At 47.6% G+C, this 144179-nt stretch overlaps 2 protein-coding genes across 2 annotated transcripts; both read left to right on the forward strand.

Annotated features, from left to right (window-relative positions):
* Positions 1-25263: 25263 nt before the first annotated feature.
* Positions 25264-27360, forward strand: LOC138652276 (uncharacterized). Its single transcript, XM_069743046.1, has one exon. It carries the CDS (start codon positions 25264-25266, stop codon positions 27358-27360), a length of 2097 nt encoding a protein of 698 aa, XP_069599147.1.
* An 11092-nt stretch (positions 27361-38452) lies between these two features.
* BARX2 (BARX homeobox 2) lies at positions 38453-100476 on the forward strand. Its single transcript, XM_069742474.1, has 4 exons — positions 38453-38844; positions 93021-93327; positions 97221-97305; positions 98377-100476. The coding sequence occupies exons 1-4, from the start codon at positions 38586-38588 to the stop codon at positions 98650-98652; spliced, it is 927 nt and encodes a 308-aa protein (XP_069598575.1). The 5' UTR covers positions 38453-38585; the 3' UTR covers positions 98653-100476.
* Positions 100477-144179: the final 43703 nt, after the last annotated feature.

Below are 144179 nucleotides of genomic sequence, written 5' to 3' on the forward strand. Positions count from 1 at the left end.
AGCACGGCCTTGATCCATACAAGTGTATAGAGCGAGGATACGCCCACAGTATAGCCACACCCACTGGACAGTCCCCTCTCTAGATGGAGCACGGCCTTGATCAATACAAGTGTATAGAGCGAGGACACGCCCACAGTATGGCCACACCCACTGGACAGCTCCTCTCTAGATGGAGCACGGTCTTGATCCATACAAGTGTATATAGGGAGGATACGCCCACAGTATGGCCACACCCACTGGACAGCTCCTTTCTAGATGGAGCACGGCCTTGATCCATACAAGTGTATAGAGCGAGGATACGCACACAGTATGGCCACACCCACTGGACAGTCCCCTCTCTAGATGGAGCACGGCCTTGATCCATTCAAGTGTATAGCGCGAGGATACGCCCACAGTATGGCCACACCCACTGGACAGTCCCCTCTCTAGATGGAGCACGGCCTTGATCCATACAAGTGTATAGAGGGAGGATACGCCCACAGTATGGCCACACCCACTGGACAGCCGCCTTTCTAGATGGAGCACGGCCTTGATCCATACAAGTGTATATATAAAGCGAGGATACGCCCACAGTATGGCCACACCCACTGGACAGTCCCCTCTCTAGATGGAGCACGGCCTTGATCCATTCAAGTGTATAGCGCGAGGATACGCCCACAGTATGGCCACACCCACTGGACAGTCCCCTCTCTAGATGGAGCACGGCCTTGATCCATTCAAGTGTATAGCGCGAGGATACGCCCACAGTATGGCCACACCCACTGGACAGTCCCCTCTCTAGATTGTGCATGGCCTTGATCCATACAAGTGTATAGAGCGAGGATACGCCCACAGTATGGCCACACCCACTGGACAGTCCCCTCTCTAGATTGTGCATGGTCTTGATCCATACAAGTGTATAGAGCGAGGATACGCCCACAGTATGGCCACACCCACTGGACAGTCCCCTCTCTAGATTGTGCACGGCCTTGATCCATACAAGTGTATAGAGCGAGGATACGCCCACAGTATGGCCACACCCACTGGACAGCTCCTTTCTAGATGGAGCACGGCCTTGATCCATACAAGTGTATAGAGCGAGAACCCGCCCACGCCTACTGGACCACCGTGTCTATAGATGGTGTCTATGGAGTGGGGCCCCGCCCACAGGATGGCCACACCCACTGGACAGCCGCGTCTGGACAGTGTGTATGCAGCGAGACCACGCCCACTTGTCGTCTTCTGCCACACAGAGTGACTACAGACTTAGCAATTTAGGCCGGACAACCCCTTTAAGCTGCCTTGATAAATAATATTAGGACATATTAGGGAGTGACATTCCAGCACATGTTTTGGGTCTTTGCCAATTGTAGCTTGGATTCAGAAGATCCCCACACAAAGGAGGTGATCATCAAGTTGAGGGTTTGAAAAAAGACTAAACTAATAATATATAGTAAAAAATATAAAAATATAAGTCTTTAGGTTGGAAAACCATTTTCATCAGGTTATTCGTGCCTGGTACAGAGGGAGGGCGCCCCACAATGTGAATTTATCCTTACAGGTGAGAATCAGGGGGAACATTAGGAGCGACCATCTCCGAGGTTCACTACATATAATGCCTAGGTGAATAAACCGATTTACCGCACCCAAGCCCAATGCCACAGAAACCAGCACGTTGGATCTTCGGGGAATAAGATCGAGCTGACCAGAGTGTCTCCCACATCGACCAATGAGGTCTATGGCCCTGGAGGGGTTTCATCTGGTGATGATCTGCACACGAGGCCGGACGATCCTCCCAGATTGGTGAAGTCCATCTTCAGGAATTAGGTCAGATCTGATTCGTATAGACGATGGCTCTGTGGCCACAGGCGATAAAGGACATCAGTGACGAGGGCCCCCGTATGTTAGGAAAACAGACTGATGGGGATTCTAGACTGGGGACAGTGATGATAATGTGTGCAAACTGTAAAGCGCTGCGGAATAGGTTAGCGCTATATCAAAATAAAGATTATTATTATTATTATTATAAGGGCAGATACTCACCCGATTAGTTGAAAAGCTGCTTTGGGGTTTTTGTAAATTCTAGAAATCCATTTAATAAATTTATTACCAAAGTCAAAGACCCGACGTGGAGCACAACCTGGGCTCTCCTCCATTGTCCGAAGCCTTTCTTCTCAGGTCAGGTGTAGGATTCTGGCTATAACCTGGTTTATCTATTAGCCATTATTTTTGTAACAAGTTTATAATCCAGGAAAGGAATAGGATCCGCACTACAACAAATCTATAGATGCCTCGTGGGAGGATCCCTGCCGCAAATCAGGACTTGTATATCTCCAACAAGGTGAAATCTCCTCTCGATACCGAGAGACGACACATCCGGACCAGATGCCCCCCGCCCACTCCGCACAGAGGTTACAGAGACGCCCGGACACTGCCATCCTGAGCTTTGCCCATTTGGCTTTTAATCCAGTATTTCCAAATCTTCACAGGAGGTTTCGAGTCAGAACCGGGCAGTTGTCAAATAAGATCAGTAAATCTAATGTATCCAGATGACATTCACATGGCCGGGCCGTGTGGGGCAGATAGGGGGCACATACTTCCTACATCAGCGGACGCACACCTAGGAGGCCACATTGCCGCTATCACCCCTTACACCATCACTAACACTGGGCCGTGTGGGGCAGATAGGGGGCAGATACTTCCTACATCAGCGGACGCACACCTGGGAGGCCACATTGCCGCTATCTCCCCTTACACCATCACTAACACTGGGCCGTGTGGGGCAGATAGGGGGCAGATACTTCCTACATCAGCGGACGCACACCTGGGAGGCCACATTGCCGCTATCACCCCTTACACCATCACTAACACTGGGCCGTGTGGGGCAGATAGGGGGCAGATACTTCCTACATCAGCGGACGCACACCTGGGAGGCCACATTGCCGCTATCGCCCCTTACACCATCACTAACACTGGGCCGTGTGGGGCAGATAGGGGGCACATACTTCCTACATCAGCGGACGCACACCTGGGAGGCCACATTGCCGCTATCGCCCCTTACACCATCACTAACACTGGGCCGTGTGGGGCAGATAGGGGGCACATACTTCCTACATCAGCAGACGCACACCTAGGAGGCCACATTGCCGCTATCACCCCTTACACCATCACTAACACTGGGCCGTGTGGTGCAGATAGGGGGCACATACTTCCTACATCAGCGGACGCACACCTAGGAGGCCACATTGCCGCTATCGCCCCTTACACCATCACTAACACTGGGCCGTGCCGGGCAGATAGGGGGCACATACTTCCTACATCAGCGGACGCACACCTAGGAGGCCACATTGCCGCTATCGCCCCTTACACCATCACTAACACTGGGCCGTGTGGGGCAGATAGGGGGCACATACTTCCTACATCAGCGGACGCATACCTAGGAGGCCACATTGCCGCTATTGCCCCTTACACCATCACTAACACTGGGCCGTGTGGGGCAGATAGGGGGCACATACTTCCTACATCAGCAGACACACACCTAGGAGGCCACATTGCCGCTATCGCCCCTTACACCATCACTAACACTGGGCCGTGCGGGGCAGATAGGGGGCACATACTTCCTACATCAGCGGACGCACACCTAGGAGGCCACATTGCCGCTATCGCCCCTTACACCATCAGTAACACTGGGCCGTGTGGGGCAGATAGGGGGCACATACTTCCTACATCAGCGGGCGCACACCTAGGAGGCCACATTGCCGCTATTGCCCCTTACACCATCACTAACACTGGGCCGTGCGGGGCAGATAGGGGGCACATACTTCATACATCAGCGGATGCACACCTAGGAGGCCACATTGCCGCTATCACCCCTTACACCATGTCACGATTCACACCGTGACCGTCACCCCTACGTCACGGATCGGGGTGACTTTAGGCCAACAGACGGCTATCACATGTGCAGGGAGGCTTATCTTAGTTATCCCTCCACTGCTAGCAATGTGATGAAACAACACACACAAGGCTATTGACCTCTTAGTTTACAGCAGGGGCTTATTCTAGGTATCCCACTGCTTTTCACTATACCACGAACTGCAGGGATTTATGTATATCCTGCTTATAGTTCCACTTAACACTTGCAGCTCTCTGGCGCCCCCCTTACTCTCAGGTCAGATTAGGTACTGCACCCTGGGTAATAAGTCGCCAGACAGGCTGCCTGCTATGTACTGGCTATTGGGCATGCTGCAGTGACGCGATAAACTATTCCCACTCAGGCAGGAACAATAATTATTAACACCGCAGTCGCTACAACATCACCCAAAAGCCTGCACGGTATTGCTGCCACCAGCTCCGATTAAACAGGTCCGAAGCTAACCCAACACAGTAGCGTAATTCCCTTCAGGAGACTAAGGGTACGTTTTAGAGCATGGAGAAAGAACTAGTATTAAATAATATACCCCACAAAATTTAGGCAGTGCTTTATCAAAATATTTTACAAAGATGTTACAAATGAGACAATTGCAAATATGTACAAGGTAATTATAACATAAAGGGGATTAAAGGAGAAAAGTTAACACTCACATGTTCTCAGTTCATTGCCGGCAACCAGGCTAGTGGAGCTCCCATACGTCCCAGTGCATTGGACGTACTCCGGGCTCTCTAGGAAAAAGACAAGAAGTGACTGCTGGGAGCCTGCCAGAAACTTAAAACCTGCAGCTAGTGACATCACAGAAAGGCTGGCTTATCCAGACCCTCCTCTCTCTACATTCTGAGTACTTCAACCTTAAATTTGTTTACTTTCTATAACTTCGCTACAAAACATGTCATAGTCATAACAAGCCCAGCATTCATCTCGGATTAACGTGGGCATTCTAATGACATCAAATATGTCCTATCTGTGATACATATTTACAGAGAAATCCCTACTTCTTTACCAGATGGAGTTAGAAGCCTGTGTTTAGAGTGATGGATAGATCCACCGAGGTAGATTAAGAATATATATTTTCATGTTCTTAACTTAAATGGTTTGCCTAATATCTTACAAAAGCAGAACAAAGGACTTTCATGGATTCTGGAAATTTCTAATCCAGTTATAGCTGGTGAAGAGTTTGAGCCTTCCAAAGCGATCGTAAATTCCTTTGTTCTCCAAGCTAGGGGCAATAAAATTCCTCCCACACCCACTGACAAGGAGAGCTGAACTCTGAAGTAAAGGAAGGGGGGGTTTGAGCCCAACCTGGGCTAACAGGAGACTAAACTTATATGATATTTCATACAACATCGTGACACACCATCACTAACACTGGGCCGTGTGGGGCAGATAGGGGGCACATACTTCCCACATCAGCGGACGCACACCTAGGAGGCCACATTGCCGCTATCGCCCCTTACACCATCACTAACACTGGGCCGTGCGGGGCAGATAGGGGGCACATACTTCCTACATCAGCGGACGCACACCTAGGAGGCCACATTGCCGCTATCGCCCCTTACACCATCACTAACACTGGGCCGTGGGGGGCAGATAGGGGGCACATACTTCCCACATCAGCGGACGCACACCTAGGAGGCCACATTGCCGCTATCGCCCCTTACACCATCACTAACACTGGGCCGTGGGGGGCAGATAGGGGGCACATACTTCCCACATCAGCGGACGCACACCTAGGAGGCCACATTGCCGCTATCGCCCCTTACACCATCACTAACACTGGGCCGTGTGGGGCAGATAGGGGGCAGATACTTCCTACATCAGCGGACGCACACCTAGGAGGCCACATTGCCGCTATCGCCCCTTACACCATCACTAACACTGGGCCGTGTGGGGCAGATAGGGGGCATATACTTCCTACATCAGCGGACACACACCTAGGAGGCCACATTGCCGCTATCTCCCCTTACACCATCACTAACACTGGGCCGTGTGGGGCAAATAGGGGGCACATACTTCCTACATCAGCGGACACACACCTAGGAGACCACATTGCCGCTATCGCCCCTTACACCATCACTAACACTGGGCCGTGTGGGGCAGATAGGGGGCACATACTTCCTACATCAGCGGACGCACACCTGGGAGGCCACATTGCCGCTATCGCCCCTTACACCATCACTAACACTGGGCCGTGTGGTGCAGATAGGGGGCACATACTTACTACATCAGCGGACACACACCTAGGAGGCCACATTGCCGCTATCTCCCCTTACACCATCACTAACACTGGGCCGTGTGGGGCAAATAGGGGGCACATACTTCCTACATCAGCGGACACACACCTAGGAGACCACATTGCCGCTATCGCCCCTTACACCATCACTAACACTGGGCCGTGTGGGGCAGATAGGGGGCACATACTTCCTACATCAGCGGACGCACACCTGGGAGGCCACATTGCCGCTATCGCCCCTTACACCATCACTAACACTGGGCCGTGCGGGGCAGATAGGGGGCACATACTTCCTACATCAGCGGACACACACCTAGGAGACCACATTGCCGCTATCGCCCCTTACACCATCACTAACACTGGGCCGTGTGGGGCAGATAGGGGGCACATACTTCCTACATCAGCGGACGCACACCTAGGAGGCCACATTGCCGCTATCGCCCCTTACACCATCACTAACACTGGGCCGTGTGGGGCAGATAGGGGGCACATACTTCCTACATCAGCGGACGCACACCTAGGAGGCCACATTGCCGCTATCGCACCTTACACCATCACTAACACTGGGCCGTGTGGGGCAGATAGGGGGCACATACTTCCTACATCAGCGGACACACACCTAGGAGGCCACATTGCCGCTATCGCCCCTTACACCATCACTAACACTGGGCCGTGTGGGGCAGATAGGGGGCACATACTTCCTACATCAGCGGACGCACACCTAGGAGGCCACATTGCCGCTAACACTGGGAATGCCGAGTTACTCTCTTCTTATTACTTTGGGGTCTTGGTAGCCGGAGACCCTTGTAAAATCCAACCTGACGACTGTGCACAATGGCTCGTACTCTTCTCCCACAAGCTTCTCCTCAGCCTGATATGGCGGCATTTTGTGCACACACATGGTAATAATGGGGTGCACATAATTTGGGGGTGTGCCGGTCAGGATTGCGATGTCATACGGGTGACGCGGCCTCTATGGACTCGTTCACATTTGGTTACTTGAAGCTCTCGTTGTGTTTAGCTCGGAATCTCATGTGAGCCACAATCTGGCGGATTTACACGTTTTGCTCCACCTGATACTTTGTATTCTCCCATTAGGATCAGGATTCTGCCCGACTGACAAAACCGCTGCCAAGTGTGCATTACCGGGGAGCAGAGTTACAGCAGGAGCCCCTCTAAGCTCAGAGCCCCCTGGCACCTGGAGGAGAACATTACCCCTCTGTGAAGTCTTCTCACATCCTTAACATGCCTTCTCCTGAGGCTCCCAGTGAGGCCCATGTGCTGAGGAGATGACTCCTGCTGCAGCCATCAGCGCACAAGAGATGATCCCGACTCACCTGCCGCCCAGCATCAGCCGCCTGTCCATCAGCAGATCAACGGACAGGCCGGAGAGAAGGGAGCAACTAGTAAACGTACAATGCAGACAGGCCGGGGAATCTAAGCAACACAGCATCGACATAGGACTGCAAATCTAGGAGAAACCACAATGCACTTACATGGGGCTGCAAATCTAGGAGAATCCACGATGCACTTACATGGGGCTGTACATCTAAAACAAACCACAATGCACTTACATGGGGCTGCAAATGTAGAAGAAACCACAATGCACTTACATGGGGCTGTACATCTAAAACAAACCACAATGCACTTACATGGGGCTGCAAATCTAGAAGAAACCATAATGCACTTACAGTGGGGAAATAAGTATTTGATCCCTTGGTGATTTTGTAAGTTTGCCCACTGACAAACACATGAACAGTCTAAAATTTTATGGATAAGTTAATTTTAACATTGAGAGATAGAATATCAAAAATAAAATCCAGAAAATCACATTGTATAAATTACTGTATTTTCTGGCGCATAAGACTACTTTTTAACCCTTGAAAATCTTCTCAAAAGTCGGGTATCGTCTTATACGCCAGGTGTCGTCTTATAGGGCAGGTGTGGAGTAATCTGCGGTCGCCGCATATTGTGGGGGGAGCGGTCCCAATGACGAGGTGAGGGGGCGCCTCACCGGGAAGGTGTAAAGCAGAGAAGGAGATAATAGGATACAAGGGCGAGCCAGATGAGTGAGAGGAGTGCTTTTCTAGGCACAGCACCGCTCTCTCTCTTATTTGCATACTCCTGACATCCTAGACGCTGACAGTTTGCTTCACTTACACCTTCCTGGTGAGGCGCTCCCTCACCTCGTCATCAGGACCACTCCCCCCCACTATATACTTCGACCGCAGATTGCTCCGCACCCACCCTATAAGACGACACCTGGCATGTAAGACAACCCCCAACTTTTGAGATTTTATATTTTAACTGGAAAAGTTGGGGGTCGTCTTATACGCCCAGTCGTCTTATACGCCGGAAAATACGGTATATACATTTATTTGCATTTTGCAGTGAGAAATAAGTATTTGATCCCCTACCAAACCATTAAGAGTTCTGGCTCCTACAGACCAGTTAGACTCCTAATCAACTCGTTACCTGCATTAGACATCTGTCTTACATAGTCACCTTTATAAAAGACTCCTGTCCACAGACTCAATAAATCAGTCAGACTGTAACCTCTACAACATGGGCAAGACCAAAGAGCTTTATAATGATGTCAGGGACAAGAAGATAGACCTGCACAAAGCTGGAATGGGCTACAAACCCATAAGTAAGACGCTGGGTGTCGCAGGTCTGGGTCCGGCACCTCCCATCTTCTTGCGATGACGTCCTCTTCCTTGCTTCCTGTCGAGGCTCCTCTGACCTTTCCCAGCGCCTGCGCACTGCAACAGGACAGAGAATTACGCCTGCGCCGGAGCCAAGCGACAACGTCAAAATCTTCATGATATAGAGATGATCTGCAAGGAGGAGTGGAGCAAAATTCCTCCTGACATGTGCACAAGCCTCATCATCAACTACAAGAAAGGTCTGACTGCTGGGCTTGCCAACAAGGGTTTTACCACCAAGTATTAAGTCTTGTTTGCCAGAGGGATCAAATACTTATTTCTCACTACAAAATGCAAATAAATTCATATAATTTACACAATGTGATTTTCTGGATTTTATTTTTGATATTCTATCTCTCAATGTTGAAATTAACCTATCCGTAAAATTATAGATTGTTCATGTCTTTGTCAGTGGGCAAACTTACAACATCAGCAAGGGATCAAATACTTATTTCCCTCACTGTACATGAAGCTGCAAATCTAAAATAAACCATAATCATATTGCACAGCCCTTTACAGACATCATCACGGTCCACATCAGGGCTCACAATCTACATCTCTTGTCAGTCTTTGGAGAGTGGGAAGAAACCGGAGGAAAAAAAACAAAAACATGGAGAACATACAAACGCCTGGTAGATGTTGTCTTTGGTGGGATTTCAACCCAGGACCCCAGAGATGCAAGACTGTAGTGCTAACCACTGAGCCACCGTACAGAGCTAATCACTGAGCCACCGTACAGTGCTAACCACTGAGCCACCGTACAGAGCTAATCACTGAGCCACCGTACAGAGCTAATCACTGAGCCACCGTACAGTGCTAATCACTGAGCCACCGTACAGAGCTAATCACTGAGCCACCGTACAGAGCTAATCACTGAGCCACCGTACAGAGCTAATCACTGAGCCACCGTACAGAGCTAATCACTGAGCCACCGTACAGTGCTAATCACTGAGCCACCGTACAGAGCTAATCACTGAGCCACCGTACAGAGCTAACCACTGAGCCACCGTACAGAGCTAATCACTGAGCCACCGTACAGAGCTAATCACTGAGCCACCGTACAGAGCTAATCACTGAGCCACCGTACAGAGCTAACCACTGAGCCACCGTACAGAGCTAACCACTGAGCCACCGTACAGAGCTAATCACTGAGCCACCGTACAGAGCTAACCACTGAGCCACCGTACAGAGCTAACCACTGAGCCACCGTACAGAGCTAACCACTGAGCCACCGTACAGAGCTAACCACTGAGCCACCGTACAGAGCTAACCACTGAGCCACCGTACAGAGCTAATCACTGAGCCACCGTACAGAGCTAACCACTGAGCCACCGTACAGAGCTAACCACTGAGCCACCGTACAGAGCTAACCACTGAGCCACCATACACAGCTAACCACTGAGCCACCGTACAGAGCTAACCACTGAGCCACCGTACAATGCTAACCACTGAGCCACCGTACAGAGCTAACCACTGAGCCACCGTACAGAGCTAACCACTGAGCCACCGTACAGAGCTAATCACTGAGCCACCGTACAGAACTAATCACTGAGCCAAAGTACAGAGCTAACCACTGAGCCACCGTACAATACTAACCACTGAGCCACCATACAGAGCTAACCACTGAGCCACCGTACAATGCTAACCACTGAGCCACCGTACAGAGCTAACCACTGAGCCACCGTACAGAGCTAACCACTGAGCCACCGTACAGAGCTAACCACTGAGCCACCGTACAATGCTAACCACTGAGCCACCATACAGAGCTAACCACTGAGCCACCGTACAGAGCTAACCACTGAGCCACCGTACAGAGCTAACCACTGAGCCACTGTACAGAGCTAACCACTGAGCCACCGTACAATGCTAACCACTGAGCCACCGTACAGAGCTAATCACTGAGCCACTGTACAGAGCTAACCACTGAGCCACCGTACAATGCTAACCACTGAGCCACTGTACAGAGCTAACCACTGAGCCACTGTACAGAGCTAACCACTGAGCCACTGTACAGAGCTAACCACTGAGCCACCGTACAGAGCTAATCACTGAGCCACCGTACAGAACTAATCACTGAGCCAAAGTACAGAGCTAACCACTGAGCCACCGTACAATACTAACCACTGAGCCACCATACAGAGCTAACCACTGAGCCACCGTACAATGCTAACCACTGAGCCACCGTACAGAGCTAACCACTGAGCCACCGTACAGAGCTAACCACTGAGCCACCATACAATGCTAACCACTGAGCCACCATACAGAGCTAACCACTGAGCCATCGTACAGAGCTAACCACTGAGCCACCGTACAGAGCTAACCACTGAGCCACCGTACAGAGCTAACCACTGAGCCACCGTACAGAGCTAACCACTGAGCCACCGTACAATGCTAACCACTGAGCCACCATACAGAGCTAACCACTGAGCCACCGTACAGAGCTAACCACTGAGCCACCGTACAGAGCTAACCACTGAGCCACCGTACAATGCTAACCACTGAGCCACCGTACAGAGCTAATCACTGAGCCACCGTACAGAGCTAACCACTGAGCCACCGTACAGAGCTAACCACTGAGCCACCGTACAGAGCTAACCACTGAGCTGCCGTACAGAGCTAACCACTGAGCCACCGTACAGAGCTAACCACTGAGCCACTGTACAGAGCTAACCACTGAGCCACCGTACAATGCTAACCACTGAGCCACCGTACAGAGCTAATCACTGAGCCACCGTACAGAGCTAACCACTGAGCCACCGTACAGAGCTAACCACTGAGCCACCGTACAGAGCTAACCACTGAGCCGCCGTACAGAGCTAACCACTGAGCCACCGTACAGAGCTAACCACTGAGCCACCATACAGAGCTAATCACTGAGCCATCGTACAGAGCTAACCACTGAGCCACCGTACAGAGCTAACCACTGAACCACCGTACAGAGCTAACCACTGAACCACCGTACAGAGCTAACCATTGAGCCACCGTACAGTGCTAACCACTGATCCACCGTACAGAGCTAACCACTGAGCCACCATACAGAGCTAATCACTGAGCTGAATGCTGACAGCGGCATTTAACATGCATGCGCAGGAAGCGTGTCACTACCTCCTCCCATCAGCGCCGTGTCACATGACAACCTCGGGGTCAGCAGGAGACCCCTGTGGTTGTCATTGCTGGATCGCTATGAGCGCCTCCTGGTGGTTACATAGAGCAGGACTGCGGCCCGCGCTACCTGCCCGTCAGACAAGTGCAGCTTCCAGTCTCCCATGGAGAATATTGCAGCAAGGAAAAAGTAAAAAAAAAGGTTATAAAAAATAAATAAATATATATATATATATATATATATATATATATATATATATATATATATATATATATATACAGGTCCTTCTCAAAAAATTAGCATATAGTGTTAAATGTCATTATTTACCATAATGTAATGATTACAATTAAACTTTCATATATTATAGATTCATTATCCACCAACTGAAATTTGTCAGGTCTTTTATTGTTTTAATACTGATGATTTTGGCATACAACTCCTGATAACCCAAAAAACCTGTCTCAATAAATTAGAATATCAAGAAAAGGTTCTCTAAACGACCTATTACCCTAATCTTCTGAATCAACTAATTAACTCTAAACACATGCAAAAGATACCTGAGGCTTTTATAAACTCCCTGCCTGGTTCATTACTCAAAACCCCCATCATGGGTAAGACTAGCGACCTGACAGATGTCAAGAAGGCCATCATTGACACCCTCAAGCAAGAGGGTAAGACCCAGAAAGAAATTTCTCAACAAATAGGCTGTTCCCAGAGTGCTGTATCAAGGCACCTCAATGGTAAGTCTGTTGGAAGGAAACAATGTGGCCGAAAACGCTGTACAACGAGAAGAGGAGACCGGACCCTGAGGAAGATTGTGGAGAAGGACCGATTCCAGACCTTGGGGAACCTGAGGAAGCAGTGGACTGAGTCTGGTGTGGAAACATCCAGAGCCACCGTGCACAGGCGTGTGCAGGAAATGGGCTACAGGTGCCGCATTCCCCAGGTAAAGCCACTTTTGAACCATAAACAGCGGCAGAGGCGCCTGACCTGGGCTACAGAGAAGCAGCACTGGACTGTTGCTAAGTGGTCCCAAGTACTTTTTTCTGATGAAAGCAAATTTTGCATGTCATTCGGAAATCAAGGTGCCAGAGTCTGGAGGAAGACTGGGGAGAAGGAAATGCCAAAATGCCTGAAGTCCAGTGTCAAGTACCCACAGTCAGTGATGGTGTGGGGTGCCATGTCAGCTGCTGGTGTTGGTCCACTGTGTTTCATCAAGGGCAGGGTCAATGCAGCTAGCTATCAGGAGATTTTGGAGCACTTCATGCTTCCATCGGCTGAAATGCTTTATGGAGATGAAGATTTCATTTTTCAGCACGACCTGGCACCTGCTCACAGTGCCAAAACCACTGGTAAATGGTTTACTGACCATGGTATTACTGTGCTCAATAGGCCTGCCAACTCTCCTGACCTGAACCCCATAGAGAATCTGTGGGATATTGTGAAGAGAAAGTTGAGAGACGCAAGACCCAACACTCTGGATGAGCTTAAGGCCGCTATTGAAGCATCCTGGGCCTCCATAACATCTCAGCAGTGTCACAGGCTGATTGCCTCCATGCCACGCCGCATTGAAGCAGTCATTTCTGCCAAAGGATTCCCGACCAAGTATTGAGTGCATAACTGAACATTATTATTTGATGGTTTTTTGTTTGTTATTAAAAAACACTTTTATTTGATTGGATGGGTGAAATATGCTAATTTATTGAGACAGGTTTTTTAGGTTATCAGGAGTTGTATGCCAAAATCATCAGTATTAACCCTCCGTCATATACAATATTCAGACTAACGAGTTCACATACAATGTGCCTGTCAGGCGCCTGCTGGAAAAATACCTATAATATCTAATGTTTGCAATTTCAGTGCTCTAAAAGTGATCAGTGACCTTCATAGGGATGTAATAAAAGAGACTACACATAATCAGTTGCAAAAAAAAACATTTACTTAACATAAAACTAATAACTATGAAATACAAACTTTTCAAAACTCCCGCCAAATAGTCCCCAGTTCGACTCTCTCAAAAAAAATGTACAAAGAAAATTTTTGAACACAAACTTAATTTTAAGGTACCTTAAGTACTATTAAAAACATATTCAATCAGAAGTAGATGCTGAGGTTTCCCCAGAAAAGTCAGACTTGCAGAGCAAATATCAAGAATTACACACCATTTTTGCATGTGTCAGGCAAATTGCTTTATGACATTTGAGACATTCATAATTTGAAAGCCTTCTGGTTCCGCTTTCCGTTTGGCAGGTGGTGCAGATGGTGACTTTTCACCATCATCTTCTGGGCGGAACCTTTTGAGCTGAACTTGAAGGCGAGAGGGGATACCGATTGTTTTCACGCTTCTCCTGCGTAGCTCTCCAAGTACTAGTTCATTGGGCCAATTTTTTCAGATACAATCGTCTACGGAGTGGTTCAAGCTTGTTTTCAAGATAAATTACTTGTGAATTTATACCACCCAAATTCAACATATCAAAAAATATGACCATTGGCCAGCGTTTGATGTTTCTGCTGACGTTGAAAGTGGAGCACATCTGATCTGCTGTATCCACACCCCCTTTGGTGGCATTGTAAAATGTAATTATCTCCGGGTTTTTTTCTGCCCCAGTCCCAGGATCGATGGCAGCATCATCATGAAGTGTTGATAGAAGAAGTGCGATTTTTTTGGCATGTGGTACATAGGAAACTAAAGCCTTTCCATTATGGAATGCAAACATACTGCTGTACTGTTGTCTCTCTTTCACACTTACAAACTGTGGCGGCAATTCCCTTTTGTTTTTTCTTACAGTTCCCACATATGACAGCTTCTGAATTTTCAGATAATCAATCAGATCACAACTTGTAAACCAATTGTCAGCTGTAATATTGCGACCCGATCCAAATAAGGGTTCAGCCAGTCTTTTTACAACATCAATGGGTTTGTTGCTCACACAGTAAGGACCTTCTGGTTGTTTTCCTGCATAAACTTCCAGGTTGTAAGTGTAGGTCTTACTGGCATCAACAAGGGCATACATTTTTATTCCATATTTGTTTGGCTTTGATGGAATATATTGACGAAAGGCACATCTACCACGAAAACCAGGGAGCATTTCGTCAATAGTGAGATTCTCTCCAGGGTAATAACTTTGTTTACAGTTTACAACAAATCTTTGAAATATATCACGAATTGGAGCAAGTCGGTCATGTGTTTTGCGTTCGGTTCAGGTAGTTCTGTCGTCAAACCGAAGGCAACGAATTAGAATCTTGAATCTGTTTATGGACATAACAAGGCTAAATTTTTCAACTCCATCCCCATCTTTACCCCAAAGTTCCTCCAAACTTTGTCTATTTGCCCTATAAGCTCCTGCAAGGTACAGTAATCCAAAAAAAGCACGCAGTTCTATTTCATCTGTGGGCTTGATGGTTCTGTTGCAGATGTACTTGTCCTTTATAATGTCTATATAGTGGTTGGTATATGTGACAATAGAGTCCAGAATGTCATCTGTAAATATACTGTTCCAGCATTCAACTGCAGTTTTTGCATTACGTGCAGTTCCTATTACTGCAGGAAGGTGAGTAATAATGTTTAAAGGTTCCCTACGTTTTTTCTGGAATGGCTTCTTGTTCCATTTAGTATTTTTATCTTTTCCAATATAATATGATCCAACTTCTTCATCCTCACCACTGTCACCATCTTCCTCTGTTTCAGAATCCAGGACACATTCTTCCACCTCATCATGAGAATCAATCTCACTTTCCTCTCCTAAATCCTCATTCAGTGTGAGGTCTCTATCATCTAACAGCATGTTTGTTACTTCCTCAACATCAAGTTGTTTGGATAAATTGTACATTTTCCTCTCCATTTCAGCAGATAATCTGAAGCAAGAGAAGGAATATGTTAGGGAACTACTGTATATGCCTGAGCAGCACACTTTCTTTTATAAAATCTCCCTTATTTCTATGAAATATCCTCACATTTTGTGCTATACATTCATAAAACAAGCTAAATAAACTATTGTGATGAATAAAAACATAAAATACCAACCTTACTGAATGTGACGTATTCACATACAATGAGCCTGAGAGATCTGTGCAGCTATATCCTCTCCCCTGAAGCTCTGAAATCCAACTGTGATATCAGGTTTCACAGACCTTCAAGAGACAGGAGACTACCTGGAGGGAGGGGGTATCCTCACAATCTGGTGAGGAAGGAGAAATGAAAGTATAAGAGAAGCGCCTGTCAGATCAGTTGTATGTGACGGAGGGTTAAAACAATAAAAGACCTGACAAATTTCAGTTGGTGGATAATGAATCTATAATATATGAAAGTTTAATTGTAATCATTACATTATGGTAAATAATGAAATTTAACACTATATGCTAATTTTTTGAGAAGGACCTGTGTATATATATATATATATATATATATATATATATATATATATATATATATATATATATATATATATATATAAAGGTTAAAATCATCCCACTTTCGCCCCATTCAAAAAAATCAAACCTGCACATATTTGGTATCGCCGCGTTCAGAATCGCCCGATCTATCAATATAAAAAAAAATTAATCAAATCGGTAAATGGCATAGCGAGAAAAAAATCAAAACTCCAGAATTACGTTTTTTTGGTCGCTGCAATATTGCAATAAAATGCAATAACGGGCGATGAAAACATCGTATCTGCACCAAAATGGTATCAATAAAAACGACAGCTCGGCACGCAAAAAACAAGCTCTCACCCGACCCCAGATCACGAAAAATGGAGACGCTACGGGTATCAGAAAACGGCGTGTTTGGTGTCTATGAACTCGTAATGACCGGGGCAATTATAGCGGCAGCTCAGCATCAGCATTTAGTGAACTGGTAAAAAACAAACAAAACAAAAAACAAGTGTGAGACTGCACTGTTTGCAATTTCTCCACACTTGGAGTTTTATTCCCATTTTCTAGTACACGACACGGTAAACCAATGATGTCACTCAAAAGTGCAACTCATCCCACAAAAAACAAGCCCAGACGTGGCCAAACTGACGGAATATAAAAAAAAAGTTATGGCTCTGGGAAGAGGGGAGTGAAAAACTGAAAATGCAGAAGCAAAAATACCCCTGGTCATTAAGGAGTTAACAATGCACTTACTTAGGACTGCACATGTAGACATACAATTAGGGACTTACATGGAGCTGCCTGTGTAAAAAGACAGACCGCACCTACATGGGGCCAACAGACGAATCTCTGCAATCCAGGATTTCACCACACAGTATCACAGATCGACAACATGCAACCATGCACTTACATGGGACTACCCCACAAAACACAGCTTACATGGGACTGATCCTGGAAGGAGGCACCTGGTGTTATGGATTACTGAATCAATACAAAGTCCTTCAAGTTCCTAATAAAGAATGCTTCATTTTTCAGTGATAAACCAAAGTTTGGGGCCCGAATTATTAGTTCCTAGAAAGTGGTGAAGATTTGTGCTATAATTTCCCAGAATTATAAACGCTAAATATATAAATATGTATAAATATATCACATAAATCTATAAATATATCACATAAATATAAAAATATGTATAAATATATCACATAAATATATAAATATGTATAAATATATCACATAAATATATAAATATGTATAAATATATCACAAATATATATGTATAAATATATCACATAAATATATATGTATAAATATATCACATAAATATATATGTATAAATATATCACATAAATATATAAATATGTATAAATATATCACATAAATCTATAAATATATCACATAAATATAAAAATATGTATAAATATATCACATAAATATATAAATATGTATAAATATATATGTATAAATATATCACATAAATATATAAATATGTATAAATATATCACATAAATATATAAATATGTATAAATATATCACATAAATATAAAAATATGTATAAATAAATGGATACATGTTTTAGCCATTGGTAAGAAGTCCCAGGTTATCATCACCTACTTTCATCACCACTTTTAAAAAGTGACAAAAGGCAAGAAAAGTGTCCGGATTGCTCTGCTCGGAGTGTCTGGGCCTCGGCGCTGGACGGCTCCGTCATCCTGTCCTGTGCTGAGCTGTCCGTGCTTTGATTGACAGCTCGGTCGACCTTTCAGAGACAGGAAGGGACAGAGATTTGCACAGGTGCTCCCTGCTCTTGGTAATTGCCCTGCTATTTAGGTGAGCGGTCTGGCCCAGATCACCGCCAGTCAAAAGCTTGTTCTAAACCTGTGCTCCCTGGTGTGTTCGCCTGATCCCTGTGCTGTAAGTTCTGATCTGCTGACGCTGACCGTTGGGCTGTATTCTGACTTCTCGCTTGCTATTGCCCCTTTGGGCCGTATTCTGACTTCCCGCTTGCTATTGCCCCTTTGGGCCGTATTCTGACTTCCCGCTTGCTATTGCCCCTTTGGGCCGTATTCTGACTTCCCGCTTGCTATTGCCCCTTTGGGCCGTATTCTGACTTCCCGCTTGCTATTGCCCCTTTGGGCCGTATTCTGACTACCCGCTTGCTATTGCCCCTTTGGGCCGTATTCTGACTTCCCGCTTGCTATTGCCCCTTTGGGCCGTATTCTGACTTCCCGCTTGCTATTGCCCCTTTGGGCCGTATTCTGACTTCCCGCTTGCTATTGCCCCTTTGGGCCGTATTCTGACTTCCCGCTTGCTATTGCCCCTTTGGGCCGTATTCTGACTTCCCGCTTGTTATTGCCCCTCTGCTTATCTGCTATTTCTCTGGTATTCTGCCCCCTGGGATGTGACCTTATGAGTTTTGTATTCTCCCTCGGTTTACTATGTGCTCTTTTGCTACTGACCCCGGAATGTCTAACTTCGCTGACTCACGGCCTGTCCATAGTTTGTGACTAGCATCACAAAAAGTCTCAAATTTTAGTGCAAATGAAATCTCCAATAACATGACTTTTTAGACTACAAAAGTGGCACATATTCCTTAAAGGGGATGTCCGCCTTACGACCTCATATCAGACTGCTGGGGGATTGACCTATAGTTTCAGCTCCAGGGATCGGTGACAGCACAGCGCCATACACTGCGCAGTGGCCATGCTGAGAACTGCACCTCAGCTCTGTATGTAAGAGCTCAGCTGGTTTTACCCCACATGTCCCGTTCCATTAGTCACTGTGGGACGCCCGAGCACTAGCGGCAGTAATGGCGGCTCTGTACCCGCGTGTATACATGGCTAATAAATGCTCCAGCGACACAGAATGTACGACTGGTGGAGAAAAGAAGAACTTGACGGAGCAGTGACTTTTTTTTTTCAACCTTTATAAGGGGATGTGCACACGTTGCGGATCCGCAGCGTTTTTTGCAGTGCAGAAACGCTGCAGATCCGCAATTGATTTACAGTACAATGTAAATCAATGAGAAAAAAAATGCTGTGCACACTTTGCGGAAAATCCGCTGCAGAAACGCTGCGGTTTAAAAGAAGTAGCATGTCACTTCTTTTTTGTGAATCTGCAGCGTTTTTGTACCCATTCCATTATAGAAAACCGCAGCAAAAGCGCACAAAAAAAACACTGCAGAACTGCACAAAAAACGTGACAAATCTGCAGGTGCGTTTCTGCCAGGAGAGGCAGAATCCGCACCAGAAATTCCTAAGCCTAATCCGCAACGTGTGCACATAGCCTCACTATGTTTTTAGCCATTTCTTGGCTCCATCAGTTTTCTGAGTTGGGTGACAAGCAATATGGCGGCCACCAGAGCTGGCGCAGGGCCTGGCGGACATATCGCCGCCCAGTCTTCAGTGTATCGTCCTGGCAATGCTGTCGGGCACAGATGGCGCCGTACCCTGCTGCCGGTGGAGAGGACACAGACGCCGGGCAGAGCTGGACCCGCACACGTCCTTGTCCGTGATTATACCGCCATCATCCTGTGCACTGTACGCCGTCATTATGAGCTCATGGTGGGTAATTAACACGGCGTTTCACTTCGCTGTTGTGTCTTCTGTTTTTAGATGTGACAGATGGTAAATCACCATGTTGGATAACGAGAGAGCTGCGGTGCCGTGTGAACATGACCCTGGCACAGGCGCCATAGAACGCCATATTACCTAGAACAGAACCGTCCATGTCAGGTTTGAGCCCGGAGAGAGAACCGCTGCCAGCACCGGAGGGCAGAACTCTCCGTCAGCCATCCTCCTTCCCTACACTGGGGGAAGATAAGCGTTTACTACAAGTTCCCCCTACAAAGACTGCAGAGGGCTGTAATATTTATCGTAATCCAACAATAACATCCCGTTGTAGGATCGTTACATCATTAGTGTTTTATTACATGAAATATTTGATCACCGACCGACCAGCGAGGATTCTGCTCACAGACCTGTCAGCTTTTCTTTAGAAGTCTCCTACTCTGCTCTCATTACCTGGATTAATTGCTCCTGTGTGACCTCGTTACCTGTATAAAGGACACCGGTCCACACACTCCAACCTCTCCACCATGGCCAAGACCAAAGAGCTGCCTAATGACACCAGGGACATCATTATAGATCTGCAAAATCAGCAATGTATCACATTTCCCCCACTGTACATGCACGCTCGTAATGGCAGAGTGTGCAGGTGTTGTCAGTGGTGAAGGTAAAGTCTGCCATTATCAGACCCGTCTGCTCACTGCTTATGTCTCACACCAAACATTGTGGCTTCTATTTGGCCCGTCCAATCCTTCACCTGACATCATCTATCGGGTCCTTGTGGACATTAATGGATGAGGCCGTTCTTACAAGATCATGGAAGAGAATGGTTGCCGTCCATTGTCACAATATTTGGCTGACTGCCGACCGATGGCGCTTTATATGAAAGGTCTGCCATGCACGGCCGGTGATTATAGCGGCAGAAGTGGCCGGTGATTATAGTGGCAGAAGTGGCTGGTCGTTATAGTGGGATTATGGCAGAAGTGGCCGGTGATTATAGTGGCAGAAGTGGACGGTCCTTAGTGGGATTATGGCAGAAGTGGACGGTCCTTAGTGGGATTATGGCAGAAGTGGCCAGTCATTATAACGGAAGAAGTGGCCGGTCATTATAGTGGGATTATGGCAGAAGTGGCCGGTGATTATAGTGGCAGAAGTGGCCGGTCATTATAGTGGGATTATGGCAGAAGTGGCTGGTCATTATAGTGGGATTATGGCAGAAGTGGCTGGTCGTTATAGTGGGATTATGGCAGAAGTGGCTGGTCATTATAGTGGGATTATGGCAGAAGTGGCTGGTCATTATAGTGGGATTATGGCAGAAGTGGCTGGTCGTTATAGTGGGATTATGGCAGAAGTGGCCAGTGATTATAGTGGCAGAAGTGGACAGTCATTAGTGGGATTATGGCAGAAGTGGCCAGTCATTATAACGGAAGAAGTGGCCGGTCATTATAGTGGGATTATGGCAGAAGTGGCCAGTCATTAAAACGGAAGAAGTGGCCAGTCATTATAGTGGGATTATGGCAGAAGTGGCCGGTCATTAGTGGGATTATGGCAGAAGCGGCCGGTTGTTATAGTGGCAGAAGCGGCCGGTTGTTATAGTGGCAGAAGCGGCCGGTTGTTATAGTGGCAGAAGCGGCCGGTTGTTATAGTGGCAGAAGCGGCCGGTTGTTATAGTGGCAGAAGCGGCCGGTCGTTATAGTGGCAGAAGCGGCCGGTCGTTATAGTGGCAGAAGCGGCCGGTTGTTATAGTGGCAGAAGCGGCCGGTCGTTATAGTGGCAGAAGTGGCCGGTCGTTATAGTGGCAGAAGTGGCCGGTCGTTATAGTGGCAGAAGCGGCCGGTCGTTATAGTGGCAGAAGTGGCCGGTTGTTATAGTGGCAGAAGCGGCCGGTTGTTATAGTGGCAGAAGCGGCCGGTTGTTATAGTGGCAGAAGCGGCCGGTTGTTATAGTGGCAGAAGCGGCCGGTCGTTATAGTGGCAGAAGCGGCCGGTTGTTATAGTGGCAGAAGCGGCCGGTCGTTATAGTGGCAGAAGCGGCCGGTCGTTATAGTGGCAGAAGCGGCCGGTCGTTATAGTGGCAGAAGCGGCCGGTCGTTATAGTGGCAGAAGCGGCCGGTCGTTATAGTGGCAGAAGTGGCCGGTCGCAGCAGATCAGACGTAATAACTGCTATGGGGTGAACGCGGCCATTGTTTATTTCTGGCCATACTGGGCCGTGGTGATAGACACCGACCATCAGGGCTCCGGCACCGGGAATGGAGCAGGTCTCCGTCATGTACAGGAGAATTCCCGGTGATCTGAGATCAGATCGGGGGTTCTGGATAAATCCCGCGCCCCCTAATAAATCAGCAATAAGCGGGGAGCTGCGGTGATGACGCCGGTAATGAGGGGCGAGGGCCCCGTGAGGTAAAATCCGCGTACACCGGCTCCAATCCTACGGAGACCGCGCGCAGATCACTGTTCTCACATCAGATCACTTTCTGAGGCCAGAAACATATTTTTATTATTTCTTCTAATGAAGTCGTTTGTGGAAGAGGCGGAATCCCGGAGAACGCTGCTAGTACCGGAGAGCGGGGCGGTGGCGGCCGCTTCGTCGTCTCCGCGGTTCATGACACAATGATGGGCTGTGAGGCCGGGAGCAGCGATGGCGGCATGTTAGACCTCAGGGCCTCTGCTCGGTGTCCGTGAGCAGCGGCCTCCAGTCCTCCTCCTGTGACGGCTCCGCTACACCCGCAGCCTCCTCACAACCTGCGGTCCCCGGGGGCGGATTGTTTACTGACTGACACATGTGTTTCACCCGGAGGTTAGAGACCCCACAGATAGCGCAGAGCCCCCAATGCCGCCAGCTGCCCACCTCATTCACTGTTCATTAATGCTGGAAAAGCAAACAAGGACTCTCATCTTCCTCAACTCTCCGGGGGCAAACAATGAGACTGACAGATACACAACATGCAAAATACCACTAATGAAAGATGATGAGGAGAGCTGGGAGACACCGAGAACCATCTGTATGGGCAGGAAGAGCGCAGAGCAAACCCTGAGCGCTGCTCCAACCCCTACATACAGCCATGGCCCCAAAATATAGCCCCAGCCTGAGAGGGCTCGGCCCCTGAGCACAGCCCCAGCCTGAGAGGGCTCGGCCCCTGAGCACAGCCCCAGCCTGAGAGGGCTCGGCCCCTGAGCACAGCCCCAGCCTGAGAGGGCTCGGCCCCTGAGTACAGCCCCAGCCTGAGAGGGCTCAGCCCCTGAGTACAGCCCCAGCCTGAGAGGGCTCGGCCCCCAAATACAGCCCCAGACTGAGAGGGCTCGGCCCCTGAGCACAGCCCCAGCCTGAGAGGGCTCGGCCCCCAAATACAGCCCCAGCCTGAGAGGGCTCGGCCCCTGAGCACAGCCCCAGCCTGAGAGGGCTCGGCCCCTGAGCACAGCCCCAGCCTGAGAGGGCTCGGCCCCTGAGCACAGCCCCAGCCTGAGAGGGCTCGGCCCCTGAGCACAGCCCCAGCCTGAGAGGGCTCGGCCCCTGAGTACAGCCCCAGCCTGAGAGGGCTCAGCCCCTGAGTACAGCCCCAGCCTGAGAGGGCTCGGCCCCCAAATACAGCCCCAGACTGAGAGGGCTCGGCCCCTGAGCACAGCCCCAGCCTGAGAGGGCTCGGCCCCCAAATACAGCCCCAGCCTGAGAGGGCTCGGCCCCTGAGCACAGCCCCAGCCTGAGAGGGCTCGGCCCCTGAGCACAGCCCCAGCCTGAGAGGGCTCGGCCCCTGAGCACAGCCCCAGCCTGAGAGGGCTCGGCCCCTGAGTACAGCCCCAGCCTGAGAGGGCTCAGCCCCTGAGCACAGCCCTCACCTGAGAGGGCTCAGCCCCTGAGTACAGCCCCAGCCTGAGAGGGCTCGGCCCCCAAATACAGCTCCAGCCTGAGAGGGCTCGGCCCCTGAGCACAGCCCTCACCTGAGAGGGCTCGGCCTTTGAGCACAGCCCTGGCCTGAGAGGGCTCGGCCCCTGAGCACAGCCCCAGCCTGAGAGGGCTCGGCCCCTGAGCACAGCCCCAGCCTGAGAGGGCTCGGCCCCTGATCACAGCCCCAGCCTGAGAGGGCTCGGCCCCTGAGCATAGCCTCAGCCTGAGAGGGCTCGGCCCCTGAGTACTGCCCCAACCTTAGAGGGCTCGGGCCCCTGAGTACAGCCCCAGCCTGAGAGGGCTCAGCCCCCAAATACAGCTCCAGCCTGAGAGGGCTCGGCCCCTGAGCATAGCCCTCACCTGAGAGGGCTCGGCCTTTGAGCACAGCCCCAGCCTGAGAGGGCTCGGCCTTTGAGCACAGCCCTGGCCTGAGAGGGCTCGGCCTTTGAGCACAGCCCCGGCCTGAGAGGGCTCGGCCCCTGAGCACAGCCCCAGCCTGAGAGGGCTCGGCCCCTGATCACAGCCCCAGCCTGAGAGGGCTCGGCCCCTGATCACAGCCCCAGCCTGAGAGGGCTCAGCCCCTGAGCATAGCCTCAGCCTGAGAGGGCTCGGCCCCTGAGTACTGCCCCAGCCTTAGAGGGCTCGGCCCCTGAGTACTGCCCCAACCTGAGAGGGCTCAGCCCAGAAGCTGAATACAGTCCCCAGGCCCTGATTATGGCTGAGCCCTCACAGGCTGGTGCTATAGTCATTAAGCACAGCCCTTATTATGTCACTATAACCCCAGCTCCTGAGCCTGTACTGTCTTACTGCAGTAAGCTTTGGGTTAAACATCACTCACTGATTTATTGCAGGTTTGGAAATATTTAAAACATAAAATCACAAATGTGTATAATATCCTGCTAGAAGCCTTTCTGTCAGCTTTTTTTAACTGAAACTGTCTCATTATGTAAAATGTTAATATTTTTTTAAAATTAAATGACTGTGCTAAATCTGAAGCCGCCCAATCGCAGAAATCCCGTTATAAAACATTGGGAGCTGTATGTAAGTTCCCATAAAATGGTCATCTGGGAGGAGTCCAAATCAGGAGCAGTCCTGCAATGCGCCAACCCCTCCAACAATGACTGACAGCTCCATGGTCAGTGTGGGCCACCTGTGACTGGTCAGCAGCTTCTCTTACCGGATGGTTTCTTGCAGTTGGTCTATGGCACTGGATAATGGCACCATAGAGGGGTCTTATGTGGACCCCTGATGACTTCTACCGGGGGGTCAGTAACGCTGTGTGACGCCCATTGTAGACGTTGGTGCAGAGCGCCGCTGTGGCTACAGGTGATGTGATCAGACTTCACTCTGTCGCCTCCGTGATTTCCAGGTCGTGCGTCTTTTCTGATTGCTGCGATGATTCTGGAGCGGATCGCCAATGTTCGGCTCCGGTTACATCTCTGCAGCCAACACTACACAATCCATCATGGGAAACTAAGCGCTGGTCTACTTCATGGGTCCACTCCTGCACTTTGCAGCAAAAACGCCCGAGTCCAGTGTAACGGAATCCACCCGGAGCCCTCCCAGAATCCACACAGAATCCACCAGGAGCCAACCCAGAATCCACCCGGAATCCACCCAGAATCCACCAAGAATCCGCCCAAAGCCAACCCAGAATCCACCCAGAATCCACCAAGAATCCGCCCAAAGCCCACCCAGAATCCACCCGGAATCGACCCGGAGCCCACCCAGAATCCACCCGGAGCCCACACAGAATCCACCCAGAATCCACCTGGAGCCCACCCAGAATCCACCCGGAGCCCACCCAGAATCCACCCAGAATCCACCCAGAATCCACCCGGAATCCACCAAGAATCCACCCAAAGCCCACACAGAATCCACACAGAATCCACCCGGAGCCCACCCAGAATCCACACAGAATCCATCCGGAATCCACACAGAATCCACGCGGAGCCCACACAGAATCCATCCAGAATCCACACAGAATCCACGCGGAGCCCACACAGAATCCTCCCGGAGCCCACACAGAATCCACCCAGAATCCACCCGGAGCCCACCCAGAATCCACCCAGAATCCACCCAGAATCCACCCGGAATCCACCAAGAATCCACCCAAAGCCCACACAGAATCCACACAGAATTCACCCGGAGCCCACCCAGAATCCACACAGAATCCATCCGGAATCCACGCGGAGCCCACACAGAATCCATCCAGAATCCACACAGAATCCACGCGGAGCCCACACAGAATCCACCCGGAGCCCACCCAGAATCCACCCAGAATCCACCCGGAATCCACCAAGAATCCACCCAAAGCCCACACAGAATCCACACAGAATCCACCCGGAGCCCACCCAGAATCCACACAGAATCCATCCGGAATCCACACAGAATCCACGCGGAGCCCACACAGAATCCATCCAGAATCCACACAGAATCCACGCGGAGCCCACACAGAATCCTCCCGGAGCCCACCCAGAATCCACCCGGAGCCCACCCAGAATCCACCCGGAGCCCACCCAGAATCCACCCGGAATCCACACAGAATCCACCCGGAGCCCACACAGAATCCATCCGGAATCCACACAGAATCCACGCGGAGCCCACACAGAATCCATCCGGAATCCACACAGAATCCACGCGGAGCCCACACAGAATCCACCCAGAATCCACCCGGAGCCCACCCAGAATCCACGCGGAGCCCACACAGAATCCATCCGGAATCCACACAGAATCCACCCGGAGCCCACACAGAATCCACACAGAATCCACCCAGAGCCCACACAGAATCCATCCTGAACCCACACAGAATCCACGCGGAGCCCACACAGAATCCTCCCAGAATCCACCCAGATCCACCCGGAGCCCACCCAGAATCCACACAGAATCCACCCGGAGCCCACACAGAATCCACCCGGAGCCCACACAGAATCCACCCGGAATCCACACAGAATCCACCCGGAGCCCACACAGAATCCATCCGGAATCCACACAGAATCCACGCGGAGCCCACACAGAATCCATCCAGAATCCACACAGAATCCACGCGGAGCCCACACAGAATCCTCCCGGAATCCACCCAGAATCCACCCGGAGCCCACACAGAATCCACCCGGAATCCACACAGAATCCACCCGGAGCCCACACAGAATCCACGCGGAGCCCACACAGAATCCATCCGGAATCCACACAGAATCCACGCGGAGCCCACACAGAATCCATCCGGAATCCACACAGAATCCACGCGGAGCCCACACAGAATCCATCCGGAGCCCACACAGAATCCACGCGGAGCCCACACAGAATCCATCCGGAATCCACACAGAATCCACGCGGAGCCCACACAGAATCCACCCAGATCCACCCGGAGCCCACACAGAATCCACACAGAATCCACCCGGAGCCCACACAGAATCCACCCGGAATCCACACAGAATCCACCCGGAGCCCACACAGAATCCATCCGGAATCCACACAGAATCCACCCGGAGCCCACACAGAATCCATCCGGAATCCACACAGAATCCACCCGGAGCCCACACAGAATCCACACAGAATCCACACATTTCCATCAGGATTTGTCACCTGATCTGAACATTTCCGACCTTTTATTACAGGAAACAACTTTCATGGTTTTGGTTTTTTTTTACATCAGTCACAAGAAGTTTTCTTACTCTGTGTATTGTGAAATTGTCACAAAAATAGTCCACCCAGGACTCTGTATCTGAGCTCTGTACAGGTGGATACACCCAGGACTCTGTATCTGAGCTCTGTACAGGTGGATACACCCAGGACTCTGTATCTGAGCTCTGTACAGGTGGATACACCCAGGACTCTGTATCTGAGCTCTGTACAGGTGGATACACCCAGGACTCTGTATCTGAGCTCTGTACAGGTGGATACACCAGGACTCTGTATCTCAGCTGTGTACAGGTGGATACACCCAGGACTCTGTATCTCAGCTGTGTACAGGTGGATACACCCAGGACTCTGTATCTGAGCTGTGTACAGGTGGATACACCCAGGACTCTGTATCTCAGCTCTGTACAGGTGGATACACCCAGGACTCTGTATCTGAGCTCTGTACAGGTGGATACACCCAGGACTCTGTATCTGAGCTCTGTACAGGTGGATACACCAGGACTCTGTATCTGAGCTCTGTACAGGTGGATACACCCAGGACTCTGTATCTGAGCTCTGTACAGGTGGATACACCAGGACTCTGTATCTGAGCTCTGTACAGGTGGATACACCCAGGACTCTGTATCTGAGCTCTGTACAGGTGGATACACCCAGGACTCTGTATCTGAGCTGTGTACAGGTGGATACACCCAGGACTCTGTATCTGAGCTGTGTACAGGTGGATACACCAGGACTCTGTATCTGAGCTCTGTACAGGTGGATACACCCAGGACTCTGTATCTGAGCTCTGTACAGGTGGATACACCAGGACTCTGTATCTGAGCTCTGTACAGGTGGATACACCCAGGACTCTGTATCTGAGCTCTGTACAGGTGGATACACCCAGGACTCTGTATCTGAGCTGTGTACAGGTGGATACACCCAGGACTCTGTATCTGAGCTGTGTACAGGTGGATACACCCAGGACTCTGTATCTGAGCTCTGTACAGGTGGATACCCCAGGACTCTGTATCTGAGCTGTGTACAGGTGGATACACCCAGGACTCTGTATCTGAGCTCTGTACAGGTGGATACACCCAGGACTCTGTATCTGAGCTGTGTACAGGTGGATACACCCAGGACTCTGTATCTGAGCTGTGTACAGGTGGATACACCCAGGACTCTGTATCTGAGCTCTGTACAGGTGGATACCCCAGGACTCTGTATCTGAGCTGTGTACAGGTGGATACACCCAGGACTCTGTATCTCAGCTCTGTACAGGTGGATACACCCAGGACTCTGTATCTCAGCTGTGTACAGGTGGATACACCCAGGACTCTGTATCTCAGCTCTGTACAGGTGGATACACCCAGGACTCTGTATCTGAGCTCTGTACAGGTGGATACACCAGGACTCTGTATCTGAGCTGTGTACAGGTGGATACACCCAGGACTCTGTATCTCAGCTGTGTACAGGTGGATACACCCAGGACTCTGTATCTCAGCTCTGTACAGGTGGATACACCCAGGACTCTGTATCTGAGCTCTGTACAGGTGGATACACCCAGGACTCTGTATCTGAGCTCTGTACAGGTGGATACACCCAGGACTCTGTATCTGAGCTCTGTACAGGTGGATACACCCAGGACTCTGTATCTGAGCTCTGTACAGGTGGATACACCCAGGACTCTGTATCTGAGCTCTGTACAGGTGGATACACCCAGGACTCTGTATCTGAGCTCTGTACAGGTGGATACACCCAGGACTCTGTATCTCAGCTGTGTACAGGTGGATACACCCAGGACTCTGTATCTGAGCTCTGTACAGGTGGATACACCCAGGACTCTGTATCTCAGCTCTGTACAGGTGGATACACCCAGGACTCTGTATCTCAGCTCTGTACAGGTGGATACACCCAGGACTCTGTATCTGAGCTGTGTACAGGTGGATACACCCAGGACTCTGTATCTGAGCTCTGTACAGGTGGATACACCCAGGACTCTGTATCTGAGCTGTGTACAGGTGGATACACCCAGGACTCTGTATCTCAGCTGTGTACAGGTGGATACACCCAGGACTCTGTATCTCAGCTCTGTACAGGTGGATACACCCAGGACTCTGTATCTCAGCTCTGTACAGGTGGATACACACAGGACTCTGTATCTCAGCTGTGTACAGGTGGATACACCCAGGACTCTGTATCTCAGCTCTGTACAGGTGGATACACCCAGGACTCTGTATCTGAGCTCTGTACAGGTGGATACACCAGGACTCTGTATCTGAGCTGTGTACAGGTGGATACACCCAGGACTCTGTATCTCAGCTCTGTACAGGTGGATACACCCAGGACTCTGTATCTGAGCTCTGTACAGGTGGATACACCCAGGACTCTGTATCTGAGCTCTGTACAGGTGGATACACCCAGGACTCTGTATCTGAGCTCTGTACAGGTGGATACACCCAGGACTCTGTATCTGAGCTCTGTACAGGTGGATACCCCAGGACTCTGTATCTGAGCTGTGTACAGGTGGATACACCCAGGACTCTGTATCTGAGCTGTGTACAGGTGGATACACCCAGGACTCTGTATCTCAGCTGTGTACAGGTGGATACACCCAGGACTCTGTATCTGAGCTGTGTACAGGTGGATACACCCAGGACTCTGTATCTGAGCTCTGTACAGGTGGATACACCCAGGACTCTGTATCTCAGCTCTGTACAGGTGGATACCCCAGGACTCTGTATCTGAGCTGTGTACAGGTGGATACACCCAGGACTCTGTATCTGAGCTCTGTACAGGTGGATACACCCAGGACTCTGTATCTCAGCTCTGTACAGGTGGATACACCCAGGACTCTGTATCTCAGCTCTGTACAGGTGGATACACCAGGACTCTGTATCTGAGCTGTGTACAGGTGGATACACCCAGGACTCTGTATCTGAGCTCTGTACAGGTGGATACACCAGGACTCTGTATCTGAGCTGTGTACAGGTGGATACACCCAGGACTCTGTATCTGAGCTGTGTACAGGTGGATACACCCAGGACTCTGTATCTGAGCTGTGTACAGGTGGATACACCCAGGACTCTGTATCTGAGCTGTGTACAGGTGGATACACCAGGACTCTGTATCTGAGCTCTGTACAGGTGGATACACCAGGACTCTGTATCTGAGCTCTGTACAGGTGGATACACCCAGGACTCTGTATCTGAGCTGTGTACAGGTGGATACACCAGGACTCTGTATCTGAGCTCTGTACAGGTGGATACACCCAGGACTCTGTATCTGAGCTCTGTACAGGTGGATACACCCAGGACTCTGTATCTGAGCTCTGTACAGGTGGATACACCCAGGACTCTGTATCTGAGCTCTGTACAGGTGGATACACCAGGACTCTGTATCTGAGCTCTGTACAGGTGGATACACCCAGGACTCTGTATCTGAGCTGTGTACAGGTGGATACACCCAGGACTCTGTATCTGAGCTCTGTACAGGTGGATACACCCAGGACTCTGTATCTCAGCTCTGTACAGGTGGATACACCCAGGACTCTGTATCTGAGCTCTGTACAGGTGGATACACCCAGGACTCTGTATCTCAGCTCTGTACAGGTGGATACACCAGGACTCTGTATCTGAGCTGTGTACAGGTGGATACACCCAGGACTCTGTATCTGAGCTGTGTACAGGTGGATACACCAGGACTCTGTATCTGAGCTGTGTACAGGTGGATACACCCAGGACTCTGTATCTGAGCTGTGTACAGGTGGATACACCCAGGACTCTGTATCTGAGCTGTGTACAGGTGGATACACCCAGGACTCTGTATCTGAGCTCTGTACAGGTGGATACACCCAGGACTCTGTATCTGAGCTGTGTACAGGTGGATACACCCAGGACTCTGTATCTGAGCTCTGTACAGGTGGATACACCAGGACTCTGTATCTGAGCTCTGTACAGGTGGATACACCAGGACTCTGTATCTGAGCTCTGTACAGGTGGATACACCAGGACTCTGTATCTGAGCTCTGTACAGGTGGATACACCCAGGACTCTGTATCTGAGCTGTGTACAGGTGGATACACCCAGGACTCTGTATCTGAGCTCTGTACAGGTGGATACACCAGGACTCTGTATCTGAGCTCTGTACAGGTGGATACACCAGGACTCTGTATCTGAGCTCTGTACAGGTGGATACACCCAGGACTCTGTATCTCAGCTGTGTACAGGTGGATACACCCAGGACTCTGTATCTGAGCTGTGTACAGGTGGATACACCCAGGACTCTGTATCTCAGCTCTGTACAGGTGGATACACCCAGGACTCTGTATCTGAGCTCTGTACAGGTGGATACACCCAGGACTCTGTATCTCAGCTCTGTACAGGTGGATACACCCAGGACTCTGTATCTGAGCTGTGTACAGGTGGATACCCCAGGACTCTGTATCTGAGCTCTGTACAGGTGGATACACCCAGGACTCTGTATCTGAGCTGTGTACAGGTGGATACACCCAGGACTCTGTATCTCAGCTCTGTACAGGTGGATACACCCAGGACTCTGTATCTGAGCTGTGTACAGGTGGATACACCCAGGACTCTGTATCTCAGCTCTGTACAGGTGGATACACCCAGGACTCTGTATCTGAGCTGTGTACAGGTGGATACACCCAGGACTCTGTATCTGAGCTCTGTACAGGTGGATACACCCAGGACTCTGTATCTGAGCTCTGTACAGGTGGATACACCCAGGACTCTGTATCTGAGCTCTGTACAGGTGGATACACCCAGGACTCTGTATCTGAGCTCTGTACAGGTGGATACACCCAGGACTCTGTATCTCAGCTGTGTACAGGTGGATACACCCAGGACTCTGTATCTGAGCTCTGTACAGGTGGATACACCCAGGACTCTGTATCTGAGCTCTGTACAGGTGGATACACCCAGGACTCTGTATCTGAGCTCTGTACAGGTGGATACACCCAGGACTCTGTATCTGAGCTCTGTACAGGTGGATACACCAGGACTCTGTATCTGAGCTCTGTACAGGTGGATACACCAGGACTCTGTATCTGAGCTCTGTACAGGTGGATACACCCAGGACTCTGTATCTCAGCTCTGTACAGGTGGATACACCCAGGACTCTGTATCTGAGCTGTGTACAGGTGGATACACCCAGGACTCTGTATCTGAGCTGTGTACAGGTGGATACACCCAGGACTCTGTATCTGAGCTGTGTACAGGTGGATACACCCAGGACTCTGTATCTGAGCTGTGTACAGGTGGATACCCCAGGACTCTGTATCTGAGCTCTGTACAGGTGGATACACCCAGGACTCTGTATCTGAGCTCTGTACAGGTGGATACACCCAGGACTCTGTATCTGAGCTGTGTACAGGTGGATACACCCAGGACTCTGTATCTGAGCTGTGTACAGGTGGATACACCCAGGACTCTGTATCTGAGCTCTGTACAGGTGGATACACCCAGGACTCTGTATCTGAGCTCTGTACAGGTGGATACACCAGGACTCTGTATCTCAGCTCTGTACAGGTGGATACACCCAGGACTCTGTATCTGAGCTCTGTACAGGTGGATACACCCAGGACTCTGTATCTGAGCTCTGTACAGGTGGATACACCCAGGACTCTGTATCTGAGCTGTGTACAGGTGGATACACCCAGGACTCTGTATCTGAGCTCTGTACAGGTGGATACACCCAGGACTCTGTATCTGAGCTGTGTACAGGTGGATACACCCAGGACTCTGTATCTGAGCTCTGTACAGGTGGATACACCCAGGACTCTGTATCTGAGCTGTGTACAGGTGGATACACCCAGGACTCTGTATCTGAGCTGTGTACAGGTGGATACACCCAGGACTCTGTATCTGAGCTCTGTACAGGTGGATACACCCAGGACTCTGTATCTGAGCTCTGTACAGGTGGATACACCCAGGACTCTGTATCTGAGCTCTGTACAGGTGGATACACCAGGACTCTGTATCTGAGCTGTGTACAGGTGGATACACCCAGGACTCTGTATCTGAGCTCTGTACAGGTGGATACACCCAGGACTCTGTATCTGAGCTCTGTACAGGTGGATACACCCAGGACTCTGTATCTCAGCTCTGTACAGGTGGATACACCCAGGACTCTGTATCTGAGCTCTGTACAGGTGGATACACCCAGGACTCTGTATCTGAGCTCTGTACAGGTGGATACACCCAGGACTCTGTATCTGAGCTGTGTACAGGTGGATACACCCAGGACTCTGTATCTCAGCTCTGTACAGGTGGATACACCCAGGACTCTGTATCTGAGCTCTGTACAGGTGGATACACCCAGGACTCTGTATCTGAGCTCTGTACAGGTGGATACACCCAGGACTCTGTATCTGAGCTCTGTACAGGTGGATACCCCAGGACTCTGTATCTCAGCTCTGTACAGGTGGATACACCCAGGACTCTGTATCTGAGCTCTGTACAGGTGGATACCCCAGGACTCTGTATCTCAGCTCTGTACAGGTGGATACACCCAGGACTCTGTATCTGAGCTGTGTACAGGTGGATACACCCAGGACTCTGTATCTGAGCTCTGTACAGGTGGATACACCCAGGACTCTGTATCTGAGCTCTGTACAGGTGGATACACCCAGGACTCTGTATCTGAGCTCTGTGCAGGTGGATACACCCAGGACTCTGTATCTGAGCTCTGTGCAGGTGGATACACCCAGGACTCTGTATCTGAGCTCTGTACAGGTGGATACACCCAGGACTCTGTATCTGAGCTCTGTACAGGTGGATACACCCAGGACTCTGTATCTGAGCTCTGTACAGGTGGATACACCCAGGACTCTGTATCTGAGCTCTGTACAGGTGGATACACCCAGGACTCTGTATCTGAGCTGTGTACAGGTGGATACACCCAGGACTCTGTATCTGAGCTGTGTACAGGTGGATACACCAGGACTCTGTATCTGAGCTGTGTACAGGTGGATACCCCAGGACTCTGTATCTGAGCTGTGTACAGGTGGATACACCCAGGACTCTGTATCTGAGCTCTGTACAGGTGGATACACCCAGGACTCTGTATCTGAGCTCTGTACAGGTGGATACACCCAGGACTCTGTATCTGAGCTCTGTACAGGTGGATACACCCAGGACTCTGTATCTGAGCTGTGTACAGGTGGATACACCCAGGACTCTGTATCTGAGCTCTGTACAGGTGGATACACCCAGGACTCTGTATCTGAGCTCTGTACAGGTGGATACCCCAGGACTCTGTATCTCAGCTCTGTACAGGTGGATACACCCAGGACTCTGTATCTGAGCTCTGTACAGGTGGATACCCCAGGACTCTGTATCTCAGCTCTGTACAGGTGGATACACCCAGGACTCTGTATCTGAGCTGTGTACAGGTGGATACACCCAGGACTCTGTATCTGAGCTCTGTACAGGTGGATACACCCAGGACTCTGTATCTGAGCTCTGTACAGGTGGATACACCCAGGACTCTGTATCTGAGCTCTGTACAGGTGGATACACCCAGGACTCTGTATCTGAGCTCTGTACAGGTGGATACACCCAGGACTCTGTATCTGAGCTCTGTACAGGTGGATACACCCAGGACTCTGTATCTGAGCTCTGTACAGGTGGATACACCCAGGACTCTGTATCTGAGCTCTGTACAGGTGGATACACCCAGGACTCTGTATCTGAGCTCTGTACAGGTGGATACACCCAGGACTCTGTATCTGAGCTGTGTACAGGTGGATACACCCAGGACTCTGTATCTGAGCTGTGTACAGGTGGATACACCAGGACTCTGTATCTGAGCTGTGTACAGGTGGATACCCCAGGACTCTGTATCTGAGCTCTGTACAGGTGGATACACCCAGGACTCTGTATCTGAGCTCTGTACAGGTGGATACACCCAGGACTCTGTATCTGAGCTCTGTACAGGTGGATACACCCAGGACTCTGTATCTGAGCTCTGTACAGGTGGATACACCCAGGACTCTGTATCTCAGCTCTGTACAGGTGGATACCCCAGGACTCTGTATCTGAGCTGTGTACAGGTGGATACACCAGGACTCTGTATCTGAGCTGTGTACAGGTGGATACACCCAGGACTCTGTATCTCAGCTCTGTACAGGTGGATACCCCAGGACTCTGTATCTGAGCTCTGTACAGGTGGATACCCCAGGACTCTGTATCTCAGCTCTGTACAGGTGGATACACCCAGGACTCTGTATCTGAGCTCTGTACAGGTGGATACACCCAGGACTCTGTATCTGAGCTCTGTACAGGTGGATACACCCAGGACTCTGTATCTGAGCTCTGTACAGGTGGATACACCCAGGACTCTGTATCTCAGCTCTGTACAGGTGGATACACCCAGGACTCTGTATCTGAGCTGTGTACAGGTGGATACCCCAGGACTCTGTATCTGAGCTGTGTACAGGTGGATACACCCAGGACTCTGTATCTGAGCTCTGTACAGGTGGATACACCCAGGACTCTGTATCTCAGCTCTGTACAGGTGGATACCCCAGGACTCTGTATCTGAGCTGTGTACAGGTGGATACACCCAGGACTCTGTATCTCAGCTCTGTACAGGTGGATACACCCAGGACTCTGTATCTGAGCTCTGTACAGGTGGATACACCCAGGACTCTGTATCTGAGCTGTGTACAGGTGGATACACCCAGGACTCTGTATCTGAGCTCTGTACAGGTGGATACACCCAGGACTCTGTATCTCAGCTCTGTACAGGTGGATACCCCAGGACTCTGTATCTGAGCTGTGTACAGGTGGATACACCCAGGACTCTGTATCTGAGCTCTGTACAGGTGGATACACCCAGGACTCTGTATCTCAGCTCTGTACAGGTGGATACCCCAGGACTCTGTATCTGAGCTGTGTACAGGTGGATACACCCAGGACTCTGTATCTCAGCTCTGTACAGGTGGATACACCCAGGACTCTGTATCTGAGCTCTGTACAGGTGGATACACCCAGGACTCTGTATCTGAGCTGTGTACAGGTGGATACACCCAGGACTCTGTATCTGAGCTCTGTACAGGTGGATACACCCAGGACTCTGTATCTCAGCTCTGTACAGGTGGATACCCCAGGACTCTGTATCTGAGCTGTGTACAGGTGGATACACCCAGGACTCTGTATCTCAGCTCTGTACAGGTGGATACCCCAGGACTCTGTATCTGAGCTGTGTACAGGTGGATACACCCAGGACTCTGTATCTCAGCTCTGTACAGGTGGATACCCCAGGACTCTGTATCTCAGCTCTGTACAGGTGGATACACCCAGGACTCTGTATCTCAGCTCTGTACAGGTGGATACCCCAGGACTCTGTATCTGAGCTGTGTACAGGTGGATACACCCAGGACTCTGTATCTCAGCTCTGTACAGGTGGATACACCCAGGACTCTGTATCTCAGCTCTGTACAGGTGGATACCCCAGGACTCTGTATCTGAGCTGTGTACAGGTGGATACACCCAGGACTCTGTATCTCAGCTCTGTACAGGTGGATACACCCAGGACTCTGTATCTGAGCTCTGTACAGGTGGATACACCCAGGACTCTGTATCTGAGCTGTGTACAGGTGGATACACCCAGGACTCTGTATCTGAGCTCTGTACAGGTGGATACACCCAGGACTCTGTATCTCAGCTCTGTACAGGTGGATACCCCAGGACTCTGTATCTGAGCTGTGTACAGGTGGATACACCCAGGACTCTGTATCTCAGCTCTGTACAGGTGGATACCCCAGGACTCTGTATCTGAGCTGTGTACAGGTGGATACACCCAGGACTCTGTATCTCAGCTCTGTACAGGTGGATACACCCAGGACTCTGTATCTGAGCTCTGTACAGGTGGATACACCCAGGACTCTGTATCTGAGCTCTGTACAGGTGGATACACCCAGGACTCTGTATCTGAGCTGTGTACAGGTGGATACACCCAGGACTCTGTATCTGAGCTCTGTACAGGTGGATACACCCAGGACTCTGTATCTCAGCTCTGTACAGGTGGATACCCCAGGACTCTGTATCTGAGCTGTGTACAGGTGGATACACCCAGGACTCTGTATCTCAGCTCTGTACAGGTGGATACCCCAGGACTCTGTATCTCAGCTCTGTACAGGTGGATACACCCAGGACTCTGTATCTCAGCTCTGTACAGGTGGATACCCCAGGACTCTGTATCTGAGCTCTGTACAGGTGGATACACCCAGGACTCTGTATCTGAGCTCTGTACAGGTGGATACACCCAGGACTCTGTATCTCAGCTCTGTACAGGTGGATACCCCAGGACTCTGTATCTCAGCTCTGTACAGGTGGATACACCCAGGACTCTGTATCTCAGCTCTGTACAGGTGGATACCCCAGGACTCTGTATCTCAGCTCTGTACAGGTGGATACCCCAGGACTCTGTATCTGAGCTGTGTACAGGTGGATACCCCAGGACTCTGTATCTCAGCTCTGTACAGGTGGATACACCCAGGACTCTGTATCTCAGCTCTGTACAGGTGGATACCCCAGGACTCTGTATCTGAGCTCTGTACAGGTGGATACACCCAGGACTCTGTATCTGAGCTCTGTACAGGTGGATACACCCAGGACTCTGTATCTCAGCTCTGTACAGGTGGATACCCCAGGACTCTGTATCTCAGCTCTGTACAGGTGGATACACCCAGGACTCTGTATCTCAGCTCTGTACAGGTGGATACCCCAGGACTCTGTATCTCAGCTCTGTACAGGTGGATACCCCAGGACTCTGTATCTGAGCTGTGTACAGGTGGATACACCCAGGACTCTGTATCTGAGCTGTGTACAGGTGGATACACCCAGGACTCTGTATCTCAGCTCTGTACAGGTGGATACACCCAGGACTCTGTATCTCAGCTCTGTACCCTGTGCCTTTAGCTGGGGCCCCTGTCCCCGGGGTGCTGTCCCTGGTTTGGGGACGTTCTCACACATGGTGAGGAGCACAGTGACACCCACAGGGGGAGGGCCCGCACATACACCCGGAGATCGCAGCAGGAGGGGGTAGTGCTGAGCGGCTCCTGCTGACGGTTTCCTCCTGCTCCCGGCTCCGCGCTCACTGACAGCTGCTCCCCCAGAAATGCCGCCGATGTGACGGGGAGCAGAGGCCGCACAGCCCGGTCACAACATGCACTGCCCGGCCGAGCCCCGGCTGCCGCCCCCCGCACACTGCCCGGCCGAGCCCCGGCTGCCGCCCCCCGCACACTGCCCGGCCGAGCCCCGGCTGCCGCCCCCCGCACACTGCCCGGCCGCCCGGCGGAGATACAAGTCCTTCATGATCGACGAGATCCTGTCCAAGGAGACGTGCGACTATTTCCAGAGGCTGTCGCTGTACTCGGTGTGTCCGACCCTGCTGGTGCGACCCAAAGCGCTGCACTCCTGCCCCGGTAAGAGCCCGCGCCCGCATCTCCGGCACCGATTACCATCTATTCTCATAGCTCGATATATTATCTTATGCTCTATTTATTATATACTATCTATTATCTATCTATCTATTATCCATCTATCTATTATCCATCTATCTATTATCCATCTATCTATTATCTATCTATACATTATCTATCCATTATCTATCTATCTATCTATTATCTATCTATTATCTATCTATTATCTATCTATTATCTATTATCCATTATCTATCTATTATCTATTATCTATCTATTATCTATCTATCTATTATCTATCTATTATCTATCATCTATCTATTATCTATCTATTATCTATCTATTATCTATCTATTATCTATCTATTATCTATCTATTATCTATTATCCATTATCTATCTATTATCTATTATCTATCTATTATCTATCTATCTATTATCTATCTATTATCTATCATCTATCTATTATCTATCTATTATCTATCTATTATCTATCTATTATCTATCTATTATCTATCATCTATTATCTATTATCTATCTATTATCTGTCTATTATCTATCTATTATCTATCTATCTATTATCTATCTATCTATCATCTATCTATTATCTATCTATTATCTATCATCTATTATCTATTATCTATCTATTATCTGTCTATTATCTATCTATTATCTATTATCTATCTATTATCTATCTATCTGTCATCTATCCATTATTTATCTATTATCTATCTATTATCTATCTTTCTATCATCCAGAAAAATGAAGGCAGCATCCAGTAGAATAGTAACTGGTTTATTGGCCGATGTGTGAGGTCGGCGTCCTGGACTGAAGCGTCGCACATCGGCCAATAAACCAGTTATTTTTTCTGCCTTCATTTTTCTGGATAATAACATGAGGTTTGGTACATAGATACCTGGGAGGATTTTTTGCACCTTTGTTTTCTTTATCTATTATCATAGCTGTATATATTATCTTCTAATCTATTTATCTATGTTATATATTATCTATTATCAAATTATCATATCTATATATTATCTTATGATCTATCTATGTATCATCTATTTATTATCTCTCAATTGGTCTATTATGATCTTCTATCTATTATCTGTTATGATCTGTAATCTGTCTGTTATATTATCTATCTTCTATTAGCTATGATTTATCTATTCATTGTTTATCATTATCTATATATTATTAATTTAATCTATTTATTATTAATCTACTATCTATCATCTATCTGTTATATATTTATTATCTAATTGCCATATCTTTATTATCTCTCAATTGATCTATTATGATGTTTTATATATTATCTATTGTTATCTGTTTATTATCTACTATATATTATCTATCTATTATCTATAATATATCTATCTTTCCATTATATATTTATCTATTCTATATCTATATATTATCTATTATTTATCATCTATCTTTATATATCAATTGATCTATTATGATCTTTTATCTATTTATTATAAATCTATTATCTCTCTATCATCTGTTATCTGTCTATTATCTATCCATTATATATTATCTACCATAGCTCATATCTATCTATTAATTGATATATTTATCTATTATCTATCTTTTATTATCTATCTGTCATGTGTTACATATTATCTACGGTATAGCTATTTATCAATCTATTATCTATCTATTTAATTATCATAAGTCTATATGTTATCTATTTATCATCTATTATATTTTATCTATCTATCATCTATTATCTATCTTTTATTATCCATCTTTTATCTATATATTATATATCTGTCTAAAAATAAATAAGTCCTGACAACTGAATGTATAAATTAGCAAATGGCAGCAATTCCAATTAAAGCCCATGAGAACGCTGTACGTATTGTATCTGTGCGATATCTTCTGTGTATGTGAATCAGGTGAAGGGGGTCTAACCCCAGGTGATGTGGAGTTGGGGTCTCCCGCTGTCCTTTGCTGCAGTAACTGTGTTGCCTTGCCCATGAGGTGGTAGATGTTAGCTGTCAATCAGAGGAGCCGCTTGCTCTCTCTCTGCTCTCTCCTGGAGCTGACCCTTCTCCCCGCATCCTCTGCTCTCTCCTGGAGCTGACCCTTCTCCCCGCATCCTCTGCTGTCTCCTGGAGCTGACCCTTCTCCCTCCATCCTCTGCTGTCTCCTGGAGCTGACCCTTCTCCCTCCATCCTCTGCTGTCTCCTGGAGCTGACCCTTCTCCCTCCATCCTCTGCTGTCTCCTGGAGCTGACCCTTCTCCCCGCATCCTCTGCTCTCTCCTGGAGCTGACCCTTCTCCCCGTATCCTCTGCTGTCTCCTGGAGCTGACCCTTCTCCCCGCATCCTCTGCTCTCTCCTGGAGCTGACCCTTATCCCTCCATCCTCTGCTCTCTCCTGGAGCTGACCCTTCTCCCCGTATCCTCTGCTCTCTCCTGGAGCTGACCCTTCTCCCTCCATCCTCTGCTGTCTCCTGGAGCTGACCCTTCTCCCCGCATCCTCTGCTCTCTCCTGGAGCTGACCCTTCTCCCCGTATCCTCTGCTGTCTCCTGGAGCTGACCCTTCTCCCCGCATCCTCTGCTCTCTCCTGGAGCTGACCCTTATCCCTCCATCCTCTGCTCTCTCCTGGAGCTGACCCTTCTCCCCGTATCCTCTGCTCTCTCCTGGAGCTGACCCTTCTCCCCGTATCCTCTGCTGTCTCCTGGAGCTGACCCTTCTCCCCGCATCCTCTGCTCTCTCCTGGAGCTGACCCTTCTCCCCGTATCCTCTGCTCTCTCCTGGAGCTGACCCTTCTCCCCGCATCCTCTGCTCTCTCCTGGAGCTGACCCTTCTCCCCGCATCCTCTGCTCTCTCCTGGAGCTGACCCTTCTCCCCGCATCCTCTGCTCTCTCCTGGAGCTGACCCTTCTCCCCGCATCCTCTGCTCTCTCCTGGAGCTGACCCTTCTCCCTCCATCCTCTGCTTCCTCCTGGAGCTGACCCTTCTCCCCGCATCCTCTGCTCCCTCCTGGAGCTGACCCTTCTCCCCGCATCCTCTGCTCTCTCCTGGAGCTGACCCTTCTCCCCACATCCTCTGCTCTCTCCTGGAGCTGACCCTTCTCCCTCCATCCTCTGCTCTCTCCTGGAGCTGACCCTTCTCCCCGCATCCTCTGCTCTCTCCTGGAGCTGACCCTTCTCCCCGCATCCTCTGCTCTCTCCTGGAGCTGACCCTTCTCCCTGCATCCTCTGCTCTCTCCTGGAGCTGACCCTTCTCCCCGCATCCTCTGCTGTCTCCTGGAGCTGACCCTTCTCCCTCCATCCTCTGCTCTCTCCTGGAGCTGACCCTTCTCCCCGTATCCTCTGCTCTCTCCTGGAGCTGACCCTTCTCCCCGTATCCTCTGCTCTCTCCTGGAGCTGACCCTTCTCCCTGCATCCTCTGCTGTCTCCTGGAGCTGACCCTTCTCCCCGCATCCTCTGCTCTCTCCTGGAGCTGACACTTCTCCCCGCATCCTCTGCTCCCTCCTGGAGCTGACCCTTCTCCCTGCATCCTCTGCTCGCTCCTGGAGCTGACACTTCTCCCCGCATCCTCTGCTCTCTCCTGGAGCTGACCCTTCTCCCTGCATCCTCTGCTCTCTCCTGGAGCTGACCCTTCTCCCCGCATCCTCTGCTGTCTCCTGGAGCTGACCCTTCTCCCTCCATCCTCTGCTCTCTCCTGGAGCTGACCCTTCTCCCCGCATCCTCTGCTCTCTCCTGGAGCTGACCCTTCTCCCTGCATCCTCTGCTGTCTCCTGGAGCTGACCCTTATCCCTCCATCCTCTGCTCTCTCCTGGAGCTGACCCTTCTCCCCGCATCCTCTGCTCTCTCCTGGAGCTGACCCTTCTCCCTGCATCCTCTGCTCCCTCCTGGAGCTGACCCTTCTCCCCGTATCCTCTGCTCTCTCCTGGAGCTGACCCTTCTCCCTGCATCCTCTGCTCCCTCCTGGAGCTGACCCTTCTCCCTGCATCCTCTGCTGTCTCCTGGAGCTGACCCTTCTCCCTGCATCCTCTGCTGTCTCCTGGAGCTGACCCTTCTCCCTCCATCCTCTGCTCGCTCCTGGAGCTGACCCTTCTCCCCGCATCCTCTGCTCTCTCCTGGAGCTGACCCTTCTCCCCGCATCCTCTGCTGTCTCCTGGAGCTGACCCTTCTCCCCGCATCCTCTGCTGTCTCCTGGAGCTGACCCTTCTCCCTGCATCCTCTGCTGTCTCCTGGAGCTGACCCTTCTCCCTCCATCCTCTGCTCTCTCCTGGAGCTGACCCTTCTCCCCGCATCCTCTGCTCTCTCCTGGAGCTGACCCTTCTCCCTGCATCCTCTGCTGTCTCCTGGAGCTGACCCTTCTCCCTGCATCCTCTGCTGTCTCCTGGAGCTGACCCTTCTCCCTCCATCCTCTGCTCTCTCCTGGAGCTGACCCTTCTCCCCGCATCCTCTGCTCTCTCCTGGAGCTGACCCTTCTCCCTGCATCCTCTGCTGTCTCCTGGAGCTGACCCTTATCCCTCCATCCTCTGCTCTCTCCTGGAGCTGACCCTTCTCCCCGCATCCTCTGCTCTCTCCTGGAGCTGACACTTCTCCCCGCATCCTCTGCTTCCTCCTGGAGCTGACCCTTCTCCCTGCATCCTCTGCTCGCTCCTGGAGCTGACACTTCTCCCCGCATCCTCTGCTCTCTCCTGGAGCTGACCCTTCTCCCTGCATCCTCTGCTCTCTCCTGGAGCTGACCCTTCTCCCCGCATCCTCTGCTGTCTCCTGGAGCTGACCCTTCTCCCTCCATCCTCTGCTGTCTCCTGGAGCTGACCCTTCTCCCTGCATCCTCTGCTCGCTCCTGGAGCTGACACTTCTCCCCGCATCCTCTGCTCTCTCCTGGAGCTGACCCTTCTCCCCGCATCCTCTGCTCTCTCCTGGAGCTGACCCTTCTCCCTCCATCCTCTGCTGTCTCCTGGAGCTGACCCTTCTCCCTCCATCCTCTGCTGTCTCCTGGAGCTGACCCTTCTCCCTCCATCCTCTGCTCTCTCCTGGAGCTGACCCTTCTCCCCGCATCCTCTGCTCTCTCCTGGAGCTGACCCTTCTCCCTCCATCCTCTGCTCCATCCTGGAGCTGACCCTTCTCCCCGCATCCTCTGCTCTCTCCTGGAGCTGACCCTTCTCCCCGCATCCTCTGCTCTCTCCTGGAGCTGACCCTTCTCCCTCCATCCTCTGCTCCATCCTGGAGCTGACCCTTCTCCCCGTATCCTCTGCTCTCTCCTGGAGCTGACCCTTCTCCCCGCATCCTCTGCTCCCTCCTGGAGCTGACCCTTCTCCCTGCATCCTCTGCTCTCTCCTGGAGCTGACCCTTCTCCCCGCATCCTCTGCTCTCTCCTGGAGCTGACCCTTCTCCCTCCATCCTCTGCTCCATCCTGGAGCTGACCCTTCTCCCCGCATCCTCTGCTCTCTCCTGGAGCTGACCCTTCTCCCCGCATCCTCTGCTCTCTCCTGGAGCTGACCCTTCTCCCTCCATCCTCTGCTCCATCCTGGAGCTGACCCTTCTCCCCGTATCCTCTGCTCTCTCCTGGAGCTGACCCTTCTCCCCGCATCCTCTGCTCTCTCCTGGAGCTGACCCTTCTCCCCGCATCCTCTGCTCTCTCCTGGAGCTGACCCTTCTCCCTCCATCCTCTGCTCTCTCCTGGAGCTGACCCTTCTCCCTCCATCCTCTGCTGTCTCCTGGAGCTGACCCTTCTCCCCGCATCCTCTGCTGTCTCCTGGAGCTGACCCTTCTCCCTCCATCCTCTGCTGTCTCCTGGAGCTGACCCTTCTCCCTCCATCCTCTGCTCTCTCCTGGAGCTGACCCTTCTCCCCGCATCCTCTGCTCTCTCCTGGAGCTGACCCTTCTCCCCGCATCCTCTGCTGTCTCCTGGAGCTGACCCTTCTCCCTGCATCCTCTGTTCTCTCCTGGAGCTGACCCTTCTCCCTCCATCCTCTGCTCCATCCTGGAGCTGACCCTTCTCCCCGCATCCTCTGCTCTCTCCTGGAGCTGACCCTTCTCCCTGCATCCTCTGCTCGCTCCTGGAGCTGACCCTTCTCCCTCCATCCTCTGCTCCATCCTGGAGCTGACCCTTCTCCCCGCATCCTCTGCTCTCTCCTGGAGCTGACCCTTCTCCCCGCATCCTCTGCTCTCTCCTGGAGCTGACCCTTCTCCCCGCATCCTCTGCTCGCTCCTGGAGCTGACCCTTCTCCCCGCATCCTCTGCTTCCTCCTGGAGCTGACCCTTCTCCCTGCATCCTCTGCTCTCTCCTGGAGCTGACCCTTCTCCCCGTATCCTCTGCTCTCTCCTGGAGCTGACCCTTCTCCCCGTATCCTCTGCTCCCTCCTGGAGCTGACCCTTCTCCCCGTATCCTCTGCTCCCTCCTGGAGCTGACCCTTCTCCCCGTATCCTCTGCTTCCTCCTGGAGCTGACCCTTCTCCCCGTATCCTCTGCTCTCTCCTGGAGCTGACCCTTCTCCCCGCATCCTCTGCTTGCTCCTGGAGCTGACCCTTCTCCCCGCATCCTCTGCTCTCTCCTGGAGCTGACCCTTCTCCCTGCATCCTCTGCTCTCTCCTGGAGCTGACCCTTCTCCCCGTATCCTCTGCTCTCTCCTGGAGCTGACCCTTCTCCCCGTATCCTCTGCTCTCTCCTGGAGCTGACCCTTCTCCCCGCATCCTCTGCTCTCTCCTGGAGCTGACCCTTCTCCCCGTATCCTCTGCTCTCTCCTGGAGCTGACCCTTCTCCCCGTATCCTCTGCTCTCTCCTGGAGCTGACCCTTCTCCCCGCATCCTCTGCTCCCTCCTGGAGCTGACCCTTCTCCCCGTATCCTCTGCTCTTTCCTGGAGCTGACCCTTCTCCCCGTATCCTCTGCTCTCTCCTGGAGCTGACCCTTCTCCCCGTATCCTCTGCTCTCTCCTGGAGCTGACCCTTCTCCCCGTATCCTCTGCTCTCTCCTGGAGCTGACCCTTCTCCCCGCATCCTCTGCTCTCTCCTGGAGCTGACCCTTCTCCCCGTATCCTCTGCTCTCTCCTGGAGCTGACCCTTCTCCCCGTATCCTCTGCTCTCTCCTGGAGCTGACCCTTCTCCCCGCATCCTCTGCTCCCTCCTGGAGCTGACCCTTCTCCCCGTATCCTCTGCTCTTTCCTGGAGCTGACCCTTCTCCCCGTATCCTCTGCTCTCTCCTGGAGCTGACCCTTCTCCCCGTATCCTCTGCTCTCTCCTGGAGCTGACCCTTCTCCCCGTATCCTCTGCTCTTTCCTGGAGCTGACCCTTCTCCCCGTATCCTCTGCTCTCTCCTGGAGCTGACCCTTCTCTCCGTATCCTCTGCTCTCTCCTGGAGCTGACACTTCTCCCCGCATCCTCTGCTCCCTCCTGGAGCTGACACTTCTCCCCGCATCCTCTGCTCCCTCCTGGAGCTGACCCTTCTCCCCGTATCCTCTGCTCCCTCCTGGAGCTGACCCTTCTCCCCGCATCCTCTGCTCCCTCCTGGAGCTGACCCTTCTCCCCGTATCCTCTGCTCCCTCCTGGAGCTGACACTTCTGCAGCCGTCGCTCATGAACTTGGAGCAGAGGTCACACAGGAGGTGTCAGCAGTGATTGGAGGGGATTTGGAGCTCCTGCTTTGTGTTGAATGAAGAGACTGTTGGCAAATAAAGATGTGAGCTCAACTGAGCTTTTGTGTGAAGAAACAACATTTGTGAGCTGTCACTTGTCTCCTGATCTAATAATGCATCAGCCTGTCAGGGAGAGCCAGGAACTGAGAGCCAACCTGCCATGTGCGCTGGAGCAGGGTCCTCTGTATCTGTCCTGTTATTGCCTTTTGTACTTATTACCTCTGTAGTTGTTGCCTCCGCAGGTATTACTTGCCTCTGTGGTTGCCTCTGCGGTTGTTGCCTCTGTAGTTGTTGCCTCTGTGGTTTTCACCTCTGTTGTTGCCTCTGTGGTTGTTGCCTCTGTGGTTGTTGCCTCTGCGGTTGTTGCCTCTACGGTTGTTGCCTCTGTAGTTGTTGCCTCTGTGGTTGTCTCCTCTCTTGTTGCCCTGTGGTTGTTGCCTCTGCGGTTGTTGCCTCTGCGGTTGTTGCCTCTGTAGTTGCCTCTGTGGTTGTCTCCTATGTTGTTGCCTCTGTGGTTGTTGCCTCTGCGGTTGTTGCCTCTGCGGTTGTTGCCTCTGCGGTTGTTGCCTCTGTAGCTGTTGCCTCTGTGGTTGTCTCCTCTGTTGTTGCCCTGTGGTTGTTGCCTCTGTGGTTGTTGCCTCTGCGGTTGTTGCCTCTGTAGTTGTTGCCTCTGTGGTTGTCGCCTCTGTTGTTGCCCTGTAGTTGTCGCCTCTGTGGTTGTTGCCTCTGTGGTTGTTGCCTCTGCAGGTATTACTTGCCTCTGTGGTTGTTGCCTCTGTAGTTGCTGCCTCTGTAGTTGCTGCCTCTGTAGTTGCTGCCTCTGTGGTTGTTGCCTCTGCGGTTGTTGCCTCTTCGGTTGTTGCCTCTGTGGTTGTTGCCTCTGTAGTTGCTGCCTCTGTGGTTGTTACCTCTGTGGTTGTTGCCTCTGTGGTTGTTGCCTCTGTGGTTGTTGCCTCTGTAGTTGCTGCCTCTGTGGTTGTTACCTCTGTGGTTGTTGCCTCTGTAGTTGCTGCCTCTGGTTGTTGCCTCTGTAGTTGCTGCCTCTTCGGTTGTTGCCTCTGTGGTTGTTGCCTCTGTAGTTGCTGCCTCTGTGGTTGTTGCCTCTGTGGTTGTTGCCTCTGTAGTTGCTGCCTCTTCGGTTGTTGCCTCTGTAGTTGTTGCCTCTGTGGTTGTCGCCTCTGTTGTTGCCCTGTAGTTGTCGCCTCTGTGGTTGTTGCCTCTGTGGTTGTTGCCTCTGTGGTTGTTGCCTCTGCAGGTATTACTTGCCTCTGTGGTTGTTGCCTCTGTAGTTGCTGCCTCTGTAGTTGCTGCCTCTGTAGTTGCTGCCTCTGTGGTTGTTGCCTCTGTGGTTGTTGCCTCTGCGGTTGTTGCCTCTGTGGTTGTTGCCTCTGTGGTTGTTGCCTCTGTAGTTGCTGCCTCTGTGGTTGTTACCTCTGTGGTTGTTGCCTCTGTAGTTGTTGCCTCTGTGGTTGTTGCCTCTGTAGTTGCTGCCTCTGTGGTTGTTACCTCTGTGGTTGTTGCCTCTGTAGTTGTTGCCTCTGTGGTTGTTGCCTCTGTAGTTGCTGCCTCTGTGGTTGTTGCCTCTGTAGTTGCTGCCTCTTCGGTTGTTGCCTCTGTGGTTGTTGCCTCTGTAGTTGCTGCCTCTGTGGTTGTTGCCTCTGTGGTTGTTGCCTCTGTAGTTGCTGCCTCTTCGGTTGTTGCCTCTGTAGTTGTTGCCTCTGTGGTTGTCGCCTCTGTTGTTGCCCTGTAGTTGTCGCCTCTGTGGTTGTTGCCTCTGTGGTTGTTGCCTCTGTGGTTGTTGCCTCTGCAGGTATTACTTGCCTCTGTGGTTGTTGCCTCTGTAGTTGCTGCCTCTGTAGTTGCTGCCTCTGTAGTTGCTGCCTCTGTGGTTGTTGCCTCTGTGGTTGTTGCCTCTGCGGTTGTTGCCTCTGCGGTTGTTGCCTCTGTGGTTGTTGCCTCTGTGGTTGTTGCCTCTGTGGTTGTTACCTCTGTGGTTGTTGCCTCTGTAGTTGTTGCCTCTGTAGTTGTTGCCTCTGTGGTTGTTGCCTCTGTAGTTGTTACCTCTGTGGTTGTTGCCTCTGTAGTTGCTGCCTCTGTGGTTGTTGCCTCTGTGGTTGTTGCCTCTGTGGTTGCTGCCTCTGTGGTTGCTGCCTCTGTGGTTGTTGCCTCTGTAGTTGCTGCCTCTGTGGTTGTTACCTCTGTAGTTGTTGCCTCTGTAGTTGTTGCCTCTGTGGTTGTTGCCTCTGTGGTTGTTGCCTCTGTAGTTGCTGCCTCTGTGGTTGCTGCCTCTGTGGTTGTTGCCTCTGTGGTTGTTGCCTCTGTAGTTGCTGCCTCTGTGGTTGTTGCCTCTGTAGTTGCTGCCTCTGTGGTTGTTGCCTCTGTGGTTGTTGCCTCTGTGGTTGTTGCCTCTGTAGTTGCTGCCTCTGTGGTTGTTGCCTCTGTGGTTGTTGCCTCTGTGGTTGTTGCCTCTGTAGTTGCTGCCTCTGTGGTTGTTGCCTCTGTAGTTGTTGCCTCTGTAGTTGTTACCTCTGTGGTTGTTGCCTCTGTAGTTGTTGCCTCTGTGGTTGTTGCCTCTGTGGTTGTTGCCTCTGTAGTTGCTGCCTCTGTGGTTGTTGCCTCTGTGGTTGTTGCCTCTGTGGTTGTTACCTCTGTAGTTGTTGCCTCTGTGGTTGTTGCCTCTGTGGTTGTTGCCTCTGTAGTTGCTGCCTCTGTGGTTGTTGCCTCTGTGGTTGTTGCCTCTGTGGTTGTTGCCTCTGTGGTTGTTGCCTCTGTGGTTGCTGCCTCTGTGGTTGTTGCCTCTGTGGTTGTTGCCTCTGTGGTTGTTGCCTCTGTGGTTGTTGCCTCTGACGCAAGCATCCGTTGTGTTCCAATAAGAGTAAAGCCTAAAATCCAGAGGGGAAGAGATTGTCCCTTGTGTCCAGCATGGAGCGACTCGTGAGATTGTTCATGGTGTTTATTTCAGGCCTCCTGACAAATAGTGGAGCAGATTTCGGAATCCTGCACAGATCCATTGCTGCCTGGTAGATCCGGGCTGACAGTTGAGGCTAGTCTTCACCCCCTCTTATGTGATCTACTTTACACAAATATTTTGCTTCTAAGCTTGATCACATCGGTATTAAATCTGGTGGAACAAAAATCTTCACAAAACTGTCGCCAAAGTGTCCAGTACGGGGGCAAAACCCCATTGTGTCTGGGACAAATAATTACTAATTGTGTATAAAATGATGTTCGGAGCCTAATAGTTCTGGGAAAGGTGGTCGTCAAACTGTCCCTGGGACTAGTGATTTCTAAAATCAAAAAGTGCCTTCAGTTTTACACCTTTTCAACAGACCTTTTTTCACAATCCTTTTCGTTTAGTCTTGTCACGTTTGCACGGACGCCTCCACGAGAAGAGGGCACACTTCTTCCAATGTGTTGGTGAAGTGAAATACTCCAGAGTCTGAACGCTCCGCGTTTTCGGATCAGTGTTACATTTTATTCAGCAATTGTTCCCAGAGGTTTCTCATTACCGCTTTGAAAACAGCAGAAAAACAAAAGCAAATTTAGAATTGTAACAAAAACAATAAAAGATGCTTGAAAATCATGTAGAAAAAATGGAGAAAGAAGCTTAACGTGTGCGGCGCTGGCTGCGAGTTACTGCCGTGTTCTGGGGAGTGCGTCCATTCCACACTGATAATACTCCTGCACCTTGTATTATGGCTCCTACACCCACAACCAAACCTAAATACCTACGAAAAACAAAAGAAAACCTAAAATGTGGAAACTGTTGTTACAGAACCCAGGATTCTACTTTAAATATCATATATACAGTATACATAAATGTATTCGATCTCATATAAATAATTTATTCGTGAGTCGACCAATTTCTTTCATCCGTGTTTAAAAAAAAAAAAAAAATCCCCCACAGCTGCCAGTGTGAAGGCGCCAATGTCTGCCATCGTAATCTCCGTCCTGTCCAATTACACGGCGAGCACAGAATAAGATCCAGCTACAAAAGTAATAATAAAAACAATCAACACTTCATAGTTCCAGAACGGTTATTGATAATGATCCCAAAGCTCATCCATAACATACAATAAATTCCCAAAGAAAAACGGACGTGTGAGCAAATAAGAGGCAAATAATTTATTGATACATTGTAGGTCTGGTGTGACCGCTTTTTAGCATTTGCACCTTCTATTTGCTCCTATGCTCTGAGATATTGGCGAGAGGTTTTTTTATTGATCTTTCTGCATAATATTACGCTTTTACTATGCACCATGGAGCTTCAGTATTTTGGGATCCTTCTTTCTGAGTTTCTATGTATTAATATATTCACCGGCCTCTTTGGACGTGGCATCTAGGTGTCGCTGATTCCATCACTTGTTTTTCTGGTCTTATTAATTACTTGCTCCTACTTTTTTTTCATGTATTTTTAGGATTTGAAAATATTTACTGCTTATTTGCTCTCATGTCCGTTTTTGTTTGGCTATTTATTGATAAATATTTATTGCCCAAATCACAATAATATAAAAATACAAATAGAGGAAGAATAGGTCGTATAACAGAATTTCTACGTTTACATGACTTCATCTTTACTAGAAAATGTCAGTTTGATGTTTCATCAATAAAATAAATAATTCCCAATAAATTCTGCATATATAAAAGCAAGAAGGAAGCGATGGGAAGAAACGCTGCGTCCGACCTTCATCGCTCGTCCACTCGCTCCGCAGCCGTTAATGGCGGAAATTCCCCGGAGCTTCATTAGAATAAATGGAACAAGTCTGTTTCTTAGAAACGATCATTGTATTTTCTTCTTGTTTTGCTCACATTTTCTGTAAAGATTTTTATTAAATTGTATTTGAGAAATCCTTGAGTTGAAGAAGCCCTGATTATTACTATATTCACACATTTCTTTTCCTTTTATATACTCATTATAAAAACCAATGAAATTATCAGCAAGTCACAGAATTAACGTTTCTTTGAATTCGTTCCGTTGGGAAATATCTTTTATTAATAAAAACAAAACCTTCGACATTTAATAAATCATGTACTATAATAGTAGTAACAAATTATAGCAAAACTCTTATTTCTTCTCAATTAAAAATACTTTGTTTTATTTCCTTTCCACAAATATAAAAAAATAACTTGCAACAAAAAAACATTTTGTTGACTCCAAATACATATACATAAATTAACAAAGTAAGAACCTGCATAAAACCTCCAGTGCTGGGACCGGTGTGAAAAAAATGCAAATAAAAAGCAGGAACGAAAACGTTTTCTTTTTATTTGATTCCATACTTCTGAGAAGCTTCATTATGGGATATTCACTAAAGCCGATCTCTCCATGTAACCGGAACTTCAGCCGGGGTCAGCGGTGTCACTTGTGGTCATGGCCGTATTGTGGAGACCTAATGTGCCGCTCTCATCGGACCCGTGTGCAGGGCGGAGGTCAGGGGGTCCCGGGCGGAGGTCAGGGGGTCCCGGGCGGAGGTCAGGGGGTCCCGGGCGGAGGTCAGGGGGTCCCGGGCGGAGGTCAGGGGGTCCCGGGCGGAGGCCAGGGGGTCCCGGGCGGAGGTCAGGGGGTCCCGGGCGGAGGTCAGGGGGTCCCGGGCGGAGGCCAGGGGGTCCCGGGCGGAGGTCAGGGGGTCCCGGGCGGAGGTCAGGGGGTCCCGGGCGGAGGTCAGGGGTCCCGGGCTCGGTGTCCCTGCAGATCGTAGTCCCTCCTTGTTAGAGTCACTGCTCTCCGCCCGTATGGAAAGGTCTTTGCTTCTCGTCTGTCCCTTATACTTACAGGATTACTCCGACATTATTTTCATAACTGTCATTTGTAATTATTACCCTATTGTACCCGGCAGAGTCCACCGAACCGCTGCCTGTACCGCAAACTACCCACCTATTCACACTTAGTATTTATGTCATGGCTCACAAGATAAATAGTAATTATAACCATTGAACACGTTCTGTACATGAACCGAACTAAAATACATAAACCATTACCGAAATATATCACACAAACCTGGACATAAACATCACTAAAATATATAAAGTGAAACTGAGTACATAGACCTGTATACACTGAAATACACAAAACATTACATACACCTGTATGTATACACTGAAATAAAATACATAAATCTGTATACGAACATCAGTAAAATACAAAAACCTGAACATAAAGGGATATAAAATACATAAACCTTTACAAAAAGTGAGATAAAATACATAAAGCCAAACATAAAGGGAAATAAAATACATAAACTTTTATGTATACGCTGAAATAAAATACATAAACCTGATCATAAAGTGATATAAAATACATAAACTTGTATGTACACACTGAGATAAAATACAGAAACCTGAACATAAAGGGAAATAAAATACAGAAACCTGAACATAAAGTGAGATAAAATACATAAACCTTTACAAAAAGTGAGATAAAATACATAAACCCAAACATAAAGTGATATAAAATACATAAACTTGTATGTATACGCTGAAATAAAATACATAAACATGAAGATAAAGTGAAATAAAATACATAAACTTGTATATATACACTGAGATAAAATACATAAACCTGAACATAAAGTGAAATAAAATACATAAACCTGAACATAAAATAAAATACATAAACTTGTATATATACACTGAGATAAAATACATAAACCTGAACATAAAGTGAAATAAAATACATAAACCTGAACATAAAATAAAATACATAAACTTGCATGTACACACTGAGATAAAATACATAAACCTGAACATAAAATAAAATACATAAACTTGCATGTACACACTGAAATAAAATACATAAACCTGAACATAAAGTGAAATAAAATACATAAACGTGTATATATATACACACTGAGATAAAATACATAAACCTGAACATAAAGGGAAATAAAATACATAAACTTGTATGTATACACTGAAATAAAATACATAAACCCGAACATAAAGGGAAATAAAATACATAAACGTGTATGTACACACTGAGATAAAATACATAAAGCCAAACATAAAGTGAAATAAAATACATAAACTTGTATATATACACTGAGATAAAATACATAAACTTGTATGTATACACTGAGATAAAATACATAAACCCAAACATAATGATATAAAATACATAAACTTGTATGTATACACTGAAATAAAATACATAAACCTTAACATAAAGGGAAATAAAATACATAAACTTGTATGTATACACTGAAATAAAATACATAAACCCGAACATAAAGGGAAATAAAATACATAAACGTGTATGTACACACTGAGATAAAATACATAAACCCAAACATAAAGTGAAATAAAATACATAAACTTGTATGCACACACTGAAATAAAATACATAAATTCAAACATAAAGGGAAATAAAATACATAAACCTGTATATATACACTGAAATAAAATACATAAACTTGTATGTATACACTGAGATAAAATACATAAACCCAAACATAATGATATAAAATACATAAACTTGTATGTATACACTGAAATAAAATACATAAACCTTAACATAAAGGGAAATAAAATACATAAACTTGTATGTATACACTGAAATAAAATACATAAACCCGAACATAAAGGGAAATAAAATACATAAACGTGTATGTACACACTGAGATAAAATACATAAACCCAAACATAAAGTGAAATAAAATACATAAACTTGTATGCACACACTGAAATAAAATACATAAATTCAAACATAAAGGGAAATAAAATACATAAACCTGTATATATACACTGAAATAAAATACATAAACTTGTATGTATACACTGAGATAAAATACATAAACCCAAACATAATGATATAAAATACATAAACTTGTATGTATACACTGAAATAAAATACATAAACCTTAACATAAAGGGAAATAAAATACATAAACTTGTATATACACACTGAGATAAAATACATAAACCTGAACATAAAGTGAAATAAAATACATAAACCTGTATGTACACACTGAGATAAAATACATAAAGCCAAACATAAAGGGAAATAAAATACATAAACCTGAACATAAAGGGAAATAAAATACATAAACCTGAACATAAAGTGAAATAAAATACATAAACTTGTATGTATACACTGAAATAAAATCCATAAACCCAAATATAAAGTGAAATAAAATACATAAACCTGAACATAAAGTGAAATAAAATACATAAACTTGTATGTATACACTGAAATAAAATCCATAAACCCAAATATAAAGTGAAATAAAATACATAAACCCAAATATAAAGTGAAATAAAATACATAAACCCAAGTATCAAGTGAAATAAAATACATAAACCTGAACATAAAGTGATATAAAATACATAAAATTGTATGTATACACTGAGATAAAATACATAAACCTGAACATAAAGGGAAATAAAATACATAGAATTGTATGTATACACTGAAATAAAATACATAAACCTGAACATAAAGGGAAATAAAATACATAAACCTTTACAAAAAGTGATATAAAATACATAAACTTGTATGTATACGCTGAAATAAAATACATAAACCTGAACATAAAGGGAAATAAAATACATAAACTTGTATGTATACACTGAGATAAAATACATAAACCTGAACATAAAGGGAAATAAAATACATAAACCTGAACATAAAGGGAAATAAAATACATAAACGTGTATGTATACACTGAGATAAAATACATAAACCTGAACATAAAGGGAAATAAAATACATAAAATTGTATGTATACACTGAAATAAAATACATAAACCTGAACATAAAGGGAAATAAAATACATAAACGTGTATGTATACACTGAGATAAAATACATAAACCTGAACATAAAGGGAAATAAAATACATAAACCTTTACAAAAAGTGATATAAAATACATAAACTTGTCTGTATACGCTGAGATAAAATACATAAACCTGAACATAAAGGGAAATAAAATACATAAAATTGTATGTATACACTGAAATAAAATACATAAACCTGAACATAAAGGGAAATAAAATACATAAACGTGTATGTATACACTGAGATAAAATACATAAACCTGAACATAAAGGGAAATAAAATACATAAACCTGAACATAAAGGGAAATAAAATACATAAACGTGTATGTATACACTGAGATAAAATACATAAACCTGAACATAAAGGGAAATAAAATACATAAACTTGTATGTATACACTGAGATAAAATACATAAACCTGAACATAAAGGGAAATAAAATACATAAACCTGAACATAAAGGGAAATAAAATACATAAACGTGAACATAAAGTGAGATAAAATACATAAACCTTTACAAAAAGTGATATAAAATACATAAACCTTTACAAAAAGTGATATAAAATACATAAACTTGTCTGTATACGCTGAGATAAAATACATAAACCTTAACATAAAGGGAAATAAAATACATAAACGTGTATGTATACACTGAGATAAAATACATAAACCTGAACATAAAGGGAAATAAAATACATAAACGTGTATGTATACACTGAGATGAAATACATAAACCTGAACATAAAGGGAAATAAAATACATAAACCTGAACATAAAGGGAAATAAAATATATAAACGTGTATATACACACTGAGATGAAATACATAAACCTGAACATAAAGGGAAATAAAATACATAAACGTGTATGTATACACTGAGATGAAATACATAAACCTGAACATAAAGTGATATAAAACATAAAGTGAGATCCAATCCGTGATCCTGTAGGATGCGGCAGATTTTGCTTTCTTGTGGTTCGTTTTTAGATCTTCGTGGTTTTCGCGTCACGCGGTGAGGACGGGAAGGTTCGGATATTTTGTCCTGGTGACCTGATTGATAAACTGATCTGTAATCACTCTACATTTGGTGGGATCCCGTGGGAAGCCCCAAATCTTCTTACATGAATGTTTCTTTTTCTTTCATGAATAATCCTCTATCGACAACCGATTCACGCGATAATAACAACATAAATAAATCCAAGTTTCAGGACTTTTCCAGGATATTAACAGATCCCTTGTAGGTGGTAAATGTGAGTCTGATCATTAGGGGTCTCGTCTGTAGCCCCCTCTGGGCCTATGTTTTTAGCGGCAGGAGATGGAGCTTTTGTGTGGGATCTGGACTTGCTCTGCGCCGGTCCGGGACATTGGGTCAGCGCGCGGAGGCCGCCATGACACGGGATCACAGTACCCTGACCGTGCAGCACAACCTCTGCGCATTCGGCGGGGGACATGTAAATTTTCGAGCAGCTTATACGGGCGTCATTGTCACCTGCTCCGCTCTCGGGGACGGTCCCGTGGGGTCTCTGGGTCTGACCGCACATCACATGCTCCCGCCGCACATTTATTCCACAGATATCTGCAGACATTTCTGCCACCAAACTGCCGCCTAAATGCTAATGATGGGGTTCATTGTGGGACCCCTGTGTGGGGACTGCGCGGAGGACAACTCTACCGCGTATTGTTCCCGGAGCGCACAAGACCCTCGCTCTATACTGTGCGTCCTGTAATCCTTGCATTTCTCAGCTCGGCTACTGTGGCCTCCAGTCCTGACAATCCGGGTACACCGGCAGGAAACGCCGAGGACGAGGCGGATCTGTGCCCCGATCAGCTCAGAGGACGCCAGATATTGGCTTCCAGCCTCTGTTTCCATGAACTGACAGCAAGCAGAGATCCTGGAAGGGTTGAGGCATGTTAGGCCGGTTCACATTTGTGTATCTGTGCGCAGTGTTGGATCCGCATAGATCCGCATGTGTCCTGCGTACCTATCGTTAACATTGTGTAAGCAGGGACATGTGTTGCATCAGTTCGCCCGCGTCATCTCGCGGTGTGCAGCGGGGTCCGGCATCAGGACAGCGCATTACTGTCTATGGGAACCAGTGCGTACTGCAGACTGACATGTCCAGGAATGGTTTTGAGAAGCACCCTCCTGGAAATATCGAACGCATGCGCATAATCAACGCAAACGCAGGCAAAACGCATGCACACGCAGCAGGTGTTTTTTGCCGCCATGTGTAAGCTGCTGCAGATAAATAACACTGTGTAAACATGCAGATGATACGCTGTGCTCAGAAACGCTAATGTGAACCGTGCCGTATTGGGGGCGACACTCCATGTGCTGGAGACCGGTCACCCGCGGCCGCCTCGCTCCGCGCTGTGTCCACGTTAGCAGCTTTCTCTCCTTTCTGCGCGCTCGTCCCTTCTACTCCTGGGCGGTCACAGGACACGGATTAGCTGCCACCTCACACACAGTCCGTCACCCTGCTGGCGGCACAGCATGGCGGAGTCAGGGAGTAACGATGGGTGTAGTAGTACGTGTAAAGGGATATTCACACCCTGCGCCGTATTACTGTGAATCGCCCGCAAGCAGAAGTATACGGGCCGGCACACGGGCTAGCTGCAGATACTGCATGTGATGATTGGACAGAGCTCTCGTGTCCTGGCAGTACGTGGCACGCTGGCACAGGAGCCGGCACACGGGCTAGCTGCAGATACTGCATGTGATGATTGGACAGAGCTCTCGTGTCCTGGCAGTACGTGGCACGCTGGCACAGGAGCCGGTACACGGGCTAGCTGCAGATACTGCATGTGATGATAATAATAATAATAATAATTTTATTTATATAGCGCCAACATATTCCGCAGCGCTTTACAAATTATAGAGGGGACTTGTACAGACAATAGACATTACAGCATAACAGAAATACAGTTCAAAACAGATACCAGGAGGAGTGAGGGCCCTGCTGCTCGCAAGCTACAAACTATGGGGAAAAGGGGAGACACGAGAGGTGGATGGTAACAATTGCTTTAGTTATTCGGACCAGCTATAGTGTAAGGCTCAGGTGTTCATGTAAAGCTGCATGAACCAGTTACCTGCCTAAGTATGTAGCAGTACAAACACAGAGGGCTAATACTGCATAAAGTGTATGAGAACATGATGCGAGGAACCTTTTTTTTTTTTTTTTTATTATAAATAGGCCACACAGGGATCGTTAGGTTAATGCATTGAGGCGGTAGGCCAGTCTGAACAAATGAGTTTTTAGGGTACGCTTAAAACTGTGGTGATTAGTCAGAGCTCTTGTGCCCTGGCAGTACGTGGCACGCTGGCACAGGAGCCGGCACACGGGCTAGCTGCAGATACTGCATGTGATGATTGGACAGAGCTCTCGTGCCCTGGCAGTACGTGGCACGCTGGCACAGGAGCCGGCACACGGGCTAGCTGCAGATACTGCATGTGATGATTAGTCAGAGCACTCGTGCCCTGGCAGTACGTGGCACGCTGGCACAGGAGCCGGAACACGGCTAGCTGCAGATACTGCATGTGATGATTAGTCCGAGCTCTCGTGTCCTGGCAGTACGTGGCACGCTGGCACAGGAGCCGGAACACGGCTAGCTGCAGATACTGCATGTGATGATTAGTCAGAGCTCTCGTGCCCTGGCAGTACGTGGCACGCTGGCACAGGAGCCGGCACACGGCTAGCTGCAGATAGTGCATGTGATGATTAGTCGGTGCTCTCGTGCCCTGGCAGTACGTGGCACGCTGGCACAGGAGCCGGCACACGGCTAGCTGCAGATAGTGCATGTGATGATTAGTCGGTGCTCTCGTGCCCTGGCAGTACGTGGCACGCTGGCACAGGAGCCGGCACACGGGCTAGCTGCAGATACTGCATGTGATGATTAGTTAGAGCTCCCGTGTCCTGGCAGTACGTGGCACGCTGGCACAGGAACCGGAACACGGGCTAGCTGCAGATACTGCATGTGATGATTAGTCAGAGCTCTCGTGTCCTGGCAGTACGTGGCACGCTGGCACAGGAGGCGGCACACGGCTAGCTGCAGATAGTGCATGTGATGATTGGACAGAGCTCTCGTGCCCTGGCAGTACGTGGCACGCTGGCACAGGAGCCGGAACACGGGCTAGCTGCAGATACTGCATGTGATGATTAGTCAGAGCTCTCGTGTCCTGGCAGTACGTGGCACGCTGGCACAGGAGGCGGCACACGGCTAGCTGCAGATAGTGCATGTGATGATTAGTCGGTGCTCTCGTGTCCTGGCAGTACGTGGCAAGCTGGCACAGGAGCCAGAACACGGGTAGCTGCATATACTGCATGTGATGATTAGTCAGAGCTCTCGTGCCCTGGCAGTACGTGGCACACTGGCACAGGAGCCGGCACACGGGCTAGCTGCAGATACTGCATGTGATCATTAGTCAGAGCTCTCGTGTCCTGGCAGTATGTGGCACGCTGGCACAGGAGGCGGCACACGGCTAGCTGCAGATACTGCATGTGATGATTAGTCGGTGCTCTCGTGCCCTGGCAGTACGTGGCACGCTGGCACAGGAGCCGGAACACGGGCTAGCTGCAGATACTGCATGTGATGATTAGTCAGAGCTCTCATGCCCTGGCAGTACGTGGCACGCTGGCACAGGAGTTGGCACACGGCTAGCTGCAGATACTGCATGTGATGATTAGTCAGTGCTCTCGTGTCCTGGCAGTACGTGGCACGCTGGCACAGGAGCCGGCACACGGCTAGCTGCAGATACTGCATGTGATGATTAGTCAGTGCTCTCGTGTCCTGGCAGTACGTGGCACGCTGGCACAGGAGCCGGAACACGGGCTAGCTGCAGATACTGCATGTGATGATTAGTCAGAGCTCTCGTGTCCTGGCAGTACGTGGCACGCTGGCACAGGAGCCGGCACACGGCTAGCTGCAGATACTGCATGTGATGATTAGTCTGTTCTCATGTACTGGCAGTACGTGGCACGCTGGCACAGGAGGCGGCACACGGCTAGCTGCAGATAGTGCATGTGATGATTAGTCAGAGCTCTCGTGTCCTGGCAGTACGTGGCACGCTGGCTCAGGAGCCGGAACACGGCTAGCTGCAGATACTGCATGTGATGATTAGTCAGAGCTCTCGTGTCCTGGCAGTACGTGGCACGCTGGCACAGGAGCCGGCACACGGCTAGCTGCAGATACTGCATGTGATGATTAGTCTGTTCTCATGTCCTGGCAGTACGTGGCACGCTGGCACAGGAGCCGGCACACGGCTAGCTGCAGATACTGCATGTGATGATTAGTCGGTGCTCTCGTGCCCTGGCAGTACGTGGCACGCTGGCACAGGAGCCGGCACACGGCTAGCTGCAGATACTGCATGTGATGATTAGTCTGTTCTCATGTCCTGGCAGTACGTGGCACGCTGGCACAGGAGCCGGCACACAACTAGCTGCAGATACTGCATGTGATCATTAGTCTGTTCTCATGTCCTGGCAGTACGTGGCACGCTGGCACAGGAGCCGGCACATGGGCTAGCTGCAGATACTGCATGTGATGGTTAGTCGGTGCTCTCGTGTCCTGGCAGTATGTGGCACGCTGGCACAGGAGCCGGCACACGGCTAGCTGCAGATACTGCATGTGATGATTAGTCAGAGCTCTCGTGTCCTGGCAGTACGTGGCACGCTGGCACAGGAGGCGGAACACGGGCTAGCTGCAGATACTGCATGTGATGATTAGCCAGAGCTCTCGTGTCCTGGCAGTATGTGGCACGCTGGCACAGGAGCCGGCACACGGCTAGCTGCAGATACTGCATGTGATGATTAGTCTGTTCTCATGTCCTGGCAGTACGTGGCACGCTGGCACAGGAGCCGGCACACGGCTAGCTGCAGATACTGCATGTGATCATTAGTCGGTGCTCTCGTGTCCTGGCAGTACGTGGCACGCTGGCACAGGAGCCGGCACACAGCTAGCTGCAGATACTGCATGTGATGATTAGTCAGAGCTCTCGTGCCCTGGCAGTACGTGGCACGCTGGCACAGGAGCCGGCACACGGCTAGCTGCAGATACTGCATGTGATGATTAGTCAGAGCTCTCATGCCCTGGCAGTATGTGGCACGCTGGCACAGGAGCCGGCACACGGCTAGCTGCAGATACTGCATGTGATCATTAGTCGGTGCTCTCGTGTCCTGGCAGTACGTGGCACGCTGGCACAGGAGCCGGCACACGGCTAGCTGCAGATACTGCATGTGATGATTAGTCAGAGCTCTCGTGTCCTGGCAGTACGTGGCACGCTGGCACAGGAGCCGGCACACGGTTAGCTGCAGATACTGCATGTGATCATTAGTCAGAGCTCTCGTGTCCTGGCAGTACGTGGCACGCTGGCACAGGAGCCGGCACACGGCTAGCTGCAGATACTGCATGTGATCATTAGTCGGTGCTCTCGTGTCCTGGCAGTACGTGGCACGCTGGCACAGGAGCCGGCACATGGGTAGCTGCAGATACTGCATGTGATCATTAGTCAGAGCTCTCGTGTCCTGGCAGTACGTGGCACGCTGGCACAGGAGCCGGCACACGGCTAGCTGCAGATACTGCATGTGATCATTAGTCAGAGCTCTCGTGCCCTGGCAGTACGTGGCACGCTGGCACAGGAGGCGGCACACGGCTAGCTGCAGATACTGCATGTGATGCTTAGTCAGAGCTCTCATGCCCTGGCAGTACGTGGCACGCTGGCACAGGAGGCGGCACACGGCTAGCTGCAGATACTGCATGTGATGATTAGTCAGAGCTCTCGTGTCCTGGCAGTACGTGGCATGCTGGCACAGGAGCCGGCACACGGCTAGCTGCAGATACTGCATGTGATGATTAGTCAGAGCTCTTGTGTCCTGGCAGTACGTGGCACGCTGGCACAGGAGGCAGCACACGGCTAGCTGCAGATACTGCATGTGATGATTGGTCAGAGCTCTTGTGTCCTGGCAGTACGTGGCACGCTGGCACAGGAGCCGGTACATGGCTAGCTGCAGATACTGCATGTGATGCTTAGTCAGAGCTCTCATGCCCTGGCAGTACGTGGCACGCTGGCACTGGAGGCAGCACACGGCTAGCTGCAGATACTGCATGTGATCATTAGTCAGAGCTCTCGTGTCCTGGCAGTACGTGGCACGCTGGCACAGGAGCCGGCACACGGCTAGCTGCAGATACTGCATGTGATGCTTAGTCAGAGCTCTCATGCCCTGGCAGTACGTGGCACGCTGGCACAGGAGGCAGCACACGGCTAGCTGCAGATACTGCATGTGATGATTAGTCAGAGCTCTCGTGTCCTGGCAGTATGTGGCACGCTGGCACAGGAGGCAGCACACGGCTAGCTGCAGATACTGCATGTGATGATTAGTCAGAGCTCTCGTGTCCTGGCAGTATGTGGCACGCTGGCACAGGAGGCGGCACACGGCTAGCTGCAGATACTGCATGTGATCATTAGTCAGAGCTCTCGTGTCCTGGCAGTACGTGGCACGCTGGCACAGGAGGCGGCACACGGCTAGCTGCAGATACTGCATGTGATCATTAGTCAGAGCTCTCGTGTCCTGGCAGTACGTGGCACGCTGGCACAGGAGCCGGCACATGGGTAGCTGCAGATACTGCATGTGATCATTAGTCAGAGCTCTCGTGTCCTGGCAGTACGTGGCACGCTGGCACAGGAGGCGGCACATGGCTAGCTGCAGATACTGCATGTGATGATTAGTCAGAGCTCTCGTGTCCTGGCAGTACGTGGCACGCTGGCACAGGAGGCGGCACACGGCTAGCTGCAGATAGTGCATGTGATCATTAGTCAGAGCTCTTGTGCCCTGGCAGTATGTGGCACGCTGGCACAGGAGGCAGCACACGGCTAGCTGCAGACACTGCATGTGATGATTAGTCAGAGCTCTCGTGTCCTGGCAGTATGTGGCACGCTGGCACAGGAGCCGGCACACGGCTAGCTGCAGATACTGCATGTGATGATTAGTCAGAGCTCTTGTGTCCTGGCAGTACGTGGCACGCTGGCACAGGAGCCGGCACACGGCTAGCTGCAGATACTGCATGTGATGATTAGTCAGAGCTCTTGTATCCTGGCAGTACGTGGCACGCTGGCACAGGAGGCAGCACACGGCTAGCTGCAGATACTGCATGTGATGATTGGTCAGAGCTCTTGTGTCCTGGCAGTAGGTGGCACGCTGGCACAGGAGCCGGCACATGGGTAGCTGCAGATACTGCATGTGATCATTAGTCAGAGCTCTCGTGTCCTGGCAGTACGTGGCACGCTGGCACAGGAGGCAGCACACGGCTAGCTGCAGATACTGCATGTGATGATTAGTCAGAGCTCTCGTGTCCTGGCAGTATGTGGCACGCTGGCACAGGAGGCAGCACACGGCTAGCTGCAGATACTGCATGTGATGATTAGTCAGAGCTCTCGTGTCCTGGCAGTATGTGGCACGCTGGCACAGGAGGCAGCACACGGCTAGCTGCAGATACTGCATGTGATGATTAGTCAGAGCTCTCGTGTCCTGGCAGTATGTGGCACGCTGGCACAGGAGGCGGCACACGGCTAGCTGCAGATACTGCATGTGATCATTAGTCAGAGCTCTCGTATCCTGGCAGTACGTGGCACGCTGGCACAGGAGGCGGCACACGGCTAGCTGCAGATACTGCATGTGATGATTAGTCAGAGCTCTCGTGTCCTGGCAGTACGTGGCACGCTGGCACAGGAGCCGGCACACGGCTAGCTGCAGATACTGCATGTGATGATTAGTCAGAGCTCTTGTATCCTGGCAGTACGTGGCACGCTGGCACAGGAGGCAGCACACGGCTAGCTGCAGATACTGCATGTGATGATTGGTCAGAGCTCTTGTGTCCTGGCAGTACGTGGCACGCTGGCACAGGAGCCGGCACACGGCTAGCTGCAGATACTGCATGTGATCATTAGTCAGAGCTCTCGTGTCCTGGCAGTACGTGGCACGCTGGCACAGGAGGCAGCACACGGCTAGCTGCAGATACTGCATGTGATGATTAGTCAGAGCTCTCGTGTCCTGGCAGTATGTGGCACGCTGGCACAGGAGGCAGCACACGGCTAGCTGCAGATACTGCATGTGATGATTAGTCAGAGCTCTCGTGTCCTGGCAGTATGTGGCACGCTGGCACAGGAGGCAGCACACGGCTAGCTGCAGATACTGCATGTGATGATTAGTCAGAGCTCTCGTGTCCTGGCAGTATGTGGCACGCTGGCACAGGAGGCGGCACACGGCTAGCTGCAGATACTGCATGTGATCATTAGTCAGAGCTCTCGTATCCTGGCAGTACGTGGCACGCTGGCACAAGAGGCGGCACACGGCTAGCTGCAGATACTGCATGTGATGATTAGTCAGAGCTCTCGTGTCCTGGCAGTACGTGGCACGCTGGCACAGGAGGCAGCACACGGCTAGCTGCAGATACTGCATGTGATGATTGGACAGAGCTCTCGTGCCCTGGCAGTACGTGGCACGCTGGCACAGGAGCCGGCACACGGGCTAGCTGCAGATACTGCATGTGATGATTAGTCAGAGCACTCGTGCCCTGGCAGTACGTGGCACGCTGGCACAGGAGCCGGAACACGGCTAGCTGCAGATACTGCATGTGATGATTAGTCCGAGCTCTCGTGTCCTGGCAGTACGTGGCACGCTGGCACAGGAGCCGGAACACGGCTAGCTGCAGATACTGCATGTGATGATTAGTCAGAGCTCTCGTGCCCTGGCAGTACGTGGCACGCTGGCACAGGAGCCGGCACACGGCTAGCTGCAGATAGTGCATGTGATGATTAGTCGGTGCTCTCGTGCCCTGGCAGTACGTGGCACGCTGGCACAGGAGCCGGCACACGGCTAGCTGCAGATAGTGCATGTGATGATTAGTCGGTGCTCTCGTGCCCTGGCAGTACGTGGCACGCTGGCACAGGAGCCGGCACACGGGCTAGCTGCAGATACTGCATGTGATGATTAGTTAGAGCTCCCGTGTCCTGGCAGTACGTGGCACGCTGGCACAGGAACCGGAACACGGGCTAGCTGCAGATACTGCATGTGATGATTAGTCAGAGCTCTCGTGCCCTGGCAGTACGTGGCACGCTGGCACAGGAGCCGGAACACGGGCTAGCTGCAGATACTGCATGTGATGATTAGTCAGAGCTCTCGTGTCCTGGCAGTACGTGGCACGCTGGCACAGGAGGCGGCACACGGCTAGCTGCAGATAGTGCATGTGATGATTAGTCGGTGCTCTCGTGTCCTGGCAGTACGTGGCAAGCTGGCACAGGAGCCAGAACACGGGTAGCTGCATATACTGCATGTGATGATTAGTCAGAGCTCTCGTGCCCTGGCAGTACGTGGCACACTGGCACAGGAGCCGGCACACGGGCTAGCTGCAGATACTGCATGTGATCATTAGTCAGAGCTCTCGTGTCCTGGCAGTATGTGGCACGCTGGCACAGGAGGCGGCACACGGCTAGCTGCAGATACTGCATGTGATGATTAGTCGGTGCTCTCGTGCCCTGGCAGTACGTGGCACGCTGGCACAGGAGCCGGAACACGGGCTAGCTGCAGATACTGCATGTGATGATTAGTCAGAGCTCTCATGCCCTGGCAGTACGTGGCACGCTGGCACAGGAGTTGGCACACGGCTAGCTGCAGATACTGCATGTGATGATTAGTCAGTGCTCTCGTGTCCTGGCAGTACGTGGCACGCTGGCACAGGAGCCGGCACACGGCTAGCTGCAGATACTGCATGTGATGATTAGTCAGTGCTCTCGTGTCCTGGCAGTACGTGGCACGCTGGCACAGGAGCCGGAACACGGGCTAGCTGCAGATACTGCATGTGATGATTAGTCAGAGCTCTCGTGTCCTGGCAGTACGTGGCACGCTGGCACAGGAGCCGGCACACGGCTAGCTGCAGATACTGCATGTGATGATTAGTCTGTTCTCATGTACTGGCAGTACGTGGCACGCTGGCACAGGAGGCGGCACACGGCTAGCTGCAGATAGTGCATGTGATGATTAGTCAGAGCTCTCGTGTCCTGGCAGTACGTGGCACGCTGGCTCAGGAGCCGGAACACGGCTAGCTGCAGATACTGCATGTGATGATTAGTCAGAGCTCTCGTGTCCTGGCAGTACGTGGCACGCTGGCACAGGAGCCGGCACACGGCTAGCTGCAGATACTGCATGTGATGATTAGTCTGTTCTCATGTCCTGGCAGTACGTGGCACGCTGGCACAGGAGCCGGCACACGGCTAGCTGCAGATACTGCATGTGATGATTAGTCGGTGCTCTCGTGCCCTGGCAGTACGTGGCACGCTGGCACAGGAGCCGGCACACGGCTAGCTGCAGATACTGCATGTGATGATTAGTCTGTTCTCATGTCCTGGCAGTACGTGGCACGCTGGCACAGGAGCCGGCACACAACTAGCTGCAGATACTGCATGTGATCATTAGTCTGTTCTCATGTCCTGGCAGTACGTGGCACGCTGGCACAGGAGCCGGCACATGGGCTAGCTGCAGATACTGCATGTGATGGTTAGTCGGTGCTCTCGTGTCCTGGCAGTATGTGGCACGCTGGCACAGGAGCCGGCACACGGCTAGCTGCAGATACTGCATGTGATGATTAGTCAGAGCTCTCGTGTCCTGGCAGTACGTGGCACGCTGGCACAGGAGGCGGAACACGGGCTAGCTGCAGATACTGCATGTGATGATTAGCCAGAGCTCTCGTGTCCTGGCAGTATGTGGCACGCTGGCACAGGAGCCGGCACACGGCTAGCTGCAGATACTGCATGTGATGATTAGTCTGTTCTCATGTCCTGGCAGTACGTGGCACGCTGGCACAGGAGCCGGCACACGGCTAGCTGCAGATACTGCATGTGATCATTAGTCGGTGCTCTCGTGTCCTGGCAGTACGTGGCACGCTGGCACAGGAGCCGGCACACAGCTAGCTGCAGATACTGCATGTGATGATTAGTCAGAGCTCTCGTGCCCTGGCAGTACGTGGCACGCTGGCACAGGAGCCGGCACACGGCTAGCTGCAGATACTGCATGTGATGATTAGTCAGAGCTCTCATGCCCTGGCAGTATGTGGCACGCTGGCACAGGAGCCGGCACACGGCTAGCTGCAGATACTGCATGTGATCATTAGTCGGTGCTCTCGTGTCCTGGCAGTACGTGGCACGCTGGCACAGGAGCCGGCACACGGCTAGCTGCAGATACTGCATGTGATGATTAGTCAGAGCTCTCGTGTCCTGGCAGTACGTGGCACGCTGGCACAGGAGCCGGCACACGGTTAGCTGCAGATACTGCATGTGATCATTAGTCAGAGCTCTCGTGTCCTGGCAGTACGTGGCACGCTGGCACAGGAGCCGGCACACGGCTAGCTGCAGATACTGCATGTGATCATTAGTCGGTGCTCTCGTGTCCTGGCAGTACGTGGCACGCTGGCACAGGAGCCGGCACATGGGTAGCTGCAGATACTGCATGTGATCATTAGTCAGAGCTCTCGTGTCCTGGCAGTACGTGGCACGCTGGCACAGGAGCCGGCACACGGCTAGCTGCAGATACTGCATGTGATCATTAGTCAGAGCTCTCGTGCCCTGGCAGTACGTGGCACGCTGGCACAGGAGGCGGCACACGGCTAGCTGCAGATACTGCATGTGATGCTTAGTCAGAGCTCTCATGCCCTGGCAGTACGTGGCACGCTGGCACAGGAGGCGGCACACGGCTAGCTGCAGATACTGCATGTGATGATTAGTCAGAGCTCTCGTGTCCTGGCAGTACGTGGCATGCTGGCACAGGAGCCGGCACACGGCTAGCTGCAGATACTGCATGTGATGATTAGTCAGAGCTCTTGTGTCCTGGCAGTACGTGGCACGCTGGCACAGGAGGCAGCACACGGCTAGCTGCAGATACTGCATGTGATGATTGGTCAGAGCTCTTGTGTCCTGGCAGTACGTGGCACGCTGGCACAGGAGCCGGTACATGGCTAGCTGCAGATACTGCATGTGATGCTTAGTCAGAGCTCTCATGCCCTGGCAGTACGTGGCACGCTGGCACTGGAGGCAGCACACGGCTAGCTGCAGATACTGCATGTGATCATTAGTCAGAGCTCTCGTGTCCTGGCAGTACGTGGCACGCTGGCACAGGAGCCGGCACACGGCTAGCTGCAGATACTGCATGTGATGCTTAGTCAGAGCTCTCATGCCCTGGCAGTACGTGGCACGCTGGCACAGGAGGCAGCACACGGCTAGCTGCAGATACTGCATGTGATGATTAGTCAGAGCTCTCGTGTCCTGGCAGTATGTGGCACGCTGGCACAGGAGGCAGCACACGGCTAGCTGCAGATACTGCATGTGATGATTAGTCAGAGCTCTCGTGTCCTGGCAGTATGTGGCACGCTGGCACAGGAGGCGGCACACGGCTAGCTGCAGATACTGCATGTGATCATTAGTCAGAGCTCTCGTGTCCTGGCAGTACGTGGCACGCTGGCACAGGAGGCGGCACACGGCTAGCTGCAGATACTGCATGTGATCATTAGTCAGAGCTCTCGTGTCCTGGCAGTACGTGGCACGCTGGCACAGGAGCCGGCACATGGGTAGCTGCAGATACTGCATGTGATCATTAGTCAGAGCTCTCGTGTCCTGGCAGTACGTGGCACGCTGGCACAGGAGGCGGCACATGGCTAGCTGCAGATACTGCATGTGATGATTAGTCAGAGCTCTCGTGTCCTGGCAGTACGTGGCACGCTGGCACAGGAGGCGGCACACGGCTAGCTGCAGATAGTGCATGTGATCATTAGTCAGAGCTCTTGTGCCCTGGCAGTATGTGGCACGCTGGCACAGGAGGCAGCACACGGCTAGCTGCAGACACTGCATGTGATGATTAGTCAGAGCTCTCGTGTCCTGGCAGTATGTGGCACGCTGGCACAGGAGGCGGCACACGGCTAGCTGCAGATACTGCATGTGATGATTAGTCAGAGCTCTCGTGTCCTGGCAGTACGTGGCACGCTGGCACAGGAGCCGGCACACGGCTAGCTGCAGATACTGCATGTGATGATTAGTCAGAGCTCTTGTATCCTGGCAGTACGTGGCACGCTGGCACAGGAGGCAGCACACGGCTAGCTGCAGATACTGCATGTGATGATTGGTCAGAGCTCTTGTGTCCTGGCAGTAGGTGGCACGCTGGCACAGGAGCCGGCACATGGGTAGCTGCAGATACTGCATGTGATCATTAGTCAGAGCTCTCGTGTCCTGGCAGTACGTGGCACGCTGGCACAGGAGGCAGCACACGGCTAGCTGCAGATACTGCATGTGATGATTAGTCAGAGCTCTCGTGTCCTGGCAGTATGTGGCACGCTGGCACAGGAGGCAGCACACGGCTAGCTGCAGATACTGCATGTGATGATTAGTCAGAGCTCTCGTGTCCTGGCAGTATGTGGCACGCTGGCACAGGAGGCAGCACACGGCTAGCTGCAGATACTGCATGTGATGATTAGTCAGAGCTCTCGTGTCCTGGCAGTATGTGGCACGCTGGCACAGGAGGCGGCACACGGCTAGCTGCAGATACTGCATGTGATCATTAGTCAGAGCTCTCGTATCCTGGCAGTACGTGGCACGCTGGCACAGGAGGCGGCACACGGCTAGCTGCAGATACTGCATGTGATGATTAGTCAGAGCTCTCGTGTCCTGGCAGTACGTGGCACGCTGGCACAGGAGCCGGCACACGGCTAGCTGCAGATACTGCATGTGATGATTAGTCAGAGCTCTTGTATCCTGGCAGTACGTGGCACGCTGGCACAGGAGGCAGCACACGGCTAGCTGCAGATACTGCATGTGATGATTGGTCAGAGCTCTTGTGTCCTGGCAGTACGTGGCACGCTGGCACAGGAGCCGGCACACGGCTAGCTGCAGATACTGCATGTGATCATTAGTCAGAGCTCTCGTGTCCTGGCAGTACGTGGCACGCTGGCACAGGAGGCAGCACACGGCTAGCTGCAGATACTGCATGTGATGATTAGTCAGAGCTCTCGTGTCCTGGCAGTATGTGGCACGCTGGCACAGGAGGCAGCACACGGCTAGCTGCAGATACTGCATGTGATGATTAGTCAGAGCTCTCGTGTCCTGGCAGTATGTGGCACGCTGGCACAGGAGGCAGCACACGGCTAGCTGCAGATACTGCATGTGATGATTAGTCAGAGCTCTCGTGTCCTGGCAGTATGTGGCACGCTGGCACAGGAGGCGGCACACGGCTAGCTGCAGATACTGCATGTGATCATTAGTCAGAGCTCTCGTATCCTGGCAGTACGTGGCACGCTGGCACAAGAGGCGGCACACGGCTAGCTGCAGATACTGCATGTGATGATTAGTCAGAGCTCTCGTGTCCTGGCAGTACGTGGCACGCTGGCACAGGAGGCAGCACACGGCTAGCTGCAGATACTGCATGTGATGATTAGTCAGAGCTCTCGTGTCCTGGCAGTATGTGGCACGCTGGCACAGGAGGCGGCACACGGCTAGCTGCAGATACTGCATGTGATCATTAGTCAGAGCTCTCGTATCCTGGCAGTACGTGGCACGCTGGCACAGGAGGCGGCACACGGCTAGCTGCAGATACTGCATGTGATGATTAGTCAGAGCTCTCGTGTCCTGGCAGTATGTGGCACGCTGGCACAGGAGGCGGCACACGGCTAGCTGCAGATACTGCATGTGATGATTAGTCAGAGCTCTCGTGTCCTGGCAGTACGTGGCACGCTGGCACAGGAGCCGGCACACAGCTAGCTGCAGATACTGCATGTGATGATTAGTCAGAGCTCTCGTGTCCTGGCAGTACGTGGCATGCTGGCACAGGAGCCGGCACATGGGTAGCTGCAGATACTGCATGTGATCATTAGTCAGAGCTCTCGTGTCCTGGCAGTACGTGGCACGCTGGCACAGGAGCCGGCACACGGCTAGCTGCAGATACTGCATGTGATCATTAGTCGGTGCTCTCGTGTCCTGGCAGTACGTGGCACGCTGGCACAGGAGCCGGCACACGGCTAGCTGCAGATACTGCATGTGATCATTAGTCGGTGCTCTCGTGTCCTGGCAGTACGTGGCACGCTGGCACAGGAGCCGGCACATGGGTAGCTGCAGATAGTGCATGTGATCATTAGTCAGAGCTCTCGTGTCCTGGCAGTACGTGGCACGCTGGCACAGGAGGCGGCACATGGGTAGCTGCAGATACTGCATGTGATCATTAGTCAGAGCTCTCGTGTCCTGGCAGTACGTGGCACGCTGGCACAGGAGGCGGCACATGGGTAGCTGCAGATACTGCATGTGATCATTAGTCAGAGCTCTCGTGTCCTGGCAGTACGTGGCACGCTGGCACAGGAGCCGGCACACGGCTAGCTGCAGATACTGCATGTGATGATTAGTCTGTGCTCTCGTGTCCTGGCAGTATGTGGCACGCTGGCACAGGAGGCGGCACACGGCTAGCTGCAGATACTGCATGTGATGATTAGTCAGAGCTCTCGTGTCCTGGCAGTATGTGGCACGCTGGCACAGGAGGCGGCACACGGCTAGCTGCAGATACTGCATGTGATGATTGGTCAGAGCTCTTGTGTCCTGGCAGTACGTGGCACGCTGGCACAGGAGCCGGCACACGGCTAGCTGCAGATACTGCATGTGATGATTGGTCAGAGCTCTTGTGTCCTGGCAGTACGTGGCACGCTGGCACAGGAGCCGGCACACGGCTAGCTGCAGATAGTGCATGTGATCATTAGTCAGAGCTCTCGTGTCCTGGCAGTACGTGGCACGCTGGCACAGGAGGCGGCACACGGCTAGCTGCAGATACTGCATGTGATGATTAGTCAGAGCTCTCGTGTCCTGGCAGTACGTGGCATGCTGGCACAGGAGCCGGCACACGGCTAGCTGCAGATACTGCATGTGATGCTTAGTCAGAGCTCTCGTGTCCTGGCAGTACGTGGCACGCTGGCACAGGAGCCGGCACACGGCTAGCTGCAGATACTGCATGTGATGATTAGTCAGAGCTCTCGTGTCCTGGCAGTACGTGGCATGCTGGCACAGGAGCCGGCACACGGCTAGCTGCAGATACTGCATGTGATGCTTAGTCAGAGCTCTCGTGTCCTGGCAGTACGTGGCACGCTGGCACAGGAGCCGGCACACGGCTAGCTGCAGATACTGCATGTGATGATTGGTCAGAGCTCTTGTGTCCTGGCAGTACGTGGCACGCTGGCACAGGAGCCGGCACACGGCTAGCTGCAGATACTGCATGTGATGATTAGTCAGAGCTCTCGTGTCCTGGCAGTACGTGGCATGCTGGCACAGGAGCCGGCACACGGCTAGCTGCAGATACTGCATGTGATCATTAGTCAGAGCTCTCGTATCCTGGCAGTACGTGGCACGCTGGCACAGGAGCCGGCACATGGCTAGCTGCAGATACTGCATGTGATCATTAGTCAGAGCTCTCGTATCCTGGCAGTACGTGGCACGCTGGCACAGGAGGCGGCACACGGCTAGCTGCAGATACTGCATGTGATGATTAGTCAGAGCTCTCGTGTCCTGGCAGTACGTGGCACGCTGGCACAGGAGCCGGCACACGGCTAGCTGCAGATACTGCATGTGATGATTAGTCAGAGCTCTCGTGTCCTGGCAGTACGTGGCACGCTGGCACAGGAGGCGGCACACGGCTAGCTGCAGATACTGCATGTGATCATTAGTCGGTGCTCTCGTGTCCTGGCAGTACGTGGCACGCTGGCACAGGAGCCGGCACACGGCTAGCTGCAGATACTGCATGTGATCATTAGTCGGTGCTCTCGTGTCCTGGCAGTACGTGGCATGCTGGCACAGGAGCCGGCACATGGGTAGCTGCAGATACTGCATGTGATCATTAGTCAGAGCTCTCGTGTCCTGGCAGTACGTGGCACGCTGGCACAGGAGCCGGCACACGGCTAGCTGCAGATACTGCATGTGATCATTAGTCGGTGCTCTCGTGTCCTGGCAGTACGTGGCACGCTGGCACAGGAGCCGGCACACGGCTAGCTGCAGATACTGCATGTGATCATTAGTCGGTGCTCTCGTGTCCTGGCAGTACGTGGCACGCTGGCACAGGAGCCGGCACATGGGTAGCTGCAGATAGTGCATGTGATCATTAGTCAGAGCTCTCGTGTCCTGGCAGTACGTGGCACGCTGGCACAGGAGGCGGCACACGGCTAGCTGCAGATACTGCATGTGATCATTAGTCAGAGCTCTCGTGTCCTGGCAGTACGTGGCACGCTGGCACAGGAGGCGGCACATGGGTAGCTGCAGATACTGCATGTGATCATTAGTCAGAGCTCTCGTGTCCTGGCAGTACGTGGCACGCTGGCACAGGAGCCGGCACACGGCTAGCTGCAGATACTGCATGTGATGATTAGTCTGTGCTCTCGTGTCCTGGCAGTATGTGGCACGCTGGCACAGGAGGCGGCACACGGCTAGCTGCAGATACTGCATGTGATGATTAGTCAGAGCTCTCGTGTCCTGGCAGTATGTGGCACGCTGGCACAGGAGGCGGCACACGGCTAGCTGCAGATACTGCATGTGATGATTGGTCAGAGCTCTTGTGTCCTGGCAGTACGTGGCACGCTGGCACAGGAGCCGGCACACGGCTAGCTGCAGATACTGCATGTGATGATTGGTCAGAGCTCTTGTGTCCTGGCAGTACGTGGCACGCTGGCACAGGAGCCGGCACACGGCTAGCTGCAGATACTGCATGTGATCATTAGTCAGAGCTCTCGTGTCCTGGCAGTACGTGGCACGCTGGCACAGGAGGCGGCACACGGCTAGCTGCAGATACTGCATGTGATGATTAGTCAGAGCTCTCGTGTCCTGGCAGTACGTGGCATGCTGGCACAGGAGCCGGCACACGGCTAGCTGCAGATACTGCATGTGATGCTTAGTCAGAGCTCTCGTGTCCTGGCAGTACGTGGCACGCTGGCACAGGAGCCGGCACACGGCTAGCTGCAGATACTGCATGTGATGATTAGTCAGAGCTCTCGTGTCCTGGCAGTATGTGGCACGCTGGCACAGGAGCCGGCACACGGCTAGCTGCAGATACTGCATGTGATGATTAGTCAGAGCTCTCGTGTCCTGGCAGTATGTGGCACGCTGGCACAGGAGCCGGCACACGGCTAGCTGCAGATACTGCATGTGATGATTAGTCAGAGCTCTCGTGTCCTGGCAGTACGTGGCATGCTGGCACAGGAGTCGGCACACGGCTAGCTGCAGATACTGCATGTGATCATTAGTCAGAGCTCTCGTGTCCTGGCAGTATGTGGCACGCTGGCACAGGAGCCGGCACACGGCTAGCTGCAGATACTGCATGTGATGATTAGTCAGAGCTCTCGTGTCCTGGCAGTACGTGGCATGCTGGCACAGGAGTCGGCACACGGCTAGCTGCAGATACTGCATGTGATCATTAGTCAGAGCTCTCGTGTCCTGGCAGTACGTGGCACGCTGGCACAGGAGCCGGCACACGGGCTAGCTGCAGATACTGCATGTGATCATTAGTCAGAGCTCTCATGCCCTGGCAGTACGTGGCACGCTGGCACAGGAGCCGGCACATGGCTAGCTGCAGATACTGCATGTGATGATTAGTCTGTTCTCGTGTCCTGGCAGTACGTGGCACGCTGGCACAGGAGCCGGCACATGGCTAGCTGCAGATACTGCATGTGATGATTAGTCTGTTCTCGTGTCCTGGCAGTACGTGGCACGCTGGCACAGGAGGCGGCACACGGCTAGCTGCAGATACTGCATGTGATGATTAGTCAGAGATCTCGTGTCCTGGCAGTACGTGGCACGCTGGCACAGGAGGCAGCACACGGCTAGCTGCAGATACTGCATGTGATGATTAGTCGCTGCTCTCGTGTCCTGGCAGTACGTGGCACGCTGGCACAGGAGGCGGCACACGGCTAGCTGCAGATACTGCATGTGATCATTAGTCAGAGCTCTCGTGTCCTGGCAGTACGTGGCATGCTGGCACAGGAGCCGGCACACGGCTAGCTGCAGATACTGCATGTGATGATTAGTCTGTTCTCGTGTCCTGGCAGTACGTGGCACGCTGGCACAGGAGGCGGCACACGGCTAGCTGCAGATACTGCATGTGATGATTAGTCAGAGATCTCGTGTCCTGGCAGTACGTGGCACGCTGGCACAGGAGGCGGCACACGGCTAGCTGCAGATACTGCATGTGATGCTTAGTCAGAGCTCTCGTGTCCTGGCAGTACGTGGCACGCTGGCACAGGAGGCGGCACACGGCTAGCTGCAGATACTGCATGTGATCATTAGTCAGAGCTTTCGTGTCCTGGCAGTACGTGGCACGCTGGCACAGGAGCCGGCACATGGCTAGCTGCAGATACTGCATGTGATGATTAGTCTGTTCTCGTGTCCTGGCAGTACGTGGCACGCTGGCACAGGAGCTGACATCAGGGCTCACATTACACATCGGCTCCCTATGATTACATGTGTGCCCTTATGTGACAAGTCGTACCTCAGCATTTCTATAGTTTTTTCAGTGTCATTTGACTCTTGCTCTCAGGCCACGTTCACACGGTCAGTATTCGGTCAGGATTTTACAGCAGTGTTTGTCGCCAGGAGCGGTGATAATACAGACGTGGTGACCTGTCTCTGCTTCGATTACTTGTCCTCTGATTGTCCCTCTGGTTTTGTCTTACAAATACTGCAGGTGTGACCGTGGGCTCCGAGCGCCGTGTGATCCTGGGACCGGTCCCGTCTATCGGCCGAGCGGACAGGAGCCCCCACTGTTCACACACGGCGGTCTTTCCATGTGGCGGATCAGCACTATATTTCATACGCGGCTCCGGCTGCCGGCTGGCCCTTGTGGGGTCCGTTCTCCACGTGGACTGGAAATATGTGCACAGACCCTCGAGGGGAACTAAGAAGGGCAGATTTCTGCTCATAGCAAGTGCTGATCTCCTATGAAAGAAATCGATCATCTCTTCTGATCCCTTCGCACGGCGCAGACTGACGGTTAGACGACAATTCGCTGTCCGTGTTGTCTCCAGCACATCCGGTCTTTACACGTGGCAATGTGCTGCCGACAACAGTAATCGAATGACCGCATATTTGGTCCAATCAAAGCCCGGTCGATGGTTGATTGGCGACATCTTACAGGGCCGCTAATTGGAAACATGAAAGCCCATTCCATGCAGTGATAATCGGCCACGTGGTGGTGAGTCCTTGGTTACTGTGTAGTCTTCACCAAAGGACCATTATTACCAGATTTTTATGTCCCAGAGACTAAGTAAAGTGGGTGAAAGTCTGCTGTCCGGGGGTCGGCGATGCTGCGGGACATTGGTCTGGGCTCCAGCACAATAAACGTCACCCTGCACCGATACATTGTAACAATTATGGTTCCTGCTGCTGATTGGACCCAGTGCATTTGTAGCAGCTTCTAGATGTCGTGAAGAATGTTTCCATTCACTGACAGCAAGCCGAGATGTTGAAATGGTGAGGAAGGGAAAACACAGGCCTGATTCATTATTCGGGGGATCTTTAGCGTCACTTTTTTGGTTTTGTGGTACCGTATTTGCTGCCATTTTTTGCCTAGTTCTGCAATATGCATCCTGAGTCTTGTGCAAAATAAAACCCCGCTCTTCACGTTTGTCGTTAACGCATTTTATGGCTTTGTAGTGTAAGACACGGCGAGTGACTAGAGCACATGTGCATGACAACGTGCGATTTTTGGGGAAGCCACAATTGATGAATCGGGTGAAAACATCTGGAAACCCTGAACTCCGACCACAATGACAAAATAGAAAAATAAAACGACAAACGCACAAAATGTGACTGTAAAAAGGATCAAATGAAAAGATGGATTGGTGCAAACAAAAAAGGCACAAAAACCGTGAGTGGGTGCAATGATGGATGCGCCCCATCGTGCATGAGAAGCTGCAGCGCTGCGCGTGGTAATGATGAGTCAATACTCGGGGGTCTCGGTCTCCAGTGTCCCTGCGCTACAAGCTGTCAGTCGCCCTGATGAGCAGGTATAGTTATTTCTGAAGTGCCTAGGACAGGAATCTGTGAGGATGCCGCGCTGGAGACGGAGGAGCCGGGGTCCGCACAGCTATATACAGACAAACCCAATGAGGGGGGCACAGAGTCAGTGTGAATGTGCAGCCCCCCAGGAACATAAGACAACACGGCCGGAGCCGGCGGCCAGGATTCTGGTATTGTCTGACACTGGTGGGATCATAGTCGGCATCCAGGACCTCACATTCTCAGATTCTCTGTGATAAGTTTCTGAGTGACATGAGTGGGATCCGCTCCCACAGGGCTGTGGTGGTTTTTTTGCAATAAAATCTGCTTCTAAATCCTTGTAAAATCTTCTGTGAATAAACCCTGAGGCGTCTTTTACACTTACCGTGTATTTTGTGGCCCTTTATTCTGGGCCTTTTTTACGGGCCGTATTGCCGCGGTTGTCAGGGTCTGCCACAATATCAAAAAAACTTATGGATCACCGTTTTCCAGGTTCCCAATATTATTGCAAAAGTATTGGGAAAAAAAAATGGCGTTCTGCAAAAACGGAAGTCACGGCGCACCACAAGAACAACCTTCCGTTGTTTTTGCGGTCCTATTCATTTAGAATGGGGGCCATGTCCATAAGTCGTGAAAAAATATCGAGCAAAAAACGGGCCAAAATAACCCGGCAGCCTAAAGCGGACGAGGTGATGACGGCACACGGCTCTGCAGTGCATCATGGGGTTTGCTGACATTGAAGCTGCAGACGCGGCTTTGTGGAGTTGATCAGGTGACGAGACCCCATTCTCCTGATGTCGGAGACCTCCGGACCTGTCCACACCGACACCATTACTGCCTGCCAGTCCCGGCTCCTCCGCTGTGCGGCTGCCCACATATAGGTAATCCGGCCAGCATTGCTCCATCTATATGGCTGTGGGCCGCATAGAATGGTATTGGCCCCCCTGGTCCAGACCGTCACCGGCAGCAAATATATAGCTTCAAATGTTCATATAAAGAGGGAACCGTACCGTAATGTTTTCTTTTTGTGTGTATGGTGGTTTATGCAGCTTTTTCCCAGTGCTCTTTTTTTGGGCAGGTGTTGGCTGGATGTCAGTAGGAGCTTACGAAATCCAGGCCACACAGTGCGGTGTCTGAAGGTTGTTCATTAAGGTTGTGCTCTCTGTATGGCACTATTTGTACGGTATTAAAGAATGCTTGTGTCCTTGTGATTCCATGAAAAACATTAGAACCTCATAGTCACCACATGAATAAATGAAATAAAGAATGAAGAAAATAATCAAGACAAAAAATGAGGTTGAGGTGTGAGTGGCTGCCGGACACCAGCATGGACCCTCATCCTCAGCAAGGGGCATAAAATCTGCTATGGACGGTGCCATCGTCACTATATGGTCTTCATGGTTCCACAACTTTCTAAAAGGAACTTTGTTCCTCAAGACTCTTGTGCCGTAGGTTACAAGGAAGCTGAGATTGAAGAGTAAATCCAGGGGCGGCAGATGCCCCCCGTCTGCTCCAGTATGAACATTTACTGCAGAATATCAGGCAGAAACTCCCACAAGAAAGAACGGATGGCAACATGAGATTACGGATATCACCACAGCAAATAATAGCTGTCATGATCACCTCCGAGGCAGCAGAGATGCTAATGGCTTTTCTGGGAGTTCCCTGGCACACTTCACTGCCAGGAGAAATAAATGCCAGGCAGATCCAGAGCCAGGAACAGAAGCAGCCTGAGAGCCATTCACACTGAGCATGAAATACAGCGACCACAGGCGGAAGAGCAGGCGATCGATGTCCCCCGGACGTGCGATATGCCCCTTACGTGCAATATGTCCCCAACGTGCGATGTCCCCGATGTGCGATGTCCCCCCCGACGTGCGATGTGCCCCGACATGTGATGTGCCCCGACGCGCAATATGTCCCCATACGTGCAATGTCCCCCAACGTGCAATGTCCCGATTCATGATGTCCCGATGTGCGATGTCCTCGACGCATGATGTCCCCGACGTATGATGTCCCCGACGTGCGATGTCCCAATGCATGATGTCCCCGATCTGCGACGGCCCCCAACGTGCGATGTCCCCAAACTGCGATGTCCCCGACGCATGATGTCCCCCGACGTGCAATGTCCTCGACTCATGATGTCCCTGTCGTGCGATGTCACAGACGTGCGATGTCCCTGACGTGTGATATCCCCGACGCATGATGTCCCTGTCGTGCGATGTCCCCGATGCGTGATGTCCCTGTCGTGCGATGTCCCCGACATCCAGACATCCAAAGAACCATAGACCCACTACAGGACAGCAGCCAAGACATCATGGCTCCATCACGAGGGACACATATTTCTCATTCTACAGAATACCAGCTTAGGGGGCCACGGCCCCAGCTGAAAGAGTACAGACATAGTACAGCTATTGACCATAGCTGAACCATGAATACGTTTGGGGTAGTCGAGATTTGGACCCACCAGTTCCCCATGGATACATTTGTGAAGGCCAGGATTAGGACCCATCAGTCACCTGGCTCTATGGAGATGTTCGGAGAAGCCAGGTTGTGACTGTCTGGTCAAATGGCCTTATACCTCAATGGACTGTTACCTTAAGCTTGTCATTACCTCCTCTCTGTGTGCATGCCACAGGTGGGATAGTCGGCCCTGGAAGCTCTTAGGTCACAGCTGCTCATATCCCGGTGAGTCAGCAGAAGAGGGAGACGCTGTAATTTTGCACCATTTTGGGCATTTTTCTGAGACTGTTCTAAGTGTTATTTTCCTGTTTTGTGGATCAAAAAAGTATTTCCACAATATTTTACCCTCAACCTGTGATGTCTGAGTAGTATTGTGCCAACAGTAAAAGGAGAGTGAGCGTTCGGTGGGATGATGCCTGTTTCATGCAGTTTTGGCTAGAGGACCAGGGCACCCACTGGCTCCCATGCCTCCATAAACCTCTCTACACTAACTTGGGTTGGTGGCAAAGCGGTAACCATATGGGCATCATCTCTATCAATTTCAAGGTATAAAGAAATTGCCTCATGCACAGTTAGTTTTGATGAACGGTTGAACTCTTCTACGTTTTTGAGAGCAAGTGAAACCTTGTTGCTGAAATCTGGATAATCTGTTTGCTATGAAAGTGGCTTCTTTTACCTGTGTCAACGCTTTGCCTGCTCCATGTCAGCCAGATACTTCTCAATATGAAACTCCTCATCTGATGAGGCTGAAAATATGGTAGCAGTAACAATGGAAGACTCCCGTCCTGCGCTCTGCAGTCCTGTAGGCCACTCACAATGCTACTTCAGTCAGAGCTTCTTTTCCTTTAGTTAGCTGTTGATCATCCAGCAATATACGATGACTCGGGTCCACATAAACAGCTGCCAGAAGAATTTTATTTTCTAATAGCAGTGTCTCTCTCCATTTCATTGAAGCAGCAATGCCATCTGCGATTATACCTCCTCTTTGTGACAGGCAAAACAACAAATTCATCCACTCCTTCCAGGAGTTAAATCCTCAGCTTGTAACTTTTTAGTCACTAAGTGGGTGATGAAGCAATTCCTTCAATTCAGCCACCTGTGTCCATTGACCTTCATTTAGTGTTACTTGAGGGTCGGCCATATCTACAAGGAGGGGTTTCAGCTCAAGCAATCGCTCAATCATTAAATCATCCACAATTGCCCCTTTTCCAGCTCGTCTCTTTAAGATGGAATCAATTTTGAGGGTTCTGGCAGCAATAAGCAATTTTCTCACTTTGCCAGTCAGAGTTCCACCATGTCCCTCTTGCAGACTATCTCTTACTGCCGTCTGCAGCGTGTGCACAACACAGATCATGTGATGAATATGAGAAAGCTATGAAGCTTCAATAAGATCTAATTGTAAAGTATCATTCTCCAATTCTTCTGTAGTAATAAATGTTTGTTCCTCCGTTGCAGGACTGTGGCCTTCTATCTCGCATTCTGAATCTGAAAGTTTTCTTCTAGCTGCTGTTCACCTTCATTATCCTCATTCATCAGTTTAATTGTAGTCAATACAAGAACTTATTCTTCTTTAATCTTGCAGAACTTTTTTCACTAAGGCCTGGAGACACTGGCTGCTGTGATGAACTTTAGTATCTTTTACTGCCAGTGTCTTGGGAACAATTTTCTTGTTGTCACAAACAAATCGACTGTTAGTAGCAAAATAGTTCACTCTGAGTGCAGGCATCCATTTTAAGAAATATAAAGCATCTCTTGAGAGTCTTATTACAATCCTCCTTTTGGTTAAGGGCTTCTTCAATCACTGATTTTCTAATTCTTTCTCTTTCCAGAGTAACATCAATATTGAAAGTAATTTCTCCATTAAGAACTGTATAAGCTGGTGGTGCAAATAATGATAATGGTACACCTTCTTACACAACAAGCTATATGAGCGTTCTTTTAAAATTTCTGCTGTCATTGTTACAGTAACTTTGTTACTTACAAAATATCTTGTAACTGATGGTTGAAGCGCTCTTTCCTCCTTTTTATGGTGGGAAGTGCTGGGCACTGGTTTCTTGGTGTTGCTGTGATCTTTCTCAGTCACAGCTTTGAACACTTCTGGGTGTAAGCGTTGTAAATGTTTTTTTTTAGATTGGACGCTCTCATAGGAGCATTTTTATCACTGTCTGAGTATGCACTGATATTGAACTCACAGCATTTGTGTTCATCTGTCATACACTGACGCACAAAATATTTTTTATCTTTAGTTAATGTGAAATGCTCAAATACATCTGACTTCATAGGAAGCTTCTTGGGCATTTTGCAATTATATAAATTCATTCTCTAAATAATTTTATCATATAAAAAAATAAGGTATATTTATAATTACTGCCAGAATAGGGGATCATGTATAATTCTGGATAGAAATAAAACAATCTTTGCATAAATCAATAATACAGATGATGACAAATACAATGTTTGTAATATATGTTTTTAGATAGCTTTACTCTGAACATTCAATCTCAGGCATGTCTCAGGGTACAGCTTGGTAAATGTTTCACATCATGATGCTTCACAGTCTATGAAGAGGAGAGGAGGGAGCAAGTTTGTGCTGAATCATACCCCAGAAAGAACCTGAAACTGCCAGCACAGCTAATAACATGAAGAGCAACTAACCTCTCCAAACATGAGCTCAGAGGAAAAGCAAACTAAAACATGAAGCTTTCAGAGAAAGCATACACTGGACTATTGATATATGCAGTTTATTGAAAGTTTAGATATGCTTTAGGAAGTATTTGCTTAATCCTGTTCACGCTAACGGTTCTTGAGATGAGTGCAGTGCTTTATTGCTCTGATCTGTAGAGGAGGAACTTTACTACTGAGCATGTACATAAAGTGCAGCACAGATTCATCTCAACTTAATGCCGAGGTCCTCATATCAGGAATAGAGCAGACATTTCGTACCATATGAAAAAATATTCATCACACACAGAATTTAGATACTGCACACAAGTTATTACATAATTTAGGAGTCCATCCAATTTTATACTTCAACTTCACCAAATTGTTTCCCGACTCCACAGCTCTGATGCTAACTATGGATTGTGTACGTTCCACAGCTCTGATGCTAACTATGGATTGTGTACGTTCCTGGGGCAGTGATATAATGTATATAATATGATAACAATAGATTACATGCTCCTGGGGCAGGTGACAATAGATTGTAAGGATGGTGGAAGTTACTACACAATGTACACAGAGTTATATAAACTGTGGGAAATCTCTGCATTTCGTTGCTCTGCAGGAATCAGATTTGTGCAGTTCGGAAGCAGCGGCCAAAAGTTCACCTGTGCAGCCTCCATGACTCATCAGTAACAGTTTTTTTTTCACTGACTTATGACAAGTTTATTATATTCAATCATGAAAATCTAATTATATGTTTATCGTATTTAATTATGAAGATCCAGCTGCGCATGTATTATAATTTAATGATGACAAGCCGCAGGAGAGGATCATTAGCATCGAAGCCACATTTTTCATCTGTACAGAATCGCTTACGCTGCAGGTGCGGACATGTCGCCCAGATCGGCCTGAGAAGTTGGTGAACGCTCCCGATAACACAGCACAGACTAATTATCAGGAGATATGGAGGAAATTAAAGGACCGGGGTCACCAGTCGTTCTCAAATTCCTGGACCGTCAGTAAAAATACTGCGCTTTTTGTAATGTCTAGAAAAACCAATTGAGGCTGAAGAAACTTATTTGGATAATTGTGAGTGTAATTATCGATACTTTACATTGAATGTAACTAATGTCTGATATCAGAATTCTGGGCTGTGGACGAGGATCACGGTTATGGTTTTCCAATGTGTCCATTTAGTCAAGTTGTCATCGGTGGACGGACCGAGGCCTCGCTCATCGACAACGCTGGCCATTCGGCTATCTGCTGATGAGTTATCAAATCTTCTGCGTTACTGGAATGCCACGAAGAAGCTAAAAATAAAAAAACACCACCACAGGACTCACCGATGCCGCGTCTTAACAGCAGTGTAGTTTTTAACACGTTTTGTAACATCTCTGTAACAACCTGATGGAAAAGAAGAGACCGTAGAAGAGACCGTCAGCTCGAGGATTCCTGGAACATTAGAGGATGAAGAACCACTGATCTCGTCTCTAGTTTGTAATTCCAGACAAACGTAGCGTGATCTCTAAATGCGTCTATGCACCTCGGACGTCTGTCTCTCCAGGCACCCCATACACACGCATGTGTTCTAAGGAAGGAGAGAAGAGTCAGCCATTGTTCCTGCACTCCTTTCCATGCAATTCTGATCTCCTCCACCAGACTCTTCTGTCCCACTCTTCTATACTTTCACTCACACTCCTCTGTCCCCATCCTCCATTTCTTCCTCCAGACTCCTCTGCCCTCCTCAATACATCTCTGTCCCCATTCAGACTCCTATATTCTCCAGACAGACTCTTCTGTCCTCCTTTAGACCCCTCTGTCCTCCTCCAGACGCCTCTGTCCTCCTCCAGACTCCTCTGTCCTCCTCCAGACTCCTCTGTCCTCTTTTAGACGCCTCTGTCCTCCTCCAGACGCCTCTGTCCTCCTCCAGACGCCTCTGTCCTCCTCCAGACTCCTCTGTCCTCCTTTAGACTCCTCTGTCCTCCTCCAGACTCCTCTGTCCTCCTCCAGACTCCTCTGTCCTGCTTTAGACTCCTCTGTCCTCCTCCTTTAGACTCCTCTGTCCTCCTCCAGATTCCTCTGTCCTCCAGACTCCTCTGTCCTCCTTTAGATGCCTCTGTCCTCCTCCAGACTCCTCTGTCCTCCTTTAGATGCCTCTGTCCTCCTCCAGACTCCTCTGTCCTCCTCCAGACTCCTCTGTCCTCCTTTAGATGCCTCTGTCCTCCTCCAGACTCCTCTGTCCTCCTCCAGACTCCTCTGTCCTCCTTTAGATGCCTCTGTCCTCCTCCAGACTCCTCTTTCCTCCTTTAGATGCCTCTGTCCTCCTCCAGACTCCTCTGTCCTCCTCCAGACTCCTCTGTCCTCCTTTAGATGCCTCTGTCCTCCTCCAGACTCCTCTGTCCTCCTCCAGACTCTTCTGTCCTCCTTTAAATGCCTCTGTCCTCCTCCAGAATCCTCTGTCCTCCTCCAGACTCCTCTGTCCTCCTTTAGACTCCGCTGTCCTCCAGACTCCTCTGTCCTCTTCCAGACGCCTCTGTCCTCCTCCAGACTCCTCTGTCCTCTTCCAGACTCCTCTGTCCTCTTCCAGACTCCTCTGTCCTCCTCCAGACTGCTCTGTCCTCTTCCCGACTCCTGTCCTCCTTTAGGCTCTGTCCTCTTTTAGACACCTTTGTCCTCCAGACTCCTCTGTCCTCCTCCAGACTCCTCTGTCCTCCTCCAGACTCCTCTGTCCTCTTTTAGACGCCTCTGTCCTCCTTTAGATGCCTCTGTCCTCCTCCAGACTCCTCTGTCCTCTTTTAGACGCCTCTGTTCACCTTTGGATGCCTCTGTCCTCCTCCAGACTCCTCTGTCCTCCTTTAGATTCCTCTGTCCTCCTCCAGACTCCTCTGTCCTCCTTTAGACCCCTCTGTCCTCCTCCAGACTCCTCTGTCCTCCTTTAGACGCCTCTGTCCTCCTTTAGACGCCTCTGTCCTCCTCCAGACGCCTCTGTCCTCCTCCAGACTCCTCTGTCCTCCTTTAGATGACTGTCCTCCTTTAGATTCCTCTGTCCTCCTCCAGACTCCTCTGTCCTCCTTTAGACCCCTCTGTCCTCCTCCAGACTCCTCTGTCCTCCTTTAGACGCCTCTGTCCACCTTTGGATGCCTCTGTCCTCCTCCAGACTCCTCTGTCCTCCTTTAGATGACTGTCCTCCTTTAGATTCCTCTGTCCTCCTCCAGACTCCTCTGTCCTCCTTTAGACCCCTCTGTCCTCCTCCAGACTCCTCTGTCCTCCTTTAGACGCCTCTGTCCTCCTTTAGACGCCTCTGTCCTCCTCCAGACGCCTCTGTCCTCCTCCAGACTCCTCTGTCCTCCTTTAGACAACTCTGTCTTCCTTTAGATTCCTCTGTCCTCCTCCAGACTCCATTTACCTGCTGCATTCCCTTCTCCCGTCCATTTACCTGCTGTATTCCTTCCTCCTTCCATCCATTTACCTGCTGCATTCCCTCCTTCCGTCCATTTACCTGCTGCATTCCCTCCTCCTTCCATCCATTTACCTGCTGCATTCCTTCCTTCCGTCCATTTACCTGCTGCATTCCCTCCTCCTTCCATCCATTTACCTGCTGCATTCCTTCCTTCCGTCCATTTACCTGCTGCATTTCCTCCTTCCGTCCATTTACCTGCTGCATTCCTTCCTCCTTCCATCCATTTACCTGCTGCATTCCCTCCTTCTGTCCATTTACCTGCTGCATTCCCTCCTCTTTCCGTCCATTTACCTGCTGCATTCCCTCCTCCTTCCGTCCATTTACCTGCTACATTCCCTCCTTCCGTCCATTTACCTGCTGCATTCCCTCCTCCTTCCATCCATTTACCTGCTGCATTCCCTCCTCTCATCCATTTACCTGCTGCATTTCCTCCTCTCATCCATTTACCTGCTGCATTCCCTCCTCCTTCCGTCCATTTACCTGCTGCATTCCCTCCTCTCATCCATTTACCTGCTGCATTTCCTCCTCTCATCCATTTACCTGCTGCATTCCCTCCTCCTTCCATCCATTTACCTGCTGCATTCCCTCCTCTCATCCATTTACCTGCTGCATTTCCTCCTCTCATCCATTTACCTGCTGCATTCCCTCCTCCTTCCGTCCATTTACCTGCTGCATTCCCTCCTCTCATCCATTTACCTGCTGCATTCCCTCCTCCCATCCATTTACCTGCTGCATTCCCTCCTTCGTCCATTTACCTGCTGCAGTCCCTCCTCCTTCCGTTCATTTACCTGCTGCATTCCCTCCTTCTTCCGTCCATTTACCTCCTGCATTCCCTCCTTCTTCTGTCCATTTACCTCCTGCATTCCCTCCTCCTTCCGTCCATTTACCTGCTGCATTCCCTCCTCTTTCCTTCCATTTACCTGCTGCATTCCCTCCTCCTTCCATCCATTTACCTGCTGCATTCCCTCGTCCTGTCCACTTACCTGCTGCATTCCCTCCTCCTTCCGTCCATTTACCTGCTGCATTCCCTTCTCCTTCCGTCCATTTACCTGCTGTATTCCCTCCTTCTGTCCATTTACCTGCTGCATTGCCTCCTGCTTCTGTCCATTTGCCTGCTGCATTGCCTCCTGCTTCCGTCCATTTACCTGCTGCATTCCCTCCTCCTTCCGTCCATTTACCTGCTGTATTCCCTCCTTCATCCATTTACCTGCTGCAGTCCCTCCTCCTTCCGTTCATTTACCTCCTGCATTCCCTCCTTCTTCTGTCCATTTACCTCCTGCATTCCCTCCTCCTTCCGTCCATTTACCTGCTGCATTCCCTCCTCTTTCCATCCATTTACCTGCTGCATTCCCTCCTCCTTCCGTCCATTTACCTGCTGCATTCCCTCCTCCTTCCGTCCATTTACCTGCTGCATTCCCTCGTCCTGTCCACTTACCTGCTGCACTCCCTCCTCTTTCCATCCATTTACCTGCTACATTCCCTCCTCCTTCTGTCCATTTACCTGCTGCATTCCCTCGTCCTGTCCACTTACCTGCTGCATTCCCTCCTCTTTCCATCCATTTACCTGCTACATTCCCTCCTCCTTCCGTCCATTTACCTGCTACATTCCCTCCTCCTTCTGTCCATTTACCTGCTGCATTCCCTCCTCCTTCCGTCCATTTACCTGCTACATTCCCTCCTCCTTCTGTCCATTTACCTGCTGCATTCCCTCCTCCTTCCGTCCATTTACCTGCTGCATTCCCTCCTCCTTCCGTCCATTTACCTACTGTATTCCCTCCTTCTGTACATTTACCTGCTGCATTGCCTCCTGCTTCTGTCCATTTGCCTGCTGCATTGCCTCCTGCTTCCGTCCATTTACCTGCTGCATTCCCTCCTCCTTCCATCCATTTACCTGCTGTATTCCCTCCTTCTGTCCATTTACCTGCTGCATTGCCTCCTGCTTCCGTCCATTTACCTGCTGCATTCCCTCCTCCTTCCATCCATTTACCTGCTGCATTCCTTCCTTCCGTCCATTTACCTGCTGCATTTCCTCCTTCCGTCCATTTCCCTGCTGCATTCCTTCCTCCTTCCGTCCATTTACCTGCTGCATTCCCTCCTTCTGTCCATTTACCTGCTGCATTCCCTCCTTCTTCCGTCCATTTACCTGCTGCATTCCCTCCTCCTTCCATCCATTTACCTGCTGCATTTCCTCCTCCTTCCATCCATTTACCTGCTGCATTCCTTCCTTCCGTCCATTTACCTGCTACATTCCCTCCTTCCGTCCATTTACCTGCTGCATTCCCTCCTCCTTCCATCCATTTACCTGCTGCATTGCCTCCTGCTTCCGTCCATTTACCTGCTGTATTCCCTCCTTCTGTCCATTTACCTGCTGCATTCCCTCCTCCTTCCGTCCATTTACCTGCTGCATTCCCTCCTTCTGTCCATTTACCTGCTGCATTCCCTCCTCCTTCCATCCATTTACCTGCTGCATTCCCTCCTCCTTCCGTCCATTTACCTGCTGTATTCCCTCCTTCTGTCCATTTACCTGCTGCATTCCCTCCTCCTTCCGTCCATTTACCTGTTGCATTCCCTCCTCTTTCCGTCCATTTACCTGCTGCATTCCCTCCTCCTTCTGTCCATTTACCTGCTGCATTTCCTCCTCTTTCCATCCATTTACCTGCTGCATTTCCTCCTCTTTCCATCCATTTACCTCCTGCATTGCCTCCTGCTTCCGTCCATTTACCTGCTGCATTCCCTCCTCCTTCCGTCCATTTACCTGCTGCATTCCCTCCTCCTTCCGTCCATTTACCTGCTGCATTCCCTCCTCCTTCCGTCCATTTACCTGCTGCATTCCCTCCTCCTTCTGTCCATTTACCTGCTGTATTCCCTCCTTCTGTCCATTTACCTGCTGCATTGCCTCCTGCTTCTGTCCATTTGCCTGCTGCATTCCCTCCTCCTTCCGTCGATTTACCTGCTGCATTCCCTCCTCCTTCCGTCCATTTACCTGCTGCATTCCCTCCTCCTTCCGTCCATATACCTACTGTATTCCCTCCTTCTGTACATTTACCTGCTGCATTGCCTCCTGCTTCTGTCCATTTGCCTGCTGCATTGCCTCCTGCTTCCGTCCATTTACCTGCTGCATTCCCTCCTCCTTCCATCCATTTACCTGCTGTATTCCCTCCTTCTGTCCATTTACCTGCTGCATTGCCTCCTGCTTCTGTCCATTTGCCTGCTGCATTCCCTCCTCCTTCCGTCGATTTACCTGCTGCATTCCCTCCTCCTTCCGTCCATTTACCTGCTGCATTCCCTCCTTCCGTCCATTTACCTGCCGCATTCCCTCCTCCCGTCCATTTACCTGCGGCATTCCCTCCTTCCGTCCATTTACCTGCTGCATTCCCTCCTCCTTCCGTCCATTTACCTGCTGCATTCCCTCCTCTTTCCGTCCATTTGCCTGCTGCATTCCCTCCTCCTTCCGTCCATTTACCTGCTGCATTTCCTCCTCCTTCCGTCCATTTACCTGCTGCATTCCCTCCTCCTTCCGTCCATTTACCTGTTGCATTCCCTCCTCTTTCCGTCCATTTACCTGCTGCATTCCCTCCTCCTTCCGTCCATTTACCTGCTGCATTCCCTCCTTCTGTCCATTTACCTGCTGCATTTCCTCCTCTTTCCATCCATTTACCTGCTGCATTGCCTCCTGCTTCCGTCCATTTACCTGCTGCATTCCCTCCTCCTTCCGTCCATTTACCTGCTGTATTCCCTCCTTCTGTCCATTTACCTGCTGCATTGCCTCCTGCTTCTGTCCATTTGCCTGCTGCATTCCCTCCTACTTCTATTTACCTGCTGCATTTCCTCTTTCTGTCCATTTACCTGCTGCATTCCCTCCTCCTTCCGTCGATTTACCTGCTGCATTCCCTCCTCCCGTCCATTTACCTGCTGCATTCCCTCCTTCCGTCCATTTACCTGCTGCATTCCCTCCTCCTTCCGTCCATTTACCTGCTGCATTCCCTCCTCCTTCCGTCCATTTACCTGCTGTATTCCCTCCTTCTGTCCATTTACCTGCTGCATTGCCTCCTGCTTCTGTCCATTTGCCTGCTGCATTCCCTCCTCCTTCTATTTACCTGCTGCATTTCCTCTTTCTGTCCATTTACCTGCTGCATTCCCTCCTCCTTCCGTCGATTTACCTGCTGCATTCCCTCCTTCCGTCCATTTACCTGCTGCATTCCCTCCTCCTTCCGTCCATTTACCTGCTGCATTCCCTCCTCCTTCCGTCCATTTACCTGCTGCATTTCCTTCTCCTTCCGTCCATTTACCTGCTGCATTCCCTCCTCCTTCCGTCCATTTACCTGCTGCATTTCCTTCTCCTCCCGTCCATTTACCTGCTGCATTCCCTCCTCCTTCCGTCCATTTACCTGTTGCATTCCCTCCTCCTTGCGTCGATTTACCTGCTGCATTCCCTCCTCCTTCCGTCCATTTACCTGCCGCATTCCCTCCTTCCGTCCATTTACCTGCCGCATTCCCTCCTCCCGTCCATTTACCTGCCACATTCCCTCCTTCCGTCCATTTACCTGCCACATTCCCTCCTTCCGTCCATTTACCTGCTGCATTTCCTCTTTCCGTCCATTTACCTGCCGCATTCCCTCCTCCCGTCCATTTACCTGCTGCATTCCCTCCTCCTTCCGTCCATTTACCTGCTGCATTCCCTCCTCCTTCCGTCCATTTACCTGTTGCATTCCCTCCTCTTTCCGTCCATTTACCTGCTGCATTCCCTGCTCCTGTCCATTTACCTGCTGCATTTCCTCCTCTTTCCATCTATTTACCTGCTGCATTGCCTCCTGCTTCTGTCCATTTGCCTGCCACATTCCCTCCTTCCGTCCATTTACCTGCTGCATTTCCTCTTTCTGTCCATTTACCTGCTGCATTCCCTCCTCCCGTCCATTTACCTGCTGCATTTCCTCTTTCCGTCCATTTACCTGCTGCATTCCCTCCTCCTTCCGTCCATTTACCTGCTGCATTCCCTCCTCCTTCCGTCCATTTACCTGTTGCATTCCCTCCTCTTTCCGTCCATTTACCTGCTGCATTCCCTCCTCCTGTCCATTTACCTGCTGCATTTCCTCCTCTTTCCATCCATTTACCTGCTACATTCCCTCCTCTTTCCGTCCATTTACCTGCTGCATTCCCTCCTCCTTCTGTCCATTTACCTGCTGCATTTCCTCCTCTTTCCGTCCATTTACCTGCTGCATTGCCTCCTGCTTCTGTCCATTTGCCTGCTGCATTCCCTCCTCCCGTCCATTTACCTGCTGCATTTCCTCCTCTTTCCATCCATTTACCTGCTGCATTCCCTCCACATTCCGTCCATTTAACTTCCCTATCCAACATCACTGAAGGGGGGCTTGCTCATCTCCTCTCCAAATAACACCTCACACCTCACTACTTGTGTGCTTGATGCCATCCCACCTCTTTCCCAACCTCACCACTACACTAATCCCATCCCTAACCCACTTCTTCAATCTATCACTAAGTTCTGGCACCTTCCCTTCTGCTTTCAAACATGCCACAATCACGCCAATCCTTAAAAAGCCATCTCTTGACCCAAGCGCTATGTCCAGCTATCGCCCCATATCTTTGCTCCCATTTGCTTCCAAACTCCTTGAGCAGCATGTCCACGCTGAACTTTCCTCTCAACTTGCAACCAACTCTCTCTTTGACAATCTACAATCTGGCTTCCGTCCCCACCATTCCTCTGAGACAGCCCTGACCAAAATTACTAACGACTTACTTACAGCCAAAGCTAACGGACAATACTCTATACTCCTCCTTCTAGACCTGTCCTCTGCCTTCGACACAGTTGACCACTGCCTTCTACTACAGATCCTCTCCTCCTTTGGCATCAAAGACCTCGCCCTATCCTGGATCTCCTCATACCTCACCAACCGCACATTTAGCGTTTCCTACTCCCATACTACCTCTTCATCCCTCCCCCTCTGTGTCGGTGTCCCTCAAGGCTCTGTTCTAGGACCCCTACTCTTCTCAATCTATACCCTTGGCCTGGGACAACTTATAAAGTCCTATGGCTTCCAGTACCATCTATATGCTGATGACACTCAGATCTACCTCTCTGGCCCAGACGTCACCTCTCTGCTCTCCAGAATCCCAGAGTGCCTATCAGCCATATCCTCCTTCTCTCGCTTCCTCAAGCTTAACGTGGACAAATCTGAACTAATTATCTTTCCTCCATCTCGCATATCTTTCCTACCTGATCTATCTATCACAGTAAATGAATTCACATTTTCCCCCGTCCTGGTAATCTGCTTCCTCGGAGTAACCCTCGACTCTGCCCTGTCCTTTAAACCGCACATCCAAGCTCTCGCCACCTCCTGTCTCCTCCAGCTCAAAAATATCTCCAGAATCCGTCCTTTCCTCAACCCTCACTCTACCAAAATACTTGTGCATGCCCTCATCATCTCCCGCCTCGACTACTGCAACATCCTCCTCTGTGGCCTACCTTCTAACACTCTCGCTCCCCTCCAGTCCATCCTTAACTCTGCTGCCCGAGTAATTAATCTCTCTCCTCGCTACACTCCTGCTTCCCCTCTTTGCAAATCCCTTCACTGGCTCCCAATTTCCCAGCGTATCCAGTTTAAATTACTAACACTGACCTACAAAGCCATCCATAACCTTTCTCCTCCATATATTTCCACACTTATCTCTCAATATCTTCCCTCACGTGATCTCCGGTCCTCCCAAGACCTCCTTGTCTCCTCCACGCTTAGTCGCTCCTCAATCGCCTCCAAGACTTCTCCTGAATATCCCCCATCCTCTGGAATTCTTTGCCCCAACACGTCCGGTTATCCACTACTTTTGGATCCTTCAAACAGAACCTGAAAACTCATCTCTTCAAGGAAGTTTACAGCCTGTAAAGACCACACGGCCACCACAACACCATCGGAGCTCCAGCAACCCTCAACCTATTGTCTCCTTCCCCATAATCCTGTAGAATGTAAGCCCGCGGGGGCCGGGTCCTCGCCCCTCTGTATCAGTCTGTCATTGTTAGTTTACTGTAAGTGATATCTGTAACTTGTATGTAACCCCTTCTCATGCACAGCACCATGGAATCAATGGTGCTATATAAATAAATAATAAGCTGTTGTGTGACGTTGTTTTCGCAGGACACAATTAACGCTCCCATTGTGTGTTCCCATTGACAGGCTCGTCACCGCTCCGGACATACCCTCTTCTCTCCGTCATCAGCCGCCAACCCGGGGTCCTTAGCCACATTGTCCCCTCGACGTCCTCCTCACCCATTCAGGTCCTGTCTCCCACACATCTCTCCCCGCCATGTGTGCGCTCAGAGACGCCGGCCAGCGAAGCCCCACTAAGCAGTGAATCCGAACTTGAGCAGGCGGCCCCTCGTCTGAAGAAGCCGCGACGCAGCAGAACCATCTTCACCGAGATCCAGCTCATGGGGCTGGAAAAGAAATTCCAGAAGCAAAAGTATCTGTCCACTCCGGACCGGTGAGTACATGTGAGGCTCCTGGCCTGTGTGCTGGTCCGTACCAGGGCCCCAAATCCTATTCTAGGGCCCCACATCCAATTATTGGGCCCCACATCCTATTATAGGGCCCCCACTCCTATTATAGGGCCCCACATCCTATTACAGGGCCCCACATCCTATTATAGGGCCCCACATTCTATTACAGGGCCCCACATCCTATTATAGGGCCCCACATCATATTGTCCCACATCCAATTATAGGGCCCCCACTCCTATTATAGGGCCCCACATCATATTGTCCCACATCCTATTATAGGGCCCCACATCCAATTATTGGGCCCCACATCCTATTACAGGGCCCCACATCCTATTACGGGGCCCCACATCCTATTATTGGGCCCCACATCCTATTATAGGGCCCCCACTCCTATTATAGGGCCCCACAACCTATTACAGGGCCCCACAACCTATTACAGGGCCCCACATCCTATTATAGGGCCCCACATCATATTGTCCCACATCCTATTATAGGGCCCCACATCCTATTACAGGGCCCCACATCCTATTATAGGGCCCCACATCATATTGTCCCACATCCTATTATAGGGCCCCACATCCTATTATTGGGCCCCACATCCTATTCTAGGGCCCCACATCCTATTACAGGGCCCCACATCCTATTATAGGGCCCCACATCATATTGTCCCACATCCTATTATAGGGCCCCACATTCTATTACAGGGCCCCACATCCTATTCTAGGGCCCCACATCATATTGTCCCACATCCAATTATAGGGCCCCCACTCCTATTATAGGGCCCCACATCATATTGTCCCACATCCTATTACAGGGCCCCACATCCTATTATAGGGCCCCACATCTTATTGTCCCACATCCTATTATAGGGCCCCACATCCTATTACAGGGCCCCACATCATATTGTCCCACATCCTATTACAGGGCCCCACATCCTATTATAGGGCCCCCACTCCTATTATAGGGCCCCACATCCTATTACAGGGCCCCACATCCTATTAAAGGGCCCCCACTACTATTATAGGGCCCCACATCCTATAATTGGGCCCCACATCCTATTATAGGGCCCCACATCATATTGTCCCACATCCTATTACAGGGCCCCACATCCTATTATAGGGCCCCACATCATATTGTCCCACATCCTATTATAGGGCCCCACTCCTATTATAGGGCCCCACATCCTATTACAGGGCCCCACATCCTATTACAGGGCCCCACATCCTATTACGGGGCCCCACATCCTATTATTGGGCCCCACATCCTATTATAGGGCCCCCACTCCTATTCTAGGGCCCCACATCCTATTACAGGGCCCCACATCCTATTAAAGGGCCCCCACTACTATTATAGGGCCCCACATCCAATTATTGGGCCCCATATCCTATTATAGGGCCCCCACTCCTATTATAGGGCCCCACATCATATTGTCCCACATCCTATTATAGGGTCCCACATCCTATTATGGGGCCCCACATTCTATTATAGGACCCCACATCATATTGTCCCATGTCCTATTGTCCCACATCCTATTCTAGGGCTCCACATCCAATTATAGGGCCCCACATCCTATTATAGGGCCCCACATCCTATTATTGGGCCCCACATTCTATTATAGGACCCCACATCATATTGTCCCACATGCTATTCTAGGGCCCCACATCCTATAACAGGGCCCCATATCCTATTCTAGGGCCCCACATCCAATTCTAGGGCCCCACATCCTATTATAGGGCCCGCATCTTATTATAGCGCCCCACATCCTATTATAGGGCCCAACATCCTATTCTGGGGCCCCACATTCTATTATAGGGCCCTACACCCTATTATAGGGCCCCACATCATATTGTCCCACATCCTATTATAGGGCTCCACATCTTATTATAGGGCCCCACATCCTATTATAGGGCCCCACATCCTATTATAGGGCCCCACATTCTATTATAGGGCCCCACATCATATTGTCCCATGCCCTATTGTCCCACATCCTATTATAGGGCCCCACATCCTATTATAGGGCCCCACATTCTATTATAGGGCCCCACATCATATTGTCCCATGCCCTATTGTCCCACATCCAATTATTGGGCCCCACATCCTATTACAGGGCCCCACATCCTATTATAGGGCCCCACATCCTATTCTAGGGCCCCACATCATATTGCCCCACATCCAATTATTGGGCCCCACATCCTATTACAGGGCCCCACATCATATTGTCCTACATCCTATTATAGGGCCCCACATCCTATTATTGGGCCCCACATCCTATTATTGGGCCCCCACTCCTATTATAGGGCCCCACATCCTATTACGGGGCCCCACATCCTATTATTGGGCCCCACATCCTATTATAGGGCCCCCACTCCTATTATAGGGCCCCACAACCTATTACAGGGCCCCACATCCTATTAAAGGGCCCCCACTCCTATTATAGGGCCCCACATCCTATTATAGGGCCCCCACATCCTATTATAGGGCCCCCACATCCTATTATAGGGCCCCCACATCCTATTATAGGGCCCCACATCATATTGTCCTACATCCTATTATAGGGCCCCACATCCTATTACAGGGCCCCACATCCTATTACAGGGCCCCACATCCTATTACGGGGCCCCACATCCTATTATTGGGCCCCACATCCTATTATAGGGCCCCCACTCCTATTATAGGGCCCCACAACCTATTACAGGGCCCCACATCCTATTAAAGGGCCCCCACTCCTATTATAGGGCCCCACATCCTATTATAGGGCCCCCACATCCTATTATAGGGCCCCACATCATATTGCCCCACATCCTATTACAGGGCCCCACATCCTATTACAGGGCCCCACATCCTATTACAGGGCCCCACATCCTATTATTGGGCCCCACATCCTATTATAGGGCCCCCACTCCTATTATAGGGCCCCACATCCTATTACGGGGCCCCACATCCTATTATAGGGCCCCCACTCCTATTATAGGGCCCCACATCCTATTAAAGAGCCCCCACTCCTATTATAGGGCCCCACATCATATTGTCCCACATCCTATTATAGGGCCCCACATCCAATTATTGGGCCCCACATCCTATTATAGGGCCCCACATCATATTGTCCCACATCCTATTATAGGGCCCCACATCCAATTATTGGGCCCCACATCCTATTCTAGGGCCCCACTCCTATTATAGGACCCCCACTCCTATTATAGGACCCCCACTCCTATTATAGGACCCCCACTCCTATTATAGGGCCCTACATCTTATTATAGGGCCCTACACCCTATTGTAGGCAATGGCTCTAGCCTGAATCTCTGCTCCTAAGGCAGTGAAGGCTTTTTCTGGACAGTAGAATAATTCACTTATCTGACTTGGTCACTGCCCCCGTGTTATTTTGCTCTTTCTTGGGGCGCACCTCACCTGCACCCGCCGGCTTCTGGTCTGAACCCGTGTGCTCCATAGTGTTTGCATTACAGCATTCTGAAGCCTATGGCCATACAATATGTTCTCATTGTCCGGGGACCCACCAACAATCCACAGTGCGGAGGTTTGTAGCGGGCTCCTGAATATCCGGCGGCCCCTGTCCCCCCGAGCAGCAGCCCCCTGTGACCACAGATGATTCTCTTCAGTTCCATGTCATGAACACAGTCTCTTTGGTCCGTCCCGGTCGCTCCAGCTGTTTGTTCTTACGGTCCCAGCTGCAGGATGACATCAGGCCAAATCCCGTCTACAGCCCTGGCATCTGTGCTGGCACTGGGCACGGCGGGGCACGGTCTGCCCGTACCCACATGCCTGAGATCATTCCCACAATACGAGCGCCCGTTCACATCTATGGGAACAGCCAGGACCGGGGATGATTATTCTCCATCTGCCCTTTGGTCTTTTCCAGGCTGGACCTCGCTCAGGTGCTGGGACTGACGCAGCTCCAGGTCAAGACGTGGTATCAGAATCGGAGAATGAAGTGGAAGAAAATTGTAAGTTGTTTGTGATTAATCCATAGGTGACGATCCTTCATATGATTCCACCAGTAGTTGTCGCACCGCAGGTCAGATATGGATGAACCTGTGAGTTTCTGAGAATTCATCCTACACAATCCTGAAATCCTGACCTTTCCCTGGTGGACGTGTGTCCCGTATTACCACACAGGTCGTGGATTACTTGTGAAGTAGCTGTAACCGGCCAATACAATGGCGCTGGAAGGGCTCGCTGCACTTCTCGATAAATCGGACAAATATAATCTGCTAAAAAATTGGATTGCATTTGGACCAGTGTCCTGCGATTGCATGTCAAATTCAGATGGCATGCACCCATATAACTCTATGGGTACGTGTGAATAATCGCACTGCACTCAGATGGCACCCGAGTGCCGGCAGCAGAGGAGATGGAGATATTAATTTCTCCGTCTCCTCCCCACCAGTGCCGCCATTCTCTGATGTAAGATAACGGAGCACAGAGCAACAACACTTGCAGAGCCAGAGCCGAGGGTCATTAGCTTCCGAGGTGACTCCGGCCTAAGACCCTTCAGCAGTCACTGAGCGCTGCAGTCTGAGGCGCGACCTCTGGGTAATCACCTCATCAGTCAGGAGTAGTCCTACCTCGTACGATGGGTAACATACAGGTGGTCGGGGTGAAGGATTCCTGAGAAGGGGCCAGGTTGTCGGACATTGGAGTATCCAACGTGGCAGACATGACCCAGCTCAGTCAGGTGGAGGAGCTCAGGCAAAGTCATCGACAATCATTAATATTTATACATTTAATTCTCACAACACATTGAGGCACAATATGAAGAATTTGTGGCAGGATAATTCCGGAACTGGCCAGAATCGGGTATAGGCCCCCACAATCTCTCAGCCTTCCTCAGTCACGACTTCTCACCATGATGATGAGGAATATTGGAGGCCGGGGGTCTCCAGGGATTGAACTCCATCACTGAGCTCCATCCAACCTACCGATGCTCCCAACGTGGGCAGTACACATTCCGGAAAGACCACCGGTGTGATCCAATGTGCCCAATTCAATATTAATTCTCATACGCTTCTCCATAGGTCCTCAAGGGCGGACAGGAGGCGCCCACCAAGCCGAAAGGACGTCCAAAGAAAAATTCTATCCCAACGTCAGAGGAAATCGAGGCAGAGGAGAAACTGCAAAAACAGGCCCAAGATGCAAAATCAGAGGAGGAGCAAGAAAACGAAGAAGGTCAGGAGGAGCAAACCCTGAAGGAAGATGAAGATGATGAGAAGGAACTGGATTCAGGGTCACCTCCGGCCACGGCTGCACCGCAGCCCAATATCCCAACAGATGACACGGGATCCTCCAGTTAAAACTAGAAGGACTCGAGGAGTTTGTCATGAACGTGGCCAGGCTGCCCCCGTAGGCTCGGGCCCCCCGGTGTGTGCAGACCCCGACCACAAGGGAATGTCACCGCCAAGTCCCTTTATCTGGAAGGAAAGGGGTAAAGCCACATGGAGGAGGGAAGAGAGCGGAGGATTAACTGATGGTGTCTGTGCAGACAGGACTGGGACACTTTGCTGTGTTTGGAAACAATTGAACAGTGTGTATATAGTGTTCTTTATTATTGTGCCAAAAGCTGCAGTGGGAAGGGTGAAGAAAGCCAAAGACGGGAAGGAGCCGTCCCCAGTGTGACTTCCTACAGAAGGCTTTCACATTTAGTGCCTTTTTTGCATGTGAAATCTTGTTTGGTGTTAATTCATGACTGCAGTCATTTAATGTGTTCTTTATTCAGGACTGGTCCCCCATAGAATGGTCAGTAAGGGGGTCCGTCAGTCAGTAACAGCAGTACTCAGGCTCTGTAACAATGTCTCAGGTTACACTGTATCTTCTCCCAGGACAGAGGACACTTGTATCACTGATAGAACTGTACAACGTAGCCGACGACCAATGATCCTGCGCGAGCTCTCACCACAGACGAGGCTCGCGGCAGGTTCTGTAGTCTCCCCTCAGGAACATATATAATCCAAAGACTATGGGCGGCTGGAAAACCATGGAATCGTATTGTCCAACGCACAGGACACACAGGATATGGCGCCACTTTTCTACAAGGAAAACACAAATGACATAAAGGAAAGTTCTGAAAGTTTTGAATGAACTTTCTGTTGAATCTCCTCACTTCATCCAAGATGCTTGCTGTCAGTGAATGGGATATCATTCCTCTTTACATTGCAAGGTTGATATTCTGCACAGACCTACTAATTCTCACAGCTGAGGGTTTGTTGCATTGTGTCTAGTCTAGACACATCTGACCACCAGCCTGGGCAGAAGTTTAATGTACACAGATCAGTTATGAGAAGAGTCCCAATGGCTCCAGATCTCTGAATATAAAGTACGAGGATCCCCAATCACTGACAGCAAGCCGACATTGTGAAAGTGGGCTGAAAACGTTCCCCAAAGACAGAGACATATTGTGACTGGTGTTTTATAGACAAGACTTAAACCATGTTGCCTTGTACGAAATGCGATGTGTCTTCAACTGTCAAAAATGTCTGTGTGGTATAAGCTGATGTGATTTGTAAGACCAAAGGCGCAGTCAGACGGCCGTATAAATGGGAATGAGAGGAGAGCGCGGTGCAAGGACTGGTCACAGCTTCCCAAGCCGAGCGAGACCGTGCGTAGAAAGAAATGAAGCTGTCACACCCGGGTCAGGAGAGTCGCGCTGGTCTGTGCACCACATCTCATCTCGTTCCCATTTATGCTGCGCCCGGGTCAGGAGAGCTGCGCCGGTCCGTGCACCACATCTCATCTCGTTCCCATTTATGCTGCGCCCGGGTCAGGAGAGCTACGCCGGACCGTGCACCGCGTTCTCATCTCGTTCCCATTTATGCTGCGCCTGGGTCAGGAGAGCCGCGCCGAACCATGCATCACATCTCATCTCGTTCCCATTTATGATGCGCACGGGTCAGGAGAGCTACGCCGGTCGGTGCATCACGTCTCATCTCGTTCCCATTTATGCTGCGCCCAGGTCAAGAGAGCTGCACCGGTCGGTGCATCACGTCTCATCTCGTTCCCATTTATGCTGCGCCCGGGTCAGGAGAGCTACGCCGGTCCGTGCATCACATCTCATCTCGTTCCCATTTATGCTGCGCCCGGGTCAGGAGAGCTACGCTGGTCGGTGCATCACATCTCATCTCGTTCCCATTTATGCTGCGCCCGGGTCAGGAGAGCTACGCTGGTCGGTGCATCACGTCTCATCTCGTTCCCATTTATGCTGCGCCCGGGTCAGGAGAGCTACGCCGGTCCGTGCATCACATCTCATCTCGTTCCCATTTATGCTGCGCCCGGGTCAGGAGAGCTACGCTGGTCGGTGCATCACATCTCATCTCGTTCCCATTTATGCTGCGCCCGGGTCAGGAGAGCTACGCCGGTCCGTGCATCACATCTCATCTCGTTCCCATTTATGCTGCGCCCGGGTCAGGAGAGCTGCGCCGGACCGTGCACCATGTTCTCATCTCGTTCCCATTTATGCTGCGCCTGGGTCAGGAGAGCCACGCCGAACCATGCATCACATCTCATCTCGTTCCCATTTATGATGCGCACGGGTCAGGAGAGCTACGCCGGTCGGTGCATCACGTCTCATCTCGTTCCCATTTATGCTGCACCCAGGTCAAGAGAGCTGCGCCGGTCCATGCATCACATCTCATCTCGTTCCCATTTATGATGCGCCCGGGTCAGGAGAGCTACGCCGGTCGGTGCATCACGTCTCATCTCGTTCCCATTTATGCTGCGCCCGGGTCAGGAGAGCAGTGCCGGTCCGTGCACCGCGTTCTCATCTCGTTCCCATTTATGCTGCGCCCGGGTCAGGAGAGCTGCGCCGGTCCGTGCACCGCGTTCTCATCTCGTTCCCATTTATGCTGCGCCCGGGTCAGGAGAGCTGCGCCGGTCCGTGCACCACGTTCTCATCTCGTTCCCATTTATGCTGCGCCCGGGTCAGGAGAGCTGCGCCGGTCCGTGCACCGCGTTCTTATCTCGTTCCCATTTATGCTGCGCCCGGGTCAGGAGAGCTGCGCCGGTCCGTGCACCACGTTCTCATCTCGTTCCCATTTATGCTGCGCCCGGGTCAGGAGAGCTGCGCCGGTCCGTGCACCACGTTCTCATCTCGTTCCCATTTATGCTGCGCCCGGGTCAGGAGAGCTGCGCCGGTCCGTGCACCACGTTCTCATCTCGTTCCCATTTATGCTGCGCCCGGGTCAGGAGAGCTGCGCCGGTCCGTGCACCATGTTCTTATCTCGTTCCCATTTATGCTGCGCCCGGGTCAGGAGAGCTGCGCCGGTCCGTGCACCACGTTCTCATCTCGTTCCCATTTATGCTGCGCCCGGGTCAGGAGAGCTGCGCCGGTCCGTGCACCATGTTCTTATCTCGTTCCCGTTTATGCTGCGCCCGGGTCAGGAGAGCTGCGCCGGTCCGTGCACCATGTTCTTATCTCGTTCCCGTTTATGCTGCGCCTGGGTCAGGAGAGCCGCGCCGGTCGGTGCATCACGTCTCATCTCGTTCCCATTTATGCTGCGCCCGGGTCAGGAGAGCCGTGCCGGTCCGTGCACCGCGTGCGTAGAAAGAAATGAAGCTGTCACACCCGGGTCAGGAGAGCTGCGCCGGTCCGTGCACCATGTTCTTATCTCGTTCCCATTTATGCTGCGCCTGGGTCAGGAGAGCCGCGCCGAACCATGCATCACATCTCATCTCGTTCCCATTTATGCTGCGCCCGGGTCAGGAGAGCTACGCCGGTCGGTGCATCATGTTCTTATCTCGTTCCCATTTATGCTGCGCCCAGGTCAAGAGAGCTGCGCCGGTCCGTGCATCACATCTCATCTCGTTCCCATTTATGATGCGCCCAGGTCAAGAGAGCTGCGCCGGTCCGTGCATCACATCTCATCTCGTTCCCATTTATGATGCGCCCGGGTTAGGAGAGCTACGCCGGTCGGTGCATCACGTCTCATCTCGTTCCCATTTATGCTGCGCCCGGGTCAGGAGAGCCGTGCCGGTCCGTGCACCGCGTTCTCATCTCGTTCCCATTTATGCTGCGCCCGGGTCAGGAGAGCTGCGCCGGTCCGTGCACCGCGTTCTCATCTCGTTCCCATTTATGCTGCGCCCGGGTCAGGAGAGCTGCGCCGATCCGTGCACCATGTTCTTATCTCGTTCCCATTTATGCTGCGCCCGGGTCAGGAGAGCTGCGCCGGTCCGTGCACCACGTTCTCATCTCGTTCCCATTTATGCTGCGCCCGGGTCAGGAGAGCTGCGCCGGTCCGTGCACCGCGTTCTCATCTCGTTCCCATTTATGCTGCGCCCGGGTCAGGACAGCTGCGTCGGTCCGTGCACCATGTTCTTATCTCGTTCCCGTTTGTGCTGCGTCCAGGTCAGGAGAGCCGCGCCGGTCGGTGCATCACGTCTCATCTCGTTCCCGTTTGTGCTGCGTCCAGGTCAGGAGAGATGGTCCGGTCCATGCACCACGTTCTCATCTCGTTCCCATTTATGCAGCGTCCGGGTCAGGAGAGCCGGTCCGTGCACCGCGTTCTCATCTCGTTCCCATTTATGCTGCGCCCGGGTCAGGAGAGCCGGTCCGTGCACCGCGTTCTCATCTCGTTCCCATTTATGCTGCGCCCGGGTCAGGAGAGCCGGTCCGTGCACCGCGTTCTCATCTCGTTCCCATTTATGCTGCGCCCGGGTCAGGAGAGCCGGTCTGTGCACCGCGTTCTCATCTCGTTCCCATTTATGCTGCGCCCGGGTCAGGAGAGCCGGTCCGTGCACCGCGTTCTCATCTTGTTCCCATTTATGCTGCGCCCGGGTCAGGAGAGCCGGTCCGTGCACCGCGTTCTCATCTCGTTCCCATTTATGCTGCGCCCGGGTCAGGAGAGCCGGTCCGTGCACCGCGTTCTCATCTCGTTCCCATTTATGCTGCGCCCGGGTCAGGAGAGCTGCGCCGGTCCGTGCACCATGTTCTTATCTCGTTCCCATTTATGCTGCGCCCTGGTCAGGAGAGCCGGTCCGTGCACCGCGTTCTCATCTCGTTCCCATTTATGCTGCGCCCGGGTCAGGAGAGCCGGTCCGTGCACCGCGTTCTCATCTCGTTCCCATTTATGCTGCGCCCGGGTCAGGAGAGCTGCGCCGGTCCGTGCACCATGTTCTTATCTCGTTCCCATTTATGCTGCGCCCTGGTCAGGAGAGCCGCACCTGTCCGTGCACCGCGTTCTTATCTCGTTCCCATTTATGCTGCGCCCGGGTCAGGAGAGCCGCGCCGGTCCGTGCACCGCGTTCTCATCTCGTTCCCATTTATGCTGCGCCCGGGTCAGGAGAGCCGCACCTGTCCGTGCACCGCGTTCTTATCTCGTTCCCATTTATGCTGCGCCCTGGTCAGGAGAGCCGCACCTGTCCGTGCACCGCGTTCTTATCTCGTTCCCATTTATGCTGCGCCCGGGTCAGGAGAGCCGCGCCGGTCCGTGCACCGCGTTCTCATCTCGTTCCCATTTATGCTGCGCCCGGGTCAGGAGAGCCGCACCTGTCCGTGCACCGCGTTCTTATCTCGTTCCCATTTATGCTGCGCCCGGGTCAGGAGAGCTGCGCCGGTCCGTGCACCATGTTCTTATCTCGTTCCCATTTATGCTGCGCCCGGGTCAGGAGAGCCGCACCTGTCCGTGCACCGCTTTCTTATCTCGTTCCCATTTATGCTGCGCCCGGGTCAGGAGAGCCGCACCTGTCCGTGCACCGCTTTCTTATCTCGTTCCCATTTATGCTGCGTCCAGGTCAGGAGAGCTGCGCCGGTCCGTGCACCATGTTCTTATCTTGTTCCCATTTATGCTGCGCCCGGGTCAGGAGAGCCGCGCCGGTCCGTGCACCGCGTTCTCATCTCGTTCCCATTTATGCTGCGCCCGGGTCAGGAGAGTCATGCCGGTCTGTGCACCGCGTTCTCATCTCGTTCCCATTTATGCTGCGTCCGGGTCAGGAGAGCCGCGCCGGTCCGTGCACCGCGTTCTCATCTCGTTCCCATTTATGCTGCGTCCGGGTCAGGAGAGCCGAGCCAGTCCGTGCACCACGTTCTCATCTCGTGCCCATTTATGCTGCTTCCTTTATGTTTTTACTAATCTAAAATCTGTTAGGCCTCATTCAGACGTCTGCGTTTATTCACAAATGCAAAAAAATGGTACGAGTGTGACGGAGTCTGGTCAGTGTCTGGATAAATTAATGATTTACAGCGTCTCCTATCATCATGTTAATCGCAGACAGCGCCCCGATCATTGATGCCATGTGTGTGCTGACTGTAAGGTAATGGACCCATAGATTTAAATTGGTGCTTGTCATCCTTGACATTGGTAAAAAATAGATGCTGTGATACTGTGTGAACAGCTCAGGGAGTGAGGAGCGCCGCTCTACAGCGTGTGACTGTACACTATCAGTGCAGGGAGTGAGGAGCGCCGCTCTACAGCGTGTGACTGTACACTATCAGCGCAGGGAGTGAGGAGCGCCGCTCTACAGCGTGTGACTGTACACTATAAGCGTAGGGAGTGAGGAGCGCTGCTCTACAGCGTGTGACTGTACACTGTCAGCGCACGGAGTGAGGAGCGCCGCTCTACCTCGTGTGACTGTACATTGTCAGCGCAGGGAGTGAGGAGCGCCGCTCTACAGCGTGTGACTGTACACTATCAGCGCAGGGAGTGAGGAGCGCCGCTCTACAGCGTGTGACTGTACACTGTCAGTGCAGGGAGTGAGGAGCGCCGCTCTACAGCGTGTGACTGTACACTATCAGCGCAGGGAGTGAGGAGCGCCGCTCTACAGCGTGTGACTATACACTGTCAGCGCAGGGAGTGAGGAGCGCCACTCTACAGCGTGTGACTGTACACTATCAGCGCAGGAAGTGAGGAGCGCCGCTTTACAGCGTGTGACTGTACACTGTCAGCGCAGGGAGTGAGGAGCGCCGCTCTACAGCGTGTGACTGTACACTGTCAGCGCAGGGAGTGAGGAGCGCCGCTCTACAGCGTGTGACTGTACACTGTCAGCGCAGGGAGTGAGGAGCGCCACTCTACAGCGTGTGACTGTACACTGTCAGCGCAGGGAGTGAGGAGCGCCGCTCTACAGCGTGTGACTGTACACTATCAGCGCAGGGAGTGAGGAGCGCCGCTCTACAGCGTGTGACTGTACACTATCAGCGCAGGGAGTGAGGAGCGCCGCTCTACAGCGTGTGACTGTACACTATCAGCGCAGGGAGTGAGGAGCGCCGCTCTACAGCGTGTGACTGTACACTATCAGCGCAGGGAGTGAGGAGCGCCGCTCTACAGCGTGTGACTGTACACTGTCAGCGCAGGGAGTGAGGAGCGCCGCTCTACAGCGTGTGACTGTACACTATCAGCGCAGGGAGTGAGGAGCGCCGCTCTACAGCGTGTGACTGTACACTATCAGCGCAGGGAGTGAGGAGCGCCGCTCTACAGCGTGTGACTGTACACTATCAGCGCAGGGAGTGAGGAGCGCCGCTCTACAGCGTGTGACTGTACACTATCAGCGCAGGGAGTGAGGAGCGCCGCTCTACAGCGTGTAACTGTACACTATCAGCGCAGGGAGTGAGGAGCGCCGCTCTACAGCGTGTGACTGTACACTATCAGCGCAGGGAGTGAGGAGCGCCGCTCTACAGCGTGTGACTGTACACTATCAGCGCAGGGAGTGAGCAGCGCCGCTCTACAGCGTGTGACTGTACACTATCAGCGCAGGGAGTGAGGAGCGCCGCTCTACAGCGTGTGACTGTACACTATCAGCGCAGGGAGTGAGCAGCGCCGCTCTACAGCGTGTGACTGTACACTATCAGCGCAGGGAGTGAGCAGCGCCGCTCTACAGCGTGTGACTGTACACTATCAGCGCAGGGAGTGAGCAGCGCCGCTCTACAGCGTGTGACTGTACACTATGCCTTACTATTAGTGATGAGCGAATATACTCGTTACTCGAGATTTCCCAGCATGCTCAGGGGTATTTTTTAGTGCTTGGAGATTTAGTTTTTAGCGCTGCAGCTAAATGATTAACATCTGTTAGCCAGGATAAGTACATGTGGGGGTTCCCTAGCAACCAGGCAACCCCCACATGTACTTATGCTGGCTAACAGATGTAAATCATTCAGTTGCGGCAAGAAAAACTAAATCTCCAAGCACTAAAAAATACTCGGAGGACAAACGAGCATGCTGGGAAATCTCGAGTAACGAGTATACTCGCTCATCACTACTTACTACCCCACCAGGAAAAGGAACCGCCACACAAATCCTGCGTCTGACGAGAGAGGCTTGGAGACTTATAGTCAGCAATGTCATATGACAAAGCACAATAAAGGGTCGGTATTGACTTCCACAAGGTGGCGCTAGAGGTCCCGTCCTCCTCCTCTCTGAAGGTAAAGCCCCCCATGGCTCCAGCGGAGTGACCCCTCCACCTCCGCTAGCTTTTCTCAGGTTTCACAGTTACCTTTTTTAGGCATTTTTAGGTTCCGTCTTCAGGGCTGATTCTTTTATATTTCTCTAGCAGTCAGTCCTGTGCTTGCGCTCCATATACAAATGTGGCTGATAACATAGAACAACACCTGGTTTCCAGGCTAAACCCCTCAGCAGGGCATGTATCCGTCACAGGGGGCAATAATGACTACGACTGGGATGCAACCGGAATCCAACATTTCGGGCAACGATGATATCTCCTGTCTATGGCAGCTTTACAATCAATTCATGTGATCAGCTGTGAGACCTCATAAACGCCATCTCTCAATCACCGGTCTACATTATCTCATCACTTTGAAATTGCATTACAAGAAAAAGGACAATTAAGAGAAGTGTCTCCCCGGAGCGCAGGTCTGATTGTGACGTCGTATGTGCAACTCTGACGAATAAGATTTATAATAAAATATCTATTTTTAAACGCGATTCTGAAGTGAAATGAAAAGGTTTGTTCTGGTCACATCTGCCGTGGATCCAGTCTCATTAGGATTTCCACTTACTGATTAAAGGGTTAATAATTTGTCCTGTGTACATGCATTACATTAGAGAAGGAAAAGATCCCGCACCCCAACCTGTATGATAACATTCAAGAACTTTATTCCGACTTATCAAGCCATAATACAAACATGGACGAACACCTGACGCGTTTCTGGTGCGTTAGAAGCGCCCTTATATAATAATATATAGGTATAATAATAACAAATGAAGAAAGTTTAAATAAGATCAGAAGATCCAAATACATCAGATAATCGAATTACAAATGCACAAGGTGTGACAGGCTGGACCGCCGCAAAAACAAGAAAACATAGATATAAAATAAATCATCCCTCGAATTCATGCCTTTTGGATATTTAGTATCTGTTTTTAGAATCCAGAATGCTTCACGTGGGGTGAATAATTTAACATTGATGTTCTTCACAAGGAGAAGTCAGAAACTTCAACTATAGATAATGATGATGACTGCACAGCTCCTGCAATTCAATTTTAAAGTCGGAGGCGACTGTTCAGCCTCCTGACCGCTATAATGCTTACAATAGATTTACTTATTAATAAGAATACATAGAAATGGTAATCAGTGCCCGTAAAGCAGGCAGGGATTGTACAGGCTCTAGCTAGTCATGCGATGCTATACCTATGCATCATAGGAATTATATCAGAGCATAAAAGAATAAAATGCAGGAAATAAACATGGTGCTGAAGAACATGGACATTAGTGCACTGTACTGTATTCATAAAAGAAGGGCCGCGAGAGTGACAAGCAATCAGGAGGGGCTGCGGTTACAGAGCGACAGTAGCCCCAAATATGTATCTGCCTGATTGTGTCAGGAGAGCTCAGGTTCGATAGCTATGGGTTGGTGTCAACTTCTCTTACAATTTAAGCCAATTTCTGCAATTTCTAGTAAAAGTGTTGGGTCCCAGGTCCATCCCCTTCATCTAACCCATACGCATATTTAGACTCCAGATCCATCCCCTTCATCTAACCCATACGCACATTTAGGCCCCAGGTCCATCCCCTTCATCTAACCCATACGCACATTTAGGCCCCAGGTCCATCCCCTTCATCTAACCCATACGAACATTTAGGCTTCAGGTCCATCCTCTTCATCTAACCCATACGAACATTTAGGCTCCAGGTCCATCCCCTTCCTCTAACCCATACGAACATTTAGGCTTTAGGTCCATCCTCTTCATCTAACCCATACGAACATTTAGGCTCCAGGTCCATCCCCTTCCTCTAACCCATACGAACATTTAGGCTTTAGGTCCATCCTCTTCATCTAACCCATACGAACATTTAGGCTCCAGGTCCATCCCCTTCCTCTAACCCATACGAACATTTAGGCTCCAGGTCCATCCCCTTCATCTAACCCATACGAACATTTAGGCTTCAGGTCCATCCTCTTCATCTAACCCATACGAACATTTAGGCTCCAGGTCCATCCCCTTCATCTAACCCATACGAACATTTAGGCTTCAGGTCCATCCTCTTCATCTAACCCATACGAACATTTAGGCTTCAGGTCCATCCTCTTCATCTAACCCATGCAAACATTTAGGCTTCAGGTCCATCCTCTTCATGTAACCCATACGAACATTTAGGCTCCAGGTCCATCCCCTTCATCTAACCCATACGAACATTTAGGCTTCAGGTCCATCCTCTTCATCTAACCCATACGCACATTTAGGCCCCAGGTCCATCCCCTTCATCTAACTTATATGTACATTTAGGCTCCAGGTCAATCCCCTTCCTCTAACCCATACGAACATTTAGGCCCCAGGTCCATCCCCTTCATCTAACCCATATGCACATTTAGGCCCCAGGTCCATCCCCTTCCTCTAACCCATACGAACATTTAGGCTTCAGGTCCATCCTCTTCATGTAACCCATACGAACATTTAGGCTCCAGGTCCATCCCCTTCATCTAACCCATACGAACATTTAGGCTCCAGGTCCATCCCCTTCATCTAACCCATACGAACATTTAGGCTTCAGGTCCATCCTCTTCATCTAACCCATACGAACATTTAGGCTCCAGGTCCATCCCCTTCATCTAACCCATACGAACATTTAGGCTTCAGGTCCATCCTCTTCATCTAACCCATACGAACATTTAGGCTTCAGGTCCATCCTCTTCATCTAACCCATGCGAACATTTAGGCTTCAGGTCCATCCTCTTCATGTAACCCATACGAACATTTAGGCTTCAGGTCCATCCTCTTCATCTAACCCATACGCACATTTAGGCTCCAGGTCCATCCCCTTCATCTAACCCATACAAACATTTAGGCTTCAGGTCCATCCTCTTCATCTAACCCATACGAACATTTAGACTCCAGGTCCATCCCCTTCATCTAACCCATACGAACATTTAGGCTTCAGGTCCATCCTCTTCATCTAACCCATACGAACATTTAGGCTTCAGGTCCATCCTCTTCATCTAACCCATGCGAACATTTAGGCTTCAGGTCCATCCTCTTCATGTAACCCATACGAACATTTAGGCTCCAGGTCCATCCCCTTCATCTAACCCATACGAACATTTAGGCTTCAGGTCCATCCTCTTCATCTAACCCATACGCACATTTAGGCCCCAGGTCCATCCCCTTCATCTAACTTATATGTACATTTAGGCTCCAGGTCAATCCCCTTCCTCTAACCCATACGAACATTTAGGCCCCAGGTCCATCCCCTTCATCTAACCCATATGCACATTTAGGCCCCAGGTCCATCCCCTTCCTCTAACCCATACGAACATTTAGGCTTCAGGTCCATCCTCTTCATGTAACCCATACGAACATTTAGGCTCCAGGTCCATCCCCTTCATCTAACCCATACGAACATTTAGGCTCCAGGTCCATCCCCTTCATCTAACCCATACGAACATTTAGGCTTCAGGTCCATCCTCTTCATCTAACCCATACGAACATTTAGGCTCCAGGTCCATCCCCTTCATCTAACCCATACGAACATTTAGGCTTCAGGTCCATCCTCTTCATCTAACCCATACGAACATTTAGGCTTCAGGTCCATCCTCTTCATCTAACCCATGCGAACATTTAGGCTTCAGGTCCATCCTCTTCATGTAACCCATACGAACATTTAGGCTTCAGGTCCATCCTCTTCATCTAACCCATACGCACATTTAGGCTCCAGGTCCATCCCCTTCATCTAACCCATACAAACATTTAGGCTTCAGGTCCATCCTCTTCATCTAACCCATACGAACATTTAGGCTCCAGGTCCATCCCCTTCATCTAACCCATACGAACATTTAGGCTTCAGGTCCATCCTCTTCATCTAACCCATACGAACATTTAGGCTTCAGGTCCATCCTCTTCATCTAACCCATGCGAACATTTAGGCTTCAGGTCCATCCTCTTCATGTAACCCATACGAACATTTAGGCTCCAGGTCCATCCCCTTCATCTAACCCATACGAACATTTAGGCTTCAGGTCCATCCTCTTCATCTAACCCATACGCACATTTAGGCCCCAGGTCCATCCCCTTCATCTAACTTATATGTACATTTAGGCTCCAGGTCAATCCCCTTCCTCTAACCCATACGAACATTTAGGCCCCAGGTCCATCCCCTTCATCTAACCCATATGCACATTTAGGCCCCAGGTCCATCCCCTTCCTCTAACCCATACGAACATTTAGGCTTCAGGTCCATCCCCTTCCTCTAACCCATACGAACATTTAGGCTTCAGGTCCATCCTCTTCATCTAACCCATACGCACATTTAGGCCCCAGGTCCACCCCCTTCATCTAACCTATATGTACATTTAGGCTCCAGGTCAATCCCCTTCCTCTAACCCATACGAACATTTAGGCCCCAGGTCCATCCCCTTCATCTAACCCATATGCACATTTAGGCCCCAGGTCCATCCCCTTCCTCTAACCCATATGCACATTTAGGCCCCAGGTCCATCCCCTTCCTCTAACCCATACGCACATTTAGGCCCCAGGTCCATCCCCTTCCTCTAACCCATGCGAACATTTAGGTCCCAGGTCCATCCCCTTCATCTAACCCATACGCACATTTAGGCCCCAGGTCCATCCCCTTCCTCTAACCCATACGAACATTTAGGCCCCAGGTCCATCCCCTTCCTCTAACCCATACGAACATTTAGGCTTCAGGTCCATCCTCTTCATCTAACCCATACACACATTTAGGCCCCAGGTCCATCCCCTTCATCCAACCCATACGTACATTTAGGTCCCAGGTCGATCCCCTTCATTTAACCCATACGCACATTTAGGCTCCAGGTCCATCCACTTCCTCTAACCCATACGCACATTTAGGCTCCAGGTCCATCCCCTTCATCTGGACTTCATGCACTAATTTCACCGTGACCAGGTATCGTCCTATCCTAGCCTGCATATACTCACAGTCGTATTCCGTTCTCGCTGCGTCATTCGTTGCTCAAGGTGAACGCTTATTCTACCAATATTACTGAGGCTTCCTCGCCCTTACTGGAAGCTCACATGATTTATGGATGTACTGTGGGCAAAGGGGTTAAACAAACATGGCACTGATATTTATGGTGTTACCTGGGCAGGGCGTGATTGAAGGAGAGGACCAGCCTTACGTATAATACCAGGCCTCACCTCGCCGCTCTGTTAAAACTTGTGTGTGATGCTCGAGGATAACACAGACTCCATTGTGCTCCTGCGAGAGGAGTGACATAAGACGGGCAAAGAACGCCCATCTACAAAAAGAGAGCAGAACATCAGAGGGAATCATTGTTATTCTTGGTGGGTCAATTAAACTTATCAAAATGTGACCTGGCACCCAGAATGATGATCATGAAATGAATTTATGGCAAAGCAGCTGCCAAATTCAAGGATATAAAAATACAAGAATTAACAGCAGGCGCTGCTCCAGTTTTACAGGGTACGTCAGTGGGGAAGTGTCAGCCTGAGAAAAGCCCAGGCCCAAGGAGGACTGTGCAAATCATCACCCAATTGTCCTCCCCACACTGGAATAAACCTTATTATGTTCAGTGTAGTTGATGAGATCCATCACTGAGTCCAGGAGAGAACAGTGCCCAGCTAGACCCATCAAGACTGAAGAGTCCATCGTCCAAGGTGGCCTAGACTGAGAACCTTCTGAGCGGGCAGACCCCACCAACCGAGGACTGGTCACCTTGCCGGCTGCCAGGCTTTAGCTGGAGGTGGATCTCAACCAACATGGGCAGGGTGGGGTTTGGTTGCACCACTGTCCAGCGAGCCTGTACCCCACTGTAGCCCACTCCTTATTGTTCACGTAGATGAGAAGAATGAGAGGTGGATACATGGATGAAGCCTACAAGAAGAAATGTACACAGGACCCCATGAATGACCGGAGGGGAAGGGTTGGGACGTTAAGGCCTTAGCCTCGGATAAGGTCAGAAATTCTGAAGATATAAACCTGAATTACAATAACAGAAGACATGCCAATTGTGCATGTCCTGCCCTGCGAGGTGGGAACGCCACGATAGAGTCACGGTAAAGACGATTTAACGAGATGAAATGTTACACATTAATTTTATAATCCTATAAACTCCGTGCACTTGAAAGGAACAACTGGATAAATCGCATTTTATTGCATTTATATGCCCAGAGTAATGTGAGGACTATGTCGCAGCCCAGAGACAAGTCATCCTCTTCTATTAACTCTTACGCTGCTGACTCACAAGCCGATGTCTGTAGAAGAGAAGATTTATGGCAATAAGGTACCACAAAACCAGCCAGGCTGTGCATCCGGTCCTCGCGCCCGAACACTGAGGATTTCTGGGCAATAAAAAGAGTTTAAAGGGGATACTCAAACTAAACAATATAAAAGCACCTGCAAATGTAAATGAGTTTCCATCCCCGATCCCTGTCACACTCCGCACTCTGTGATGAGCACAAGGCCAAAGTGGAGCTGCCGAGGCTAGGGCCAAATATCTTCATGGTAGGACACACTCGAAAATTAACCTACATACAGTAGGCACAAAAAGTATTCAGACCCTTTACATTTTTCACTCTGTTTCATTGCAGCCATTTGATAAATTCAAGAAAGTTCATTAATGTTCACTCTGCACCCCATCTTGACTGAAAAAAAACAGAAATGTAGAAATTTTTGCAAATTTAAGCAAAAAAAATTGAAATATCCCATGGTCCTAAGTATTCAGCCCCTTTGCTCAGACACTCATATGTAAGTCCCATGCTGTCCATTTCCTTGTGATCCTCCCTGAGATGGTTCTACTCCTTCATTGGAGTCCAGCTGTGTGTAATTTAACTGATAGGACTTGATTTGGAGCGGCGCACACCTGTCTATATAAGACCTCACCGTCTTACAGTGCATGTCAGACCAAATGAGGGTCATGAGGTCAAAGGAACTGGCCAAGGAGCTCAGAGACAGAATTGTGGCACGGCACAGATCTGGCCAAGGTTACAGCAGAGTTTCTGCAGTACTCAAGGTTCATAAGAGCACAGTGGCCTCCATAATCCTTAAATGGAAGAAGTTTGGGACCACCAGAAGTCTTCCTAGACCTAGCTGAGCAATCGTGGGAGAAGAGCCTTGGTGAGAGGTAAAGAAGAACCCCAAGATCACTGTGGCTGAGCTCCAGAGATGCAGTAGGGAGATGGGAGAAAGCTCCACAAAGTCAACTATCACTGCAGCCTCCACCAGTCGGGCCTTTATGGCAGAGTGGCCGGACGGAAGCCTCTCCTCAATGCAAGACATACGAAAGCCGCATAGAGTTTACAAAAAAACACACGAAGAACTCCCAGCCTATGAGAAAAAAGATTCTCTGGTCTGATGAGATGAAGAGAGACCTTTTTGGTGATAATTCTAAGCGCTATGTGTGGAGAAAACCAGGCACTGCCTATAACCTGCCCAATACAATCCCCACAGTGAAACATGGTGGAGGCAGCATCATGCTATCTATGAGGGTGTTTTTCAGCTGCACGGACAGGACGACTGGTTGTCATTGAAGGAAACATGAATGCGGCCAAGTACAGAGATATCCTGGATGAAAACCTCTTCCAGAGTGCTCTGGACCTCAGACTTGGCCGAAGGTTCACCTTCCAACAAGACAATGACCCTAAGCACGCAGCTAAAATAACAAAGGAGCGGCTTCAGAACAACTCTGTGACCATTTTTTACTGGCCCAGCCAGAGCGCTGACCTAAACCCAATGGAGCATCTCTGGAGAGACCTGAAAATGGCGTCCACCAACGTTCACCATCCAACCTGTCGGGACTGAAGAGGATCTGCAAGGAAGAATGGCCGAGGATCCCCAAATCCAGGGGGGAAAACTTGTTGCATCATTCCCAGGAAGACGCATGGCTGTACTAGCTCAAAAGGGTCTTCTCCTCAATACTGAGCAAAGAGGCTGAAGACTTATGACCATGGGAGAGTTCAGTTTTTCTTTTCTAATAAATTTGCAAAAATTTCTATATTTCTATTTTTTTCAGTCAAGATGGGAGGGATCATTTATATTAAAAATATGAACTTTTTCAAATGTACCAAATGGCTGCAATAAAACAAAGAGTGAAAAATGTAAAGGGGTCTGAATACTTTCAGCTCCCACTGTAGATAGGTGCAGTGGATATATACAGTCTTCACACCCCTGATAAAGTCCCAGCGCTTTGACATGCAATAAAATCCTATCAAGAAGAATAATTTCAAAACTTTTTCACCATTTATTGTCGCCATTATTTGAACAAATCCATTTCAAAAATCATTTTGAGAGGGGCAATAAAAAGAACAAGACTAATATAATGTGGTTGCATAAGTGTGAGCACCCTCTTATAATTGGGGATGTGGTTGTGTTCACATTTTCGAAGTTGTATTTACAGCAATAGCCATAAACAGCTGACAACACAGCAAAGGGACCTTATAGTGGAAAGTGATGAGTCAGGAGAAGGGGACAAACATTTTTCCAAGTCATTAAATCTACCTTGAACACTGTACGCCCCTCAAAAATTGATGAAAAGATAAGTAGAACATTGGTGCTGGAGGCTGCCAGCAACATTAAAGAAGCTGCAGAAACTTCTGGAAAGAGCTGGTTTTCTACTGCATGTAACATTCTCCCATATACTTCATTTGACTGTCCTGTGGGGTAGCCCGGTAATACAAAAGCAAATCCTTAAAAAAGAAAGAAACCATCCAAGGTCTTGGGAAGACGTGCTGTGGTCTAATGAGGCCAAGGTTGAACTTTTTAACCTTAATTCCAAGCGGTATGCTTGATACAAAGCCAACACTGTGCATCACCAGGAAAACACCATCCCCACAGTGAAGCATGGAGGCCAGACCTAAATGCGAGAGAAAATATGTGGGCGCTGTACACAGGAGATACTGCAAGAAAGATGTGCCGAGCTGAGACTCCGACCCAAAAATAACTAGGAAATTCAAGGGGGACTGCAAGAAAGTATTAATTTAAGGGTGGCAATATTTATGCAACCACAATATTTTACCTTTTCATTCTTCTTTTTTTCCATACAAAATGATTTCAGCTTGTTTTTCAGTTGCATTGTGCAGACTATGGGCGCCATTAGAGGTGGAAATAGTTCTGAAATGATTCTTTTTTTGCAGGATTTTTTTTACATTCATTTTCACAGGACCTGTAGACTTTGAACCTAATCCTGTTTTTCTCACTATTACTTTTCATTTGCTGGTCTTCGGACCATATTACCTATTATTGATTATTGATGGCGCCCCATCCTGAGCTTAGCTCTGGGTATATTTCATCTCTGGATGTTTTTTCGTGGCTGTTGTCTTCCTTATTCAGGAATATTGTCTGTTCACGTAGTTACCACGAGTCTTTTCTCATAAAATAACCACAAACCTACTGCGTTCAGTGATACGTTATTGTCTTACACGTTGTTCCTCGCTGTGGATTACTGCCAGGTTTATTTTTTTAACGATGATTCTATTGATCTGTTTCTATGTGAATAAACCCCACTCTGAAAAAATGTCTAGAAATAAAACAATTAAAAAGAAATTAGAAAAAAAAAAAGCCGTTCCAGGGATTAGTGCAGCGTCGTAGTAACACAAGTAACCGTGGAATGAAGAACCTTAGATCTCGGGAACAATAATGCTGAACTGTCCGGTCACCTCGGCCGCTCCAGGCTGCACGCAGGCCTTTGATATGTTAATCATACGGCTGTGTATTATATGAGTGATACATTTAGGATGACTAACTACCTGCTTCTCTGCGCTGAACATTACGCACCCGGATTGTAATCGATAATTAAACAGCTTTTAATTACATGGAATACAGACAGTTACAGTGATTTATAACAGTGTGAACGTTTGGTAATCAAAGCTTTGATCCCGCGCAGATCTCATAGGATCCAGTTCCTCCACAGAAGCCGACGACGGCACAATCTGCACCTGAGGACGGGACCAGAAAGTGAAGCGTGAGGCCATGATCACAAGATTAATATATTACATCAGTACGGAAAGGACCAATTCTGTATCACCGCTCCTGGCTACAAATACTGGTGTGAGATACTGACCGAATACTGATGTGAGATACTGACCGAATACTGATGTAATATACTGACCGAATACTGATGTAATATACTGACCGAATACTGATGTGAGATACTGACCGAATACTGATGTGAGATACTGACCGAATACTGATGTGATATACTGACCGAATACTGATGTGATATACTGACCGAATACTGATGTAATATACTGACCGAATACTGATGTAATATACTGACCGAATACTGATGTAATATACTGACCGAATACTGATGTAATATACTGACCGAATACTGATGTAATATACTGACTGAATACTGATGTGAGATACTGACCGAATACTGATGTAATATACTGACCGAATACTGATGTAATATACTGACCGAATACTGATGTAATATACTGACCGAATACTGATGTAATATACTGACCGAATACTGATGTAATATACTGACCGAATACTGATGTGATATACTGACCGAATACTGATGTGAGATACTGACCGAATACTGATGTAATATACTGACCGAATACTGATGTAATATACTGACCGAATACTGATGTAATATACTGACCGAATACTGATGTGATATACTGACCGAATACTGATGTAATATACTGACCGAATACTGATGTTATATACTGACCGAATACTGATGTGATATACTGACCGAATACTGATGTGATATACTGACCGAATACTGATGTGATATACTGACCGAATACTGATGTGATATACTGACCGAATACTGATGTAATATACTGACCGAATACTGATGTAATATACTGACCGAATACTGGTTTAATATACTGACCGAATACTGATGTGAGATACTGACCGAATACTGATGTGAGATACTGACCGAATACTGGTGTAATATACTGACCGAATACTGATGTAATATATTGACCGAATACTGATGTAATATACTGACCGAATACTGATGTAATATACTGACCGAATACTAATGTAATATACTGACCGAATACTGATGTGATATACTGACCGAATACTGATGTGATATACTGACCGAATACTGATGTGAGATACTGACCGAATACTGATGTAATATACTGACCGAATACTGATGTAATATACTGACCGAATACTGGTGTAATATACTGACCGAATACTGATGTGAGATACTGACCGAATACTGATGTAATATAGTGACCGAATACTTATGTAATATACTGACCGAATACTGGTGTAATATACTGACCGAATACTGGTGTAATATACTGACCGAATACTGATGTAATATATTGACCGAATACTGATGTAATATACTGACCGAATACTGATGTAATATACTGACCGAATACTGATGTGATATACTGACCGAATACTGATGTGATATACTGACCGAATACTGATGTAATATAGTGACCGAATACTGATGTAATATACTGACCGAATACTGATGTGAGATACTGACCGAATACTGGTGTAATATACTGACCGAATACTGATGTAATATATTGACCGAATACTGATGTAATATACTGACCGAATACTGATGTAATATACTGACCGAATACTGATGTAATATACTGACCGAATACTGATGTGATATACTGACCGAATACTGATGTGATATACTGACCGAATACTGATGTGAGATACTGACCGAATACTGATGTAATATACTGACCGAATACTGATGTAATATACTGACCGAATACTGGTGTAATATACTGACCGAATACTGATGTGAGATACTGACCGAATACTGATGTAATATAGTGACCGAATACTTATGTAATATACTGACCGAACACTGGTGTAATATACTGACCGAATACTGGTGTAATATACTGACCGAATACTGATGTAATATATTGACCGAATACTGATGTGATATACTGACCGAATACTGATGTGATATACTGACCGAATACTGATGTAATATAGTGACCGAATACTGATGTAATATACTGACCGAATACTGATGTGAGATACTGACCGAATACTGATGTAATATACTGACCGAATACTGATGTAATATAGTGACCGAATACTGATGTGAGATACTGACCGAATACTGATGTGAGATACTGACCGAATACTGGTGTAATATACTGACCGAATACTGGTGTAATATACTGACCGAATACTGATGTAATATACTGACCGAATACTGATGCAATATACTGACCGAATACTGATGTAATATACTGACCGAATACTGATGTGAGATACTGACCGAATACTGATGTAATATACTGACCGAATACTGATGTAATATACTGACCGAATACTGATGTCATATACTGACCGAATACTGAAGTAATATACTGACCGAATACTGGTGTAATATACTGACCGAATACTGATGTAATATAGTGACCGAATACTGATGTAATATACTGACCGAATACTGGTGTAATATACTGACCGAATACTGGTGTAATATACTGACCGAATACTGATGTAATATATTGACCGAATACTGATGTAATATACTGACCGAATACTGATGTGATATACTGACCGAATACTGATGTGATATACTGACCGAATACTGATGTGATATACTGACCGAATACTGATGTGAGATACTGACCGAATACTGATGTCATATACTGACCGAATACTGATGTAATATACTGACCGAATACTGGTGTAATATACTGACCGAATACTGGTGTAATATACTGACCGAATACTGATGTAATATATTGACCGAATACTGATGTAATATACTGACCGAATACTGATGTAATATACTGACCGAATACTGATGTAATATACTGACCGAATACTGATGTAATATACTGACCGAATACTGGTGTAATATACTGACCGAATACTGATGTAATATACTGACCGAATACTGATGCGAGATACTGACCGAATACTGATGTAATTTACTGACCGAATACTGATGTGAGATACTGACCGAATACGGATGTGAGATACTGACCGAATACTGGTGTAATATACTGACCGAATACTGATGTAATAAACTGACCGAATACTGATGTGAGATACTGACCGAATACTGATGTAATATACTGGCCGAATACTGATGTAATATACTGACCGAATACTGATGTAATATACTGACCGAATACTGATGTAATATACTGACCGAATACTGATGTGATATACTGACCGAATACTGATGTCATATACTGACCGAATACTGATGTGATATACTGACCGAATACTGATGTAATATACTGACCGAATACTGATGTAATATACTGACCGAATACTGGTGTAATATACTGACCGAATACTGATGTCATATACTGACCGAATACTGATGTGATATACTGACCGAATACTGATGTAATATACTGACCGAATACTGATGTAATATACTGACCGAATACTGGTGTAATATACTGACCGAATACTGATGTAATATACTGACCGAATACTGATGTAATATACTGACCGAATACTGATGTAATATACTGACCGAATACTGATGTGATATACTGACCGAATACTGATGTAATATACTGACCGAATAGTGATGTGATATACTGACCGAATACTGATGTAATATACTGACCGAATACTGGTGTAATATACTGACCGAATACTGATGTAATATAGTGACCGAATACTGATGTAATATACTGACCGAATACTGATGTAATATACTGACCGAATACTGATGTGATATACTGACCGAATACTGATGTGATATACTGACCGAATACTGATGTGATATACTGACCGAATACTGATGTGAGATACTGACCGAATACTGATGTCATATACTGACCGAATACTGTTTTAATATACTGACCGAATACTGGTGTAATATACTGACCGAATACTGGTGTAATATACTGACCGAATACTGATGTAATATATTGACCGAATACTGATGTAATATACTGACCGAATACTGATGTAATATACTGACCGAATACTGATGTAATATACTGACCGAATACTGATGTAATATACTGACTGAATACTGATGTGATATACTGACCGAATACTGATGTGATATACTGACCGAATACTGATGTAATATACTGACCGAACACTGATGTAATATACTGACCGAATACTGATGTAATATACTGACCGAATACTGATGTAATATACTGACCGAATACTGATGCGAGATACTGACCGACTACTGATGTAATATACTGACCGAATACTGATGTGAGATACTGACCGAATACGGATGTGAGATACTGACCGAATACTGGTGTAATATACTGACCGAATACTGATGTAATAAACTGACCGAATACTGTTGTGAGATACTGACCGAATACTGATGTAATATACTGACCGAATACTGATGTAATATTCTGACCGAATACTGATGTAATATACTGACCGAATACTGATGTAATATACTGACCGAATACTGATGTAATATACTGACCGAATACTGATGTAATATAGTGACCGAATACTGATGTAATATACTGACCGAATACTGGTGTAATATACTGACCGAATACTGGTGTAATATACTGACCGAATACTGATGTAATATATTGACCGAATACTGATGTAATATACTGACCGAATACTGATGTAATATACTGACCGAATACTGATGTGATATACTGACCGAATACTGATGTGATATACTGACCGAATACTGATGTGAGATACTGACCGAATACTGATGTCATATACTGACCGAATACTGATGTGATATACTGACCGAATACTGATGTGATATACTGACCGAATACTGATGTGAGATACTGACCGAATACTGATGTCATATACTGACCGAATACTGATGTAATATACTGACCGAATACTGGTGTAATATACTGACCGAATACTGGTGTAATATACTGACCGAATACTGATGTAATATATTGACCGAATACTGATGTAATATACTGACCGAATACTGATGTAATATACTGACCGAATACTGATGTAATATACTGACCGAATACTGATGTAATATACTGACCGAATACTGGTGTAATATACTGACCGAATACTGATGTAATATACTGACCGAATACTGATGTGAGATACTGACCGAATACTGATGTAATATACTGACCGAATACTGATGTGAGATACTGACCGAATACGGATGTGAGATACTGACCGAATACTGATGTGAGATACTGACCGAATACTGATGTAATATACTGACCGAAAACTGATGTGAGATACTGACCGAATACTGATGTGAGATACTGACCGAATACTGGTGTAATATACTGACCAAATACTGATGTAATATACTGACCGAATACTGATGTAATATACTGACCGAATACTGATGTGAGATACTGACCGAATACTGGTGTAATATACTGACCGAATACTGGTGTAATATACTGACCGAATACTGGTGTAATATACTGACCGAATACTGATGTAATATACTGACCGAATACTGATGTGAGATACTGACCGAATACTGATGTAATATACTGACCGAATACTGATGTGAGATACTGACCGAATACGGATGTGAGATACTGACCGAATACTGATGTGAGATACTGACCGAATACTGATGTAATATACTGACCGAATACTGATGTGATATACTGACCGAATACTGATGTGATATACTGACCGAATACTGATGTGATATACTGACCGAATACTGATGTGAGATACTGACCGAATACTGATGTCATATACTGACCGAATACTGATGTAATATACTGACCGAATACTGGTGTAATATACTGACCGAATACTGGTGTAATATACTGACCGAATACTGATGTAATATATTGACCGAATACTGATGTAATATACTGACCGAATACTGATGTAATATACTGACCGAATACTGATGTAATATACTGACCGAATACTGGTGTAATATACTGACCGAATACTGATGTAATATACTGACCGAATACTGATGTGAGATACTGACCGAATACTGATGTAATATACTGACCGAATACTGATGTGAGATACTGACCGAATACGGATGTGAGATACTGACCGAATACTGATGTGAGATACTGACCGAATACTGATGTAATATACTGACCGAAAACTGATGTGAGATACTGACCGAATACTGATGTGAGATACTGACCGAATACTGGTGTAATATACTGACCAAATACTGATGTAATATACTGACCGAATACTGATGTAATATACTGACCGAATACTGATGTGAGATACTGACTGAATACTGATGTAATATACTGACCGAATACTGATGTAATATACTGACCGAATACTGATGTGAGATACTTACTGAATACTGATGTAATATACTGACCGAATACTGATGTAATATACTGACCGAATACTGGTGTAATATACTGACCGAATACTGATGTGAGATACTGACCGAATACTGATATGAGATACTGATCGAATACTGATGTAAGATACTGACCGAATACTGATGTAATATACTGACCGAATACTGATGTGATATACTGACCGAATACTGATGTAATATACTGACCGAATACTGATGTAATATACTGACCGAATACTGATGTAATATACTGACCGAATACTGATGTAATATACTGACCGAATACTGGTGTAATATAATGACCGAATACTGATGTGAGATACTGACCGAATGCTGATGTAATATAGTGACTGAATACTGGTGTAATATACTGACCGAATACTTATGTAATATACTGACCGAATACTGATGTAATATACTGACCGAATACTGATGTAATATACTGACCGAATACTGGTGTAATATAATGACCGAATACTGATGTGAGATACTGACCGAATACTGATGTAATATAGTGACCGAATACTGGTGTAATATACTGACCGAATACTTATGTAATATACTGACCGAATACTGATGTAATATACTGACCGAATACTGATGTAATATACTGACCGAATACTTATGTAATATACTGACCGAATACTGATGTAATATACTGACCGAATACTGATGTAATATACTGACCGAATACTGATGTGAGATACTGACCGAATACTGATGTAATATACTGACCGAATACTGATGTGAGATACTGACCGAATACTGATGTGATATACTGACCGAATAGTGGTGTGATATACTGACCGTATACTGATGTAATATACTGACCGAAAACTGATGTGAGATACTGACCGAATACTGATGTGATATACTGACCGAATACTGATGTAATATACTGACCGAATACTGATGTAATATACTGACCGAATACTGGTGTAATATACTGACCGAATACTGATGTGAGATACTGACCGAATACTGATGTGAGATACTGACCGAATACTGATGTGAGATACTGACCGAATACTGATGTAATATACTGACCGAATACTGATGTGATATACTGACCGAATACTGATGTAATATACTGACCGAATACTGATGTAATATACTGACCGAATACTGGTGTAATATACTGACCGAATACTGATGTGAGATACTGACCGAATACTGATGTGAGATACTGACCGAATACTGATGTGAGATACTGACCGAATACTGATGTAATATACTGACCGAATACTGATGTGATATACTGACCGAATACTGATGTAATATACTGACCGAATACTGATGTAATATACTGACCGAATACTGATGTAATATACTGACCGAATTCTGATGTAATATACTGACCGAATACTGATGTAATATACTGACCGAATACTGATGTAATATACTGACCGAATACTGGTGTAATATACTGACCGTATACTGATGTAATATACTGACCGAATACTGATGTGAGATACTGACCGAATACTGATGTAATATACTGACCGAATACTGATGTAATATACTGACCGAATACTAATGTAATATACTGACCGAATACTGATGTGAGGTACTGACCGAATACTGATGTAATATACTGACCGAATACTGATGTGAGGTACTGACCGAATACTGATGTAATATACTGACCGAATACTGGTGTAATATACTGACCGAATACTGATGTGAGGTACTGACCAAATACTGATGTAATATACTGACCGAATACTGATGTGAGGTACTGACCGAATACTGATGTAATATACTGACCGAATACTGATGTATTATACTGACCGAATACTGATGTGAGATACTGACCGAATACTGATGTGAGATACTGACCGAATACTGATGTAATATACTGACCGAATACTGGTGTAATATACTGACCGAATACTGATGTGAGATACTGACCGAATACTGATGTGAGATACTGACCGAATACTGATGTAATATACTGACCGAAAACTGATGTGAGATACTGACCGAATACTGATGTGAGATACTGACCGAATACTGATGTAATTTACTGACCGAATACTGATGTGAGATACTGACCGAATACGGATGTGAGATACTGACCGAATACTGGTGTAATATACTGACCGAATACTGATGTAATAAACTGACCGAATACTGATGTGAGATACTGACCGAATACTGATGTAATATACTGACCGAATACTGATGTAATATACTGACCGAATACTGATGTAATATACTGACCGAATACTGATGTAATATACTGACCGAATACTGATGTGATATACTGACCGAATACTGATGTGATATACTGACCGAATACTGATGTGATATACTGACCGAATACTGATGTAATATACTGACCGAATACTGATGTAATATACTGACCGAATACTGATGTAATATACTGACCGAATACTGATGTGATATACTGACCGAATACTGATGTGATATACTGACCGAATACTGATGTAATATACTGACCGAATACTGATGTAATATACTGACCGAATACTGATGTAATATACTAACCAAATACTGATGTAATATACTGACCGAATACTGATGTAATATACTGACCGAATACTGATGTAATATACTGACCGAATACTGATGTAATATACTGACCGAATACTGATGTAATATACTGACCGAATACTGATGTAATATACTGACCGAATACTGATGTGATATACTGACCGAATACTGATGTGATATACTGACCGAATACTGATGTAATATACTGACCGAATACTGATGTAATATACTGACCGAATACTGATGTAATATACTAACCAAATACTGATGTAATATACTGACCGAATACTGATGTAATATACTGACCGAATACTGATGTGATATACTGACCGAATACTGATGTGATATACTGACCGAATACTGATGTAATATACTGACCGAATACTGATGTGATATACTGACCGAATACTGATGTAATATACTGACCGAATACTGATGTAATATACTGACCGAATACTGATGTAATATACTGACCGAATACTGATGTGATATACTGACCGAATACTGATGTGATATACTGACCGAATACTGATGTAATATACTGATCGAACACTGATGTAATATACTGACCGAATACTGATGTAATATACTGACCGAATACTGATGTAATATACTGACCGAATACTGATGCGAGATACTGACCGAATACTGATGTAATATACTGACCGAATACTGATGTGAGATACTGACCGAATACGGATGTGAGATACTGACCGAATACTGGTGTAATATACTGACCGAATACTGATGTAATAAACTGACCGAATACTGATGTGAGATACTGACCGAATACTGATGTAATATACTGACCGAATACTGATGTAATATACTGACCGAATACTGATGTAATATACTGACCGAATACTGATGTAATATACTGACCGAATACTGATGTGATATACTGACCGAATACTGATGTAATATACTGACCGAATACTGATGTAATATACTGACCGAATACTGATGTAATATACTGACCGAATACTGATGTAATATAGTGACCGAATACTGATGTAATATACTGACCGAATACTGGTGTAATATACTGACCGAATACTGGTGTAACATACTGACCGAATCCTGATGTAATATATTGACCGAATACTGATGTAATATACTGACCGAATACTGATGTAATATACTGACCGAATACTGATGTAATATACTGACCGAATACTGGTGTAATATACTGACCGAATACTGATGTAATATACTGACCGAATACTGATGTGAGATACTGACCGAATACTGATGTAATATACTGACCGAATACTGATGTGAGATACTGACCGAATACGGATGTGAGATACTGACCGAATACTGATGTGAGATACTGACCGAATACTGATGTAATATACTGACCGAAAACTGATGTGAGATACTGACCGAATACTGATGTGAGATACTGACCGAATACTGGTGTAATATACTGACCAAATAATGATGTAATATACTGACCGAATACTGATGTAATATACTGACCGAATACTGATGTGAGATACTGACCGAATACTGATGTAATATACTGACCGAATACTGATGTAATATACTGACCGAATACTGGTGTAATATACTGACCGAATACTGATGTAATATACTGACCGAATACTGATGTAATATACTGACCGAATACTGATGTAATATACTGACCGAATACTGATGTGATATACTGACCGAATACTGATGTAATATACTGACCGAATACTGATGTAATATACTGACCGAATACTGATGTGATATACTGACCGAATACTGATGTAATATACTGACCGAATACTGATGTAATATACTGACCGAATATTGATGTGATATACTGACCGAATACTGATGTGATATACTGACCGAATACTGATGTAATATACTGACCGAATACTGATGTAATATACTGACCGAATATTGATGTGATATACTGACCGAATACTGATGTAATATACTGACCGAATAATGATGTAATATACTGACCGAATACTGATGTGATATACTGACCGAATACTGATGTAATATACTGACCGAATACTGATGTAATATACTGACCGAATACTGATGTAATATACTGACCGAATACTGATGTGAGATACTGACTGAATACTGATGTAATATACTGACCGAATACTGATGTAATATACTGACCGAATACTGGTGTAATATACTGACCGAATACTGATGTGAGATACTGACCGAATACTGATATGAGATACTGACCGAATACTGATGTGAGATACTGACCGAATACTGATGTAATATACTGACCGAATACTGATGTGATATACTGACCGAATACTGATGTAATATACTGACCGAATACTGATGTAATATACTGACCGAATACTGATGTAATATACTGACCGAATACTGGTGTAATATACTGACCGAATACTGATGTGAGATACTGACCGAATGCTGATGTAATATACTGACCGAATACTGATGTAATATAGTGACCGAATACTGGTGTAATATACTGACCGAATACTTATGTAATATACTGACCGAATACTGATGTAATATACTGACCGAATACTGATGTAATATACTGACCGAATACTTATGTAATATACTGACCGAATACTGATGTAATATACTGACCGAATACTGATGTGAGAAACTGACCGAATACTGATGTGATATACTGACCGAATACTGATGTGAGATACTGACCGAATACTGATGTGATATACTGACCGAATAGTGGTGTGATATACTGACCGAATACTGATGTAATATACTGACCGAAAACTGATGTGAGATACTGACCGAATACTGATGTGATATACTGACCGAATACTGATGTAATATACTGACCGAATACTGATGTAATATACTGACCGAATACTGATGTAATATACTGACCGAATACTGATGTGAGATACTGACCGAATACTGATGTAATATACTGACCGAATACTGATGTAATATACTGACCGAATACTGGTGTAATATACTGACCGAATACTGATGTGAGATACTGACCGAATACTGATGTGAGACACTGACCGAATACTGATCTGAGATACTGACCGAATACTGATGTAATATACTGACCGAATACTGATGTGATATACTGACCGAATACTGATGTAATATACTGACCGAATACTGATGTAATATACTGACCGAATACTGATGTAATATACTGACCGAATACTGATGTAATATACTGACCGAATTCTGATGTAATATACTGACCGAATACTGATGTAATATACTGACCGAATACTGATGTGATATACTGACCGAATACTGGTGTAATATACTGACCGTATACTGATGTAATATACTGACCGAATACTGATGTGAGATACTGACCGAATACTGGTGTAATATACTGACCGAATACTGATGTAATATACTGACCGAATACTGATGTAATATACTGACCGAATACTGATGTGAGGTACTGACCGAATACTGATGTAATTTACTGACCGAATACTGATGTGAGGTACTGACCGAATACTGATGTAATATACTGACCGAATACTGGTGTAATATACTGACCGAATACTGATGTGAGGTACTGACCGAATACTGATGTAATATACTGACCGAATACTGATGTGAGGTACTGACCGAATACTGATGTAATATACTGACCGAATACTGATGTGAGATACTGACCGAATACGGATGTGAGATACTGAACGAATACTGATGTGAGATACTGACCGAATACTGATGTGAGATACTGACCGAATACTGATGTAATATACTGACCGAAAACTGATGTGAGATACTGACCGAATACTGATGTGAGATACTGACCGAATACTGGTGTAATATACTGACCAAATACTGATGTAATATACTGACCGAATACTGATGTAATATACTGACCGAATACTGATGTGAGATACTGACCGAATACTGATGTAATATACTGACCGAATACTGATGTAATATACTGACCGAATACTGATGTAATATACTGACCGAATACTGATGTAATATACTGACCGAATACTGGTGTAATATACTGACCGAATAATGATGTAATATACTGACCGAATACTGATGTAATATACTGACCGAATACTGATGTAATATACTGACCGAATACTGATGTAATATACTGACCGAATACTGATGTAATATACTGACCGAATACTGATGTGATATACTGACCGAATACTGATGTAATATACTGACCGAATAATGATGTAATATACTGACCGAATACTGATGTGATATACTGACCGAATACTGATGTAATATACTGACCGAATACTGATGTAATATACTGACCGAATACTGATGTGAGATACTGACCGAATACTGATGTGAGATACTGACCGAATACTGATGTAATATACTGACCGAATACTGATGTGATATACTGACCGAATACTGATGTAATATACTGACCGAATACTGATGTAATATACTGACCGAATACTGATGTGATATACTGACCGAATACTGATGTGATATACTGACCGAATGCTGATGTAATATACTGACCGAATACTGATGTAATATAGTGACCGAATACTGGTGTAATATACTGACCGAATACTTATGTAATATACTGACCGAATACTGATGTAATATACTGACCGAATACTGATGTAATATACTGACCGAATACTTATGTAATATACTGACCGAATACTGATGTAATATACTGACCGAATACTGATGTGAGAAACTGACCGAATACTGATGTGATATACTGACCGAATACTGATGTGAGATACTGACCGAATACTGATGTGATATACTGACCGAATAGTGGTGTGATATACTGACCGAATACTGATGTAATATACTGACCGAAAACTGATGTGAGATACTGACCGAATACTGATGTGATATACTGACCGAATACTGATGTAATATACTGACCGAATACTGATGTAATATACTGACCGAATACTGATGTAATATACTGACCGAATACTGATGTGAGATACTGACCGAATACTGATGTAATATACTGACCGAATACTGATGTAATATACTGACCGAATACTGGTGTAATATACTGACCGAATACTGATGTGAGATACTGACCGAATACTGATGTGAGACACTGACCGAATACTGATCTGAGATACTGACCGAATACTGATGTAATATACTGACCGAATACTGATGTGATATACTGACCGAATACTGATGTAATATACTGACCGAATACTGATGTAATATACTGACCGAATACTGATGTAATATACTGACCGAATACTGATGTAATATACTGACCGAATTCTGATGTAATATACTGACCGAATACTGATGTAATATACTGACCGAATACTGATGTGATATACTGACCGAATACTGGTGTAATATACTGACCGTATACTGATGTAATATACTGACCGAATACTGATGTGAGATACTGACCGAATACTGGTGTAATATACTGACCGAATACTGATGTAATATACTGACCGAATACTGATGTAATATACTGACCGAATACTGATGTGAGGTACTGACCGAATACTGATGTAATTTACTGACCGAATACTGATGTGAGGTACTGACCGAATACTGATGTAATATACTGACCGAATACTGGTGTAATATACTGACCGAATACTGATGTGAGGTACTGACCGAATACTGATGTAATATACTGACCGAATACTGATGTGAGGTACTGACCGAATACTGATGTAATATACTGACCGAATACTGATGTGAGATACTGACCGAATACGGATGTGAGATACTGAACGAATACTGATGTGAGATACTGACCGAATACTGATGTGAGATACTGACCGAATACTGATGTAATATACTGACCGAAAACTGATGTGAGATACTGACCGAATACTGATGTGAGATACTGACCGAATACTGGTGTAATATACTGACCAAATACTGATGTAATATACTGACCGAATACTGATGTAATATACTGACCGAATACTGATGTGAGATACTGACCGAATACTGATGTAATATACTGACCGAATACTGATGTAATATACTGACCGAATACTGATGTAATATACTGACCGAATACTGATGTAATATACTGACCGAATACTGGTGTAATATACTGACCGAATACTGATGTAATATACTGACCGAATACTGATGTAATATACTGACCGAATACTGATGTAATATACTGACCGAATACTGATGTAATATACTGACCGAATACTGATGTAATATACTGACCGAATACTGATGTGATATACTGACCGAATACTGATGTAACATACTGACCGAATAATGATGTAATATACTGACCGAATACTGATGTGATATACTGACCGAATACTGATGTAATATACTGACCGAATACTGATGTAATATACTGACCGAATACTGATGTGAGATACTGACCGAATACTGATGTGAGATACTGACCGAATACTGATGTAATATACTGACCGAATACTGATGTGATATACTGACCGAATACTGATGTAATATACTGACCGAATACTGATGTAATATACTGACCGAATACTGATGTGATATACTGACCGAATACTGATGTGATATACTGACCGAATATTGATGTGAGATACTGACCGAATACTGATGTAATATACTGACCGAATACTGATGTAATATACTGACCGAATACTGATGTAATATACTGACCGAATACTGGTGTAATATACTGACCGAATACTGATGTGAGATACTGACCGAATACTGATGTAATATAGTGACCGAATACTTATGTAATATACTGACCGAATACTGGTGTAATATACTGACCGAATACTGGTGTAATATACTGACCGAATACTGATGTAATATATTGACCGAATACTGATGTAATATACTGACCGAATACTGATGTAATATACTGACCGAATACTGATGTGATATACTGACCGAATACTGATGTGATATACTGACCGAATACTGATGTAATATAGTGACCGAATACTGATGTAATATACTGACCGAATACTGATGTGAGATACTGACCGAATACTGATGTAATATACTGACCGAATACTGATGTAATATAGTGACCGAATACTGATGTGAGATACTGACCGAATACTGATGTGAGATACTGACCGAATACTGGTGTAATATACTGACCGAATACTGGTGTAATATACTGACCGAATACTGATGTAATATACTGACCGAATACTGGTGTAATATACTGACCGAATACTGATGTAATATAGTGACCGAATACTGATGTAATATACTGACCGAATACTGGTGTAATATACTGACCGAATACTGGTGTAATATACTGACCGAATAGTGATGTAATATATTGACCGAATACTGATGTAATATACTGACCGAATACTGATGTAATATACTGACCGAATACTGATGTGATATACTGACCGAATACTGATGTGATATACTGACCGAATACTGATGTGAGATACTGACCGAACACTGATGTCATATACTGACCGAATACTGATGTAATATACTGACCGAATACTGGTGTAATATACTGACCGAATACTGGTGTAATATACTGACCGAATACTGATGTAATATATTGACCGAATACTGATGTAATATACTGACCGAATACTGATGTAATATACTGACCGAATACTGATGTAATATACTGACCGAATACTGATGTAATATACTGACCGAATACTGGTGTAATATACTGACCGAATACTGATGTAATATACTGACCGAATACTGATGCGAGATACTGACCGAATACTGATGTAATATACTGACCGAATACTGATGTGAGATACTGACCGAATACGGATGTGAGATACTGACCGAATACTGGTGTAATATACTGACCGAATACTGATGTAATATACTGACCGATTACTGATGTGATATACTGACCGAATACTGATGTAATATACTGACCGAATACTGATGTAATATACTGACCGAATATTGATGTGATATACTGACCGAATACTGATGTAATATACTGACCGAATAATGATGTAATATACTGACCGAATACTGATGTGATATACTGACCGAATACTGATGTAATATACTGACCGAATACTGATGTAATATACTGACCGAATACTGATGTAATATACTGACCGAATACTGATGTGAGATACTGACTGAATACTGATGTAATATACTGACCGAATACTGATGTAATATACTGACCGAATACTGGTGTAATATACTGACCGAATACTGATGTGAGATACTGACCGAATACTGATGTGAGATACTGACCGAATACTGATGTAATATACTGACCGAATACTGATGTAATATACTGACCGAATACTGATGTGAGATACTGACCGAATACTGATGTGAGATACTGACCGAATACTGGTGTAATATACTGACCGAATACTGATGTAATATACTGACCGAATACTGATGTGATATACTGACCGAATACTGATATAATATACTGACCGAATACTGATGTAATATACTGACCGAATACTGATGTAATATACTGACCGAATACTGATGTAATATACTGACCGAATACTGGTGTAATATACTGACCGAATACTGATGTGAGATACTGACCGAATGCTGATGTAATATACTGACCGAATACTGATGTAATATAGTGACCGAATACTGGTGTAATATACTGACCGAATACTTATGTAATATACTGACCGAATACTGATGTAATATACTGACCGAATACTGATGTAATATACTGACCGAATACTGATGTGAGATACTGACCGAATACTGATGTAATATACTGACCGAATACTGATGTGAGATACTGACCGAATACTGATGTGATATACTGACCGAATAGTGGTGTGATATACTGACCGAATACTGATATAATATACTGACCGAAAACTGATGTGAGATACTGACCGAATACTGATGTGAGATACTGACCGAATACTGGTGTAATATACTGACCAAATACTGATGTAATATACTGACCGAATACTGATGTAATATACTGACCGAATACTGATGTAATATACTGACCGAATACTGATGTAATATACTGACCGAATACTGATGTGAGATACTGACCGAATACTGATGTAATATACTGACCGAATACTGATGTAATATACTGACCGAATACTGATGTAATATACTGACCGAATACTGATGTAATATACTGACCGAATACTGATGTGATATACTGACCGAATACTGATGTAATATACTGACCGAATACTGATGTAATATACTGACCGAATACTGATGTGATATACTGACCGAATACTGATGTAATATACTGACCGAATACTGATGTAATATACTGACCGAATACTGATGTAATATACTGACCGAATACTGATGTGAGATACTGACCGAATACTGATGTAATATACTGACCGAATACTGATGTAATATACTGACCGAATACTGGTGTGATATACTGACCGAATACTGATGTGAGATACTGACCGAATACTGATGTAATATACTGACCGAATACTGATGTAATATACTGACCGAATACTGATGTGAGATACTGACCGAATACTGATGTGATATACTGACCGAATACTGATGTAATATACTGACCGAATACTGATGTAATATACTGACCGAATACTGATGTAATATACTGACCGAATACTGATGTAATATACTGACCGAATACTGGTGTAATATACTGACCGAATACTGATGTGAGATACTGACCGAATGCTGATGTAATATACTGACCGAATACTGATGTAATATACTGACCGAATACTGATGTGAGATACTGACCGAATACTGATGTGATATACTGACCGAATAGTGGTGTGATATACTGACCGAATACTGATGTAATATACTGACCGAAAACTGATGTGAGATACTGACCAAATACTGATGTGAGATACTGACCGAATACTGGTGTAATATACTGACCAAATACTGATGTAATATACTGACCGAATACTGATGTAATATACTGACCGAATACTGATGTAATATACTGACCGAATACTTATGTGAGATACTGACCGAATACTGATGTAATATACTGACCGAATACTGATGTAATATACTGACCGAATATTGGTGTAATATACTGACCGAATACTGATGTAATATACTGACCGAATACTGATGTAATATACTGACCGAATACTGATGTAATATACTGACCGAATACTGATGTGATATACTGACCGAATACTGATGTAATATACTGACCGAATACTGATGTAATATACTGACCGAATACTGATGTGATATACTGACCGAATACTGATGTAATATACTGACCGAATACTGATGTAATATACTGACCGAATACTGATGTGAGATACTGACCGAATACTGATGTAATATACTGACCGAATACTGATGTAATATACTGACCGAATACTGGTGTAATATACTGACCGAATACTGATGTGAGATACTGACCGAATACTGATGTGAGATACTGACCGAATACTGATGTGAGATACTGACCGAATACTGATGTAATATACTGACCGAATACTGATGTGATATACTGACCGAATAGTGATGTAATATACTGACCGAATACTGATGTAATATACTGACCGAATACTGATGTAATATACTGACCGAATACTGATGTAATATACTGACCGAATAATGATGTAATATACTGACCGAATACTGATGTGATATACTGACCGAATACTGATGTAATATACTGACCGAATACTGATGTAATATACTGACCGAATACTGATGTAATATACTGACCGAATACTGATGTGAGATACTGACTGAATAGTGATGTAATATACTGACCGAATACTGATGTAATATACTGACCGAATACTGGTGTAATATACTGACCGAATACTGATGTGAGATACTGACCGAATACTGATGTGAGATACTGACCGAATACTGATGTAATATACTGACCGAATACTGGTGTAATATACTGACCGAATACTGATGTGAGATACTGACCGAATACTGATGTGAGATACTGACCGAATACTGGTGTAATATACTGACCGAATACTGATGTAATATACTGACCGAATACTGATGTGATATACTGACCGAATACTGATATAATATACTGACCGAATACTGATGTAATATACTGACCGAATACTGATGTAATATACTGACCGAATACTGATGTAATATACTGACCGAATACTGGTGTAATATACTGACCGAATACTGATGTGAGATACTGACCGAATGCTGATGTAATATACTGACCGAATACTGATGTAATATTGTGACCGAATACTGGTGTAATATACTGACCGAATACTTATGTAATATACTGACCGAATACTGATGTAATATACTGACCGAATACTGATGTAATATACTGACCGAAAACTGATGTGAGATACTGACCGAATACTGATGTAATATACTGACCGAATACTGATGTGAGATACTGACCGAATACTGATGTAATATACTGACCGAATACTGATGTGAGATACTGACCGAATACTGATGTGATATACTGACCGAATAGTGGTGTGATATACTGACCGAATACTGATGTAATATACTGACCGAAAACTGATGTGAGATACTGACCGAATACTGATGTGAGATACTGACCGAATACTGGTGTAATATACTGACCAAATACTGATGTAATATACTGACCGAATACTGATGTAATATACTGACCGAATACTGATGTAATATACTGACCGAATACTGATGTGAGATACTGACCGAATACTGATGTAATATACTGACCGAATACTGATGTAATATACTGACCGAATATTGGTGTAATATACTGACCGAATACTGATGTAATATACTGACCGAATACTGATGTAATATACTGACCGAATACTGATGTAATATACTGACCGAATACTGATGTGATATACTGACCGAATACTGATGTAATATACTGACCGAATACTGATGTAATATACTGACCGAATACTGATGTGATATACTGACCGAATACTGATGTAATATACTGACCGAATACTGATGTAATATACTGACCGAATACTGATGTAATATACTGACCGAATACTGATGTGAGATACTGACCGAATACTGATGTAATATACTGACCGAATACTGATGTAATATACTGACCGAATACTGGTGTAATATACTGACCGAATACTGATGTGAGATACTGACCGAATATTGATGTGAGATACTGACCGAATACTGATGTGAGATACTGACCGAATACTGATGTAATATACTGACCGAATACTGATGTGAGATACTGACCGAATACTGATGTAATATACTGATCGAATACTGGTGTAATATACTGACCGAATACTGATGTGATATACTGACCGAATACTGATGTGAGATACTGACCGAATACTGATGTAATATACTGACCGAATACTGATGTGATATACTGACCGAATACTGATGTAATATACTGACCGAATACTGATGTAATATACTGACCGAATACTGATGTAATATACTGACCGAATACTGATGTAATATACTGACCGAATACTGATGTAATATACTGACCGAATACTGGTGTGATATACTGACCGAATACTGATGTGAGATACTGACCGAATACTGATGTAATATACTGACCGAATACTGATGTAATATAGTTACCGAATACTGGTGTAATATACTGACCGAATACTTATGTAATATACTGACCGAATACTGATGTAATATACTGACCGAATACTGATGTAATATACTGACCGAATACTGATGTGAGATACTGACCGAATACTGATGTAATATACTGACCGAATACTGATGTGAGATACTGACCGAATACTGATGTGATATACTGACCGAATAGTGGTGTGATATACTGACCGAATACTGATGTAATATACTGACCGAATACTGATGTAATATACTGACCGGATACTGATGTAATATACTGACCGAATACTGATGTGAGATACTGACCGAATACTGATGTAATATACTGACCGAATACTGATGTGAGATACTGACCGAATACTGATGTGAGATACTGACCGAATACTGATGTGATATACTGACCGAATACTGGTGTGATATACTGACCGAATACTGATGTAATATACTGACCGAATACTGATGTAATATACTGACCGAATACTGATGTAATATACTGACCGAATACTGATGTAATATACTGACCGAATACTGATGTGAGATACTGACCGAATACTGATGTAATATACTGACCGAATACTGATGTGATATACTGACCGAATACTGATGTAATATACTGACCGAATACTGATGTAATATACTGACCGAATACTGATGTAATATACTGACCGAATACTGGTGTAATATACTGACCGAATACTGATGTGAGATACTGACCGAATGCTGATGTAATATACTGACCGAATACTGATGTAATATACTGACCGAATACTGATGTGAGATACTGACCGAATACTGATGTGATATACTGACCGAATAGTGGTGTGATATACTGACCGAATACTGATGTAATATACTGACCGAAAACTGATGTGAGATACTGACCGAATACTGATGTGAGATACTGACCGAATACTGGTGTAATATACTGACCAAATACTGATGTAATATACTGACCGAATACTGATGTAATATACTGACCGAATACTGGTGTAATATACTGACCGAATACTGATGTGAGATACTGACCGAATGCTGATGTAATATACTGACCGAATACTGATGTAATATACTGACCGAATACTGATGTGAGATACTGACCGAATACTGATGTGATATACTGACCGAATAGTGGTGTGATATACTGACCGAATACTGATATAATATACTGACCGAAAACTGATGTGAGATACTGACCGAATACTGATGTGAGATACTGACCGAATACTGGTGTAATATACTGACCAAATACTGATGTAATATACTGACCGAATACTGATGTAATATACTGACCGAATACTGATGTAATATACTGACCGAATACTGATGTAATATACTGACCGAATACTGATGTGAGATACTGACCGAATACTGATGTAATATACTGACCGAATACTGATGTAATATACTGACCGAATACTGATGTAATATACTGACCGAATACTGATGTAATATACTGACCGAATACTGATGTGATATACTGACCGAATACTGATGTAATATACTGACCGAATACTGATGTAATATACTGACCGAATACTGATGTGATATACTGACCGAATACTGATGTAATATACTGACCGAATACTGATGTAATATACTGACCGAATACTGATGTAATATACTGACCGAATACTGATGTGAGATACTGACCGAATACTGATGTAATATACTGACCGAATACTGATGTAATATACTGACCGAATACTGGTGTGATATACTGACCGAATACTGATGTGAGATACTGACCGAATACTGATGTAATATACTGACCGAATACTGATGTAATATACTGACCGAATACTGATGTGAGATACTGACCGAATACTGATGTGATATACTGACCGAATACTGATGTAATATACTGACCGAATACTGATGTAATATACTGACCGAATACTGATGTAATATACTGACCGAATACTGATGTAATATACTGACCGAATACTGGTGTAATATACTGACCGAATACTGATGTGAGATACTGACCGAATGCTGATGTAATATACTGACCGAATACTGATGTAATATACTGACCGAATACTGATGTGAGATACTGACCGAATACTGATGTGATATACTGACCGAATAGTGGTGTGATATACTGACCGAATACTGATGTAATATACTGACCGAAAACTGATGTGAGATACTGACCGAATACTGATGTGAGATACTGACCGAATACTGGTGTAATATACTGACCAAATACTGATGTAATATACTGACCGAATACTGATGTAATATACTGACCGAATACTGATGTAATATACTGACCGAATACTTATGTGAGATACTTACCGAATACTGATGTAATATACTGACCGAATACTGATGTAATATACTGACCGAATATTGGTGTAATATACTGACCGAATACTGATGTAATATACTGACCGAATACTGATGTAATATACTGACCGAATACTGATGTAATATACTGACCGAATACTGATGTGATATACTGACCGAATACTGATGTAATATACTGACCGAATACTGATGTAATATACTGACCGAATACTGATGTGATATACTGACCGAATACTGATGTAATATACTGACCGAATACTGATGTAATATACTGACCGAATACTGATGTAATATACTGACCGAATACTGATGTGAGATACTGACCGAATACTGATGTAATATACTGACCGAATACTGATGTAATATACTGACCGAATACTGGTGTAATATACTGACCGAATACTGATGTGAGATACTGACCGAATACTGATGTGAGATACTGACCGAATACTGATGTGAGATACTGACCGAATACTGATGTAATATACTGACCGAATACTGATGTGATATACTGACCGAATACTGATGTAATATACTGACCGAATACTGATGTAATATACTGACCGAATACTGATGTAATATACTGACCGAATACTGATGTAATATACTGACCGAATAATGATGTAATATACTGACCGAATACTGATGTGATATACTGACCGAATACTGATGTAATATACTGACCGAATACTGATGTAATATACTGACCGAATACTGATGTAATATACTGACCGAATACTGATGTGAGATACTGACTGAATAGTGATGTAATATACTGACCGAATACTGATGTAATATACTGACCGAATACTGGTGTAATATACTGACCGAATACTGATGTGAGATACTGACCGAATACTGATGTGAGATACTGACCGAATACTGATGTAATATACTGACCGAATACTGGTGTAATATACTGACCGAATACTGATGTGAGATACTGACCGAATACTGATGTGAGATACTGACCGAATACTGGTGTAATATACTGACCGAATACTGATGTAATATACTGACCGAATACTGATGTGATATACTGACCGAATACTGATATAATATACTGACCGAATACTGATGTAATATACTGACCGAATACTGATGTAATATACTGACCGAATACTGATGTAATATACTGACCGAATACTGGTGTAATATACTGACCGAATACTGATGTGAGATACTGACCGAATGCTGATGTAATATACTGACCGAATACTGATGTAATATAGTGACCGAATACTGGTGTAATATACTGACCGAATACTTATGTAATATACTGACCGAATACTGATGTAATATACTGACCGAATACTGATGTAATATACTGACCGAAAACTGATGTGAGATACTGACCGAATACTGATGTAATATACTGACCGAATACTGATGTGAGATACTGACCGAATACTGATGTAATATACTGACCGAATACTGATGTGAGATACTGACCGAATACTGATGTGATATACTGACCGAATAGTGGTGTGATATACTGACCGAATACTGATGTAATATACTGACCGAAAACTGATGTGAGATACTGACCGAATACTGATGTGAGATACTGACCGAATACTGGTGTAATATACTGACCAAATACTGATGTAATATACTGACCGAATACTGATGTAATATACTGACCGAATACTGATGTAATATACTGACCGAATACTGATGTGAGATACTGACCGAATACTGATGTAATATACTGACCGAATACTGATGTAATATACTGACCGAATATTGGTGTAATATACTGACCGAATACTGATGTAATATACTGACCGAATACTGATGTAATATACTGACCGAATACTGATGTAATATACTGACCGAATACTGATGTGATATACTGACCGAATACTGATGTAATATACTGACCGAATACTGATGTAATATACTGACCGAATACTGATGTGATATACTGACCGAATACTGATGTAATATACTGACCGAATACTGATGTAATATACTGACCGAATACTGATGTAATATACTGACCGAATACTGATGTGAGATACTGACCGAATACTGATGTAATATACTGACCGAATACTGATGTAATATACTGACCGAATACTGATGTGAGATACTGACCGAATACTGATGTGAGATACTGACCGAATACTGATGTGATATACTGACCGAATACTGATGTGATATACTGACCGAATACTGATGTAATATACTGACCGAATACTGATGTAATATACTGACCGAATACTGATGTAATATACTGACCGAATACTGATGTAATATACTGACCGAATACTGATGTAATATACTGACTGAATACTGATGTGAGATACTGACCGAATACTGATGTAATATACTGACCGAATACTGATGTAATATACTGACCGAATACTGATGTAATATACTGACCGAATACTGATGTAATATACTGACCGAATACTGATGTAATATACTGACCGAATACTGATGTGATATACTGACCGAATACTGATGTGAGATACTGACCGAATACTGATGTAATATACTGACCGAATACTGATGTAATATACTGACCGAATACTGATGTAATATACTGACCGAATACTGATGTGATATACTGACCGAATACTGATGTAATATACTGACCGAATACTGATGTTATATACTGACCGAATACTGATGTGATATACTGACCGAATACTGATGTGATATACTGACCGAATACTGATGTGATATACTGACCGAATACTGATGTGATATACTGACCGAATACTGATGTAATATACTGACCGAATACTGATGTAATATACTGACCGAATACTGGTTTAATATACTGACCGAATACTGATGTGAGATACTGACCGAATACTGATGTGAGATACTGACCGAATACTGGTGTAATATACTGACCGAATACTGATGTAATATATTGACCGAATACTGATGTAATATACTGACCGAATACTGATGTAATATACTGACCGAATACTAATGTAATATACTGACCGAATACTGATGTGATATACTGACCGAATACTGATGTGATATACTGACCGAATACTGATGTGAGATACTGACCGAATACTGATGTAATATACTGACCGAATACTGATGTAATATACTGACCGAATACTGGTGTAATATACTGACCGAATACTGATGTGAGATACTGACCGAATACTGATGTAATATAGTGACCGAATACTTATGTAATATACTGACCGAATACTGGTGTAATATACTGACCGAATACTGGTGTAATATACTGACCGAATACTGATGTAATATATTGACCGAATACTGATGTAATATACTGACCGAATACTGATGTAATATACTGACCGAATACTGATGTGATATACTGACCGAATACTGATGTGATATACTGACCGAATACTGATGTAATATAGTGACCGAATACTGATGTAATATACTGACCGAATACTGATGTGAGATACTGACCGAATACTGGTGTAATATACTGACCGAATACTGATGTAATATATTGACCGAATACTGATGTAATATACTGACCGAATACTGATGTAATATACTGACCGAATACTGATGTAATATACTGACCGAATACTGATGTGATATACTGACCGAATACTGATGTGATATACTGACCGAATACTGATGTGAGATACTGACCGAATACTGATGTAATATACTGACCGAATACTGATGTAATATACTGACCGAATACTGGTGTAATATACTGACCGAATACTGATGTGAGATACTGACCGAATACTGATGTAATATAGTGACCGAATACTTATGTAATATACTGACCGAACACTGGTGTAATATACTGACCGAATACTGGTGTAATATACTGACCGAATACTGATGTAATATATTGACCGAATACTGATGTGATATACTGACCGAATACTGATGTGATATACTGACCGAATACTGATGTAATATAGTGACCGAATACTGATGTAATATACTGACCGAATACTGATGTGAGATACTGACCGAATA

The sequence above is a fragment of the Ranitomeya imitator genome, chromosome 10, assembly GCF_032444005.1.
Source record: "Ranitomeya imitator isolate aRanImi1 chromosome 10, aRanImi1.pri, whole genome shotgun sequence".
Taxonomy (NCBI): domain Eukaryota; kingdom Metazoa; phylum Chordata; class Amphibia; order Anura; family Dendrobatidae; genus Ranitomeya; species Ranitomeya imitator.

Bases quoted from the DNA above. Each gene is read 5' to 3' on its own strand.
- BARX2 (XM_069742474.1), top strand. From the start codon at position 38,586: ATGCACTGCCCGGCCGAGCCCCGGCTGCCGCCCCCCGCACACTGCCCG. The intron at 38,845-93,020 runs GTAAGAGCCCGC...TCCCATTGACAG, and splicing joins AGCGCTGCACTCCTGCCCCG to GCTCGTCACCGCTCCGGACA. The intron at 93,328-97,220 runs GTGAGTACATGT...GGTCTTTTCCAG, and splicing joins TATCTGTCCACTCCGGACCG to GCTGGACCTCGCTCAGGTGC.
- LOC138652276 (XM_069743046.1), top strand. From the start codon at position 25,264: ATGGGTCCACTCCTGCACTTTGCAGCAAAAACGCCCGAGTCCAGTGTA.